The sequence below is a fragment of the Rhipicephalus microplus genome, unplaced genomic scaffold (assembly GCF_043290135.1).
Source record: "Rhipicephalus microplus isolate Deutch F79 unplaced genomic scaffold, USDA_Rmic scaffold_14, whole genome shotgun sequence".
NCBI classification, from domain to species: Eukaryota; Metazoa; Arthropoda; class Arachnida; order Ixodida; family Ixodidae; genus Rhipicephalus; species Rhipicephalus microplus.
The window spans coordinates 12,720,141-12,864,319 of NW_027464587.1; the positions used below are offsets into that span (position 1 = coordinate 12,720,141).

Genomic DNA, 144,179 nt, shown 5'->3' on the forward strand with positions numbered 1-144,179 from the left:
CAATCTGACACTCGCCGCATATGATACTCAAAATGTTGTTGGAAAGGGAGTACGACGTTGAAATGGGAGAAAAACTATTGATATTTGAATTTATGCCTAAATGGCGATTTCGTTCCCAACACCGTTCACCCTAACACGAAAAGATAGTTTGATGGAATCACTCTCAGAATACTTGTCTCATACGACAGCCTTCGGATTCAGCCTTCTGTCTGCCCTCTTAATCCTACTTTTTTATTCAGGAAACCTTGCTGGATCCGTTAGTGTGGGGAACAGGACACCATTTCCTCGTACGATGGATAACTCTTTTGACACAGCGGCACAATATACGTCCTGTCTTTGCATTGCCACTCAGCTTTTAACATCTCAGGGTGTTGCAGTGTACATATGGCACCGTCGAACTTCACAGTAAATCAGATGGCAGCTGTCACACACTGGTTTTAAGCGTGGCGAGGCCCCGGCAGGAACAGGACGAGGGGAATTTCGCGCGTTCGTGCACCCTCTGGACACGCAGCGCCGCTTGTGGCATCTGAGTGCAGTCGCCACATGCGGTGCCACCCTCTCTCGTGCGGAAAGCGCGCGCTAAGCACACTAGCCAGTATATTTCTAGACACTGTAATGCAACAGCACCTCACACTATGTCGTCATCAAACCTGCGATCAAGCACGCCCGTGTGAGCCTGTCAACGCTGTCGTGTCTGCGTGCACACTGTAGTCCCTACCTGGGCGAGCAACAAAAAAAAAAAAAGAGAGAGAAAAAGCAACAATGATCGCCCTAGTAAGAAGCTTACGAGAGATAACATAAAATATTATTGGATCATTTAAAGTTTTATGAAACCTCTAACTATATGGTTAGGTAGTGTAGCGGTTTTTTAACCAATGAGGAAGATTTATTGTTTAATAAATTGTCATTCTTTAAATATTTATTTCAGGTTACGAGGAGTTCTTTAGCAAGGAGGAGTAACCTCCCTTTTTCTTTTTAAATTACTGCTAAGCACTGCTCCCAGTCATGATGAAGTATACCCACATGTATATGCAGATGAGATAGCTTTTTTTTTGCCTCAGACAGTGATATACAATCGATATATAATCGCTTAAAAAGTTTAAGTGAGCAAATAACTGGTTGCAGGCTATTCATTTAAGTCTTAATGCTTCAAAGAGCGCCATTACAATTTCATCTTTATATAACACAGTCACTATTATCTAGGATACCTCGCAACCTGCCATATATGTCACAGTTGAACTCGGTAAAATATTAGAGAATATCTTATGATAACCACCTGTTTTCGTATGCGTTCACGAAAGGAGTACGGGAACTAAGAGTCTTACGAAGGCTGTGCAGTATTCGCTCAGGTGTACGCAGAGAACCATTCATTCTGTTTTACGAAATCTACATACATGCAGCACTTTAAGACATCAGCGGTTTAGCCCCATATTAGCATTCAGATGGGTTTTATATTCTGGTGCATAAATTGTGGAAAGGGAGGCCCAAATTTATTCCTTCGAATACCGCCATTCACATCCAATAAAGTCCTCTACTTAGGAGCGAGGTTGCCCTCTGTTTTGTGCAGATTTAGAATAATAACTGTGCATTCATTTCTTAAAATTTATGAGAATTCTAAAAAGATAAAAATTACTTTGATGTATACATCAGTACGAGTGGTTCTTGATGTATTTTATTCCCTTCGGTTTCATACAGCAAGGTTAAGATTCGCAGAAGCACTTGTTGGACCATTACATGTTGAACTGAGTGAAGTTTCTTACATCGGAAATGAAAGACATATTTAAAAACGTTTTTCACAATATATATCCAAACCATGCAAGAAATTTGCATGATTGTATACTAAACTATCTTCTGCAGAGGCATTTAGAGCGAATAAATGTAAAAAAGTTATAACTACAGATGCCTCACACTCTGAAAAAAAAATCTGGCATCGGTATACTTTCTTAGACGTTCACTTTTTCACTATCAGTAAGACTTCCAGATTCATTATCAGTTTCTTCAGAAAAATGGCATTATGAAAACTCGGCCCATCAATCTCAACTGTTGCCATAGTTACAGGTACTTTCTCTGTGTTCGGCGCTGACTAAAATAGCTTTCCTCAATTATCACGTGGCTTTGGGACGTTATTATATTATTATGCTCAACAATATCATGAACTTTTCATTTTCTGTTTATTGCTTACATAACTCTAATCAGTTTTACCTGAGTACTGGGCCGCAAAGTCACAAAAATCAACCAAAATAACGAAATAGCGGGCGCTCAAGCAAAAGGCACTCTCAGTGATTCGATATTCTCAATTATTCTGACAACAGCTCTCACTATTCATGACAGATTGAGAAGGCGAGTAATAACTTGACCCTGTGAAGTCATTTATCACTCACCTATACGAGTATTGACACCTCTTGTTCTCTTGGCGTAGCCATTTCTGTTCAACGCGAAAAGTGGTATAGTTATACTATAAAATACGCGCTCGCTTTCCGAAATTGAACCATGGCATATATACGCCCTGAGATGGTCTAGCTCCTTCCCCTCTTGGCTAGTGTTGTAACAAAAACAAAACAATCTGAAAATTATTTGTTATCATGCATCCATTTCAACTTACTCAGGTGAAACTTTTTCAAAACAGCTTTTAAGTGAATTGTATTAGATTTCGTTATTTCAAATATTCTATCTGCGGGAGCCCCTCATTGTCCCTGTCACTGAAACCTCCGTTATATGGTGAAAATTAAAAAAAAATAATTCAGGGCAGTGTAAACCTGAACTATCTGAATTAGCATCGTTAAGTTAGTTTACCTGTTTTATAAACCTTTAGTCATGTAAATATTATGCGAACATTATTATAAAACTAATTTGTTTCTTGGACAATTCAGAAGAGTGAGCATAAACCATGCATATATAGGCAATCTTCATCATTATTATTATCAAAAGGTGGAGCGGCTCCAGGTGAAAAAAAATAAACAGAAGAGATGACAAGAAACGAACAATAGCGAAAATAAAAGTGGCTCTGTCCCGTATACTTCAGTGTACCTCCCCCGCAGGTCGTGGATTCGAATCCGGGCTGCAGCGGCTGCATTTCTGATGGAGGCGTAACTATTGTAGGCCCGCGTGCTCAGATTTGGGTGCACGTTAAAGAACCCCAGGTGGTTGAAATATCCGGAGCCCTCCACTACGGCGTCTCTCATAATCATATGGTGGTTTTCGGATGTTAAACTCCACATATCAATCAATCAGTGTACCTCCAGAAGAGAAGACCAGAAAACGAGTAACACCGCTCGGCGCATGCTGCACCAGATAGTTTGGCTACTTTCGCGATTATAATAAACTGTTCTGGATAAGGTTACACCAAAGACACGAGTAGTAAATCTTGTTCTTGATCTTACGTGAGCACCAGAGTTTCACTGGAAAGTTTGATCACTGATGTATAGAAGATTTCGAGAAACCAACATTGCGTTTTGGTACCGGTTCAATTACGACTCGCATGTGCTCTCCATGCTTCATTAGCCGATACATAGACACGTTCCCACCACCGAGCACACGATAGAATTATTTTGGGCCGACGGTATTGCAAGTGGAATTCACTTCACAATACAAGCACGAACTGCATGAGTAACTTGTAATTCACAAGTTGAAAGCGGCTTCTACGAGCCTGAACGAAAACTCGTTTTCGTGGTGAGACAACTCCACTGCTTAATTTTCGGCAGCCTCATTTTAAATTTTGCGAAATTAAAGTATCAGATCACAGCCGCTTACGCGCGGCGTTTTAGTGTCCTCAAAGGTAGGTTCAAGGAATTATTAAATACTGTTCACGAAGGAAGGTCGCTTGAACAGGCTATAGATGACTAAGATGGGAGTTAAGTGATGGCAGAATGGTAACGATATAAAAAAGAAAAAAAAATCGACCAAAAAAGGGGCCGCCACGTGCGATTGTGATAAGAGACCGCTTCCAAAATTCAACGCAGCACCGGCATTTGTTTTTTTTTTCCAGCAGTTAGCGAGCAGCAGAACGTTGGTTGCGAACATGAGGCAAACAAGCAATGCGCGCTTGATCTGTTCTTTAGATGATGAACAATTATTGGGTTTGGCTCACGACCTCTGTGCAAAGGTCAGTCTAGTGAGCATCGAACACTTGCTTCATTGGATCTATAGGTAGAACATTATTGCAAAAAGTGCTTGTTGCATTGAATTTTCTTTTTCGTTGCTCTCATTCACTCTGTTGCATAGTGCTGGCATGCGTACCAGTTCTGAGTAAGTCAGAAGAAAAAACGGGATGCATGTGGTCATGCCTCAACTTAGCCTCTCATATAGGGGTTACTCTTTGAACGGCGTAAAGTGGCGTTGCGGCAACGAAACTAGTGTGTCATCGCTTAATTTTCCCGATAAAAATATTCTGATCAGAAGATCACCACGCCGGAGCAGTGGTTATGGAGCTCGGCTTGTGACCGAGAGGTCCCGGGTTTGATACCAGCCGGGGCAGTCGCATTTCGATGAAGGCGAAATGGTTGTGGGCCTTCAGCTGTGCAATGTCAGTGCACCTTAAAGAACACCAGAGGGTCAAAACTTCGGAACCTTCCACTGAGGCGTCTTCAATAATCATCTCGTGGTTTTGGAACGTGAAGCCCAAGATAATAATATGCTGTTCAGGAAACCAGTGTAGACTAAAGATAGAAAGTGCTCAACGAGTGTTGTTTCGCCTCACAAAAATAGTTCTGAAATCTTACACGCCTCTCGTTTGTATTATCGACGCGCTTCCACCACTTTCACTCAATAATGGCAAGCATGTTATCAGCCCGAGACATTTTTTTTTTGTTTCGTAGAAAAGTGACGAGCGCCGAGAATTCAAGGAACAGAACGCGAACCAGTAGTAAACAAGCCGATTGAAGGTATCGCTGTCGTTACTATGGCAACTACGTGCAGCCACACTTTGTCGCGTTTTCGCGTCTGCTTGCCCGCCGGTTCGCTGTCTGTTCCGCGCTCACAGGCCCGCACCGCCGTCGCAGCTGACCTCCGTCAGTCATCGAGGCAAAGGGGGAAAGTATTTGTACATAGATTATTTATGCACGTGCGTTCATTTGTACATGTGCATGTCTACACATACAAAACTTTGTAATTTTGAAAGGAGTTCAAACATCCCCTCCTCCACCTACGCCTATGTTGGCTATTGAGAAGTACATCACAGGAACGTCCCATCTCTTACGTCTCAAAGCGGCAAATCTTTGTGTATGTACATCGTTACTGGCACTGTTTTCTAACAGCAGATGTCGCCGTAGGTCGTTCGTTTTTGCCATTCATGTTATCATGTGTTTTTTGTTTTACCTTCGCATACGAAACTGCCTTCTCTGGTTCCCTCGCTGAGTATTAGAAAGGCAGAAGCGAAGTGAGCCTAATCGCTAAGGCAGCCGGTATTGAAGTTAACCTAAACACCTCCAATTCACATCCATTTCTCTAATGAAATGTCGGTAACTAGAGTGTATATTGTAGAAATGCTGCTTTTATATCTGCAGGTAATCTTTTCACTTCCGTCACGGGCGTCTATACTGAGGAATTAAAAAAAGGTATTAGTGTAATTTCCTCTAGAGTGATCGCAAGGGCGAGGAATTTTCTGCAATGCATCAGTGCGACCGCTTTCCATCACACCTCTGCTATGTTCTGATTGGATATGTTGACACTGTCGTGATAGCATATCCAATCACACCACAAATAGGCGTGACATAAACACTTATGAATATAAAATGGGACTTTTTTAACGGTACGCATTGTCGCTCGAATATCGAGGATAACAATAGCGTTCGTCTTCGATGCGTGCAATGTTACAATTACGGCTCCGTGTCTTCGAATAAATAAAAAAGTAATAAACTCACGCCTGTAAAATGTTTCACCAATCTGTTTTATCCATCGACTCCCATTCTAATGCAGCAGCGTTAAAGAGCTCGTTTCGCAGAAATTGCGGCATATGTCTCGGCTTCGGCGTCATTGATTGTGAGCGAAAAATCATCATATGCGTCATCGAAGTATCGGTAATGACGCAAATAGAATAAATAATGAAAAATCCTGGATCATAGTGGGGATCAAACTCGGATTTTTCGAGTCATAGCGAAAATTGACCACGTGTCGTTTCAGTGTCAAGCGGATGTTCTACCACGCGGCCAAGCGTATGCTTGTAAATACATTGAAAATTGCTTCCTCTGCTTGGAAATGCCATGAAACTGACACATGCTTTACAAATACATGCGTCCTGTATGCATGATTCCCAATGCAACAAGACATAATGCCGTAAGAAAGCGTGGTCCAAGCGCTCATCAAAATCAGGCGTCGGAACATGTAATTATCAGGATGAGTTTATGGTTCAAAGGCGGTGACCCTCTACAAAAAAACGTACACACGCCACTGAGTCTGTTTCCTTAAGGCTATGTAAAGGGTGCTTAGCTGGTTTGAAAAGGTTTGATGCATTTAGTGTTTGAAGTAGGCACATTAGGATCAGAACATCACTATCGCGTTGAACTCCTTATGACGAAGCTTTAGGATCCCTTATTTTTTAACGACCACTGTAGTCTTGTTCCATTTTTATTAAATGAACACGATCTAAGCCGTCATTGGCACGTCAGCCGCAAGTGCGTACACAGACTTTTTTGTTTTTTTGGGGGGGGGGGGGGTTACGGGCTTGGTGTGGTGCCGCGACATGGCTACGCCATCGGTCGACCCATTCGGCTCATATAAACGTCACATTAGTTTTGCTGTGATTCTTACCAAATTTGGCTGATGGATCTCTTGAACTCTTTTGAATGAAGTGTCCGGTGGCACGCACGATGCCAAGTACTGAATAACTGTATCAGAAATATAAAAAAACAAAGAAAGGGCAAGATAAACGCTGTCCTTGTCAGCCTCTTCTGTCCGTCTGTCTTTACTGCGCTTCAACAAAAATTTTCAATCATGAACGTTATCCAACTAGCACAACTTACCACCTTGCGGCAAGATAGAAGCTTGCGATGAACAATCCGTAAACAGGGCTTGTGCCGAGACTCAAAGCAAGAATAGAACTGATTCTTTAGCGCTAGCGTGTCTACGCTTCGTACCCACTCCTCAATACATACGTAAATATATGAAGATTATGCGAACGATATTGCCTCAACAGACCCTTTCTTGAAAAACTGCCCCATCATCAAAATCAATGAGTCACCGCAGGTTCATGGATAACAGCTAAAGACAGTTTTTGCAACCATATGTGGCGAGGAGCTTCCTACGCGTAGGATCACCATGATATACTAACAAGTGGTTTAGCCCAGCAAAATAGCACTTGGTGTATGTTGATACAACCCCTTCTTTAGAGGCTGGGAATTACCACTCGAAAGGAGTGCGCCTCCATCACTGACAACAACCTCGTAAAATATTCTTGCATTGATTACAAGTATTCATTTGCGTATATTACCATAGGATTTAGGGTTGGTGTATGAACAAAGTTCTGTATTCAAGTATTTCAACTTCATTTTGCTTGTGCTTGTGCGCGCCTCCCTGAAAGTTAAATTGTGCTCCATGAGTTATGATGGTCTTGTCTTTACATGCCACCGAATACGATATTGGAGTAATGTGGGAAAACTGAGAAAGCAGTCGCAAATTTTTCACACAATTGAGGATTAGTAATATATAAACTGCGATAAAGTGATAATAACCTCCGAAAAACACCATGCGAATTTTAAGAAATGAGCAACTTAAAGAACATATATTAGGAAAAGATACACCCCGAACAGCAATATTTTGGTAGTTCTCATAAAAGCTTTTCTAGTTCATGAAAAGCCGTTAGTCCACATAGTCGCTGCCCACTGTTCTGTCAGCAGTATTGAAATATATGGGGACTGAATTCTTTGTTCTCACAGTGGTCATAAAGTGCGGCATCGGCCATTTCAATGCGAAAAGCGCATGACAGCTGGCATTACTTTCGAGCATAGATATATGTACATGCACTTTTTACCAAAAAAGAATAGACGGAATGGAGCAAATGAAACATGCAAAAAAGATGTAGATAGAATGCTGCTTTAGAAGCTTGTAGATATGTGCTGGAAGCACTGTAGCAGTGCGCTGGCGGTCCGTCACAAGGCCTGTTTTTCCAATTTCGTGGCTTTCTTCACAAGATGATAGTTATAGAGCGAGAACAGAACGACGACATAGAGACAAGAAATCTGGCGCTCTAACTATCGCCATGTCAAACTGTCTAGCCCAGACTGCCAAACTTTCTTTACGACGTGAAAAAAATAACAGCACGAGATGTATCGTACAGGAAACAATTTAGTCTGTGGTTTCTGAAAGTGTTCTGCACCTTTGAGCTCATATTTTGGGTTTCCAGCCCATATTTAAAATTAGGTATTACGAATTGATATATAATTATTATGGGGAAAAATTAAAAAGTAGCTTGAGTACCTACACGCTAGTGCGAGAAGTAAGCGTTTGGTACATTTCGCCACTGAAGTGTCTCTCATTTTCAAATTTTTGGATCACGTTATGTGGGGCACCCCGTATATACTACGTATATCGCCTCACAACCTAGCAGACAAATATTAGTATGAAGTACACGGTATATACACACGTCAGTGGCTAAATAGATAGATAGATAGATAGATAGATAGATAGATAGATAGATAGATAGATAGATAGATAGATAGATAGATAGATAGATAGATAGATAGATAGATAGATAGATAGATAGATAGATAGATAGATAGATAGATAGATAGATAGATAGATAGATAGACAGATACTATGCAAATAAGCACTTCGCATTCAAGAAGCAACGGCACAACGTATAATTTCACATATTCTATGCCTTGCTTCTCTGCTCTTAGTTCGTGTTCTTTACAATGGTGAACTGTAGGGACCCGAGAAGATCATAACTAAAACTTTGAAAACGGGAAATAAGTTTACACTACAATACGCGTACGACAAAATGAAGTAGCTTTGTTCACCTAAATTTTACATTACAATACGCGTACGAAAAAAAAGAAGGATCTTTGTTCCCCTAACTTGACCAAGGATCTTTGTTCCCCTAACTTGACCAAGCATTGTTTTCCTTAGGATGTGTAAAAGAATAAAGTAAGCATTACAAATTTGCATCTTAAGACTGTGATATGCGTGAAGTATTCAAAAATGCACTAAAATATTAAAAAAAGAAAAACAAGACTCCTCGAGATCACAGTGGCAAAGCGAAACTGAAACAGAAAAGTGTTTGGCTTCTTTTGGTGGCGACATCTTGTGGGACTCGGAAAAATTAATTACCGGGTTGAAAAAAAAATGCTCAGACGGGTGGCATCGAACCTACCCCGATGCGCTGATGTTGCGCCTCGCAACAATGCAATTAACGCACTCGGCCACATATGCCACTGGGCTGCTCGCAACAAGCAAGAGTTTATCAATATGCCACAAGCATTTGAAGGACTGCGTCGCAAAAAACGCGTTAGGGAACAATGTTATGCCAACTGCAGTACGTTGAGAATGGCTTCAATCGAACGCTGAGTGTCAGGACTACATACGGTACACTGACCATTGATAGAACTTGGTTAGTTTGAAAGCACTGAACGTTTTTGTCTAGAAAAACAGGCCACTTTTTTGCCGTTTCCGTAGACTCCCATTGTACGATCTTTACCTGCCCTGGGAACAAAATTGAAGCTTACCCCAACATGATCGCTGCAGCCTTCTCGTTCCTTTAGGTTCCTAGACACGCTTTGTTGTCTGAGTTTTTAAACATTCACCATCTACAATTAATTATTTGAGAAAAACTCACTGATTCCATTGAAAACGCGCTAGCTTTGAGCCGGGACCACTATTGGCGCTGGATGTTATGTGTCCAGAAAATCTGGATATGATTACCACAGTGTGCCTGGCAGTGTCTTCTGCATACACTAGGGATTTGTTTTCGAGAACTAGCTTTTTTTCAAGAGATATGATTTTTCTTACCTATTTCCCATTCAGTTACGGCAGGCTGTAGTTCCTATTGCCGAAAGTTGGCGCCACCTTTATATGCTCGCAACGCCTGGGAATGATCGTAATTTTAGCGCTCAATAAGATGAACACAAAGACGCACAGGCACTTATATGTCTCTCACATGTATTCGTCTGCTTTCGCGCTAACATGGCCATGTTATAAGAGATTGCCATTAGCTCATAATAACAGAGAGTTGAGCTCGTTGGTACGTATTGATCACAAAAATATAGGGCGTGCAAACGAGAAGGAAGTTAGGTGTTTGTGGTATGCTAAGTTCTTTCTTGTGTCGGTTTTCGTACGCCCTGTCTTCTTATAATCAATTGCCGATAGCCCAGATGCTAGCAAATCCAGTTGCTGAAACACACGGGATGGTCTCAGTGTAACCGCATATCTTGCGTTCAGAATTTAATTAAACTAAATATTTTCCTACAGTACTGTCCTCGACCTCTCAGCGCTGTTACATGGCACAGCTCTGCGTATGTAAATAGCCAGTGTGGGTAGAGACCGCCGCAGGCTACACAAGTCTCAAGAAAGCCCTTTGCCGGGGAAGGTCTGTGGCGCAGTTTTTCCCGCCCCGACCTTCGACAAACAAACGCGGCACGTGCTCTTGACAGTGTCAAGCGGGGTGAACAGCGACCCCGCATGTGTCAACACTAGCGGGCTTCGACCCAGCCGAGCGACAGTGTCAAATGCGGCCCCCATTAAAGCGCCTTTTGAGTGCAATTAGCAGTCGTGTTGATCGTCGCCACATGCCTGTCGTTAGAAGATTGCGTCTGCCTTATTCCGTCTGTTTGAAGCAGACGCCTGTCCTTTTGAGGTGCTGTCGGATGATCATCAAAGAGGGGGGGGGGGATGTCAGTTCGTTTCTTCAATGAACGCGTTGTTTCACGCGCCCCTTGACGCCGTTTTGACAACGCGAAGCCATGTCTGTCTTCCTCCGCAAACATTGCCTGTGACGCCAAGTGATTGCTTTGTTCTTTGGTTGCTCGTGCGACGGCTTCTCAAACAAAGCTTTCTCAGGATACTTATATCAGTGAAGCTCTTTATGGCGGCGGTCATTTGTGCGGCCTATACTGCGTGGCATATATCAGGTGGGCCACAGAAACTGGTTAAATTCGTCTACTAAAATGATGAAGGCAACAGTTATACCAACTACGAGCGGCCCGTAGATCTATGAAGTGTGTGAAGCCTTGGTGGGAGTGCAGGTTTATTTCATATAGGACTTTGGACATCCGTGTCGTGTCGGTCCCTGCGTGTCGTTTAACTTGAATCTCTGTGCGCCCATAATCAACGTAGAAAGAAGGAACTTAGCTTTACCTAGGTAAAGTGTAACAGCCTATAATGAAATTAAAAACAACCCAGGTCACCTAGCTAAAGCCTGTAAACTTTATACAAGCAATCACATCAGTTCTCAGAGTCGTCTGGTTTAGCTGCGCGTTACCATGCGCGAGTTGCGAAAGCCTCGCCAATTTTAAATGTGAAGCCTTTCTTTGCGTACTGCGGTCGGTCGGTCGGTTGGTCAGTAGGGCAGTTAGTCGTCAGTCAGTCAGTCAGTCAGTCAGTCAGTCAGTCAGTCAGTCAGTCAGTCAGTCGGTCAGTCAGTCAGTCAGTCAGTCGGTCAGTCAGTTGGTCAGTCAGTCGGTCAGTCAGTCAGTCAGTCGGTCAGTCAGTCAGTCAGTCAGTCAGTCAGTCAGTCAGTCAGTCAGTCAGTCGGTCAGTCAGTCGGTCAGTCAGTCAGTCAGTCAGTCAGTCAGTCAGTCGGTCAGTCGGTCAGTCAGTCGGTCAGTCAGTCGGTCAGTCAGTAGGTCAGTCGGTCGGTCGGTCGGTCGGTCGGTCGGTCGGTCAGTCAGCCGCCTACGTATATTTCGATCCTTTCGTGATCACCCCCTCAGCTTGCTGTAAACCAGAATTCACATTAAGGGTAAGGTGGTCTTACGAAAATGACTCGCTGGTCATCACAAAATAATTGTGACAATCCCGTCGCGTGCGTAGTCAAGCCCTTTCCGTCAGACACGTGTGGCCCATACCTGTATACATCAGCTGGGTGTGTGCCACAGGTGAATGACAGTTTGTCTATACGGGAATAGCAAGAACAGACATTGGTAATTTTAACGCGAGATTAGAAAAGACAAAGCTGACTTCTGCAGCATTGATCTAACAATAATAAACTCAAATCAAATTGGATTCAGAACAGATTGTTCAATCTGGTGTGCTTACGCAGATCTAGAAAGCCGCATTCAACTTGCTCGCAAAAGAAGACAACATGCAGCACTAATGACATTGAATATAGCTAAGGCATACAATAGTGTAGAACATTACGTTTTATTAGACATATTAGAGAGCCACAATCTCCAAAATCATATAATGGCATGGGTGAGGGAAGTTTTGAGAGGTAGAGAATTTTATCGTTTCAAGGATGGGTGCGCATCGTCAAAGTGCTAACAAACACGCGGTGTTCCCGAAGGCGCTGTATTAACGCCAGTTCTATTTAACATCTTAATGAGCGCTTTACCGCATTGCCAGGACGTGAAGGTGTTTGTATATGCTGATGATATTGCATTTTTCACGGCACATAATGACATATATTCTTCATATCAAAATCTGCAGAGATATGTCAATATGCTAGAGAGATGGCTAGATGCAGCCTTCATGACCTTGAATGTTAATAGGAGTGCAGTATTGATATTCCTGTTGTCAGATCCCGTGTCAATTTCAATATGTTATAAACAAGAGCCCATTCTGCAGGTGGAATCTCTTAAATATTTGGGAGTATTTTCGTAATGCCAACCTGAACTGGACTTCCCACATAGAAAGCATGGCATCTAAAGCACAGCAGGCCTCAGGAATTCTTCGTCGACTGAGCCGCCGTTGATATGGTCTACCCACAATGGTGATGATATATAAAATGTATATGGTACCAATGCTAGAGTTTGGGTGCGTATTGTTCTCAGGTGGCCCTGCTTACAAAATAAAGCCTCTGGTTATGCTTGAACGAGAAGCCTTGAGATTGTGTCTAGGACTTCCTAGGTTTGTAACAAACAATGTTCTAAATGAAAAAGCACGATTACCTACATTGCCTTGCCGTTTTCGTATCCTAGCGTATCAGACGTTTCTGAAATTTGATAGCCATGCGCCAAGACGATCTGAATATGCTTATATAAATGACCCAGACACCTTTTTTTTTGCCCATTGGCCGCGGTTTAAAACACCTCAAATTGATTTTGTCCAGAAGCAACTAGACAGGATAACTGTAAAAATTGGATATGTGATTGCGGCGCATGTTACAAATTAAAATCTTAAAATAGAATTCAATGAGATTTATTTCCTCTAAACCCAAATTACAATCCTATAGGGACTTAAATAGCTAACTGCAGGATTATCATGCACACGCAGAAACGAATAATATTATAGCCACAGATGCTTCAGTAATGAATGAAAAGACAGGTATAGGTATATACTCCCATTCGCTTGACTGGTATTTTTCATAAAGATTACTGGATTTCACCCCAGCTTTTTAAGCTTAACTATAGGCAATAGTTCTAGTGCTGCGAAAGCTACCTTTGAATGCCGATAACGCGATCATAATCACGGATTCCCTGTAAGTATCTACGTCGATTATGGTGTCAACAAAATCGATGGCCTTAAAGACGCTCCTTATGCTTGTCCCTCCTCAGCTGCAGCTACTGAAATTAGTATGGGTACCTGGTCGTTGCGGCTTAGAAGTAAATGAGATCGCCGATTCTCTAGCACGAGCAGCCTTGGAAGGGCCAGTACTATCAGTCCTTCTCGAAGTGGCCACTATAACTGCGACAAGATACAGAAAACTTGCGCTTTGTGCAGACGCTATGGAAGCAATAAAGTCAACACCAGAACTTACTGAATTAAGATTTCCATGGAAAATTTATTGGTGTCCAACAAGACAGTTGCAAACCATAATAACCAGATTTCGATGTCACGTCGCCCCGTTAAATTTCTATTCACATAGGACTGATCTGAAGGTATCACCGCTATGCAACTTTTGTTCAGAATCGGAAACAATATAACACTATTTTTTATTTTGTCGCCGATACAAATTGCTCAGGAAAACACTCTTAGTCCTCCCAATCGATAGCCTGGGGCTGAACTTCACTATAGAAAATATACTTTCCTTCGGTGCTTGCAATCTGGGATTCAGCCACGAGAATGTTTTCTATGCAGTTTGCAAGTGCCTTAATGAAAGTAAAAGAATTATGCTTTTATTTGCGTGATTATTATTCCTGGAAAAAAATTCCAACATACTCAAGAGAGTTGTTTAACCATGCTGATTCATACTCAAGGTAATTAATAATTGTCTTTTCTGAATGAGTGACAAACAACTATTGCACTCCTTTCGTTCTGCCTAGGGTGTCTTTTCTTTTTTTTTCTTTCTTTTTTCCGGTGGGTGGTTTTGATGTCGATTAAAAAAATCTTACGGAATTAAGTCATCGATTTTTGGCCAATCCCCCTGAGTGGGTACGAGCCATGGCTCTGGAATCATCATCATGATCATCATAATGATCTGACGGACACAATGAATAATTATCGGGACCCGAGCAAGAGTTGAACCCAAGCATTCTGCGCGGCAATTGGTTGTTCTACCATAGAACCACACCAGGTCTAGATACAGCTACTAAAAAAAAACCACTACTCAGGCGTAATGTTAGTCAAAGGTCAATTGTGGTTGCAATGCTATCTAATTTTATTAGCATAAGATATGTACTTCCATGATACATCCATCACGTTGGGAGAACGTCAAGTTAGGTAAGGGCCCTGTACTGAAGCTGATTTATGTAGCAGGGTCGAGTGCTTGCATTCTAGCGAGCACAAGTACATATCAGCTTACCACTTCCGGTGATGCTAACACTAATGTTTCTATTGCCATCGTTACGTAAGTATACACAAGTAGTAGCACAAGACATACGAGGCTACTCAACATATGTATTGTGCTCACAACATGCGTAGATATCTTAAGCGTTCTTTCGTAAGGTTCCCTGAATTACAACACAGTCTTTTCCTTACGTGTGCTTCGCATAACGTAGATTGCCCATGGCGTGTTGGATCTACCTAATTTTTTTTTCAACGCACTCTTCAACACAGTCGAGTGCAGAAACATGAATGTCAATGAGAAGCAATTCCGTAAAGGCATTTATTGGACCCAGGTTGGAAAGCGACAAACAGCTTGTACTTCGCTTTATTTTTGTTAGGCCGTTATGTTGCCGTGATATTCCACGCGAAGGTGATTGCTTCAATGTGTGCGCCTTAACACAGGCTGCCGAGGGGCTCGAGTTCAACATATACTACTTAACTAGGCTCTAAATAGACTGGCCAATAAGAAGATTTTGGAGACAGTTGGCCATAGAAATATTTATTGAACTACAGTCTAATTGGAGTTCATAAAGCCGGTTTGAAATTGCTATCAAAGCGACAAAACATTTAGTTTCGCTGCAAGGGCGAAGCACTAAACGCAACAGCAACAAGTTCAACTGTTATTTCAATAACAGCAAGCAGGTCGGAGCTAGGAGCAAAGTACAAAAAAATAGTAAGAACTCATGCGATCGTGTTCTAATAACGATCACAGCTCGACACCTAACGCGCTTGTGCACCAGAAAGGAAGAGAGAAAGAAGTAAACGTTTATTTTGAAACAGTGCCACAAGAAATGCCCGTGGTCACCCTGAGGTGGGAGGGCTTCTTAGTCCACGAACCCTCTGGCTTCTACTGCCCTCTTGGCCCTGGTGACGAGTTGTTGTTGGTCTTCGAAATCCTCGAGGGCGAGCTTCACCTCCCATGTTTCGGTTAGGTCTTCGTTCGTCCATCCTGCCTGTCATTCAGTCGTGTGTTTTTGCAGATTACGTCTGGCAATACACTGGCATGCAAGAAGCAAGTGCGCCAGGGTGTCCGGTACGTTTCAAAGCGGGCGCATAGGTAGAGACGGTGGGTAGAGACGGTGCATTAGGGCCCCATGTGTGTATGTGCTGTTTTGCAGGCGTCTCAGTATTACGCTTTCCTCTTTTGTTAGTTTTGGGTGCGGTAGAGGGTATACTCGTCGCTCCAGCCTGTAATGCTGGAGTAACGACGAGTAGTTGTTTTGAACAACTTCCGTCTTTTCAATGATGGGTCGAATGTCCTGTGGGCAGGGGGCCACCCGGCTGACGTGCTCGCGGTCAGCGGCATAGGCCGCTTCATTTACCTGCAGACCCTCGTGTCCTGGCACCCATAATACACAAGTGTATGGGAGTGGAGTGCTTCGCCGTTTCAAAATATTGATGGCATGGGCTGAGATACGGCCCTTAGCGAAATTCCTGCAGGCGGTTTGTGAGTCGGTCTCACAAGCCGCCTGCAAAATCATCGCGGCGTCTGTACATGTTGTGGTTGCTAGAGCGATTGCCGATTCTTCTGCGGCGTCGGAATTGAGTGTGTTGACCGTGGCCCACGCTAATTCTTCGCCTTGAGAATCAACGACGCTGACAGCGTACGCGTTTTCGTGCGAATACTTGGCCGCGTCAGTGTAGCGGGCATCCGGGTTTTGCTTAAACTTTCGTCGAATAGCGTTAGCTCTAGCTTTGCGTCTACTTTTGTGGAAAGTAGAATGCATGTTTCGTGGAATAGGTGCGATTGAGAGCGACTCTAATGTACAGCGGGATGCGCTTTTTCCGGTCTGCATCGGCGATGAACGTGTCGCTGTAGTTGAGGTACCGAAGCACCGACCTCCCCATGGGCGTCAGCTTGAGCCTTTCCAGCTGACTGCTCCTATGCGCTTCGATGAGCTCTTGCCACGTGTTGTGTACGCCCATCCTTAGGAGGCGTGTGGTAGAGGCCATTGGCTGAAGTCCCAGGACTACTTTAGTGGCCTTTCTTATCATGATATTAAGTTTTTCAATTTCAGCGGTTGTCAAATTCTGGTACGGCGTGGCGTACGTATTGCGGCTAGTGAACAGAGCGTGCAATATACGTAGGAAACTCGAAAAAACTGGGGACACTTAAGCTTTGTCTTTGGGAGTTGAACGCGATAGCGAAAGCTTGAGTTGAAAGCGATAACGAAAGCCCCGCTGTGATGGTCTAGTGGCTAAGGTACTCGGCTTCTGACCCGCAGGTCGTGGCATCGAAGCCCGGCTGCAGCGGCTGCATTTCCGGTGGAGGCGGAAATGTTGTAGGCCCGTGTGCTGAGATTTGGGTGAATGTTAAAGATCCCCAGGTGGTCTAAACTTCGGAAGCCCTCCACTACGGCGTCTCTAATAATCATATGGTGGTTTTGGGACGCTAAACCGCCCATATCATCAGCGATAACAAAATTCTGCCCCTAGTGCACCCTTCAACTGCTAAGTGCATACTTAATAATATGTTTTGATACATCACGCATGCACACAAACACGCTCACAGTACATTGGACCAGCGCGCACTATTATCGCTCAATGGGCTCGTTTTCGTGGTGACACCTCCCAAAGAAAACGCGTTGAAGGGCCCTGAAACACTTTTTAATGTAACCATAAAATTAATTCGCTAGAGGAGCTTATTGACTAACGAATTCAACGCCACAAAAAGTTTAGGAATCCGTCCAGAACGAGTGGTTACAAAGTTTTGTCACATGCTTCAATTGCATTATCTCTTTTCTTGTCCCGACGAAAGCGCTGGAAGCTAAGCAGGGAGGCGTGGCCGGGCAAAAAAAACTACGGTGCCTCGTGACCGTGAGAACTTTTTTCTTCGAACGCGCGGCCTTCTCAGTGCGATCGCGCATGCACGAGTGAACAAGTAGCGGCCTCCCACGGCTATCTCGGTAACTTGAGTTTTTGGTCACAGACACACAGACGATTTTTCGCTCACAACGAACGGGCCTGACGCCGGCGGCGGGTTTTTTGAGACATGAGCTTTCTGACGTTATCGCGTTAAGAATACACCCACAGGTATGCACAGGCCGAGCGAGAACGAAGACGTGACAGAGTTGTTCTTTCACTGTGTTTGAACAGCGCGCCTTTTTTGTTGCTAACGGGGGTTCTGTAGTGAGCGAAGTGAACATTGTGCACTCTGTAACATAAACGCAGTCCTAAAAGATAAAAGGCAAAAAATAAGCGGATCGCGCTCGAAGAGGCAGGGGTGACTACGCCGCGAAAAACGAAGTGCCGCCATGGCCTTCGAGATTGCGGGACCACGCCGCGGGCGCCCGCAATGTGGTTATGGTGCAGCTTAAGAACCAATAAATCGCGACGAGTGTGACGCCATTTGCGCACTTCGTGTCATAAGCGATGGCTCGCTGGCAAGGTGAGAGCACGCGGATATCCTCTTGAGATCGGTGCGCCAGAGGTAAATGATGTATTAAAATAGCTGGCTATGTCTAGCTTCATTAGCTCCGCACGCTGAGAGACAGGTTGGTGACTTTGATTTAAATGCCAGAACAAACTTTCTGACAGATCTTTTTTGGTTGTATATATATATTGCCCATAGTACTTGTATATTGCCCCTAGTATATTGCCCCTAGTAGTAAATATTGTTTCTGTAGTGTTGTAGGCCCGTGTGCTGAGATTTGGGTGCACGTTAAAGAACCTCAGGTGGACTAAATTTCCGGAGCCCTTCACTACGGCGTCTCTCATAATCATATGGTTGTTTAGAAACGTTAAACACCCCAAATAAATTAATTATTGTTTCTGTAGATGCTGGCAAGCTTGCATGTGCCGCTGTTCAAAAGAGGACGAGAATGCCCTTGCGGAGAATATGACAAAGTCGTATTGCGGTTGATCGAATAGTCTGACTTACCGATTCTCTCTCAGTATACACTGCGCTATCTACCGCAAAAAATTTGACATTAATGAGTATAATTAGCAGTTTAATACCAGCAAACCTGAAAAAATTTCACTTGCTATGGATACCTGACCACTGCGGGATTTATCCAAATGAGATGGAAGACTCGTTAGCCAAAGCATCCTTAAGCGGACCACTCTTACCTATTTTCCCTGATTTCGCCTACGTAACAGCGCTCAGATGTAGAAATGCTTGTTTGCACAAAGAAATAGAGAAATTATCATTGGATAAAGTCAGAGACTTCGTACTTCTAAGATATTGCTGGAACAAACAGTGGTGTGTATCTCGGCAGTTAGAAATTACAATCACCAGTATACGATGCAGAATTCCGCATCTGAATTATCACCTACATAAAGCTGGACTAACAGCATCCCCGTTGTGTCTCTTTTGCAAGGAATTGGAATCAATAGATCATTTCTTTTTATCCTGTCGACCTTATGCTTATCAAAGAAAAAGATTCCTGGTCGAACCAATTCAGAAGCTAGGTTTAAAAATAAACGTGGAACTAATTTTATCCTTCGGAGGGATTACATTAGGTTATAGCCACAGGGAAGTTTTCTCTGCTGTGTGCGAGTACATAAGGGCAACAAATAGATTACCCTGTTAGCCTATTGTTATTATTTACGGCTACGAGACTACCTGAATGCCTGACTTAGCACACTTGATGATCCTACCGCCCGGTTCTTAGTCGATTCCCCTTTATGGGCGAGTGCCACCAAAGGTTAAGGTTCATCATCATCATCATCACCATCATCATCATCATCAGTCTGACATCCTTGTGTGCTCTCATCTAGAGGTTTCAGTTATGGTGTAACGTGACACTGGTGGAGGTGCTGGGTAACAGTCTATGCACTGGTACCACGAGGAAGGTCTCGGCCCCAACATCGACGCCTTAAAAAAAAAACAGCTGACCTTTGGCGTAGTCGGTGGCGACTAGGCCTACCACTCCAATTCGGTTACCTTCCGGAACGCTCCAGAACCATGGCAAGTGCGAAACTGCAAGCCAGACTGAACAGACCACGACTCCGCCAGCTCCATGGCCACGAGCCCCTCGAGCCCCAAAGCCCTTCTATAGGGAGCTCTACGACGACGTTGAAGACTGGCTGGACCGAAACTATTGAGTCACCGTCGCCAACGAGTGGGACGAGCACCGGAAACTCTGGTATGTCTATTTCTACCTGGAGGATTGAGCGGGTAATTGGTTTGAGAACCACGAGGCTGCCTTGACAACCTGGCCGGTGTTTTGCACTCACATGTATCGTAGCGCCGACTGCAAGGAACAAGTAGAACGTCTCCTCAATTCTCACAATCAAAGACCAAATGAAAGCGTGGTCATGTACGTTGAGGAGATGTCTCGTCTGTCCCGTCAAGCTGATTCCGCAATGACGGAAGACAAAAAGGTACGCTTTCTGATGAGGCGTGTCAAGGAGCAGCTGTTTTCTGGACTTGTGCGAAACCCACCAGCTACCGTGGCGGGATTCCTCCTTGAAGCGACAACAATGAAGCAAATGCTAAGACAGAGGTCTTCGTAGTAAGAGTGGTCGGTCAACCTTGCATGTCTGCCAGCACCCTTGGGAACACTCGACGTCACGAGCGTAAGCGACCTTGCTCAGCTAGTCCGTGGCATTGTACGCGACGAGCTCCAAAAGCTTCGCGCAGTGCCTTCACAGCCTCAAGTGGCTGCTCTGACAGACGTCGTCCGTGAAGATGTACGGCAGCTGGTACGACCATTAGTGGCGCCTCCAGCCGAAGCTCCTCTGCTAACGTAGGCGGAAGCTGTACACACTTCTGCACCGGCAGCCAGCTATATTCCCCGACCAGCCTGCAGACGCCGCAACACTTCTCGGGCCTGCCACACGATGAAAACCCACGACCGACTTGCCTGCAAATGCCGCAGTACTCCTCGGGCCCGCCACACTATGAGATTCCGTGACCTAATGTGTGGAAATCTAGCTTGTGGCGCGCTTCTGACAATCGGTCACTGTGCCACCTCTGTGGTGAGCCAGGTCGCTTGTACCGGGAGTGCTCGTACAGACAGATGGGCTTGCCTAGATTTCAGCCAGGCGCTCGTCGGCCCCGGGATGGGGAACGACCCCGCGCTATTGCAGAATACTTGGCAAGCCTACCATCTCCAAATCTTCAGCCACGGAAATCATGCTCCCCGTCTCATGGATGCTCTACGTCCTCGAATCAATACTCTACTTTCGCCGATTTTGTTGTGGGACGATTCACTATATCCCCAATTTCACGTAGAGGAAACTAGAATCAGCAGCATCCAGGGGTGCGACGGCTGTTAAGATATCGTCAAAACAGCCCCCTCCGACCCATCCGCCGACCTTCGACGATTCCTTTCAGCCGACACCTCTCATCACCGACGAACCCATTTCTGCTGGTATTGTCGTTCTTGTCGACAACCATCCGGTAACTGCTCTGGTCAACACCGGCGCCTACTACTCAGTTATCAGCGCATATATCAAATTTATGCAAACATGCAAAGTCACTTATCTGTGCCATTGTCACTTATCTTTCCATTCGATCGGGAGCGCTTAAAAACACGTCCATTCACCGTGCCAGTCCGAACGTATAGCTTTTCAGGACAGCCAGCAACCCCAGTGCTTCTGGCTTGACGCTAGTGCGTTTTCAATAGAACTTGTGAGTTTTTCTCAAATAATAATTGTAGAGGGTGAATGTCGAAAACGCAGACAACAGAGCACGTCTGGGAACCTAAACGGACGAAACGGCTGCAGTGATCATGTTGGGGCAAGCTTCAATTTTGTTCCCCGAGCAGTTAAAGATCGTACAATGGGAGTTTATGGAAACGTTGAAAAACGTGGCCTGCTTTTTTTAGACGAAAACGCTCTTGGCAGTGTAACTAAGCAGGTTATAATAAAGGTCAGTGCACCGTGTGTAGTCCTGACATTCAGGTTTCGATGGAAGACATTCTCAACGTGCCTCTATTGGCATAACATTGTTCCCTAACGTGTTTTTTCAACACAGTCTTTCCAATGCTTGTAGTATAGTGATAAACTCTTGCTTATTGCCAGCAGCTCGGCGGCAATCGTGTACGAGTGCAGTAATCGCACAGTTGCGGGGCGGATCATCAGCGCATCATCATAAGTTCAATGCCGCACGTCGGAGCTTTTATTTTTTCAGCCTGTGAATTGGTTCCAAAGCATCATAGAAGATGTCCCCACTGAAACAAAACGAACAAGTTCCTGTTTCAGTTTAGATTTCTCGGTGTGGTCTTGAAGTCTTTTGTCTTCCTTCATTTTTATTACTTCGTAGTGCATTTTTAACTGAGTCACACATATCGCAGTCTTAAGATGTACATTTGTAAATCTTACTTTATTTTTCTAAACACCTTGAGAAAAACAACGCTCGATCAAGTTAGGTGAACAAAGTTCTTAAGTTCGTACGCGTATTAAGGTTTAAACTTTTTTCCTGTTTTTATGATTTCGTTATGCTCTTCTCAGGCCACTAAATTTGCCTGTGTAAAGAACATGAACTAAGAGTAGAGAACTAAGGCACGATATATGGCGAAATTATACGTTTTACCGTCGCTTTTTGAATGCAAAGCGTTTTTTCGGGGAGTATCTATCTATCTATCTATCTATCTATCTATCTATCTATCTATCTATCTATCTATCTATCTATCTATCTATCTATCTATCTATCTATCTTGCAGAAGCAGCTGCTTTCCCAACTACAACGCACCGTACAACCACCGTGCATCCTCGCGCCACCGGGGCACCGCGATATTCATATTTAACAATGTTAGCTACAAACGTGGAACAGACTTGGTTCTTGATGTACCCGATTGTTTGGATAGAATGTGATAGTCCTGATTTCAATAGCAACTCACGCAAAATAGTATTCGGTTGCATATACCATTCACCCAGCTCTTCCATTGCTAACTTTTGCTCTGCTCTTGACGCCTTGCTTCATTCTGTCACGCAAGAAAACAAAAAATATTGTCATCGTGGGTGACATCAACATCAATATCTATCTATCTATCTATCTATCTATCTATCTATCTATCTATCTATCTATCTATCTATCTATCTATCTATCTATCTATCTATCTATCTATCTATCTATCTATCTATCTAACTTCTGCCAGAGGGGACCCCTGTTCCCAGCTTTACCAAAGAAGCAGCGGTTTGTGTCATCACTGGTTCATCTGCTTCATCATTCTCAAAGTGTACGCCAGCGGAAGATTCATCTGCTGCTCTCAAGGCCACTTTGTGTAAACATCTCAACCCAAAGCAAACTGATGCCTTGTTAGCGTTCGTAATGAATCGCAAAACTTGCTTTGACGTTTGTTCCGAAGGTCTGAGTCAAACAACAGTAGCAGCTCATCGTATCAACACTGACGAATCACGTGTCATTCGCCAGCACCCTTACCATGTGTTGGCTTTTGAACGCAAGTCTAAAGAAGAACAAGTGAACAATATTCTCGCACGCAACGTCATGAGGCCTTCGACAAGCGCATGGTCTTTTCCTGTCGTACTAGTAAAAAAAAGGGTGGCTCGGTACGGTTTCGTAATGATTACAGGTCACTCAACAAAATTACTCGTAATGACGTCTACCCAATGCCTCGCATTGACGATGCTCTTGATACTTTACAGGGTGCCGAGGACTTTTAAAGTCTCGACTTGCGCTCTGGTTATTGGCAGATTCCAATGCACAAGTCTTATAAAGAGAAGACTGCGTTTGCTACGCCAGATGGGCTCTTTGAGTTCAATGTGATATTTTTTGGTCTATGCAAAGCCCCAGCCACATTCGAACGAATGGTAAACACGGTACTGCGGGGAATTAAATAGAAGACTTGCCTTTGCTACCTGGACGACATTGTAATCTTTTCGTCCAGCTTCTCACAGCACCTGGAGCGGCTAGACAACATCCTGACGTGTTTAGCTAAGGCCGGTCTTTAGCTAAAGACTAAGAAGTGTCGGTTTGCCAGTCACAGCATCAAGGTATTAGGTCACGTCGTCAGTAAACATGGCGTTGAGCCGGATCCCGACAAGGTTGCCGTGGTACTGCACTTTCCTACACCAACCATACCCGAAAAACTCCGCAGCCTCCTTGGCTTGGTGTCGTGTTTCCGCCGCTTTGTACGTGATTTCGCTACTATTGCGGCACATCTGCACAAACTTCCGACCATGAGCGCACCCTTTGTCTGGTCGGATTACTGCGAAGCCCCTTTTCACACCCTCAAGCGATGCCTCACATCACGGCCAGTGCTTCGCCATTTCGACCCTGCAGCGCCTACTGTGCTCCACACTGACACAAGTGGACTTGGCATCGGTGCTGTCCTTATTCAGCGGAACCACGCTTTCGAAGAACAAGTCGTGGCCTACGCGAGCCGTACACTTTCACCTGCTGAACAAAAGTACACCATCACTGAGCAAGAATATCTTGCCATCGTGTGGTCTGTACAAAAGTTTTGCCCTTATTTATACGACCGGCATTTCACAATAGTGATTGACCATCACACTCTGTGTCGGTTATCGTCTCTCAAAAATTTGTCGGGACGCATTGGGCGTTGGGTACTACATTTGCAAGAGTATGACTACTGCGTCACATATAGGTCGGGTTGACAGCACCAAGACGCCGACGCTTTGTCACGTTGCCTGCTCTCGCAAAAGGCCGAAGTATCACCTTCCATCTGTTCGTCACCACGCACCAAAGTGACCAAGCAGACAGCTGCTGGTTCGAAAGAGTTCGTTCCCTCGGCGGACTTTTCATCCACAGATCTCGCCTCGCTCCAACATGCTGGTACCTACTGCCGCAATATCATCGATTGGCTCACTGGCTTATCGCGCGCTCCAAACAGCCGCCTAAGATGAAAACTTGCCCGTTGCAAGCTTCAAGATGGAACATTATGTCCGCAAATTTATCATCCTCTCGGTTACCAATGGGTTCCCGTCAATCTTCGCTCACTTCATCAGGAAGTTTTACAAGCGTTTCATGAGGACGGGACAGCTGGCCACCTAGGGTTCCACAAGACTTACGACCACCTCAAGACTCGCTGGTTTCGGCCTGGCCTTTCCATTTCTGCCGCCAAGTACGTCACTTCCTGAGCGTCATGCCAGCACCAAAAATGTACCACGTCTCTTCTCGCGCGACCATTGCAGCCGCTACCATGCCCGTCCACTCCCTTTGAATTTGTGGGCATAGACTTATACGGACCTCTCTCGCTTAGGCAGCCGGTCACCGTTAAATTGTTACTACCGTGGACCACCCCACTCGCTACGCAGAGACGGCATCTTTTCCGTCTAGTGCTACCTCTGAAGTCACCGATTTTTTGCGTGGTGCCATTATTTTACGACATAGCGCACCGCGTGTGCTTCTTAGTCAAGACATTTCTTTCACATGTCCTTGCTGAAGTCCTACAGGCCTCTAACACAATCCACAAGACCACATCAGCATATCACCCAGAAACTAATGGTCTGACTCAGCGTTTTCACCGAACTTTGTCCGACATGATCTCTATGTACCTTCAACCGGATCACAAAAACTGGGACACTATACTTCCTTTCGTCACGTTCGCATATCATACTGCCATACAGCATACGACGAATTACAGCCCCCTTTTTTTCGTGTAATGCCATGTACCGACTTTTGTTCAGGACACCACCTTTATGCCACATCTTCCGTTCCATCGTCATCTCTCCCGAAAGAGCTCGCCACTCGCGTCGCCCGCTGCCATGAAATCGCCCGCACCAACACTGCTACCATTCAGGACAAGAGAAAAATTGACATTGATGCAAAGTGTCGAGTTGTTCTGTTCTGCCCAGGCGACAAAGTCCTTTTGTGGACACCTGTTCGTGCACCTGGGCTCTGCGAAAAATTCCTTCACCGATAGCTCGCTCCATACACCGTCCTGGAACGAGCATGCGAAGTCCACTATCACGTTGCTCCTGGCAGCGCGGCTCCTGATTGTCGTTACCTCCACACCGAGATCGCCCACGTCTCTCGACTGAAACTATATATTCGGCGTCCCAACCCTTTCTAATTTGCTGCCCGCTTTCGCGAGGGAGGAGGGATTGTGTGAGCGCTGATTATGTACTTTATCTTCATCTGTATGACCAAACCATTGTAGTGATCATCAAGGTATGTCATGCGGGCAGGGCCTTTTGGCTCGTGCATTTGGATTGAAAGCATGACCTGGTTACTGCCGTATCGGAAGTAGTCTCATAATCTATATGTATATATATATATATATATATATATATATATATATATATATATATATATATATATATATATATATATATATATATATATTGATACGTGTGTGGAACTGTCGCCCCAACAAAGCTGAATTGGCACCCAAATGAAGAAGACGACAACGTGGTTGTTGTGGGTCAGACTCTCGAGCTTCTCCCGTTGGCCTGCATGACTGTGCGTTCTTTAAGCCGTTAGCATGACCAGAACTCGGTGAATAGATCTTCCCCGTAACATCTTTTGGTGGAAGGTGCGGGGTCTTCACACAACCCGGCTCTGGAACTCCGCAGTGGACGCCAGCTTTGTCCAGCCGCGATGCCTGAAACTGGCACTCAGGCCTCGCCATCCGCGCAGGCTCCATCACCTGTGATTCCCCCCATCTTCTCGACCCTGGCACGTTTTCCGGGACGGACAGCACGGACGTCGAAGAATGGCTCGCTTTATTCGAGCGCGTCAGCAAGCACTACAGGTGGGACGAAACGCTTATTCTGGCAAATATTCTAGTCTACCTACGGGGTACGGCAGGCACCTGGTATGAGGCGCATGAAGAACTAACCAGCCGGGACACATTCAACCAAAGGAATCAACCAAAAGAACAATCCTGCTTGTTCCTTTGGTTGATTAAATTCTAATGTTTTCTTTACTCTGTTAGCAATTACCTTTGTAAATAGCTTGTATACTACAGAGAGCAAGCTGATCGGCCCCTAATTCTTGAAGTCCTTGTCATCTCCTTTCTTATGTATTAAGATGATGTTAGCGTTCTTCCAAGACTCTGGTACTCTTTCAGTCATGAGACACCTCGTAAACAGGGTGGCTAGTTTTTCTGACACAATCTGTCCTCCATCTTTCAGCCGATCTGATGTTACCAGACCCTCTCCAGCAGCTTTGCCTATTTGCATGCTCTCCAAAGCTTTTCTGACTTCTATCATTACTGGTGGGGTGTTATCAGGGTTACTGCTAGTTCTTATAGTATTAAAGTCGTGGTTGTCTGGGCTACTCTACATATCTCTGTAAAACTCCTCCACTATTTTAACTATCTTATTCATATTGGTAGTTATTTTACCTTCTTTGTCCCTTAGTGCATACATCCGACTTTTGCCTATCCCAAGTTTTCTCTTCACTGCTATGACGCTTTCTCCGTTTTTCAGAACTCTATTAACTTCCCCTCCCCTGTACAATCCTTGGCACTATTGTCTGTTAGATCTCTCTCTATTTCTCTGTCTCTCTCTCTCTCTCTCTCTCTATATATATATATATATATATATATATATATATATATATGTATATATAGTCAAGTAGATCCTCCGGGAGCGGTCACAACGTGGTTTATTTCGACGTTTTGGCCTAGAGTCTGGCCTTCATCAGGATTGGAGGCACAGTTTGTTAGTGTTCAGCTTTATACAATCTCAAATCAGAGGGGGGAGAGAGAAAAAGAAAAAAAGAGAAAGAAAAAAAAGGAAAAAGAACAAATGGAAAAAATGAAAAAGAAGGAAAAGAAAGATAAAAAGAGTAGAAGGTGAACTCGCGCCCCCCCCCCCCCCCCCCGGAGCACCCCTTCAACTCTTCCTTCCACTTCCCTTCCCCTTCCGTATCTCTCCCCTTCTCCTTTCCACCTTTCTGCTCTCTGCAGTCTGTGTATGCTTCCTTTCACTAACGCATTCTTCCCGACCAGACGGCGCCTCCTGGCTCTGGCGGTTCGGTGTGGGGCAAAAAGAGCTTTTTAAGAAGTTCAAGCTTTTAACCACTCAGCGCCCGTCGACATTTCGTCGTAGAAAGAGGGGTGCCGCGTATTGCCGCAGAGGCTGGCAAGCGGGCGCAATGCGAATTCCTTGCCGGCTTATGGATTACGCGTGCAGTAGGGACCTCCCGACTGTGTACAGGGTTGCTGTTGGGCATGTCATGCTTGGCACAATTGATTGGGTAGTAAAGTAAAAACAGAAAATAGACGACAGCTGTACTTAGGAAGAGTAGTCACACTTGGCATTGTTTTGAGTTGTCCAGTTCCCTTCGCAGTGGCAGGGCCATTAACTCAGTTACTATTTTTATTATTGCCGTTATTGTTTTCTGATGCTTTAATTGCTGCAAATGTACCAGGATTATCATTTATTCCTCTATCGAGGGTGCTAAATTGGTGGATAAGGTATGACTCGTTGTTCACGTTCTCAATTTGATTTAAATGCCGTCTCTAAGAGCGTTACTGATAGTTTGTCGAATGCATGGTCGGGCAGATTGAGATGTTTTGATAGAGGTAGACTTGGGGCTGATTTATCATGGGCTTTGTGATTATTGAAGCGAATCCTAAATGGTGTTTCTGTTTGTCCGATGTACTGCATACTACACACGTTGCATTCAAGTAGGTATACCACATTAGATGAATCGCATGTTAGGTTTCCTCGTATCTTAATCGAAAACTTGGATTGTGTGCTGGTTGCTTTGTGTGTTTCTCTCATCACCTTACATACAAAACATCGTGGCTTTAAACAAGGTCAGCGTGAATTATTGGGGGGGGGGGGGTGATGTATTAATTTGAATGTGGACAAGTGTGTCTTTGAGGTTACGTGGTCGTCGGTAAACGACGCCTGGAGCGGATGGGAATGCACGTTTCAGACGTTCACTTTGTTCCAGAATGTTGTAATGTCGTTTAAGGATTTTGTTTACATTGGGGAAGTTTATGCTGTAATTCAAGCAGACATTTGTTCATTGTGGGTCTTCTTTCAGTGGTCGCTTCATAAGTAGGTCTTCACGCTTTAGTTTTCTCGCTTTTTGAACAGCGTTATCAATTACATGTGGGGGTATTTTTGTTTCTCGAGCATAAATTTTAATCTCTGTGAGCTCGTGTCAAATTCAGCGTATATATAAATATATATTCAAAGATCCCGCAGGGGCGTCTGCCTAAACAGGCGTTTAGTGCGTAGCGTCCCCACGGGCCCGAGCTAATGGGAGGGGGGGGGCGGTCGACCCCCTCCCACGCCTAGCCGTGCGTGGCTGAGTCATGTCTGGGGAAAAGGGGATCCTGGGGGTTTACTTGATGCCGGGTGATTGGACCTTTAAGGCCTTCACGTGCATTGCACCTTCATGTGCATTGTTTCCTGTACCAAGTTTATGACGGCAGGATGATGATTTAATAAATCTGCAATAGCGTAAGATTGTTTTTGCATGCCATAGTTTGTTCGTATGAAACCTTTATCAAATATAGCTTTTCTAGTTTCGTAAGCATGTCTCTTTCCCAGGAATTGTCGATAAAAGCTGTCCTGAAATGACTTTATTTTCTGAAATATTGCAATGCCTAGCTTCTTTTTCAGTATGCGTTCCATTGTTAATGTGGTATTTGTTTAAAAAGTGGAGTGGAGTGAGTTATTTTAGATAACTCGCAAATACGTTTTTGTAGAATACGCAGCTTTCTAAGATTACATTTTGTTGTTGTTCCCCACAAAAGAAGGCATTATTGTAAATGAGAATCAATTAGTGCATAATATAGCTGACTTTTTAAACACCGGGCAAAAGTTGCTTTGCTCTACTTATGATACCTATTGAACGTAAAATGCGTCTCTTGAGGCTTTCGGCATAAGGAGAACAGCTGAAGTTTTCTTCAAAAAGAACACCGAGAAATTCATGTATTCTTACACGCTCAATGTTCTCGCCACAGAATTTCAAGTGTACGTCATTCCCGATAGACTTATTTCTGGATGAAAAATTATATTTAGTTTTTTGGTATTTAGTTCATGTTTATTTACCTTTAGCCACTCAGCCAAATTGTTGAGCCATTTACTAGCCTGGAATAGAAGCATATAGAGATGCTCTTCTGAAACAAAAATACATTTGTGTCGTCGGCGTAAAGAATATCTGGAATCAACGCAATATTCACTATATCATTTATATATAATAAGAAAAGAAGTGGTCTAAGGATAGAACCCTGAAGAACCCAGTATTCAATTTCCCCCGCAACTGATTTTGAATGATTGGTGTCTGTGTACTGTTAGCGGTTTGTCAAATAACTTCGTTTGAGGAAGAGAGCAAGTTCCCTAACGCCATATTACCTTAACTTTTTTATTAAGATATCATCCTTAATAGAGTTAAATGTCTTTTTTCAAATCAAGAAATTTTTTAGAGTACGCTTTTTGTCTTCGAAAATTTGAAGTATTTTTTTTTTCGATGCTTAAAAGAGCCATTTAACTTGACTTCTCTTTCTGAAAGCGGTATTGATTGCCTGTAAGTACATCATTTTCAGTGCAGAAATTTATAATTCCTACATTAGTTATTTGTTCAAAAACTTTTGAAACTAGTTGTAATACCTAGATTGGTCTGTAGTTGTTCATGTCATTCCTGTCACCTACCTTATAGATAACTGTTATTCTAGCGGTTTTTAGTTTACCAGGGAACATGTCTGCAGCCAAAATGAGGCTGCATATGTGTGATAGAGGATTGCTGATACTGTCGACAAGTGCTTTTATCGGCTCGGCTTTTATCTCGTCTTCGCTACATGCAGATGCACTCTTTAACTTTACTATTTGGGATTTAATTTGATATTGTGTGGTTGGCTCCATAAAAAGAGACTTTAAAGAGTTATGCGCAATGTATGACCTGTAGTTATGCCTGTCATAATTATCACGTATCGATGCTTTACATTTTAGTAAGTGTTCATTAAACCTATTAGCCAAAGATATACCGGTATAACTTGTATCGCTGTCTACAATTTCAGAGACACTGATTTGTTCTTTTTGCGGCAGTAGGCTTTTTAATGTTTTCCACACACGTTTGGGGTGAATGAGAATGTTTTCGAACTTTTTTTTTTCAATAACAGTTTCTTGCTTTCTTGATCTCACGGCTTAGATTGTTTCTAATTTTTTATGATCAGTTACGAGATTAGGTTGTCTAGTTTTAATGAATTGACTAAATAGTTTGTCCCGTTCCTTCATTTTTTTAGAATCAACGTAGTAATCCAAGGTTTTCTACATTTCTTGTTTTGTTTCAAGGTTGTTACAGGAAATGCTTCATAATATCGTTTCTTAACGTGATTGATAAAATTATTGTAAGCAATGACAGGATGCGTTGATTGATACAGATGGGACCATGAGGTTTCACTAACATATGTTTGAAAAGCAGCAATATTGCTTTTGTTAATCTTTCTAAGTTTAAAAGCTTTATTGGCATGCATTCTACGTGTTTTATAATGAGGGTTGAAAAAGACAAAAATTGGCATGTGATTGCTTACATCAGATAGCAAAACATTTATGACATTCTTCTATGACATTCGTTCGTGGGATAAAGCATAAGTCAATGAGAGTTTCGGAGACACCTGTTACTCTTGTCGGTGCATCAATTACATTTTCAAGGCCATAGGAGAAAATTAGATCAAGAAGAACTTGTTGTTGCGTTCTAGAGACAGCATATCCATGTTGAAATGACGCGTAATAACAATAGCCAGACCGAGGTCTGAACAAAAACCCAGCATACGTTCTAAAAAGTTAAAAAAGGCATCTATGGTACCAGAGGGCGGCCTGTAAATTAGCACAATTACAGTGTGGTGGCACTCCATCATGAGGGATTCTTAGTGTGGGCTTACGACTGAAAACTGTATCACAGTTTCAGAATGCAGGTCATTTATTATATAAAATGCTACCCCACCTCCTCGTTTCCCGTTTCTGGATACGGTTGTAAATCTGTAACCTGGGAATTGTACTTCATATTAATCGGTAAACCATGTTTCAGAAAAGGATAAAATGTCGAAGTTGTATTCTAAATTATCAAGAAGCATGCAAACGCTGTCTCCCTTACTTTTTAAGCTTTGCGCGTTTAAATGCAGAATAGAGAAATAGTTTCTCGAGCATAACCCGGTGGAAGCCTTAAAAGAGTCCTTATATTATTTATTCAACCTTGCCATTAATATACGTCACGTGCAACGACAAGCAGCATGAAGGAGTGCCCTATTTTATCTTCTCGAGGTCATCCATCGTAATAATCCAGATTACACGATCGAGTGGGCTACGGCGAACAAATAGTTTACCACTCTCATGCCACACAAACTGATATTTTTGTTCGACTGCTCTGGTTTTCATCTTCCAGAAAAGCTGTTTGTTTTGCGCCGTTAGGTTTTCATTGAGAAATATTTATGACTTAGTTTTTCTCAGTTCACTTTTCTTCTCTAGCCAGTTGTCCCTAATCATCTCGCGAAAAGAACCGAACCAAAATGGGTAGAACTGTGTGTGTTTTGCTTGCATTACTAGTTTTGCTCTTGGATGAAAGTCGATGAACGGCTTCTACATCCTGGCCAGAAAAATGTGGAACGCCAAGGTTGTCCGCTAGCCTATTAAGTTTGTGCAGCGAATTCTCTTTTTCATGGCAGGGGATACCGTGTATTTCTAAATTTTGTTGTCGGCTGTACTGATCACGGTCATTAAGCTCCTTTGTTTCAGCTTTCCAATGTGAAAATTGTTGACTTTGACTTCAAATTTTTCCACGCGTTTTTTTAAGTCCTGTAATATCGGCATTCTGCTGTTTCATTTGCGAAATGACTTCATCATATTTATTAGCCATCTCCTACACTGCTTGTTCAACACTGTAAACAATTTCCTTAATTTCATCTAGCGCATCTACTTGCACTTTCATTTCAAGAAGTACAGCAAGCTTGCGGTGCATTTCTTTAATTTCAAAAAAAAAGGTCCACTTCAGTTTCGTTGCTGAATTATTTGGTTGTGTTATTGCTTCCTCGAACCTTTGTGGTTTTGCACGTAGCGCATTTCCAGGTTTTTAGAGTGGCGTCCATCTTTTTTTCGATACGCAGATAGTGATACTCCGGAACAATTTCCAACATGGTATTGAAAGTTGCATTCACAGCACATCAAGTACTAGTCTTCGCTATGAAATGGTTTGTGACAAGAAAAACAAGTATCTGGCATTGTCACAGCCCAGGAGACACTCAAGAGGCGAGTTACGCAGCAGCAGGGACAACCACACGCTTATTGATAAATAAGTGTACAAAATAAAAACTAACCTGTAAAACACGAAAAAGTCTTTCAGCACCGGGCCTTAAGAGCATGTCGCCACTGCTGGTGAGTAAGTGTGGTCTGTTCCCTCGATGCCAGGCTCTTTTTGTAGGCGATTTGCGGAGACGTAGGGGTCACGTTGCTTGGCGTAATCTTCTTGGTAGTTTTAAGCAGTGTGGTTTCGGTCTTGATATGTCACGCTGCGCGTCAGTAGCGATGCAGGTAATCCTGTAAAACGCGAAGAAACCTTTCAGCACCTCGCCCTAAGAGCACGTCGCCACTGCTGCTGAGTAAGCGTCTAACAAACAAACTAACAACAAAACTAATTGCTAACAAACTCATGACCATCTGCTCATTATACATACCACCACACTATCAGCTACACTAATCCGACTTTCAATCCTTAATAGATAAGTTACCTGAACCTCACCTTGTTCTAAGCAATTCAAATGCTCATTATAGCCTGTGAGGCTATTGTGAGACTATAGCCACAGGCACATGTCTGATAAACAAGGAAGAACCCACGTTTTGTAGCCTTACGAACAACACATATTCCTTCATAGATGTCAGCATCGTTTTTATCTGGCTTTCTTTATTTGAACTGGGAAGTGGAAAGAGGTCACTTCCTTATGGAAGTGACCCCTTTCCAGTACTCTTGAAAACGCATTGAACAAGTGAATGTTCACCCTGGCTCCTCGGTGGAAACTTGAAAGAACCAAATTGGCAGGAACTTTACAAACTTGCCAATATCTCCTTGACGGACTTGGCTTCTTTTATTATTGACAGTGCTGTTGAGTATTTTACGGCTTCTTCAATTAGCACTACCTCTCAGTGCATACTAGAAGCAGCCAAGGTGACAAGAAAACACCGTGTCCCCTGGTGAAATGACGAAAGCCGAGAGGCACGAAAGAAATACAACAAGGCATGGAGACTGTTGCGTGACTCCCCTACAGCCGACAATCTTGAAGCGTTTAAGCAAGCGAAATATCAAGGCAGGAGAATGCGCCGGCAGACTAGGAAGGAAAACTGGCAGAAGTTTCTGTCTATGGTAAGCTCCTATATTGACGAAAGGAGAGCCTGGAACTGCATGATTAGAATAAGAAAGCAAGAAATATGTTCACATCCTTTAGTGAACGTACAGAGTAACACCCTGGAAGACCAAGCAAACTCCCTCGGTCAGTATTTCGAGCTTGTTTCTAGCTCATCGCACTATTCTGAAACATTTAGAAGATACAAAGCAAAAGTTGAGAGGCAAAAACTTCAGCGTAAATCCACAACAGATGAACCATACAACACACCATTCTGCCTAGCAGAACTGCAGGCGTCGCTCAATTGCTTCAACGATTCAGCGCCCGGCTATGACCTTGTTATGTACTGAATGTTAAAACACTTATCCTATGAAACACAGAAAACTCTTCTTGACCTTTATAACACTATATGGTTCTCCGGCGAGATGCCCTTAGCTTGGAAAGAAGCTATTGTATTTCCAATTCTGAAACAGAACAAGGACCCATCTGTACTTTCCAGTTATAGGCCTATACCCTTGACAAGTTGTCTGTGTAAGGTATTAGAAAAGTTGGTCAAGAGCCATCGGCTACACTTTCTAGAATCGCACAATCTTCTCGATCTCTACCAGTGTTGATTCCAGGAGGGGCGATCTACAACTGATCCTTTATTGCATATTGAGACTGCATTTCGCGATGAAATATTTCAAAAACAGTTCTTTTTCTCAGTATTTCTGGACAAGGAGAAGGCCTATGATACAACATTGCGGTTTGGAATACTGAGAGACCTTTCACACTTAGGCATACATGGTAGAATGTTCAGCATCATAGCGATCTACCTGTCAAACCGCACGTTTTGTGTTCGAGTGGAAAATGTTTTGTCACATCTGTTTGTCCAAGAAACGGGTGTGCAACAGGATGGTGTGCTTAGCTGCACTCTTTTTATTTTAAAAATTATTTACTTCAGTCTTTCCATCCCGCACAACATTTTCTACTGCACGTATGTAGATGACATAGAGATAGGTTTTTAGTCCAGCAATCTGGCAATATGTGAGTGACAGGTACAGCTTGTCTTGAACAAGGTGTCTCAATAAGCAGATGAAAATGGCTTTAGGTTAAACCCCCCAAAAAGCACATGTGTCTTCTTTTCTAGAAGGAGAGGGCTCCACGCGAATCCCACAATCAACCTGCATGGTCAACGACTACGAGTAGAAGCAGAGTACAAATTTTTAGGCCTGATTCTGGATTCAAATCAAGCTTCATGCCACATATAAACATATTAAATACAAGTGTTTGAAAACTATGCATTCATAAAACTGCGGTCTCGCTGTACGTGAAGTAGTGACAAAAAAGGCCTGTTAAACCTCTACAAGAGCCTTATTCGCACGCTTCTAGACTACGGTGCCATAACGTATGAGTCTGCCTCATCAACTGTCCTAAAGATGCTGGATCTTTTCCACAATTTGGGCATTCGCCTCTCCACAGGTGCCTTCAGGACGAGCCCTGTGCAAAGTTTGTATGTGGAATCTGACGAATTGCCACTTCATTTGCAGAAAGCATACCAATCATTCGTGTGTTTTTTAAAAGTTTATGCAAATAATGAACACCCCACACACCGTACTATAAATGACTTGTCCAGCTCCACTCTCTTTCGTAACCGTCCTCGAGTGATACAGCTGTACTCACTGCTTGTAAGAGGCTTCGCACGGGAAATGGGCATTCAAATTCAGCTCAACCTGATGCCTCCCGCAAAGAAGCTTTCACCGTGGCAGTGGTGAACTATCGAATGTGATCTCTCCTTTGTACAGGTTACTAAACACGCACCACTCGTACACATCCACACGTACTTTCTTGAATTACAGCACAAATATTGCTACTGTTAGTACGCTGTTAGCAGTGAGCCGAAAACTCCTTTCTTGGGGGAAACGCAGAGGTAAAGCCGACCAGATGTCAAGCGGAGCGAGCGCGAGCAGCAACAACACCCTCACTTCTCTTTTTTCACTGGTGCACCTGCCTGTGCCATATATCAATGCTACAAATCACTTCCCCCCCCCCCCAGAAAAGGTGTCATCCTGGTGACTAATGGACCGGGTAGGATAAGTGGGTCGTAGTACGGTTTGAATCGATCGACATGAACAGTCTCGCGACCGCGATGGCGTCGGTCTGTCTATGGTTGAACCGGCTCAATAATGTAGTTAACTGGTGAGGACTGACGTAGTACTCGGTAGGGGCCTTCGTACTTCAGCAGTAGGTGGTAGAAAGACCAGAAACAGATGAGGGAAAGCGAAGCCATACCAACGTGCCAGGCGAATATGACTGGGTGGGCAGGTTTTCGTCGTGATGGTCCTTCTGGTACGCTTGACTTTGTGCGGTTAAGGAACGTGCGAGTCGCCTGCAATCTTTCGCATAGGTGGCGACTTCGGATAGAGTTGTGGATTCGGAAGCGTCCGGACGGTACAAGAGAATCGTGTCCATGAATGAGGAAGGTTCGCGCCCGTAGAGAAAAAAGAACGGAGAGAATCCTGTCGTAGACTGAGTGGCACTATTATAAGCGTAAGTAACAAAGGGAAGTATGTGGTCCCAGTTGGTGTGGTCAGCGGACACGTACATAGACAGCATATCGCCCAGTGTGCGGTTAAACCGTTCAGTAATTACATTTGTTTGCGGATGGTACGCGCTGGTTGTCCTATGCACAACGTTGCATTCATGAAGAACTTGTACGGCTTCGGAAAGAAACGTACGTCCATGGTCGCTGAGTAGCTCACGAGGTGCGCCATGGCGAAGAACAAGATTTTGAAGGATAAACAAGCCAACTTCAGCTGATGTGGCCTGGCAGCGCAGCAGTTTCAGCATAGCGTGTCAAGTGATCGATAGCGAGAACCAGCCAGCGGTTCCCGTCAAGCGTGTAGGGAAGGGGACCATACAAGTAAATTCCGATGCAGTCAAAAGGTCGGGATGGGCAAGGCAACGGCTGCAGTTGTCCATTGGCTATATTAGGTGGACATTTTCGGCGTTGACATTTGGAACACGAATGTGCGTACTGTTGGAGAAATTGGTACATTCCGCGCCAATGGTACCGCCACCGGAGGCGTCCATACGTTTTTATCGCACTGGCGTGGCTGCATCGAGGTTCCGCGTGAAAGGAGTCGCAAATAGCAGCACGTAGGTGGCGAGGAATCACAAGCAACCACTTTCGGCTGTCGGAAAGGTAGTTGCGACGGTAGAGGTGTTCATCGCGAATGGCGAAATGTCGAGCTGGACGTCGTAGCGAACGATTGGTGGTACCTTGGGTAGGCTGAGACAGTATCTCTATCATAGAGACTATCCAAGCGTCTTGGCGCTTCTCGGAGTGCACGTCAGTGAACGAAGGTACCGCAACATCGATACTGGAAACAGACGCACTTCCATGTTCATGGGGAAGTGGAGAGCGGGAACGAGCATTGGCATCTGAATGTCGGCGGGACAACCTGTCGATGACACGGATATCATAGTCTTGGAGACGCGATGCCCAACGAGCCTGATGGCCAGACGGGTCTTTTATTGACGATAACCAGCAGAGGGTGTGGTGATCAGTCACGACGTCAAATGGACGGCCATAGACGTAGGGTCAAAATTTTGTGATTGCCCAAACGATGGCTAGACATTCCTTTTCTGTGACCAAATAATTCTCTTCAGCCCTAGTAAGAGTGCGACTGGCATAAAAAACACGTACTCGTCAAAGCCAGACTTGCGTCGTGCAAGAAAAGCCCCAAGGCCGACTCCACTAGCGTCGGTGTGGATTTAGGTAGGAGGATCTGGGTCAAACTGACGGAGAATCGGTGGAGATGTCAGCAAATGACGTAGTTTCGTAAAGGCATGATTGCAAGCGGAAGACCACGCCAAAATTCCTTCACTGTCAGAAAGTAGCCGTGTTAAAGAGACTATTACAGTTGTGAAATTATGGACGAATCGACGAAAGTATGAACATAAGTCGATAAAGCTCCGGAGTTCTTTTAGTGTCAATGGCTTAGGAAACTGGGCTACGGCCTGGATTTTCGCAGTGTCAGGTAGAACACAATCCTTGCGGACAACATGCCCTAAAATGGTGATCTTCCAGGCGGCCAAAGGGCACTTTTTTGAATTTAGTTCAAGCCCAGCACGTGTGAGGCATTCCAGGACACTTGCGAGGCGCACAATATGGGTATCAAAGTCCTTTGAAAAAACGACGACGTCGTCCAGGTAGCAAAGACATGTATATCATTTGAGGTCTCGAAGTATGTTGTCCATCAGACGCTCGAAGGTGGCAGGGGCGTTGCAAAGACCAAACGGCATCACGTTAAACTTATACAAGCCATCCGGAGTTAGAAATGCAGTCTTGGCGTGGTCAGATTCAGAAATGCAGTCTTGGCGTGCAGTCTTGGCGTGGTCAGTTAGAAATGCAGTCTTGGCGTGGTCCATGGGTACTTGTCAGTATCTTGATCGAAGATCAAGCGAAAAAAATAACTCTGCTCCTTGCAAACAGTCGAGAGAATCGTCAATTCTGGGGAGCGGATAAACATCTTTGCGCGTGATCTTGTTAAGGCGCCTATAATCAACACAGAATCAGACGCTCCCCTTGTTCTTTTTGACCAGTACCAGTGGAGAGGCCCATGGAATGTTGGACGGCTGTATGACGCCCCGATCGAGCATATCAGACACTCGACCGTCAATAACTTGGCGTTCAGATTGAGAGACCCGGTATGGACGCTGACGCAATGGTGCGTGAGCGCCGGTGTCTATACGACGAACAATGGCAGACTTTTGGCCCAAATTTGTTTGCTTGAAGTTGAAAGACGTCCGGAAGTGGTCTAGAAGTGTCAATAGCTGTGTTCGTTGGACAACCGGAAGGTGAGAATCAATAGATGGAAGGAAGGCGTCCAGGGAAGATGCAGTGGACGTGGGAGCCGGAGTAACACTGGCGATCTGAAGGCTTGTTGCGCGATCGAGCAGTTGACAGGTGCAAACACAATCAATGTCCTCAAAACGGGCAATAAATTCGCCACTGATTGATTGATATGTGGGGTTTAACGTCCCAAAACCACCATATTGCCACCTACTTCTAGTAGTGGGTCGTATGCAAAGGTGAAGGCTCACACCACAGAGAAGAAAGAAGTGCGCGCGGACCCCCGCTCTTGCAAACAAGCCCCTGGCGCAGTGAACTTATTTCCCTGGCGCAGTGAACTGACTAATTCAAGGGTGATGGAAGTTGTCATCACGAAATTTCGTTGCCGCGTTACCTCCCTCAATTTTTACTTGCATAGATCAGGCATATTGAATTCCCCTATGTGCATTTACTGTAATCAATAGGAAACGATCAGTCATTTTTTATTACATTGTCGCCGTTTCGATTTATTCAGGCAAAGCATACTAGATCCACCTCTTCAAAGACTGGGCTTGCAACTATCACAACCTGATCTTCTTTCATTTGGAGCCTCTACACTGGGTTTCAGCCACAGGGATGTTTTATTCGCCGTTCAAGAATACATCACGGCGACTAAACGATTTTCTTGCTAAATTGCTGTCTCACTATTTTTCTTCTTTTTTTTCTGCAAACTTGATATCGGTATTTCAAATCAAAATTAAGTTACAAAAAAATTTGTAGGAATGACGCAATGCTGAAAGTTTAGGGCAAATTCACCTTATAATCGGCCAATCCCCTTCTTTGGGTACGAGCCATTTGCACAGGGAAACAACAACAACAACAACAACAACAAGCCCAATCCACGCGCTTGGTTAGAGCCCTGTTGCTCGGACATCAATAGACCTTGTCGACACCCCCTGGAGCGACGTGACAATTGGTGGAGGTGCGGGGTAGCCCCTCACGGATGTTTCAGTCCCCTCCTGGAAGCGGCACCACAAGCCCAGTGCGAGTCCACACTCCCGTTCATCGGACAAGCCGCAGGATCAGGGGATTGCCACCCAAAGCTGACCCTACAGTTCACACCAGTATGATGAGCACGTCCATTCAAACCACGCTAACAGGAACGGGAATCCCTCCGGTGACTCGGTACACCCTCGAAAGTCCACAGGTTCGGAAACCGTTTCATGGCACCGAGCTCGAAGACGTCGAGGACTGGTTGGTCGACTTCGAACGCGTGGCTGCTTTGAACGACTGGAACGACGCGGCCAAACTACGGCGTGTGTACTTCTATTTGGAGGATGGAGCACGTACCTGGTACATGAATCACGAGCAACAGATGACATCGTGGCCCGAATTCCGCCGCCGGCTGTTGGACACTTACAGAAGTGCTGATCGCCACGAACGAGCGGAGCGAGCGATCCAGGCCCGCATCCAGATGCCCAACAAAATTGTCACGACCTATGTGGAAGATTTGACGCGCCTGTTCCGACGGGCCGATCCAAATATGACAGAAGAAAAGAAGTTGCGTCACCTGATGCGGGGAGTTAAGGAGCAGCTTTTCGTTGGCTTTGTACGGAGCCCTCCGAGCACGGTCGCCGAGTTTTTGTCTGAAGCCGTCACGATGGAAAAGATACTTCAGCCAATTGATCCACCCCACAAGCCATTTGACCAAGTCGGCATGGACATTCTCGGCCCATTTCCTTTATCGTCCGACGACAACAAATGGGTCATTGTTGCAACTGACTATTTGACCCGCTATGCTGAGACACAGGCGATACCACGAGCCACGGCTTCTGAGGTAGCACAGTTCTTCATGTGCCACATTGTTCTGTGCCACGGTGCTCCATCTACAGTGATAACCGACAGAGCAACAGCGTTCACTGCACAGCTTATTGATGAAGTTTTTCGGCTAAGTAACACTAGGCATCGAACGACGACTGCTTACCATCCGCAGAGCAGGCTTAACCGAGCGACTAAATAAGACAGTCACAAACATGATCTTCATGTACATCGACGTACTTGAACACAAAACATGGGATCGCATTTTGCCTTATGTGACGTTCGCTTATAACACCGCCGTTCAAGAAACAACCCGATTTACACCGTTTCGCCTTCTCTACGGCCAAAAGTTCAGACGATGCTGGATGCGATGCTTCCTTATGAAGGCGCTGATCGATTAACAACTGACGCAGAAGAAATTGCAGAGCGTGCCGAGGAAACTCGCCAGCTCGCCCGGCTACACATTGGTCAGCAGCAACAGGTCGATGCACGACGTTACAATATGCGTCACAATGACGTATCTTACGGTCCGGGAGACCAAGTTTGGGTTTGGACCCCTGTTCGACGCCGTGGCCTCCGAAAAATTGCTCAGCAGATACTTCGGTCCATATAAAGTAATACGCCGCGTGAGCGACGTAAACTACGAAGTGGTTCCGGACGCTACGTCGTCACGATGGGCACAACGAAAACAACCGACCTCTGACATAGTTCACGTGGTGCGCATGAAGCCCTATTTTGCGCGTTCCTAAAAGACCACTTTTCCTGTGTTTTTATTATTTGTGCTCTGACAATTGCCTCATCATTGGTGAACTTATCGCGTCTAACATTTGAATATAGGTGCCCTTTTTCATTGTTTACCTACTTTGTTTTGGTTTTTTTTCAATAACTTTACAGCATCGGAACGATGCTCTTTCTTTTTTTTTTGTTGAGGAGGAATATTGCCACCTACTTCTAGTAGTGGGTCGCTTGCCAAGGTGAAGGCTCACACCACAGAGAAGAAAGAAGTGCGCGCGGACTCCCGCTCTAGCAAACAAGCCCAATCGACGCGCTTGGTTAGAGCCCTGTTGCTCGGACAATATACGTGACAATATAATTATGAGAGACGCCGTAGTGGAGGGCTTCGGAAATTTTGACCACCTAGGGTTCTTTAACGTGCACCCGAATCTGAGCATATGGGCCTACAACATTTCCGCGTCCATCAGAAATGCAGCCGCCGCAGGCGGGATTTGAACCCGCGACCTGCGGGTCAGCAGCCGAGTACCTTAGCCACTAGAACACCGCGGCGGGGCTGCATTCGCCACTAAATAACATGGCTGACACTGAAAGGAGAGTCGTGGCGTAAAGGTTGAGGAAATGTTTTTGACCATCAGAAGAGGAAAAGGTAGAAGAACGTTTTTTCAAGACGTGAAGTCTTCAGATGGCGTGAACATGACGTTCGAAAAAGCAGCATGGTCGCAGGAAATTGGCATAATGACCGAGGAAATAGGTGGGATAACCATGTCTGCGTTGACGCCAACACGATAAATGAAAGGCTTGTTATAATCGTCGTCTGCGAGTGATGATAATTCCAGTTCGGTTCGCACACAATCAACAACAGCATGATACGTGGGAAAGAAGCCCCTGCCTAATATCACGTCATGCGAACCGTATAGAAAAACGATGAATTCGACCACGTACAGAACGTCCTGGATGAGTAGCCGAGCCGTGCACGTCATAGAAGGGTTTACTTGATGCGCGTTTGCCGTACGCAGGGAGAAGCCAGAAAGCGGAATTGTAACTTTCTTTAAATTGCGACACATTGCTTCACTCAATACAGACACGGCAGCTCCTGTATCGATTAATGCTTGAACGACAACACCTTCAATAAAAACAGCTATTTCGTTAGCTGTAGAGGACGATGCTTTGTAGAGTTCGACGGCCGCGCAGTTCTTGCCTCCGGAACTGCCATAGTCAGTTTTCCGTTTGGGCAGGTGGAGCACGTCGAAGCGTCGGTGACAGCGAACGTCGGCGTGGGGAGGGCGATCAGTGCTGGTTGAAGGTGCGGTGGATCGGTGGAGGGGTATCCGAAGTAGCATCGAGAGGCAGCATCTGTGGTGGTTCTTTGAGGGCGTAGCCGTAGGTTTCTTCGACAGTACCTGGATGAGGGATGCACTGGCGACAGAACCGCTCAACGTGGCCAGGCAGACGACAGTAGTAGCAAATGGGTCTGCTATCCGGTGTGCGCCAAGGATTGTTGGGAAGTGTTGAAGTACGGCGGAAAGGGGGAACTTGCGAACCTGCCGGTACGCGTGTTGCGCAGAAGGCGTTCGTTTGGTGGGCAGAGTCGACGACGTTTTACGGCACATGGGCCAGCCTTCGCGCGACGTCAGCTTAAGTCAGGAGAGCGGACACAGACGGTGGCTGGTACGTGGGCAGGAGTGCCTCGCAGACTTGCTCTTCAATGGTTTGGCGCAGCGACGAGTTCAGCCCGTGAGTATTGCTGGGAAGGAAGGGCGCAATAGACAACTGGCGAGCCACTTCCTCTCGAATGAAATGTTGGATTTGCGGCGTCAATAACGTCTGTTCCAATGAAATTGCACCAACGGTCAATGGTGATGTGGTCGTCATGTAGAAAGTAGGGCGTCGTGTTGAAATGCACTGTGTTCGCAACTCATCGTAATTTGGGAAGTGCTGAATGACTTCCGCAACTCTTCGCCGGTCTTTCGCCACCAACATGTGGAAGGCATCACCTTCGATGCCCTTCATAATGTATTTGACCTTGGCTGTTTCGGGCATGTCGGGATTGTAGCGACGGCAGAGGCCCACAACGTCCTCGATGTAGGACGTGAAACCCTCTCCAGACAGTTGGGCGGGATCTTACAAGTGCTGTTCTGCGCGGAGCTTGCGCACTGTTGGTCGGCCAAACACGTCCGCGAAGGTGATCTTGAAAGTGACCCAGTCGGTAAGCTCAGCTTCATGGTTGTTGAACGGGAGCTCTGCTACCCCTTTAAGGTGAAAGTGGATGCAGCCAAGTTTGTCGTTTTTGTCCCATGTATTATTGACGCTTACTTTCTCGTACGAAGAGAGCTAGTCCTCAACGTCCTGCTCATCCGTGCCGCTGAAGATGACTGGGACTCGCTCTCTCGGGACACCAGGACGGCGGGCAGGTAGGGGTATAGAAATGGTCTGCTCTGCAACGTCGGTGGACATCGTTGAAGGCGAAGGTAGAGTTCGGTTGCGGAGTTCCAGGATGGGAAATGGATCCAGCACTCTCCACCACTTGTTAGTACGCCTTTAGCAGTGAGCCGAAGACTCTTTTATTGGGGGAAACGCAGAGGTAAAACCGACCAGCTGTCAAGCGGAGCGAGCGTGAGCAGCAACAACACTCTTCCTTCTCTTCTTTCACTGGTGCTCCTGCTTGGCCATATATCAATGCTACACTACCATGAATACTTGACTAATGCTTCGAAATAGTACACAAGAGTGCCTTATGCGGTGGTTAGCCAATCCTTTCCAGATGGCGGCATTTCGCACCCCGATATAAATATTTTCACTGCAGAAGCGTATGCCATATATTCTGCCATTAAGCACATCAGGCAATTAAAACTACACAATCCAGTTATAAACACAGATTCAGTGGGTATGGGAGCTGCCTTCGTGGAAGTATGGATCAACGCCTTTTTTTTACGCTCCTCAGGCTCTGGTGATCCTGGCGATGACTTATCTGCTGGCCACTTCACCCACCTACTTGCACCCGGCTTTCTGTGGCCCGCGTGGCTTCGGGCTGCCTGACGCCAATAACCCGGCATGCAGAACACTTCTCGTACCGACTATCTGCAACCCCACAGATTTGCTTATCAAGGCGACAGCAGCGATATCTTCTCAACCGACGCATATAAAACCCCGGCTGTACGTTGGAATCCTCAGTGGGCATGGAAGTTGCCTTCGTGGCAGTATGGATCACGTGCATCTTTTCTACGCTCCTCAGGTGTGTAGAAGCTCCTGTCATTTCTAAAAAAATAACAACGGATTCCTATTTTTTCTCCCAAGCCCACACGTGTTTTCCATGATTGCTTGCGAGTGCTATATTATGGTTCGTTTGCTACTTTGTTCTGAGGATATTGAATCGAATGCAGGCCCGTCAATTCGCTCCCATAATTCGAAAACGGAACCAGGTGATTCTGGCAAAGTCCTCGAACTATTACAAGCCATCGACGCACGCACTACAGATCTTAGCACTGTTATTAAAGCAATAAAATCCAGCCAGATTGCTATGGAAATTAAGCTTGCAGATATATTTGCCCGACTTGAAGCTCTTGAAACTGCAAATAACGACATTGGTGCACTCCAACAAGAACTTGAAATTGTGATAAACACTGCCCAGCGCTTGACAGCCCAGAACGATGCTGTAATGTCGCAACTACAAGACCTTGAAGACAGGTCTAGACGAAACAACGTTCTCCTCTATGGCATTCCAGATGAGCGAGAAACATGGGATAATACCAAAAAAAGGCAGTTTCTGTGTTGTCAGCAGCGCTAGGCAGTGAGCTGCCCCCGAATGAAATAGAGCGTGTGCACCGCATTGGCTCTTTTTCTGCTTCAAAATACCGCCCCGTCATAATTAAGTTCCTGTCATTCAAAGTAAAAATGCAGATGTTAGCTCTGCGTTCAAAATTAAATGAAAGCAACATTAGCATATCAGAAGACTGCTCACCAGCTACTCGCGAAGTAAGGCGAAAGCTTGTAGATTTCACAAAGAATTTGCAAAATTCTCCGGAGTTTTATTTGCGACATGACAAGCTGTTCGTTCGTAAAAAATGCTACGTGTAGAATTCGCGTAATGAAGCCATAACAGAATCTGTGCACGCAGTCCCTGAAGCACGCTCATTCAACATACCTCACGAAAGCCAAAGAGCGGCACGAAGCTCGAAATCTTCGACCACATATAGGGAAACGCGAGGGGACGTGGTACGTTAACATCCGTGGCCGTACTACTTGCAAATGTTAGAAGTATTTTTAATAAACGAGATTCATCTAACTCTTTAGTTGACACGTGTAATGCTGACATTATTGCAATAACAGAAATTTGGTTGAACCCAACCGTGCATGACGCCGAACTATATAACAATCCATCTCAGTTTAACACCTACCGCTGCGACCGTACTTCGCGACAAGGTGGTGGTGTTCTTCTAGCCATAAACAAATCCATCATATCTTATCCGATTAACCCACGCACTCAGCTAGAAACACTATGGGCATACTTAGAACTTGAGCACCAAAACACTGCTGTCGGGGTGTGTTATCGGCCCCCTAACTACCCACGCAATTTCGTTGAAGAACTTCACGACGTGCTCAACATCGTTATCACGTGGCACTCTACGGCTACAATTTTTCTAATCAGTGACTTTAATTTTTCAAATATAAACTGGCTCCCCAATAGACCATCCGTTATACCATTTTTATCCCAGAGCGCGGAATTTGTTAGACTCTGCTCGCTTTTTTCGCTTACACAGCTTGTAATCGAACCAAATCGTATAGCGAATGACTCCGCTAATGTTCTCGACTTGATACTAGCTTCCCAATCAGATACTACACCAGTCATATCTTATTTACCTTCCCTGAGCGACCACTTATCACTTAGTTATGACGTTCTGATGCCTGAACTGAAAACTAATAAGAGAACATAACATATTCGCGCTAACAAAGCAGATTTTGAAACAATCAACCAGGAACTCCCAATTTTCCTCGACCTTTTCCTCCAGGATTTTGAGAGCCGTACAATATAAGCTAACTCGTCTATGTTTAAAGAAAAAGTGAACGACTTAATAAACAATTACGTCCCTTTGCGCATTATCGCATCCCATTCCCGAGCCCCGTGGTATACCAGATACTTAAAGCGCCTCTCGAAGAAGAAGAAACGCCTGTACCGTGCTGCAAAACAATCTTCTTGTGCTGTCAAATGGGATGCTTACAAAACAGCTAACCTTGACTACGTGTCAAAAGTAAAAGAAGCGAAAAAACATTTTTTTTTTCAAAACACTTTACCTAACATGCTTTTAAACGATCCGAAAAAGTTCTGGCGAGTGAAAAACCCCAACACTTGTGATTCAATCAACCTACTTGATGAAATGGCTCGGTCATTCCTGATAGACTATGCCCAGTGATGTTAAACGATGTTTTTTGTAACAATCTTGTTACTCTTATTCCAAACTTTGTTACTCCAAACATACCGACTCATGAATTCCTAGAAATGGATTTAATAATGTTCGAACCCAAAGGAATAGAAAAAATAATTCAGGAGCTAAAAGTCTCCTCAAGCCCCGTTATTGATCTAATTAACCCCAAATTCTTAAAGGTGCTAAATTTTATTGTTCTCTTATTTTGTCAAAGATTTTCCAGCAATCTATGGACACCTGCACACTTCCTGAGGACTGGAAGGTCGGGAAGGTGGTCGCCATTCACAAGTCAGGTAGTAAAAGTTCACCCTTCATCTTTCGTCCAATCTGTTTAACTAGCATTCCTTGCAAAATACTGGAGCACATTTTTTACTCAAGCAATGTAAAATTTCTCGAAACTAACTCTTTTTTTACAAGCGCCCAACATGGCTTCCGCCGAACCTTCTCTTGTGAAACCCAACTTATTTCCTTTACTCATAAACTTAACATCATCCTCGATCGTTGTTCACTGGCAGACTGTTTTTTCTTAGATTTTTCCAAAGCGTTTGAAAAAGAATCACACAAGCTATTACTTCTTAAACTATGCACATTAAACCAAGGTGGCGATCTTTTAACATGGCTGGAGCATTTTCTCTGCAACAGAACGCAGTTTGTTTCCGTGAACAGTTATAACTCCCCTTCTAGCACTGTTCATTCCGGCGTCTCTCAGGGTTCAGTTTTAGGTCCGCTTTTGTTTTTAATATATAGTAACGACCTTCCGTTTTGTGTCTCTTCTAACATTCATTTATTCGCGGATGACTGTGTAATATTTCGGGAGATTAACGGTATAAATGACGTTCACATTCTGCAGACCGACATGAACACAATTTCAAACTGGTGTGACACGTGGCTAATGGACCTTAACACTACCAAATGTAAATCAATGCGAATTTCTCGGTCGTTATCTAAACCTGTTACCTAATACCTTAGCTCTTCCCCTCACGAGTCAGTCACCTCTTACCGCTATCTCTGTGTTCATATTACTTCCTGCCTTACCTGGTCACTTAATATTAACACGATTATCAACAGTGCTAACAGAACGTTAGGGTATCTTAGGCGTAATTTTTCTTCCACCCCTATGTCATTAAAATAACACAATATAAAACATTAGTCCTTAGTAAATTACAATACGCCTCTTCCATATGAGATCGCAGTACTGATAACCTAATTAGTTCCTTAGAGCTAGTACAGAAAAACTCCACCCGTTTTATACTGTGTAACTACAACCGTAGCGCTAGAATAACGTCCATGAAAAACACATTGAACCTTCCTTCCCTTGCATCCCGTCGTCCATTTTCTCGCCTATGCCAGTTTCATAAAATTTTCCACCACAGTTCTCATTTGCGCAACGAACTCACACTTCCACCAGTGTACATTTCCTCACGAGTAGACCACGTTCACAAAGTGCTTCCAATCCTTCATACCCCGCACTTCAAAAGAATGGAACCACCCTCCCGAACTGACTGCCACCATTTTAGACCACCAACTTTTTCGTACCTCACTAGCTAATATTGTTTACCCAGGAACCTAAAAAGCCTGTACACATTCAATCAATTTTGTATTTGACCTGTATCTTTGTAACCACTCCCCTCTTTAATGCCTCTGACCTTGAGGGTAAATGGGAATAAATAAATAAATTAACTATTTAGTGTCGTAAAAGCATTGAAAACCCTTAAGAAATATAAAAACCCTGTTATTGTGTCACTTTTTTCCTGCTCCCTACCACTTACGCACTTAAAACAGCAAATTGTACTCTGCTGGGTGCCAGGACTCCATGAGGTAGACGGAAATGTATTGGTTGGCAGTCAGGCGGCATCTGTCTGTGAGAGTGGTGCCAATGAGTTAGTTTCAGTCCCTGTATTCGACCTCAAGCCTTTTATAAAGAAATTAATAAGGACACACTGGCAGCTCTTGTCGGATAGACAAACGGAAAATAAATTGCATCTCAACAAGCTGCGTCTTGGCACCTGGTTACCAGTTTCAAAGTCTCCCTACACTGAAGTCCCACTTTGTGGAACGAGAATAGGGCACACATACAGTACGAACGCTCACCTACTGTCGGGTGGTGACCCACCCATGTGTAAAAAATGCAGTATACCACTTACTGGGCTTCACGTTCTCCTTCAATGCACTCATCTTGATTCCATTAGAGAAACGCATTTTTCTTCTTATCGTCAACATCTTCCACTCCATCCTGGAGTGTTTATAGGCAGTGAACCTAATTTTAAAGATTATTCACTCCTCCGTTTTCTTAAAAGTGTTCGTAGTTTCAGCATGATATGTACAGGCAACCGCAGGACAGCCTCTTGACTGAGGCCGCTCCTGCGGTATTATTTTCAAAGAAAGCAAGTACCTCCAGACCTTTTAAAACTAAGGACTCCAAAGGCACGCTTGCTATTACCAGTTTTTACCCTTCGTCACGATGACAACTCATCGCCCATCAAAGACCTATCACCTTAAGCGTGATGGGAAAAAAATTATTTTATAATTATACATCTGTGTACACTGATCTCACCTCGCTCTCACGATTTTATTATGTACATTTTGCCGGATCTAGTGCGTGGACTTTTAAGGCCCTAATAAAGCCGCGTACCATATTCATTGTTCATATCTTCTTGCCTCATTACCTGGCACTCTTTCTGCGATCAAGTGGCCCTTGCGCCAAAAATAAACACCATATACCATCAATAATTCCAAGGAAAGTACAGAAAAAGGCATTAGACCGAATTTCATTGTAAACTTGAAGAAAGAAAAGTGGGTGAAAGTGTAACTGGCCGTGGGCAGGGTCCGAACCTGCAACCCTCAAATAACGTGTTCGATGCTCTACCAACTGATACACCACGGTGACAGCGGCTATCCTCCCCGATAATTTTAGGTTATACGTATGAATTAAACGTGGGAATGTATTTAGCGCCCCCAGTAGCCATCGCGGCGAGTGTGGCACGCATTATATCAACCTGTTTGGTGTCACGTAGCACGTGAACTTAATACGAGCTGACAGCTGACCAATAGTCCTTCGTATACAACCTAAAGGCACCAAGTCTGTCAGTACAAGACCCTCGTGAGTGAATTAGGGAAAGAAGTGTATAATTGAGGGCTCGCTTTCCCGTGTTTCACACGATAATATTGAGATCTAACCGACCATAATGCCAAGGAAAGTATAGAGGATGTGAAGAAAGGAAATTGGGTGAAAAGATAATTTGCCGGGGGCTGGAAACGAATCGGCAACCTTCCAATAACGCAGCTTCGGCTGGTTGCAGCTTCGCAGATTCGGTTAAACTCTCTGCGAACCTCTTCACCTACTTTGCAATTAGGTCTAATCTCTTCCCCTATACATTTTTGTGATAATTCTCTTTTAGATCTCATTGCCTTATATATATATATATATATATATATATATATATATATATATATATATATATATATATATATATATATATATATATTATGGCGTTTATTAGCAGGCACACAGCGAGTATACCCAATGGTGACAGCAACAGCCAAGCACGGACTCTCAGCGCGAGCGGCGTCCTTTTTGGTTAGACCCACTAGAGAACACTTGAGAGTTTGACCCACTTCAGTGTTCGGCGGCTTCTCTACAATTACCCCGGGGTCGAAGAGGGAGCCGCCTGGCGACCTAACAGCTTGTCACTACGAGCGAGTCATAGTAAGCCTTCAGGCGCTCCACGTTGACTATGTCGCGCCCCCGATGGCGCATGTCCGAAGATTGTTCAATTGGCTCGACAAGATAGTTGACTGGAGATGTGCGCTCGATCACACAGTAGGGACCTTCATATTTCGGGAGTAGTTTGGAAGAAAGGCCAGTTACAGAGGTAAGGATTGAGAGCCATACAAGGGAACCAGGAAGAAACGGGGGTTCAGAAGTGGCAGGGCCATCACGAATACTCTTCTGCCGCTTTTGGTCATGCGTCGTGAATGTCTTGGCCAGCTCGCGGCACTCTTCAGCAAGCCTGGCTGTCTCGGAAATAGGTGCACACTCGGATGGATCCGGTGTGTACGGGAGTATCATGTCGATGGTGTGTGACGGGTGCCTTCCGTACAGCAAGAAGAAAGGTGAAAAACCGGTCGTGCTCTGAGGGGCGGTGTTGTAGGCGTAGGTGACGAAGGGCCGTATAGTATCCCAATTCGTGTGGTTGGCGGCGACGTACATCGAAAGCATGTCGCCGAGGGTGTGGTTAAAGCGTTCGGTCAGACCATTCGTCTGCGGGTGGTAAGCAGTTGTTTTGCGGTGGACAAAATGGCAATCAGTGAGAATGGCGTTGACGACTTCTGACAAGAAGACACGGCCTCGATCGCTGAGAAGCTCCTGGGGTGGACCGTGGCGCAGTACGAATCGATGCAGTAGGAAGGACGTGGACGCAACATCACACACAGCAGCCGCAGGGAGAGTGGCGGTTTCGGCGTATCGCGTTAATTGATCTACGGCGACGATGATCCAGCGGTTGCCAGCGGACGTCAGAGGGAGTGGTCCATAAAAATCTATACCTATGCGCCAAAACGGACTGTCAGGGCAAGGTAACGGTTCCAGACCGGGTGGTGGCATGTGTGCGGACGGTTTGCGGCGTTGGCAAGCGAGGCAGGAGTGAACGAACTGCTGGACGTAGCGGTACATCCCGTGCCAGAAGTAGCGTTGTCGAATGCGATGGTAGGTTTTGAATACCCCAGAGTGCGCGCATTGCGCATCAGAATGGAAAGATTCACAATATCTGACCGCAGATTGCGTGGTATCACGAGTAGCCACTGCCGGCCATCGGCGTCGTAATTGCGTTGGTGTAGGAGGCCGTCACGAATGGCGAATTGGTGAGCTCGACGACGCAAGGCACGCGTGGATGGCGTTGCGGATGGATCAGAGAGTAGGTCGATCAGTGGGGCGATCCAATTATCCTTTTGCTGTTTGGTAGCGATGATGTCAACATCAATGGCAGTAGCAGCAACCGAGGATACTGAGCAGAGCACGTCAGCATCAGGAAGAGGGGAGCGCGAGAGGGCGTCGGCGTCAGCATGCTGGCGTCCATTGCGGTAGAGCACGTGGATGTCGTAGTCTTGTAAGCGAAGATCCCAACGGGCGAGACGGCCTGAGGGATCCTTCAATGATGACAGCCAGCATAGTGCATGATGGTCGGTGACGACATCGAATGGGTGACCATACAAATAAGGTCGAAACTCTGTAAGGGCCCAGATGATCGCCAGGCACTCTTTATCGGTGACGGTGTAGTTTGTCTCGGCCCTCGTGAGCGTACGGCTTGCGTATGTCACGACATAATCAGGGAATCCAGGTTCGCGCTGCGCCAGGACAGCGCTGAGGCCTACACCGCTGGCGTCCGTGTGCACCTCCGTTGGGGTTGTAGGGTCATAGTGGCGTAGAATGGGAGGAGACGTCAACAAATGGCGGAGCTTTGCGAACGCGTCGTCGCACTTGGATGAACACAAATTTAGGGGCCCCTTACCTCCAAGGAGCTTCGTCAAGGGTGATATGATCGTGGCAAAGTTTCGTATGAAGCGTCGGAAGTACGAGCACAGGCCCACGAAACTACGCAGTTCTTTGACGGACGCAGGTTTGGGGAATTCGTCCACAGCGCGAAGTTTGGCTGGGTCAGGAAGAATGCCATCTTTCGACACGACGTACCTTAGGATGGTGAGTTGGCGTGCTGCAAAGCGGCACTTCTTCAGATTTAGTTGCAAGCTGGCATTGCTCACACGTGCGAAAACGTCTTTTAGAAGTTGGAGATGCGTGGAAAAATCTGGAGCGAAGACAACAACATCATCGAGGTAACACAAGCACGTGTCATTTCAAGTTGCGCAGAACGGTGTCCATCATGCGCTCAAATGTCGCAGGTGCATTACACAGACCAAACGGCATGACGTTGAATTCGTACAAGCCGTCGGGTGTGATGAAGGCAGTCTCCGGTCGAGCGTCATCAGCCATGGGTACTTGCCAGTACCCCGAGCGCAGATCGAGAGAAGAAAAAAACTGGGCTCCGTGAAGGCTGCCAATTGCGTCATCGATGCGCGGCAGGGGGTAGACATCCTTGCGAGTGATCTTATCGAGCCGTCTGTAGTCCACACAGAACCGCACAGAACCATCTTTCTCCGCAACAAGAACAACAGGAGATGCCCATGGACTGTCCGAGGGCCGAATGATGTCACGTCGGAGCGTATCGTCAACCTGCTCGTTAATTTCCCGGCGTTCAGCAGGCGACATGCGGTATGGACGTTGCCGTAATGGTGAATGCATGGGCACCAATGTAGATACAATGCGTAACAGTGGACGCGCGACCGAGAGAACTTCGCCCGACATAGAAAGAAGAACGGTATTCGTGCAGCAGGTCCAGAAGCTGGGAACGCTGTACTGACGTAAGGTTGTCATCAATGTATGGGCCAATTACATCAGGAGATGATGGATCAGAAGTAGAAACAGCAATGGTGGTACGTGAATCGGGACAACGTGAGTCTTTGGGTACGTTCAGGGCTTGTGCGCCGTCGACTGGTTCCACCTTGCTGAGACATTCCCCTCGAACCAAAGTAACCGTGTACGGGGATGGGTTGGTCACAAAAATAGCGGCCTTGCCCTGGGTGATTCACACGGTCGCGAAAGGCACTAGCAACCCTTTCTTTCTGGAAGCACGGTCGGATGGCGAAACGAGTGCAATTGTGTCGGAGAGATCAGTGCAGTAGACTGATACACCCATCGTCGAGCTTGGAGGCACTATAGTATCATCTTTCACGAGAATCTTGGCCCCGCCGCGGTGGTCTAGTGGCTAAGGTACTCGGCTGCTGACCCGCAGGTTGCGGGCTTGAATCCCGGCTGCGGCGGCTGCATTTCCGATGGAGGCGTAAATGTTGTAGGCCCGTGTGCTCAGATTTGGGTGCACGTTAAAGAACCCCAGGTGGTCGAAATTTCTGGAGCGCTCCACTACGGCGTCTCTCACAATCATATGGTGGTTTTGGGACGTTAAACCCCACATATTAATCATCAATCAATCACGAGAATCTTGCTCAGTGTCGAGGGACCGTCTTCTGGCGTCAAATGCGAGAAGGGCGAGAGTTGAATTTCGGCGGCGGCAGAATGAATGACGGCGTCGTTGCGGGAGAGAAAATCCCGTCCCAGGATGACGTCATGAGAGCATGCAGGAATGACAATGAATTGGGTGACTTACAGAACGTCCTGAACGTGAGCTGTGCAGCCTGCTGTAGGGTGAATACGATGCGAACTAGCGGTACTAAGGGACAACCCAGAAATTGGCGTCGTCACTTTTTGAAGCAAGCGGCAGAGGTTTTCGTTCACAACTGATATGGCAGCTCCAGTGTCAATAAGAACAGATGCATGAACACCGTCCACAAGCACGTCGATGACATTAGGTGGGCGGCTCTGAGGGCTTTCACAATGCGATAGCGTCGCAGTCCTTGCCTCTGGGACTGCGACGACTAGTTTCCCCGCTCATGAGCAGCCGAACTTGGCCGCATGGAGGACAGGGACTAACATCGTGGTGACGGTGACCTTCGAGGAGACGGACCTGGGTGAGACACTGGCACAGACGGCAGTTCGTCGTTATACGGACGCTGAAGGTGGGCAGCAACAGGAGACGAAATGGGAGCCGGCTGTACTCGAGAGCAATAACGGGCTACGTGACCAGCGTAACCGCAAGCAAAGCAGATGGGCCGGTTGTCGGGTGTGCGCCATCGGTTCGCCGGGGTGGGTCTAGCCCGGAACGGTGGCTCGAAAGGCTGCATGGTGGGTTGAAAATGAGGCTGACGGGTTGCGCCAACATACGCAGCCGGCATACCCGCTGCAAAAGACAGAAGTCATGCGGCCGCTTCGGCGTAAGTCAGTGGTGCGGGCGCTTGAACGACTGGAGGTGGCCTGGTGACCACTTGGGCGTAACCTGGGGGCGCAGGGGCCGGAAGTTGTTGTGGTTAGTACGCAAGCATGACCTCTACTATTTCCTGTTCAATCGCTCGGCGGATGGGTGGAAGAATAGTAGTTGCCAATTGTTGAACAGCCGGTGGGTGGGAAAAGGGAAGGAGAGAGAACTGGCACGCGATTTCCTCACGTATGAAGGACTTGAGGTCTGCCAGCAGCGCCATCTGATCACATCTCGCCTCCAAGCCAGCAAGGCCTGATTCTCGTGGTGTGGAGCGAGGGGTCATCGAACGCTGCCGGCGGAGCTCCTCGTAGCTCTGGCACAGCGTGATTACCTCAGCTACTGTGCCTGGGTTTTTGGCAAGCAGCATCGTGAAGGCATCATCGTCAATGCCCTTCATGGCGTTCCGGATCTTGTCTGATTCGGACACGCTGTCGTTGGATTTCTTGCACAGGTCCAGGACATCTTCTATGTAACTGGTGAAGGATTCACTGGCCTGCTGAGCGCGTTCGCGTAAGCGCTGCTCGGCTTGCAGCTTACGAACGGCAGGGCGGCCAAAAAACGTTCGTGATAGCGGTCTTTAAATTGGACCAGGTTGCGAAATCGGACGCGTGGTTGTTGTACCACAAGCTTGCAACTCCCGCAAGGTAAAACACCAAGTTTGCAACTTGCCGTCCTCGCCCCATTTGTTGGGGACGCTCACGCGCTCGTAAATGGCGAGCCAGTCCTCCGCGTCAGTACCATCGGCGCCCGTGAAGAAGGGTGGATCTCGGATCCTGGGGACACCGGGACAAGGGGGTGGCATGAGAGGAGGCGTTTGCTGAGAGGCGTCGTGGGACATGGTAGATTGCAGGGTACGTCAGCGCAGTTCCAAGGAAATCGAAGGGGATCATAGCACTCTCCACCAATTTTTATGGCGTCTATTAGCAGGCACACAGCGAGTAAACCCAATGGCGACAGTAACGGCCAAGCACGGACTCTCAGTGTGAGCGGCGTCCTTTTTGGGCAGACCCACTAGAGAACACTCGAGAGTTTGACCCACTTCAGTGTTTGGCGGTTTCTCTACAATATATATATATATATATATATATATATATATATATATATATATATATATATATATATATATATATATATATATATATGAATATCAATAAAGCTGTTACACAGTTTGTTAGCAGTATTCGTATCTCAGAGGCAACTGAAAGTGCAATCAGTAAGAATGTCAGCTGTTTCTTAAAAAAATAGTAACGTTAGATTCATGGATCCAAAAGCTTTATTTCGTCAAACGGCAACTGCGGACGCTTCCGTGTTAGACGCCCATCAGCTGAAGGTTGACGGCGAGCTGTGTGGCCCACTCGACGAACCTTGTATGGAAGACTTGGTCTGAGCTGGTCAACACGGCCTCCCAATGTTCAAGAGAGCAATCACGCATATTATCTGCCGGCAGCGGCACTATGCTACTTTCCTAAAGTATGTCATCACATGTTGCCACAACATGGCACCATTTGCATCGCGGCTCTATCTCCTCTGGGTATATATTGTTGAACACATAATGGTCAGGAAAAGTTCGCGTCTGCAGTTTCCTCCAGACGCATTCCTGCGCCTTAGTCAACCACTTGTGTGGGGGTGGATAAAACCTCCGTTCTAGTTTATAATGGTTCGTAATGTCGTGAAAGGACACCAGCCCCTTTCTCGCGGATCTCCTCGGAATGGGCGGCTCACCTGCCAGGCTGACAAAATCTCGAGCATTCAGGTGAGCCGCCTCGTTTCCCGGGTTACCTGAGTGTGCTAGTACCCAGACTATTTCTATTTCTCGAATATCTAGCACCTTGGTCCCGTGCAGCATTCCTGTGACGGTTACCAATCTTGTGCCCCCCCCCCCCACACCAGATTTCACATGGCAGTTTGGATCACTGACAATCCAGTCTGACTGAGAATTATTTATAGCTAGCGCTATTGCCACTTCCTCTGCAGTTTCTGTGGAGTGAATTTTGACCAATCCAGAGGTAAACAAGCGACCCCACCGGTCCACCACCAGTCACAAAAGCGTCTTTGTTCTTATATTCTGCGACATGTGTACACACCGCCTCTTTGTACTCGCATTACTCAACACGTAAAGCTCTAGCTCTTGCCTGCATACGCTGCTTATGGTGAATTGGGTGCATGATTTCGGGCAAAAATTTTATGTACAGAGCCTTAAGTTATTCTCGCCGCACCTGAGTTTTAGTATCCCCAGCGGGAGCCTCAGCCTCAATGCCAATCTTTTCGAATATAATCCTGCCCGCTTTGGTTGTCAAAACGCTATCGTGCTGCGTCACCAGGTGCGCCTCCCGTAGTTCGTCCAGGGTGTTGTGCACCCAAAGTTTTAACATTCTTTCTGTAGGCGCATTGTTAGGCAACCCAAGGGCTGCCTTGTAAGCTGGCCGGATCATAGCCTCGACCTCGCCTTTTACTGTAGCATCCAAATTCATATAATGTGTTCCAAATTCATATAATCCTTCTCAGCACAAACGCAGTGCTTGCAGAGGTACTTTTTTCAAGCCCACTTTCACGTTTAGCGAATCTCCTTATTAGCTTGACAGTAGCATTGACCTGGGTCTTAAGTCTTTCAAACGACACCCTATTCTTCCTGTTGGTTTGCAGATATAGGCCCAGAATCCAAATTGTTTGAGCTCCAGCTACGGGCCTACCTCCCACTTTTACCTCCAATGGCAGTGGCTGAGCATGGTGGCTCACATGTAGCCCGCTGGGTTTGTCCCGAACCACAAAGAGCTCGGACTTAGGCTGAGCTCTTTGTGGTTCATGCCAACTCTTCGACAATATTCGCTGCCTGTTGCAGTGTTTTTTTCAGATGTGCGTCACTACACTTAATTACCCATAGGGTTATATCATCCGCATAAAAACTGTGTTTCAGTCCCGGTATTTCCTCCAGCCTCAGTGGTCTTTTCATCAAAGCGAGATTAAAGGAGAACGGAGATAATACTGAACCCCGTGGCTTCCCTTTGCCTTCGAACTGGATGGAATCCGATTTGATATTTCGAATTGAAATTTCTGTGGTTCAGCCCATCAATAATGATCTGATGTAGCGAAAGGTCTTGGCCCCTGGGCCTATTTTCGACAAGCTATTTACTGTTGCCTCATGCGAAACATTCTCAAAATCTTTATTCAGGTGAAGCCCAAATATAGCTTTTGTGCCCGTGCCATGCTCGGGATCGACTACGTCTTGTTTAAACTGTATCATAACATTCTGCATGAGCAAATTGGCCCTAAAACGAATGGTACTTGGGGGAAAGACCACCATGTCCTCTGTTTAACCCTGAAGCCTGTTGAGAACCACGTGCTCCATGAATTTGCTTACGCAAAACTTCAGCGCGATGGGTCGCAGGTTCTCCAAGCAGAGTTTTTTGCATCGATTGGAAATTAATTTGATCCTAGCATCCTTCCATTGTGCTGGGACTCCCCGGCCACCCAATGCTCGTTTATTAGGTCAGTGATCGCCCCAACTGATTTGAAATCTACGTCTCTCAGCATTTTATTATTAACCCCGTCCAGGCTTGTGGCAGACGTAGTACGCAGCTGCCCCATGGCAAAGTCCACTTCCGTAGTTGTATATTGTTCATCTAGTTCTGAGTTTTCCGCGCCCGAGTAGTGTGGTAAGCAACCGCCTACTCCATCAGTTATGTACCGATTCCGCAATTCCTGTATAAACTCTTTAATTGTGTCTTCATACTAATGCATTTGTCTTCATACCGTTGCATTGATTTGGTTGCTGCTGGATCGAAAAGATGCCCCAAAAACTGCCATGTCTTTTTTCATCCAAACTGTCCCTCCATAGGATAACAAATCTGGCCCCACGGCTTAGCTTGCGACTCAATTGTATAATTTTCAGTTTCACGTTCTAATTTAGCCATATTTTTGCAAAAGATGCCATTATATTTTTGCTCCTTCCACCTTCTCAAAAGATTTTCATGGGCTTCCCACATGTGTATTAGTCTTAGTCCGCCATATACTGCTCTTGCTCGACTTGCACCTTTACCCTGGTACTCTTCACATCCTCCTTCAGTGCCTCAACCTATGCGTCCAGGTCTTCATTTTCCCCGTTCACAGTGTCTGTCTTGTTATTCCTAAATCTGTCCCAATACGTAAATCTATGCCTATTCACTTTGTGTTTTTGGCTTCACAGCACTAAACGTCGTGCAATAGATATTGACACAATGTGACTTCAAGTTACGCGTGCCAGCCTATACTTGTGTCCTCCGGATGGTTTGCGACGCACGAGACTGCGGGGCCCAGCTGCGCGTGACCCATGTTCGAAAAAAAAACGTGGAGGAAAAGGCAGAAGGGAATCCTCGAAACAACTAGGAGATTTCGGTCTAGCTGTGTTGTTATTCTTGGGCACAAGTTCGCCCTGACTACCTTAGGCTATTAAAAGTGTTCATTGAACCATGCGTTACAAATCTGGTAGGAGTGCTGGCTGCGATGTCAAGCCCCTCTCTAGTGACGGAGCACAGTCCAGAACCACAGCGACTTGAACCCAACGAGCTGGCACCTGTTCATCAGCGCTGCAGTCGACGCCTACATGGTGAGGGTTCTGAATTTTCACCTTGATCGACTTGCCTTAGAACCTCGACGGCTGTGAACGGGTACGCGACCGACAAGACGGCTCAGGTCAATCCCACCAGCATTGTAGTGAGCAGCCAATGCTACCAAAGCCTTTCCATGGCGAAAGCTACGAGGACGCAGAGGACTGGTTTGAGCACTTTGAACGTATCGCAAAGGCTAACGGATATGGGGAAGAGCGCAAACTTATAAGTTTTTACTTCACGCTGGAAGATAGCGCATAAACGTGGTATGAAAACAATGAAGGTACTTTCTGGTTCTGGGATGACTTTCGGCGGGAGCTGCTCGCTGCTTTGCCGAACACAGACCGCAAAGAGAGAGCTGAGCTGCGCTCCAGAAAAGAAATCAGCGGAATAAAGAAAGTGTCGCCATGTATGTGGAAGAAATGTCTCGCCTATTCTGCCGAACGGATACAAAGATGAGCGAAGACAGGAAGCTGCATCATCTGATGTGTGGCGTGAAGCAAGAACTTTTTGCCGGACTCATTCGAAGCCTGCCGCGCACCGTCGCTGAGTTTCGTTCCGAGGGGACTACAATGGAAGGACGCTACAACAGTGCGCAAGTTTATACAACCGGGATGCGATCATCATTTCCTTTTACATGTTGCCACCAGTCTCCGGTTATTGCATGGAAGCACTACGCGAGCTGGTGCGGTCTGTTGTGTGAGAAGAGCTCCAGGAGCAGCGTCTTGATCAGAACGCTCGTCTCTGGCCGATGTGATCTGTCAGGAGGTCAGGCAGGTGGTACGCCAACCTTCGAGCAACGCACAGCCAGAACCACCACTACAACAGCAGACGAGAATGACGCATGCCAATGTGCTACTGCGAGGATCCCCAGGACGTGCAGACGTTGAGGGGGCTACACCTATGCAGTACCCGATGCCGCCGAGCACCCTGCAGCCAACGCCAGAGAGAAGACTCAGGAAGTGTGATGTCTGGCGCACTCCCAACAGGATACCGCTTTGTCACCACTGTGGGGATTGTGGTCGCCTCTACCGAACCTGCCACTACCACCAGGCAGGAATACGTGGTTTTCCTGTCAATGCACCTCGACCACGAAATGGTGAACGTCCCTTCGAAATTGAAGAATACCTGTCAGGTCGTCAAAACTCAAGTGGCTTTCAACGACCCCAACCTCGTGCAACGACAATGGGAAGGTATAGGTCGCCTAGCCCCCGACCTTCAGCAAGCTCCCCAAAGTATCGTTCTCAAGCCCGCGTCGGGAAAACTAGAGTCAGCGACCTGTGGAGGCAAGGCCTCTGCCGACGCTAATGCAGAAAAACCTCCATTGCTGACTCTGAACGACGACCGACTCAGAAACCAGTGCTTCGATAGTGACGTTGCTTCCGATTTACATGTGTTCGTTGGTGCCTACGAAGTAATTGGACTGGTAGATACAGGCGCAGAATATTCAGTGATAAGTAGCGCACTTTATGAAATACGGAAGAAAGTGCTGATTTCTTGGAAGGCACCAAAAGTTCGCACAGCAGGAGGGCAGCTCATCGACCCTACTGAAATATGCACAGCAAGAATTAGAATGCGTGGTTTCACGTACGTCGCCCGTTTTATTGTGCTGCCGGAGGGCTCGAGAGACTTGAATATTGGAATGCATTTCTTACGAGCCAATGACGCTGTAACTATTTGCGAGAATCTTCCGTCTCATTCTCGACTAAGCACGCGATTGCTACCTTTGAAACGGAAGAAAACGTAATGACTTTTGTATCGCAGATGATGGCGTCATGGTGCTGCCAAGATCGATCATATCTGTCGCAGTAACCAACAAAGCATTCAGTGAATTCGAAAGATTTTCTGACAGCACTGCCATAACACTACAAAAAGGGATTTGCATGGCGTGAGGCCTTGTTAAGTTACGTGACTGATGTACAAATGATCTACTTACAAACTTTGGAAATGAGGTGCAGCGCGTTGCGAAGGAAGCCGTCATCACCAGTCTGAATAATTTCGTCCAGGTTACGGAGCTGCGCACTTTCGAAACCAATGAGTGATTTCCAAGACGCGGAGTCTGTCCTTGCAGCCATCGACATCGAGCCAGGGCTACTACCAAGCCGAAAAGAGCAAATAGAGGATCTTGTAAGGGAATTCACTGAATATTTCTCGTTGTCATCTATAGTTTGACGCACTCCTATCGCCAAACATTGCATCATTGTTGACGAGTAGGTGAGGCCAATATACCAGCATCCCTTCCAAGTGTCACCAAGAGCAAAAAAAGCTGTTGGTAATCAGGTTAAGGAAATGCTCAAAGACCACGTAATTCAGCCTTCATCAAGTTCATAGGCGTCAGCTGTTGTTCTTGTGAAGAGAAAAAACCAAACCTTACGTTTCTGCATTGATAACCGGACGCTCAACGCCGTCCCCGAACGGGATGTTTATTCTCTTCCAAGAATTGATGACACTCTGGCTAGGCTGCGAAATGCCAGGTATTTTTCCTCACTGGATCTTAAAAGTGGATATTGGCAGATAGAAGTTGACGAAAGAATTCGCTAAAAGACAGCTTTTATAACAACGTATGGTTTATATGAGTTCAAGGTACTCCGTTTTGGCCTTGGTTCAGCACCCGCCACATTCCAACAGATGACGGACACAGTACTTTGTGGTCTCAAATGGCAATCGTGCCTGGTTTATTTCGACGATGTTTTAATCTTCTCTGCTACCTTAGAGTAACATTTTGAAAGGCTTGGGGCTGTGATAACCGCGATCAAGTCAGTGAACTTAACGATAAAACCACAGAAATGTCATTTCGGCTTCCGTGAACTCCTTTATCTCAGCCGTGTCATCAGTGCAGAAGGCGTTCACCGAGACCCTGCAAAAACTGAAGCCGTAGCGATTTTTCTGAGCCAACAGACAAAAAGGCTGTTAGGCAATTATTAGGTCTCTGTGCCTATTATCGACGGTTCTTTAAAATTTTTTCACGAATCGCTGAACCACTGATGCGGCTGATGAAAGAGGAAATGCCTTTTGTATGGCTTGCCGAACAAGAGGATGCTTTCAATGAACTACGAAAGTGTCTTCAAAGCCATCCTGTTCGGGCGCATTTTGACGAGGAAGCGGTAACCGATATCCACACGGATGCAAACTATTTAGGTCTTGGGGCCGTACTCATCCAACGACAAAGGGACAAGAACGAGTGATTGCGTTTGCAAGTCGCACTCTTTTGGAAGCTGAGGTGAACTACTCAGCGACCGAGAAAGAATGCCTTGCCGTTAATGGGCTATCAGCAAGTTTTGACCGTATAAATATAGTAGGTCTTTTCGAGCTATAAGCGACCATCATTCGCTATGCTGTCTGGCTAATCTCAATGACCCATTTGGACGGCTTGCATGTTGGAGCTTGCGATTACAGCAGCATGGTGTCACGCTTGTGTACAGGTCAGGTCGCTAGCACAGTGATGCAGATTGCTTGTCACGTGCTCTGATTCAACCTGCTGCTTCTGCTTCCACCAAGGACGGTGAAGATTTTGTTTTCTTGGGAGCTGTAACACCGTCCGAGGTGTCACATGATCAGCGATCTAACCCTGAGGCACTCCTCTTGATCAAGTACCTACATGAACAGTCTGTGGACGTTCCACGACCTTTTGTCCGTGGCTTGTCAGCGTTCGTCCTACGAAACAACATCCTGTATAAAAGGAGCTTTGACAACAATACAGCAATATTTCTGCTTGTCGTCCCTTCACTTCAACGACCAGAGATTTTGGAGGCTTGCCACGACGATCCAACAGCTGGACATTTAGGAGTAAGCAGAACGTTAGCACGCATCTGCACTAAATACTACTGCCCGAAGTTGCTTAGCTCTGTACGACACTATGTCAGAACCTGCCGGGACTGCCAAATACGCAAAACCCCACCGCTAAACCCAGCAGCTCTCCTTCAACCAATAAAACCACTAAAAGCCCCATTCACAGAAGTGGGAATGGACTTACTAGGCCCATTTCTTACGTCGTCCTCGTGAAAACGGTGGATAATAGTTGCGACTGACTATTTAACCCGATATGCCGAGACAGCGACTCTTGTTAAAAGATCAGCCATTGATATAGCTCAATTCTTCGTCTCCAACATCGTACTACGGCACGGAGCTTCAAGAGTATTGATCACGGACCTTCAAACTGCATTTAAAGCTGAACTGATGAAATGTATTATGAAATTGACGCACACCAGTCATAGGAAAATGATGACATATTGCCACCTGCTTCTAGTAGTGGGTCGTATGCCAAGGTGAAGGCACACAGCACGAAGAAGAAAGAAGTGCGCGTGAACCCCCGCTCTAGAAGACAAGCCCAACCGACGCGCTTGGTTAGAGCCCTGTTGCTCGGACATCAATAGACCTTGTCGACATCCCCTGGAGCGACGTGACAATTGGTGGAGGTGCGGGGTAGCCCCTCACGGATGTTTCAGACCCCTCCTGGAAGCAGCACCACAAGCCCAGTGCGAGTCCACACTCCCGTTCATCGGACAAGCCGCAGGATCAGGGGATTGCCACCCGAAGCTGACCCCACAGTTCACACCAGTATGATGAGCACGTCCGTTCAAACCACTTTAACAGGAACGGGAAACCCCCCGGTGACTCGGTACACCCTCGAAAGTCCACAGGTTCCGACACCGTTTCATGGCACCGAGCTCGAAGACGTCGAGGACTGGTTGGTCGACTTCGAACGCGTGGCTGCTTTGAACGACTGGAACGACGCGGCGAAACTACGGCGTGTGTACTTCTATTTGGAGGATGGAGCACGTACCTGGTACATGAATCACGAGGAACAGATGACATCGTGGCCCGAATTCCGCCGCCGGCTGTTAGACACTTACAGAAGTGCTGATCGCCACGAACGAGCGGAGCGAGCGATCCAGGCCCGCATCCAGATGCCCAACGAAACTGTCATGACATATGTGGAAGATATGACGCGCCTGTTCTGACGGGCTGATCCAGGTATGACAGAGGAAAAGAAGTTTACCCGATAACAATCAATGATTTACCCGATAACATTTCATCTAACATCCGCCTCTTTGCCGACGACTGTGTAATCTACCGACCTATTACTAACGTTTCAGATACAATTACTCTCCAGCAGGACCTACTAAAGCTGGACGAGTGGTGTCGCAAATGGCTCATGGTATTAAATACTAATAAAACTGCACTTATTTCATTTCACAGACGCCAAAACTTACCCACCACTAACTATAATATTAATGGCTCCATAGTTTCTTCCCTAAGTTCCATTAAATATCTCGGTGTTAACATTTCACAGAATCTAAACTGGTCTTTTCACGTAAGTAAAATAGTTAACAATGCTAACAGAGCTCTCGGTTACCTTCGTCGTAACTTGCATCTTGCCCCTCCATCAGTCAAATTACTAGCCTACAAAACACTAATTCGCCCAAAACTAGAGTGCGCATCCGCCATTTGGGACCCATTCCAAATTAACCTAAGTAAGTCCATCGAACTAATTCAAAACCGAGCAGTTAGATTCATCTACTCAGATTACTCGTATCATACCAGTGTTGCCACCCTTAAAAGAATAGCAGATCTACCTAACCTTGACCTACGCCGTAAGGTTTCCAGACTATCCTTGTATCACAAAATGTATCATACGTTTCATTACAACTGTCCCATTCAATCAGCTCATCGTACTTCAGCCCGCACAAGCCACCACAAGGCCGTGTACCCACCTCCTGCATGTACCACAGCCCACCATCACTCCTTCTTCGCTCAAGCAGCCAGGGACTGGAACGATCTTCCCCCAAGTGTCATCCATCATAGCAACACGGATAGATTTAAAAATGCCACAGAATCATTGTTTTATTAACTCTATATTGTTTGCCCACACCCTCATGTAAAGCCTCCTGTTGGGTGGCCTTTGAGGTATATTAAATAAATAAATAAATAAAAGTTGCGTCACCTGATGCGGGGAGTTAAGGAGCAGCTTTTCGCTGGCCTTGTACGGAGCCCTCCGAGCACGGTCGCCGAGTTTTTGTCTGAAGCCGTCACGATGGAAAAGATGCTTCAGCATCGATCCACCCTGTATGACCGGCAAGTGAGCACGTCCACTGCTCAAGTTCCCACGACTTTTGGGAACAACACCGAGTGTCTGCGCGACCTCATCCGCTCTATAGTACGCGAGGAGCTGCAAAAGGCTGCCACACCACCACTACCTACGGTGAGTTCTATTGCAAGTATCGTCAAGGACGAGCTGCATCATGCCCTGCGTGACCCTGTGAGTCTGGATAACGCCGCACCGGCCCCGGCTGACTACCACCGTGCGACTTATGCGGAAGCCTTGAAGCGCCCAGCTTCCTCTTCCCCGCTGTTTGTTCAGGCACCTCCTACAGTTTCATTTCAGTCGGCGCAGCCTCTACGGTACTACGAGAACACACGCGCGCCCCCACCCCTCGTTTACGCCAACCCTGTGCATCTTGCGGAACAACCAGCGCACTACCTTGACGACAGACGTGCTTCGCCTCGGAAATCTGATGTTTGGCGCACTCCTGATCGCCGGCCTTTGTGCTTCCACTGCGGTGAAGCGGACCATTTGTACCGCCAGTGTCCATACCGGCGCCTCGGGCTGCGCGGCTTTTCAGTATATTCAGCGCCTCCTCGGTATGGCCAGCGACCCCGGGACATTGAGGACTACCTGGCTCAACAGCGCATGCCACCGCCTTCTGGACGGCAGCCGCGCTCACCGTCGCCGAGGCGCTTTTCATCTTCGCCACAGCGCCATGCTGGCGCACGGTCCCCCAGTCCCCGCCGGGAAAACTAACGCAAGCGACCCTTGGAAGCGAGGTCGCTGGCAGTCGACGTGCTGAAGACCTCCGATCGACGCTAACAGTAAAGGGTGTGGATTCGACTGAGCGATATGTGCGGCTTTCTCTGAATATACCGGTGCTGATAGACGGCTATGCAGTAGGTGCTTTAGTTGATACCGGGGCTGACTATTCTATACTAAGCGGGAAAATGACCAGACTACTAAAGAAGGTAATCACGCCCTGGCATGGCTCTGTGATTCGAACGGCTGGTGGCCACACCGTCTCTCCGCTTGGAACCTGCACGAGCAGAGTTCGGGTCTGCGGTTATACTTTTGTAGCAAGTTTTCTTGTGCTCCGTGAATGTTCACGCGACGTTATTCTTGGTGTTGACTTCCTGCAGGAGTATGGAGCTGTCATTGACCTTCAAGAGAATCGCATCACCTTCTCAGCCGACCGAGCAATCGACAAGCAGGACGACCAACAACGTGCCGACATTCTTCGTGTTTCTGCTGAAAGTATAACGCTTCCTCCAAGAGCCAGTGTTATTGTCGACGTCACATGCTGTGGATTGTGAAATGGTGAAGCGATTGCAGAAAGTAATTTTGAACACTTGCCGTCTCAAGGTGTTTGTGTGGCTAGGAGTATCATACAGCTACGTGATGGCCGATCTCAACTGCTCGTTACAAATTTCAGCAACGAACACCGACACCTTTTTCGTGGCACTTCGTTAGCGTTTGCAGATGAATTAAGTACCGTTCCCATCTGCTTCTCGTCGGACGCAGCGGAGGCCGCCGATACGTCTCTAAACAATATCGACATTAATTCTAACCTCACACCAGAGAACCAGACAGCACTGCGAAAACTCTTGCTTGAATTCAAGTCATGCTTCGCTGCTTCCTCTAAGGTGCGCCAGACTTCGATCACTAGGCACAGAATCATCACTTACGACGACGCTCGCCCAGTACACCAACAGCCTTACCGTGTGTCAGCGAAGGAACGAGAAGCCATTCGTACGCAAGTTCGAGAAATGCTTGACGACGGCATCATCGAGCCTTCCAACAGTGCGTGGTCCTCTCCGGTCATCCTAGTCAAGAAGAAAGACGGAACGCTACGTTTTTTGCGTCGATTACCGGAAGCTGAACAGCGTGACTAAAAAGGACGTGTACGCGCTGCCACGCATCGACGACTCGTTAGACAGATTACGCCGCGCCCACTATTTTTCCTCTTTGGATTTAAAAAGCGGGTACTGGCAGATCGAGGTTGACGAGCGAGATCGCGAGAAAACGGCCTTTGTTACCCCTGATGGCCTGTATGAATTTCGAGTCCTTCCTTTTGGTTTGTGCTCAGCGCCCGCAACCTTCCAGCGAATGATGGATACTGTGCTTACTGGTCTGAAGTGGCAAACGTGTCTCGTATACCTTGATGATGTTGTCGTTTTTTCTGAAACCTTCCAGCAACATCTTCATCGCCTCAGGAGTGTGCTACAGGCTATTCAATCAGCAGATCTTACACTCAAACCGCAGAAGTGTCACTTTGGTTATGAAGAGCTCAAATTCCTTGGCCATGTAGTCAACGCGAAAGGAGTTCGACCCGACCCCGACAAACTTGCCGCGGTAGCCGCGTTTCCGCATCCTACAGACAAAAAGGCTGTTCGACGCTTTCTGGGCTTGTGCGCCTACAATCGACGATTTATTAGAGGGTTTTCGAAGATAGCGGAACCCTTGACTCGCCTTACACGCGACGACACACCGTTTGTATGGGCTACCGAACAACAGGCTGCTTTTGCCGAGCTACGACAGCGGATGCAGTCAGCCCCTGTTCTTGCGCATTTTGACGATGATGCTGACACAGAGGTGCACACTGACGCCAGTAACATCGGCCTCGGCGCAGTGCTAGTCCAGCATCAACACGGCAAAGAACGAGTCATTGCCTATGCCAGCCGCTCACTGTCCCGTACCGAGGTGAATTACACGACCACAGAAAAAGAGTGTCTCGCAGTAGTGTGGGCGATCACCAAGTTTCGCCCGTACCTCTATGGTCGTCCATTTAAAGTGGTGACGGACCACCATGCCCTCTGCTGGTTGGTAAACATTCGTGATCCCTCTGGACGACTGGCCCGATGGAGCTTGCGTCTACAGGAATTTGATGTTACCATCGTATATAAGTCTGGACGAAGCATGAAGACGCTGATACGCTGTCGCGTGCACCCATACCTTTAGTCAATCAAGAAGAAGACGACGATGACGGTTTCCTGGGCGCATTTAGCTCATCTGACTTGAGCAGACGCCAGCGAGAGGATGAAGAGATTCGACCGCTCATCGACTATCTGGAGGGTCATAGCGCCGTTATACCTCGCCATCTATTTCGTGTCATGACGTCTTTCTGCCTCCGAGGTAATGTCCTGTATAAAAAAAACGCCCGTTCTACGAGCCGCGCTTACCTCCTCGTCGTTCCGAAGGACATGCGGGACGAACTCCTCTCCGCGTGCCATGATGAACCCACATCTGGTCATCTAGGTTACTCGCGAACGCTCGCCAGAGTAAGTGAGGCTTACTACTGGCCCGGACTTTCAGGAAGCGTGAAGCAGTACGTTAAAATCTGTCGTTAATGCCAGCGTCGAAAGTCGCCACCAAGCAAGCCGGCTGGATTACTTCAGCCAATTGATCCACCCCACAAGCCATTTGACCAAGTCGGCATGGACATTCTCGGCCCATTTCCTTTATCGTCCGACGGCAACAAATGGGTCATTGTTGCAACTGACTATTTGACCCGCTATGCTGAGACACAGGCGATACCACGAGCCACGGCTTCTGAGGTAGCACAGTTATTCATGTGCCACATTGTTCTGCGCCACGGTGCTCCATCTACAGTGATAACCGACAGAGGAACAGCGTTCACTGCACAACTTATTGATGAAGTTTTTCGGCTAAGTAACACTAGGCATCGAACGACGACTGCTTACCATCCGCAGAGCAACGGCTTAACCGAGCGACTAAATAAGACAGTCACAAACATGGTCTCCATGTACATCGACGTCCAACACAAAACATGGGATCGCATTTTGCCTTATGTGACGTTCGCTTATAACACCGCCGTTCAAGAAACAACCCGATTTACACCGTTTCACCTTCTCTACGGCCGCGAAATTCAGACGATGCTGGATGCGATGCTTCCTTATGAAGGCGCTGATCGATTGACAACTGACGCGGAAGAATTTGCAGAGCGTGCCGAGGAAACTCGCCAGCTCACCCGGCTACACATTGGTCAGCAGCAACAGGTCGATGCACGACGTTACAATAAGCGTCACAATGACGTATCTTACAGTCCGGGAGACCAAGTTTGGGTTTGGACCCCTGTTCGACGCCGTGGCCTCTCCGAAAAGTTGCTCAGCAGATACTTCGGTCCGTATAAAGTAATACGCCGCGTGAGCGACGTAAACTACGAAGTGGTTCCGGACGCTACGTCGTCACGATGGGCACAACGAAAACAACCGACCTCTGACATAGTTCACGTGGTGCGCATGAAGCCCTATTTTGCGCGTTCCTAAAAGACCACTTTTCCTGTGTTTTTTTTTTTATTTGTGCTCCGACAATTGCCTCATCATTGGTGAACTTATCGCGTCTAACATTTGATTATTGGTGCCCTTTTTCATTGTTTAACCTACTTTCTTTTGGTTTTTTTTAATAACTTTACAGCATCGGGACGATGCTCTTTCTTTTTTTTTGTTGAGGAGAAATATTGCCACCTGCTTCTAGTAGTGGGTCGTATGCCAAGGTGAAGGCACACACCACGAAGAAGAAGGAAGTGCGCGTGAACCCCCGCTCTAGAAGACAAGCCCAACCGACGCGCTTGGTTAGAGCCCTGTTGCTCGGACATCAATAGACCTTGTCGACATCCCCTGGAGCGACGTGACAATATCATCCTGAAGCGAATGGTCTTACCGAACGACTGACTTCCTTGAATTGTATTATCGCCTTGTTGTTTAACTGTTACTTTTTTTTAAAGTCGTAACCCCTCTGTCTTATAGCAAAAAAATTGTGTCGAAACGCTTTGCAACCTTGTTTCATTCTGTTATTTAGTGTGTTTCATGTATGCTCACCCTGCTTGGACTTTTTGTCCGCAGTATTCTATAAATAAATAAATAAATAAATAAGTAAATAAATAAATAAATAAATAAACAAAACGCTGGCTGATATGTTGTCAATGTACGGAAAATAGAACACCGTACTTGAAATAAATATTACCCTATTCAACATTTGCCTATAACACTGCGATGTAAGAGACAACACGAATGACGTCATTCCAACTTGTTTTTGGCCGGATGGTAATGACACCTTTCGATGCAATGTTACCTATTGACAAGACGTCCGTGAATGACTATGAGGTTCAGGACTACATACAAAGAGCAGAAGAAGCCAGACAGCTGGCTCGATATCGCATTCTCCAACAGAAGAAAACTGACACGCACCGATACAATCTGCGAAGAAGGGACGTCCAGTACGCACCAGGAGACAGAGTATGGGTGTGGATTCCTGTGCGTATACGTGCTCTGTCAGAAAAACGGCTTCACCGGTATTTCAGTCCGTACAGAATTCTCCGCCACGTCTGCTCTTTCAACTACGAAGCTATGCCAGAGGGACAGGATGTTTCATCACGACGGCATAATCGCACAGAAACTGTGCATGTCGTCCGGATGAAAGTGTATCACGACAGGCATCGAGACGTCGAGGACACAACGTTGTTTGACGTTAACTGCATCCATAACGAGGTGTTGTGAATGACCGCCATGACACCAGGTCGACACCAGCATCGGGATGAAGCACTCTGTAGAGGGGTGCAATGACACAATGTGACTGCAAGTTACGCGCGCCAGCCGATACTTGTGCCTTTCACATGGTTTGCGACGCACGAGCCAGCAGGGCCCAGCTGCGCGTGACCCGTGTTGGAAAAAAGAACTTGGAGGAAAAGGAAGAAGTTAATCTTCGAGGCAACTAGGAGATCTCTTTCTAGCTGTGTTGTTATTCTCAGGCACAAGTTCGCCCTGCCTACGATAGCCTATTAAAATTGTTCATTGAACCGTGCGTTATAATATAGCGATCACTTCCTAGTGTTTGTCTCGCGTTAGTGCACTATGCATTACTGTTACCTTTAAAAAACGTAATCTCTGGAGAAGTATCCATGCTTATGCTGTTAGCTATACTTGTATGATTTTTCAAATTGTTTGAAAGCCTCCATCGCAGATTCCGGTCAACTTGCCCAAGCGGATTGCCCTTTGGGCTGGCTCGGATATAACCGCACTCCGGGTGAGGTGCATATAAATATCGCAACACTATTAGCTAATCGCTAGCTGCTAATCGTTGAGTTTGAGTCAGTTGTGGCAAGCCCAATCCTTTATCAATTGGTGAACTACACACATTAAGTAAAAACAAACTCTTCTCATCCTTTCGTGATTGGAAAATCTATAGCAGAACATAGTCTTTCCTGCTGCTATCTACGGTATGCTGAATGGCAGTGATGTCGCGATGTGCTACCACAGCTGTAAAAACGCGCGATACGTCCCTTGGATCAATCCTTGGTGTTGTAAATGCTTGAAATGCAGGTGATTTCACGGAACCACTAGCCTCCTGTAAGGCTATTATGTTCGGCTTACTATCCAGATTTCGTACGTGCCACTGCAGGTTACCCCGCTTATGACAGAAGCCTCAGAAGTTCCACTGCCTAACCTCAATTTGCTGGCAAGGAGCCGTGATGAGGCACCAGGTTGACTAATGGATCTTCGCCGATCACGGGAGGCAGTCTTGCCGCCAATAGAGTATGAAGCTGCTGGAACATGCTCATGACCTGTGTTTGGGATGCCCTGAATTCACTGGAAAGCGTCTCTTGACACTCCTTTACTGTGTCTAGTCTGGCTTCAACTTTTTTTTTCTCAATCCTCCAACCTACCCTGTCTTTCCCCCTGTTTGCCTACGTTGTCCGCAAGGGTAGTCACATCCCCGTAAGACAAGTGACCCTACAAACTGGCTGTGGAATGCCTACCGGTGATGTTTCGGCTAGCCATGTTGCATTAGCTCCCTCATTCACCGCTAGTGGTTTCTTCACTGTCCCCCGATTCTCCACTTCCAATGGCCGCGAGAAGACGCTGCTGGCGTCACTTTCTGTAGGCCTTGCACTGCTGGTGCCTGTATTCATTGCAGTTTTTTGGAGTTACCATTCCAGAATCGGAATGAATCCGGAATAACTCCACAATTTTGCGACCACGGAACGAAATAAATATGGAATGGCCACAAAACTTGCAGGAATTGAATGGTACTGAAATAAGGTGCATTTACCAGGAATGAAATGAGAATGAAATTACGTTTTTTTAGAAAATAGTGGTCATTCTCAACGACCTGCTGTTTTTCAAACTTCAAGCATTAGTAGGCCAAACCCAGAAGTTTAATAACAAAGCAGCAATTAACAAAAAACTTGGCTGACTTGGCATGTAGTCATGTAAAACATGACTACATGCTACACTCATAGCATGCTCACGGCCGAGTCGCTATAGCTCCACATATACCACATTTGTTCTTAAGTGAATAAACTACGAAAGTAAATGACACTTTCAAACATGATAGTCATGACATAGGAGTCATGTAAGGCATAATTTACGTTCACCTCGTGTGATGAAGTTTATTCGAGCCGAGAAGTCGCAACGAGGTCGCAACGGAAAGTGGGCGTACGGCCAGTCTGGCAAAGACGGCACAAACTCTCGCACAAGCAGAGCACGGGCTTTTCGTTGTCTTCCGAAGGCGCATACGCGTTGGTGCGTATGCTCCACTACAATACCCCCGGGGTGAAGGGTAGCCATCCTGGCGACTCAGGGAGTAGGCACAATGAGGGGGTCGTAGTAGGGCTTGAGGCGGTCGACGTGTACGGTCTCGCGTCCTCGACGGCGCAAATCTGGTGATTGTGTTAACGGCTCAATGATGTAATTCACCGGGGAGGTCGCGTCAATGACACGGTACGGACCATGGTACCGGGCCAGAAGTTTAGAAGACAGGCCAGGAACGTGCGGGGGCACCCAAAGCCACACAAGGGAGCCAGCACGAAATGTAGGAGCTATGCGGTGAGCGTCGTCGTGTCGAGTCTTTTGTAGACCTTGAGCCTCACTTGTCAGAGACCAAGCCAACTGACGGCAGTCTTCAGCGTATCTGGCGACTTCCGAAAGCGGGGAGCACTCAGGTGCATCAGGGCGGTATGGTAGTATAGTGTCGAGTGGGTGGGAAGGTTCGCGGCCGTACAATAGAAAGAACGGGGAAAAACCGGTAGTCGCTTGCGTCGCGGTGTTATAAGCGAAGGTAACAAAGGGCAATACAGCGTCCCAGTTAGTGTGGTCGGAGGAGGTGTACATCCTCAGCATGTCGCCAAGTGTGCGGTTGAACCACTCAGTAAGACCATTTGTCTGTGGATGGTATGCGGTAGATTTACGGTGGATAATGTTGCATTCAGCGAGGATAGCTTGGATGACCTCCGACAGGAACACTCGACCCCTATCACTGAGGAATTCCCGCGGAGCACCATGGCGTAGAATGAAGCTGCGGAGAATGAAGAGTGCAACTTCGTGGGCGGTCGCTGCCGGTAGAGCTGCAGTCTCAGCGTAGCGTGTCAGATGATCGACTCCGACAATAATCCACCGGTTTCCAGAGCCACTATATGGGAGGGGGCCATAGAGGTCTATACCCACGCGGTCGAATGGGCGAGCCGGGCACGGGAGCGGCTGTAACATGCCAGTAAGGTGCCGCGGAGGTGTTTTGTTCTTTTCGCAAGTGGTGCAAGACTGAACGTATTTCTGCACAAAACGATACATTCCTCGCCAGTAATAGCGTTGGCGCAGCCTTTCGTAGGTTTTCAGGACACCTGCGTGAGCACTTTGGGGATCTGCATGGAAATTCATGCCGATGTCAGAGCGCATATGAGTTGGGACAGCAAGGAGCCACTTCCGACCACCAGGCGTGTAGTTGCGGCGGTACAGAATGTTGTCACGTAAGGCAAAGTGGGCTGCTTGCCGGCGCAGCGCTCTCGTGGAAGGGACAGAAGACGGATCGGTAAGGTAGTCGACTAACAAGGCAAGGTATGGGTCTTTACGCTGCTCCGAAAGCATGTCAGTGCTGTCGAGTGGTGACAAGGTGGTAAAAGGGGGTGACAGAGAAGCCACATCTGGTGTTAATGGCGATCGGGAAAGTGCATCGGCGTCCGCATGCTTGCGACCGGAACGATATACGACACGGATGTCGTATTCCTGCAATCGAAGTGCCCAACGGCCCAGGCGTCCGGACGGGTCTTTCAAGGAGGACAGCCAACATAGAGCGTGGTGGTCTGTGACCACGTCGAAAGGACGGCCGTAAAGGTACGGGCGAAACTTCGTAAGCGCCCAGATTATGGCCAAACACTCCTTCTCTGTCACGGAGTAATTCAATTCAGCCTTCTTAAGAGCGCGACTTGCATAAGCGACTACGTATTCGGTTTGGGTGCCTTGCCGTTGTGCCAAAACTGCACCAAGACCAACGCCGCTTGCATCAGTGTGAACCTCTGTGGCAGCAGTGGTGTCGTAGTGGCGAAGAATAGGTGGCGAGGTCAGCAGGCGGCGCAGCTGGTGAAATTCGTCGTCACATGCAGGTGACCATGCAGATATACCTTTGCTGTTGGAAAGCAGACTAGTCAGAGGTGCAATGATGGACGCGAAGTTGCGCACGAAGCGACGAAAGTAAGAGCAAAGACCAACGAAACTTCTTAGGGCTTTCAGTGATGTGGGCATTGGGAAGTCAGCGACAGCTCGAAGCTTATCGGGGTCCGGAAGAACACTGTCTCTTGTGATGACGTGTCCCAAGATGGTTAGTTTTCGGGCTGCGAAGTGGCACTTCTTGGTGTTAAGTTGTAGGCCTGCAGAAGCTAGACACGTCAGAATCCTGTGGAGACGACGAAGATGTGTCGGGAAATCAGCTGAAAAGACTACGATCTCATCTAGGTAACACAAGCAAGTTTTCCACTTGTGGGCCCGCAATATGGTATCTATCATGCGTTCAAACGTCGCAGGCGCGTTGCAGAGCCCAAATGGCATGACTTTGAACTCATACAGGCCATCCGGCGTTACAAAGGCTGTTTTAGGGCGATCACATTCAGCCATTGGCACCTGCCAATACCCAGAACGCAGATCCAAGGATGTGAAGTACTCGGCGCCTTGTAAACAGTCAAGAGCATCGTCTATTCGTGGTAGCGGGTAGACGTCTTTCTTTGTAATCTTGTTTAAGCGGCGATAGTCCACGCAAAATCGAACGGTGCCATCTTTTTTCTTTACCAGAACCACGGGTGACGACCAAGCGCTTTGAAAAGGCTGTGTGACTCCACGTTTAAGCATGTCATCTACTTGCTCCGTAATGACGCGGCGCTCTTCGGCAGAAACGCGGTAAGGACGCTGTCGCAGAGGCGAATGTGAGCCGGTGTCAATAGTATGAGTGACAGTCGTGGTGCAGCCCAAACCAGGTTTCTGAAAGTCGAAAGAAGAGCGAAACTTGTTAAGGATAGCAACAAGTTGGCTGCGATGCGAGGGGGGAAGGTCTGCGTCAATAGCATTGTCGAAGGCTGGTGAGCTTGATGGCTCAGACGCCTGAGTGATTGCGGCAATCTGACATGGCGTTTCGTCGGCAAGAATAATATCATTGATATGGTCGACAGGTTGCACATATCCTAACGTTTCACCACGAAGCAAGCCAATGGGGTAGTTGCAGTGGTTGGTAACCAGCATTACGGTTAAACCAGACGCAATCGTAAGAACGGCAAATGGGAGCACGATGCCCTTGCGTTCAGTAAAAACAGGGGATGGCGTAAACACCACCGTGGCGTTAGGTTGCGCCACACATGAAAGGCTAATAGGGACTGAAGCTTCCGGAGGCAAGGTGATGTCGTCGTCAGCGATGAGTTTGCAGAGCAGTGGTGAATGGTCGGGTGGTGGAAATTCACAACTTGGCACAAGGGACACTTCCGCACGGCAACAATCGATGATAGCTTCATGACCTGATGAGAAATCCCAACCCAGGATGAGGTCAAGAGAGCAAGATGGTAGTACAAAAAATTGGACGATGTACAAAACGTCTTGGATGACGACGCGCACCGTACACACAGACGAGGGCTGAATGCGTTGCGCGCTAGCCGTGGACAGCACGATGCCACAGAGAGATGTGGTCACTTTCTTCAGTTTGCGACAAAATTTTGCGTTCATCACAGAAACGGCGGCCCCAGTATCAATTAACGCTTGTGTGGCGACTCCCTCAACATTGACAGCAACAACATTTCGCGGCGAAAATGGAGGCCTTGATAATTGCGCAGAAGTTGCAGTTCTTGCCTCTGGAACTGCACTGATTAGTTTCCCTCCTCAGGAGGTGGTCTACGACGCATAGGAGATGGCGATCGGCGACGAGGAGATGGGAAACGAGAAGTCGATGGGCGACGATCCGAGTCAGAGTGCCTCTGTTCGTATGCAGACGTGGTGGCCTGCTGCGACGCATAGGTAGGAGTTCCAAAGGAGGCGTACGCAGGTGTGGGACGGCGGCGGCAGTAGCGTGCAATGTGGCCAGCGATGCCACACGCGAAGCAGATAGGACGGTTGTCATGGGTGCGCCACTCGTTAAATGGACGGAAAAAGCGAGGTGAGGGCCTGTAAACCGGAGGCGCTGCCGGAGGAGGTGGAGCCGATAAGGATACTGGATGCGGTGGGGGTCGCGCAACCACAGCAGCGAGGCTGAGAGGTGAAGATGGTGCAGGTGGTGCGTAGCTGACAGCTGAGAGATTAGATGCTGCTGAAGTGCATGCGTAAGGGGCCTGCACTGTAGGTAGGACATCACAAATTTCAGTGCGTATGGCCTGCTGCAGTGTCGAAGGCAGACTTGCGGTGGGCGCGTCGCTATGCGGCAGCAGGGAGAGCTGTCGGGCGACTTCCTCCCTGATGAAGTCTTTGATCTGGTTGGACAGACTTTCTTGGCGAACGTTGACATTTGCGAGTGCGACAGCCGAGATCGAATCTGGTGGTGAGACACTCTGTCGGGCGATGGAACGCTGACGGCGTAATTCATCGAAGCTCTGGCACAGGCTTACGAGGATTGCCACCGAGGATTGCCACCGAGGATTGCGAGAGGTACGGGGATCGACACCCCGCACCTCCACCAAATGTGATGACGTTTATTCGAGCCGAGAAGTCGCAACGAGGTCGCAACGGAAAGTGGGCGTACGGCCAGTCTGGCAAAGGCGGCACAAACTCTCGCGCAAGCAGAGCACGGGCTTTTCGTTGTGATCCGAAGGCGCATACGCGTGGGTGCGTATGCTCCACTACACCCGTAACGTTGCGCTGATTTTAAGATGGCATATAAACCTCTTCTCTGCATGCTTCACACATAATCGATTCCCACTGTACGTGGGATCTGTAACTTTTTTTTCTTTCACCGTCCAGCACATAGTGCCGTTCGCCACACGTGGCGTTTTAAATGCGAAGCATTTCTTAGCGAACTTCAGCGACTTTGAGCGTATCTATCTATCTATCTATCTATCTATCTATCTATCTATCTATCTATCTATCTATCTATCTATCTATCTGTCTATCTATCTATCTATCTATCTATCTATCTATCTATCTATCTATATAACTAGTCACCTACGACTTTTAGCTCTCCTGACCTTTTAGATAATGGTATCAACACGAAACCTGGTATGGCATGACATGACTGTAAGAAGAACATATTTGACTAGTCGTAACATGAAAATCTTGACATGTATGTCATGAATGTCATGATTTCCATGTCAATGTCCTGCAGCACTTGTGGTGGTTTTGTTCACATGGCATGTTGCAAAACTGGTATGGTATGACATGATTGCATGCCGAACACAAACGACTGACCCTAACATGACAATCATGACTTTCGTGTCATGTAAGAACATGACTACGTGCAATGATCGTAATGCGTTTGCGGCCATTTCGCCCCGGTAACATATACCGACTTTGGTATTGCGGTACGTGAATGGATGACAAAGGTATGATTCTGGTGGAAACATGATAAACATGAGATGCTTGTCATATAACAACACGACTAAAAGCTACGCTGAAGATGCGCTCGCGGCTGTTTCACTAGCTTAACATATGCCAAATGTTGTATTACGTGACGTGAATGGATGACGAAGGTATGTGACTGGTGCAAACATAATAATCATGAAATGCGTGTCATGTGAGAACATGACTACATACCACAGTCAAGGCGCCAATACGTACTGACGTGACGTGGTGCGCGTGCTCGCCGGCGTCGATTTTGTCGTGTCAAGCCTGCCTTGCCAAGCCAGGTGCCGATCTCACCATGTACTGCAGTCGCGCACCATGCTGCGTTGCTTCGACGGATGTGCGTTTCACCGCGTTCGGCGTCTCTCCGTCATGAAAAGAGGGATACGCAGTACTGTCTGGGTAACGCACCGGCGCGAAATGTAGCACCTCGCATTTAGCGACGGTTGCCGTCAGGCCACGCTGACGAACACTTGTGTGGCGTCGGTGGCGCCTGAACTGACTGACTGAAGTGAATTTTATTTTGTCCTGAGAAGCCAGGTCCACCTAAGGGGGCTCTTCCGTGGGCCACGTCCCCGACGGGACCGGGAGGTGGAATTCGACGGCCAGGGCGTGGGCTCCTTGGACAGCCCGAAGTTGATCTTCCTCTTTCGGACTTGTGAGGAGAGCGGTCCACTGTTCCTCCGTGGCTGGAGACCCTGCAGACGCGCGCAGCATGGGGCATTGCCACAGAATATGTTACAAATTGCATCTCGGGAGCCCCCATCGAAGGCAGCCCGGCTTTAATTCACTAATAAAACGTGAATAAGAAATAGGTGAAGGATAAGCATCTGTTTGTAACAGACGTAAAGTGATAGTTTGTGGTCTCGTTAGATGAGGATGAGGTAGAGGAAACTTTCTGTGCTCAAGGTGGTATCATTGACAAATTTCGTTCTACGTTAGGAGCGGGTCCCACTGCCATGGCTCGCCCTAGGGCCTTAGGCCGCCCTCTTTCTTGGCGCGGCGAGTAAGGTCTCGCGCCTGGGAGTGAGCTAGCTCATTGGCGTTAGGCTTGAGGGGGTGAGCGTCTTGGCCTACGTGTCCGGAGAACCAGATCAAGTGCTTAGTGTCGGCCCACGTTGCACGCGAGAGCACGCGGGCTGCCTCTTTACTAACCAAGCCAGCGCGAAAGACCCTAGCTGTGGCTTGGAGTCTGTGTAGTCTATTGTGCGATCCGTGGTCACCAAAGCTAATGCTATTGCTACCTGTTCTGCACGATCTGCATCCGTGTTGGGGAGTGTTAGAGAAGTGAGGTGTTCACCTTGTAGCGACGTAACGGGTGCTACTAAATGCTTGAAATTAACGTATTGAGCGGCGTCCATGAAAGCTACTGAACCGGGCATTGCTGCAGCTGTTTTGAGGAGGGCGGCTGCTCTAGCCTTACGTCGGCCGGGTTTCTATTGCGGGTGCATGTTACGTGGGAGCGGGGAAATGATGAGGCGTTCGCGAAGCTCTGACGGCAGCGTGCGCTCTCTTTGGTTGATGATTGGGGAGCTTATTCGGAGATACGCCAGGAGTTGACGTCCCGCCTCAGTCGAGGAGAGTCGAGTAATCTAGGCTAGCTTCTGGGCCTCAACAATCTCACTTAAAGTGTTATGAAGGCCTAGCGCCATAAGTTTCTGTATGCTGCTTTGTATGGGGAGCCCAAGTACCTGTTTGATACTCTTCTTAAAGATCTGATTAAGCTTGTTCTCATCTCCTTTTTTCCAGGGGTGAGCTACGGCTCCGTAATTGATGTGGCTCTTGAGAAAAGCGTGGAAGAGACGCAGTAGATTTTCTTCCGATAGTCCACCTCGTTTGTTGGCAAGGTGTTTGAATAGTTTAGACGTGGTGTCTGCTTTAGTGGCTATGCGCTCTATGCTGAGTCCGTTCCTGCCATCCTCCTGCAGGATCACTCCTAGTATACGAACCGAAGTGACTTGAGCTATTTGCTTACCATCTTCTGTGTATGCAGAGATGGTTGAGCTGGGGATCCATTTAGGACCTAGTTTCAGCCTGTAGAGTAATAGTTCAGATTTTTTGGCCGATAGCCGTAAGCCCGTCCGTCGGAGGACGGCCTGCACTTTGTCCACCGCCATCTGTAGACTGCGCTCGATGGCCCCGTCGCTACTGCCCCCACACCAGATGGTAATAATGTTACGAGTAACTTGTTTATTGATCTATCTACAGCGCAAAGAAACCGACGAGCAAGATGGCGCCAGTCCAGCATCAAACAAAAACTCAGTTCATCCTCCTCTTTCATGCAGCCGTGTTCAGCGCCTGTTAGGTATCATAACCCCCGGTGGTAGAAGCACCGTCCCGGTGCTAAATCTACGCAGATGATGTCAAAGGGGGGTAATAGGGCTTTAGCTGAGCCATGTGAACGGTGTCGCTCGGAGCTGATGATGACTTTGTTGGATCGGTTGGAACAATCTCGTACGTGACGTCCGTCACTTGGCGAACGATACGGAATAGTCCAGTGTAGGGCGACGACAGTTTTTCAGACAGTCCTACACGCCGAGTAGGTGACCAGAGGAGCATAAGAGAAACCTAGGAACCGTGCACGTCCATATGGTGAGAATTGTAGAGCTGTTGTTGGTGCGCCTGTGAAGCCTGTAGACGGTTACGGGCGACTTCGCGCGCGTGGTCGGCGCGGGCAATGGCTTCCCCGGCATACTCAGTGGCCGCAGGTAGTAAAGTGTCTAAGGGTAGAGTTGGGTCCCGGCCATAGAGGAGATAGAAAGGCGAATAGCCAGCAGTGTTTTGACGACATGAATTGTAGGCGAACGTCATATACGGCGAATGAATGTCCCAATCCTGGTGGTCTGGCGCAACGTATTTGGCAAGCATATCGGTTGGGATCCTGTTAAGGCGCTCCGTGAGGCCATTTGACTGGGAATGGTACGAAGTAGTAAATTTGTGCTTGGTATGGCAAGACCTCAGGATTTCATGAACGACAGCTGATAAGAACGTGCGGCCACGGTCAGTGTGAAGTTGGCGGGGAGCACCGTACACTACTAATATTATGTCGTACAGCATAAAGTCCGCAGCGTCGGTAGCGCAGCTGGTCGGGAGTGCTCGTGTGATTGCGTACCGCGTCGCGTAGTCTGTGGCAACAGCAATTCATTTATTTCCGGCTGTGGAGAGTGGAAAAGGGTCCAACAGGTCGAGACCAACTCGAAAGAAAGGTTCATTGGGAACGTAGATCGGCTGAAGGTAGCCGGCTGGGAGGGCAGACGGCGTTTCGCGACGCTGACAGGGCTCGCAAGCGGTGACATAGCGTCGAACAGAGCGGGCAAGTCCAGGCCGAGAAAACCGACGTCGTACCCCATCGTATGTGCGAGAAACGCCCAAATGGCCCATTATGGGAGCGTCATGAAGTTGATGCAGGACAGTGGAGCGCAGGTGCGTTGGGATGACAGGAAGTAAGTCTGATTCGAAAGAATTAAGGTTACGGCGATGTAGGATCCCGTCTTTCACCAAAAACATTCGTAGGGACGGGTCGCGAGGGGTTAACTCCAGTTTGTCAATGATGGCTCGTAATGAAGCATCCCGACGTTGCTCTTCGCCAATGTTCAGCAGCTGCGACAAGGAAAAAACGTCCGTGATAGCGTCAGTATCGATTGCTTCGTCAACAAGGTAGCGGGATAAACAATCCGCATCCTGGTGTAATCGCCCTGTTTTGTACATTACAGAGAACGTGTACTCTTGAAGGCGTAGAGCCTAACGAGCGAGACGTCCCATGGGGTTCTTCAGGGAGGCTAGCCAGCAGAGTGCGTGATGATCCGTGACAACACGGAATGAGCGCCCGTACAGGTATGGACGAAACTTGGCGACTGCCCATACAAGTGCGAGGCAATTGCACTCCGTGATGGAATAGTTGCGCTCGGCTGGAGAGAGCAGTCGACTTGCATAGGCTATGACACGGTTGTGTCCCTGTTGATGCTGCGATAGCACAGCTCCTCTGCCGTGTCCATTGGCATCCGTGTGAACCTCGGTTGGGGCTAATGAATCAAAGTGAGCCTAGATTAGTGGCGTTGCAAGCAGTGTCGTAAGTTGCGAAAACAATGACACTTGGTCATGGCCCCAGATAAACGAGGCGTCTTTCTTCAAGAGGTCTGTCAGGGGGCGTGCAATGGTCACGAAGTCTTTAACACAGCGTCTGAGATATGAGCACAACCCCACAAAACTGCAGACATCCTTCGTGGTCCTCGGAACGGGAAAGTTCCTGACTGCGCGAATTTTCTCTGGGTCTGGACACACGCCTTGGGCATCGACAAGGTGACCGAGCACGGAAATTTGACGACGAGTGAAGTGGCACTTGAAAGCGTTAAGCTGGAAACCGGCTCGACAAAAAACGTCCAGAATAGCTGACAAATGATCGAGATGCGAGTCAAATGTGGGCGAAAAGACAATATCATCGCCAAGGTAACACAAACAGGGGGACCATTTCAATCCTAGGAGCAACGAGTTCATCATTCGTTCAAATGTGGCTCGTGCATTGCAAGACCAAACGGCAGCACTTTAAACTGATAAAGGCCATCAGGATTGATGAATGCGGTCGTTTCGCGGTCCATCTCGTCGACGGCTATCGGCCAGTACCCTGACTAAAGGTCAGTAGTTGAAAAATAGGTTGCACCGTACAGGCAGTCGAGGGCGTCGTTGATACGAGGTAACGGATAAACGTCTTTTTTTGTAATTTTGTTGAGGCGACGGTAATCGACACAAAAGCGCCGTGTTCCATCCTTCTTTTTAACAAGGACGACAGGAGAAACCCTGAGGCTGCATGAAGGCTCGATAATGTTTTTCGCAAGCATTTGCTGACTTCATGTTGTAATATTGCATGCTCCGACGCAGAGACATGGTAGGGGCGTCGATGAATGGGAGTTGCATGGCCAGTATTTATGCGATGAGTGACAATGGTCGTTTGACTTAAAGTGTTGCTGGCAAAGTTGAAAATTCTACGATAGCCTTCAAGAACGTGGCAAAGCGCTGCAGCTTGCTCAGACGTGAGGACCAATGACACCATTCGCTCAATATCGGCGCCCCAAGAACGTGATGAAGTGGAACCACTGACTGAGCTGCAGCCATCGTCAACTCTGAAGGGTTCAACATGGCCATCTTGGAGAGTGGTAATTTTGGCTAGGGAGATACCCTGTGGTAGAACTTGGGTGGTGAGTGAAACGTTAACCTGTAGAAGGAAGGTGCGGTTTCTCGTAATCGTCAGAATCATATGCGGTCCAGCAACCCCACGCGTAAGCATCACGGCAGGAATCGGGACCATCTTGTAATCACCATCAGGTACTGGCGGCGTGGAGGATGAGACGACATGTGGGACAGAGTTAGGCGGGAGGCGCGTGAAACCAATGCAGCAGAGGCTGGTTCGCGGTGGGCTGGTCGGGTCACAAAAGAGGGCTAAATGGAGGTGGAGAGAGCCAGCTGAACAGTCTATGAGGGCAGAATGCGTGGCTAGAAAACCCATACCGAGAATTAGTTCATGAGGGCAATGTTCGATAACGGCGAAAAAAACGACAGTGCTTCTCTCCCCGATAGACACTCGCGCAGAGCACATGCGAAGAATTGCGGCAGTTCCTCCATCGGCGACTCGTACAGCTCGGTTGAGGGCGGGCATGAGAACTTTTTCAAGTTGACGAAGACGGTTAGCACTCATAATGGACACATGCGAGCCAGTATCTATCAATGCGCTGACACGAACATTGTCGACAGTAACGTCCAAAAGGTTCCAGTTCGTCAATAACGCTAAGCGAAGATTTCTTACGAAAGTCGTCAACGCAGCTCCATCTCCAGAAGCTGCATGGTCTAGTTTTCTTGTCGGAGGTGCTGCGAATATGTCGGGGAGGCAGGACGGCGTTGTGGGGGCGACCGGGACTGACGACGAGCAGGGGACGGGGACCAGTCGTAGCGAAGTCTGCTCAGAGGTGCGGCAGGAGCAGATAATGTGGCCGGCGTTGATGGAGAAAGTGATGGGGACGGCTAGCGAAAAGAAGTGGCGTGATACTGAGATGCATAATGGGACGGTGAAGCCCAGCAGCTGCGGCAGTGATGAGCGATCTGACCTACGCGTCGACAGTTAAAACATGTGTGCTTGTCATCAGGAGTACGTCATTCAGACGGATTGCGTTGTATGCGAGGAGCAGAAGGGGGACGATAAGAAGACTCAGCAGAGTATACGGCAGGAACAGGATTTAGGCCGACATTCGATAGCTCTTGACGAATGACCGCTTGTATCAAAGAGATCGTGGTAGGGGAAGGCGCAGGCGTCGGTAATGGCGTGGCTACCGGTTGTGCTGTCTCGACCTCTCAACGATTGATGCGTGTAAGGTTGTAGAAGGGCCTGGTGGAAGGCGTCGTCACACGAAGAAGTGGCCGCTGTGTTCGGAAGGCGCACAATGCATTGGGCTACACGGCAGGCTTTAGCTGTTGGAGACGTCGGCATTCTTTAAGGATGTTGTCGATGCTCGACACGTTGTTAAAAACCAGCAGGTTGAAAGCATCGTCAGCAATGCCTTTCAAGACGTGGTTAACCTTTTAGTCTTCCGACATGCACTGGTTGGCCTTGGAACAAAGGGCCAAGACGTCAAGAATGTAGGAGACGAAGGATTCGGTAGAAGACTGGGCCCGTGTGGCAAGAGTCTTCTTCGCAGTGAGCTGACAACAGGATAAATCGCCAAACAGGTCGTGTATCTTTTCTTTGAAGAGATCCCAGCTCGTTATGTCGGCTTCGTGGCTTTCAAACCATGTTCGGGGAGTGCCGTGTAGGTAGAAAAGCACGTTGGTGAGCATGAGCGTGAGATTCCAGCGGTGAGTAGCACTGACGCGCTCGTATCGGTTCAGCCAAATGTCAAGCTTGAACGTGGCATCACCGGAGAAAGTGCCGGAATCCCGGAGGTGTGGGAGTGTCACGTAGGTGGTGGCTTGGACGGATGAGGGCGGTGTAGCGGAAGTACCAGCCATCGAAGCAGTCGAAAGGTCACCGATGGTGCGACCTCTGCGCGTCTCCATTAAGGTACGGGATCGTCCACCTCCACCAATAATGTCACGAGTAACTTGTTTAATTATCCATTTAGAGCACACAGAACTCGACGAGCAAATGGCGCCAGTCCAGCATCGAACAAAAACTCACTTTGTCCTCCTCTTTCATGAAGCCTTGTTTAGCGGCTGTTACGCATCAATGTCATCGGCGTACAATGCGTGGCCCAGGCCATCGATTCAGCTCAATTCTCTCGAGAGAGCACCAAAAGCTAAGTTAAAGAGAAATGGAGAGAGAACTGCTCCCTGCAGCGTGCCTCTGAGACCCAAGTTGTACGTTTTGGAACCCAAGTAGCCTAGTCTATTGGTGGCTTTGTGGTCTTTGAGAAACGACCGCACGTATGCATAGAAGCAGTTACCGAGTCCAGCATCAGCAATCGCTTGTAGTATGAGCGAGTGCTTAACGTTGTCCAATGCCCTTTCTAGGTCTAGGGCAAGCACAGCCCTGGTGTCCCTGGACTTGCCCGTTAAGATCTTGTGCTTCAGAATAAGCATGACGTCCTGTGTCGACATGGACGGGGGGAAGCCTATTTGATTAAAAGGGAGGTGGTGTTTCTCTTCCGCATATTTCGTGGCCCGTTTTAGAATGACGTGCTCAGCCGCCTTGCCCACACACGAGGCGAGAGATATGGTCCTGAGTGAGCCAAGCTCAAAGGGTTTGCCCGACTTAGGTATGAGCACGACGGCGGCTTCACGCCACTCGAGCGGGATTTCGCTGGATTCCTATACCTCGTTGATATGTTTAGTGAGGAGGTCTATTCCTCGTCCGCTAGATTTTTGAGTAGTTTGTGATCCCGTCTGGGCCAGGGGCTGATCTACAATTCAGCTCAGTGAGTACTGCCCGCACCTCCGCGCTTGTGAATGGAGAAACCAATGGGTCTTCTTCCGCCTGCATTGGAGGGGGGAGGGGTAATCCGTGTGTGAGCTCGATTCGGTACAGAGGTAGCGCAACGCGAGCTCATGTGTAATCTGTTGGTCCGTAAAATTTTCCTCGCGAAGCTTATAAATTAAGCAATCTATGGTGAGTTGTGGGTTGCTCAATGAATTTCGTAGGTTTGTCCCCCAACAGATGTTTAAGCAGGTTCCATTTCGATCCTTCACTCATTTGGGCGTCTAACAAGTTGCATACCTCGTCCCATTGCTGTCTAGCTAAAGTGCGACTGTGTTCTTCGATTTGCTTGTTGAGCTCCGCGATCTTTTTGCGAAGATGGCAGTTAACCTTTTGAGTTTTCTATTTTGTCTGTAGGGCTTGCTGCGGCTCGATGAGGTGAGCAAGTTGGCTATCCATGCTCTCAACATTTATTTATACATTTATTTATTTATACATATACCTACAGCGCCCTCTGGCGGTATTGTTGTAGGGGGTTTACAAATTCAAAGTACATATAATTCAGTGGGGACAAAGTGAATTGCACGGCACTCAAAAAATAAAAACAAATGAAAAACACCTAAATCACAGCATACAATATCGTTATGTGACCACATACCCCTTTTAAAGGGAAGGAAACGCTGTGGAAGGGGCGGTAACAATGTTTATGGAAGACCGTTCCATTCGTGAATACTTTTAGGAAGAAAGTACTTGCATACGTTGATGTTCGGCACATATATTCACACACTTTCAAAGGATGATCGTGAGTGGTTTCTATTTCTTTTGTGGCTCTCGTTACATCCTCTTGTAACCGAGCGAAGAGGTTTCGAACAGAGGTGCAGGTGTTCTCATTTTGCTTTCTAAGTGTTCGAAAATGATCCCAGTCGACTACCTTGAATTTACGCGGTGGTGGACTGGATGCGGCTATGGTGATGCTAATGATGTAGTGATTACTACCTAGATTGACCTGTGTGTTAATCCTTGTAGAGTTGCGGATGTTTCGCACTAGTGCTAAGTCTGGAGTAGTATCTCTTGTTACCGAGTTACCCGTGTGTGTAGGGAACGCGGGATCTGTGAGTAGGGTGAGACAGTGGTGTGTTATCTGCGTGGCAAGCGCCTTGCCTCTCGAGTGGAGGTATCCGTAACCCTAATCTGGGTGCGCTGCGTTAAAACCGCGTGCAATCAATAGCGGGTTGTCGCCTGCTATATTGCATGCCTTCTGAAAGAGAGCTATGAAGAGTTGTCTACTGTCGATAGGTGAGCTGTATACGTAAAGAAGAAAGACCGAGTGTTTGAGGTGCGCTTTCGGAATAAGTTCTATCAAGATGTGTTCGACCTTGAGGTCAGGACGAACGTCATGCTTAGTGTACGAAAAAGTCTTTCCAATACAGGTGGCAATCTCTCGTTTACCCTTCTGAAAGATTGACTCTACGCGGTATCCTCGCAATGCGGGACGCTCGGTGAGCGTCTCCTGAAGAAGGAGGACAGAAGGGTTCTCAGCGTTTGAGCGCAGTAATTGTTGTAGGGCGTCTTTCCGTTTTGAGAAGCTAAGGCAATTCCATTGCCAAATGATGAGATTGTTTGAAGTAGCCATGAATAATGATAAAGTATTGGTCGGCCTTGCATCTGTTGATGCCAGTCGGCTTCGAGGATTTGTACTCGGGCTGTTATTTCATCATTTGAAGCTTCAGCGGGTTGATTTCGGACAGTATGTCAGCAGGAAACTGTTCTAGCAGCGCCATTAGGTGTGCAATAATGCTCGACATCGTTAAAGGTTCTTCGGCCTCTAGCGCGGGGCCTGCGCGCTTTTTCGCACCGCGGGCTGGGTTAGAGGCAGTGTGAGTTTCACTCGCATTGCTCTCACGTTGCTCTTGAGGCTGTGGTGTCTTAAGAAGAGCCTTGATATGATAAAGCTCTTTGCGAAGAAAAGTATTCTCGCGTTCTAAAGCTTGAATTTAGTCTGCTACGGGCGGCGGCAATGATCTGGAGCACGCGGTGGTGCGGGTCTCACCTGTACCGGTGACCTTGTCGACCCAAGTGGACTTGGTGGTGTCTGGGGCCCATGAGCTGCCCGGTGTGACCTGGTCTTGTGGTTGAACTGCCCTTGTATATGTACACTGGGTGTATGCTGAAGGCAGGGAGCTTGCAGCAGGCACCAATGACGAACAGCTCTTGTTGCGATGTCAACGACGTTGCCGACGGTACCACACGAGGTAGGGTACTTGATAGCGGCTCCAGCAGGTCCGGTCGCCCGTTACGTGCACGCCTCCACACAGCGCACACTTTGGTGCCGAACATGCGTGGTCAGGTCCAGGAGGGCCGTGACCGCACTGATCACACACCTTGTCGGTGGGGCGCGGGCAGACATCCTGGCGGTGACCCACTCGGCCGCAGTTGCGGCAAGTGTCTATCTGGCGCTTGTAGAGAGTGCAGCGATATATGATCGGTCCGCAGTTAACATAGTTCAGTACCTTGAGGCCGTTGAACAGGATCATGACCGTGGTAGTGTTCTCGATTCGACGTGCGCCGAGCACGGTTAGGTTGCGTGGCGTTCATAGCATGCGTTGCAAGTCGGTGTTCATAAAGTCGATGTCGACGCCACGTATCACCTCGTGGCAGGAGTAATCAGGTGGGGTAAGTTAGGTAGCAACTGGGTGTCGCTGTTCGGTGAGAATAATTTCTTGAACGGTGCAATAAGCAAGAGCATTCGTCTCTTGCGGTGTTCTCACCACGAAAATGTTCTGCACCAAGTTCGAGCAGACGGTATCTTCTTCGGTAGCCGACGGCGGAAGGCGTGCGGCGATCGCGAGTGCGTTGAAAATCTTGTGTTGACTGCAGAGACGTCGTACGTCCAGGCTACCACCCGGGCGAACGACAACTCGGAAATGGTCCTTGGGTCGATCAGGCAGCTTGCTGGCAGTAGCGAGCCTTTTAGGTGGGCTGCGCGGTTTGCCGCCGACTGCTGGCCCATGTTGCCCGACGAGTTGCAGCGTCTTAGCGGTAGCCTGTCCTTTGCTTGCGTTACGACGACGATACGCTGGGAGCCAGCCACGTCCAGCGGCGGCTTTGGGAGAGATTTCTTCACCATCGACTATTGCTTTTAGCGGCATGTTGCAGCTGCGGGGGCGAGCGCTGGGCGGCGCGGCACCGAGAGAGCGTAGTTGTTTCAATAATACTATCTTCAGGGTGCTCAAGTACACGTCCTCATCGGTCAAATTGCCACAGCTATATGCCGTGCAAGGTGTTACTCCTATTACCTACGAAATGGTCTGGTGCCACCAGAAATCGTGGCCTTTTTCGGAATGGCTACACCGTCTAGTGGACACGTTAAGCGTATCTGCCGGATCATGAAGTCTGAATTATGGAGGCAGGTTAGACTACTCTACGATTGGATTCGGGTGCTGTGCTGTGCTAGCGACGCGGCATGGATTGTTGAAGACTGGCCTCTTTCCTGTCTCCTTCTTCGTTTCCTGTGTGCGTTATTTTTTGGCCGGAAGTTTTTCATCTGAAGCGTAGTTGTGCGAGGCCTATGGAACGCTATGGTTGTGATTTCAGAACTGAACTTCAAAATAAGGTAAGGATGGGGCCTACCGGGTGAATTTGGTTTCCAAATACTCCCACTGACTTGCCGGTGATGATCCGGTAGTGCAGAGAGGCCGCAACGGGCATCGACCGATGAAATTCGCATCGGTGTCAGGAGCCGTGGGGTACGCATCCGCACTGCTCGCCACCTCCTAGCAGTCTCAGTGGCGCCTGGCGTCCGACTATAGAGTGCTTGCGTTTTGCTAACGCAGTGTTGCTGTGCTCAGCAGCGTCAACGATACATTGGAGTAAATTGGGCCCTTCATAATGTGCTCGCAGCCATTTTGCTAACTCCGCATATACCAGTTTTGGTGTTACGTGACGTCAATGGATGACGAAATATATGACTGGTGCAAACATGATATGAATGACAAGCGTTACATTTAAAAAAAATAACATACACTGCTCATGGTGTGCTCGCGGCCGTTTCATTAGCTCCACATATACTAAATTTGGTATCAGGGAAGTGAATAGATTATGAAGATAAATGATACATGCAAACATGACAATCATGACACGTGAGTCATGTGCAGTGTAATTTATCTCTACCTCATAACATTGTGCTGATTTTAGAGTTACATATCAACTTTCCTCATTCGTGCTTCGCATATTATCGATTCTTACTGTACGGGAGATTAGCCAATTTTTTTCTGTCGCGAGAAACGTGGTATGCGTTCCAACTTTAGTAGCTAGCGTGCACGGTCAAAAATACTACGAAGTGATTAAAACTAAACAGCGTTCTCGGCTCGGCGGGGGCGTTTCGCAGAGGCATCTCGAGCACACATTTCTGGATGTTATTGAGAAGTGCCCAGCCAGCGAATGGTCGAGAGTGAGGCGCGAGCGGATGAGAAAGTAGGGTGCAGGGACTAGAGAGAGTAAATGGTGAGAGACGGAGCAGCGAAGTACTTTAGCTCTCATTCTACTTGAGGGCCCAAATGTCGGCGTGTTGTCAACACAAACGCTACACAATGCTGGTAGTACAAATGCCACAAACGCGTTTCAAGTGCACTGCATTGAGGCGGGGGCTCCTGTTGCTAGGGGCGAGGAGAAGTGCGCGTGCCCGCAGCTGTTGCTATGAGAGAGTGTTGGTGAACCGATCTCGACGGATGCCTAACATAGGAAGCCAAAGCAACGCATGGTGGCACTGCGCTCCCGATCAATTGCGCAGATAAGTGGTTTTGCATGTTTTGAGCTTGCCTTTATAATTGAAAAGGCAGCAGTTAAAATGTTTGTAGCCACAATTACAATGTATGGCTTTTTCGAGAGTTAGTCACCAGGTATTTACTAGTTTGTTCGTGTGTGTGCTTGATTCTTTGTGTTTTTTCTTTTGAGACCTCGTGGGGGAGGTGCACGTACATTGAACACGCAAATTTTTGCAGTAGGGCTTAGACTTTCTCTTTTTTTGTAGCGCCGGCAGCGTGTTTCGTAATTATCGAGTGAGACAATTCATAAGGTAAATTGCTGTCAGAAAGACATGAATAAAAATTGTAAAGTCTGTCACATTGAAAAGCTGCCTTCAAGTGTATCCAGCATAACTCGAATCTTGTCTAGAGTGCGTTTCCTGCTTCCTAAAGAAGATAATCTTCTCATCTACAAATCGTTGTTCTTATCACCCATAAATTATTCTAATGTAATTTCGGGCACAACAAAATTGACGAACATTCACAAATTTCATGTCATACAGAAAAGGGCAGTTCGCACCATTGCAGATGTTCCGCGTGGAAGTCGCACGCCATCGCTTTTTGAAGAAATGAACCAGATTTGAAAACTCTCGTTCATGTTTTTCTGAAGAAATGAACCAGACTTGGAAACCCTACCACAATACTATCAAAGAAGTCTTATGAAACGATGTTACACAGGACCGAAAAGTGATAACCTTTTAGGCCCACTTGCTCGTATAAACCGGCGGACCCTTTTTATAACACTTGTCACATTCACACGTGGTTTCTTCCACGCACGCACGCGAACTACGGCAAGGAGATGTGGCGCTTTCTATTGCCGTTCCATCTAAATCAAATAACACTGTGAAAATATTGCTGGAGATGTGTTTTTGTCCTACCTGTGTAATGCCATTGTGTTTCTTTTTTCATTTGTACACTCTTATTGATCTGTTATGTGATTACCAAAATTGAAGCTGGTAATTGTTTTAAAGGTTTATTTTTCGACCTGTTTTACCTGCATTATCTGTCTATATATATTCTTATGTAAATGTTTATGCATTCCTTTACAGTTCTATATGAGCGATATAGTGATGCCTGATTCATTTTATACTGTAATGTACACTCACTTATCCCTGCCACTTTGTACGGAACTGTGGTCCTAGTCAAGCCCATAAAGAGGCTTGTTGACCCCGGCCCTCAGCATCCCAAATGATGGTATGTTGGAATAAATAAATTTCGAAGTTCAAAGTTCGAAGTGTTCAGGGTGAGGGGTGGGTATGAAAACGGACCCATGTGCGGAACCAAATGGAGAGGAGGCTGACGCAAAGTATAGGCAATGTGAGGTTGAGAAAAAAAATGAAGAATGTAATGGTTGCCCAGAGTAAACTGCTGATCAGAATCACCAAGCTGGAGAATGCGTTGGCGACATGGCAAGAAAAAATAAGGGCTATGGGAGAAAGGCTGAAGTCCACCGAGGAAGCACTAGCGAAGGAGAACAAAGGAGCGGCCGACGAAGAGAACAGTAAGGCATCAGCAACCAGAACGGCGGATAAAAAAGAGCTAGCAAGTTCAGAAAAAAGAGGTTCCGCCGGTTCAATGGTCGCAAGACACAGCTTCATCAAAGTAGTGGTAGGGTCGGGAGGGGACAAAGCAGCCGGCGTCACAGATTCAAGTAACTCCCAGGTGCAGGATGCTCCAGTTTAAAAGTCACAGCACCTAATGATTGCCGGGGAGTCGAATTTAAGTGGATGCGCAGAAGCACTCAAAAAGTGGGTAGGAGCCGACAAGAAAGTTGCAGTAGGGACGTTCCCGGGACGCAAGCTGGAAGCAGTCATGAGGCAAGGGAGCACAAAACTCAATACTACAGCTTATGGACGAAACCTTGGGATAATTGCAGGTGGTTTAAACGATGTCTTAAATAAAGATATGGCAGGACTAGCGACCCCACTGGCGAAAGGGGTCGATGACATGCGCGCCACTTCTCCTCAGGTACAGGTGGTGATATGCACGACACCGGAAGTACCGGTGCGTGGCGGCTACCTGCAAAGAGCGGTTGTCAACGCAAAAAAAGAGATAAACGGATGAGCCGAGAAAAGGGCTTTGAGGTGGTGGAAATAAACAGAGAGGTGCATGTGTGGGGTGGTTTCCAATGAGACAGAATCCACTTCAATGGGCGGCTAGGTCATGAGGTGGGTTGGCGACTTGCAGGACGCGCAGTAGCTTTTTTGGCGGGCGCGAGGGCCCATCGGTGTGCAGAAGAGCTAGTAACGAGGAAAACAACCACGGAGAGTCTTAGACAGGTGGTATGGAACGATACGATTCCAAAGTGGCACCAGTATCTAAAATAGGTAGAGACCGGGGCAGAAATAGACGTAGCCGCGAGGGCCAAGCCAATTTAGACATAGGGTATATTAACATGCAGGGTAGCAGGAACAAACTGAAGTGGTAAGTGATAAAAGAACAGCTAAGGTAGAAGAGGCCGATGGTTTACGAAATCGTAGAAACACATCTTAGGGACAAGAAACAACCTCCTAACAATCTGGACTACACGTGAGAATTTCGTAATAGAACAGAAGGCAGCAGAAAGAGGATTGTATTGGCGCATTCCTTCATAAAAGTACAGACTGGCGAAGGGTCAATCAAGGAACATTTTTGGCTAAAAGGAAAAGCGACAGGGCAAATGACTCTCTTTGCTTTGGTGTACTCGTGGACGGGAGCAAAGGCCAGAGGGGAAAACCAGGCAATGGTAGAGTGCATATCAAAGGAAATTGAGCAATTAGAATAAGAGTGCGAGATAATTATACTAGGAGATACGACTGCGCACATAGAAGATATAGATGGGTACACCCACCCAACAGGCAAATTGATCATGGATATGTGTGAAAGAGATGATTTGATCATTTGCAACAGTACTGAGTAGTGTAAAAGACAAATAACATGGGAGGTAGGAAGGCTGCTGTTGACGATAAATTACGCAGTGATGTCGCTTAGGATGTATGATAGGCTCAAGGGAATGCACATAGATGTATGTGGCTCCAGAAGTCTGGGTAATGATCACAAACGTATCAAGCTAAGTTTTGCAAGAGCAGTGAAAGTGGGAAGGAGACAAGATGAGCAACTACAGAAAAAGTTTTATTCCGAATGGCAAATAGAAATAGCTTCTAAACAAATTTAGAAATTATTCACTGAGGATAATAAAACAGAGTGGAAATGCACGAATCTAATTAGACTGTTTGAGCTAAAGCTTGCTAAGACATGTGACAAGTAACCTCGGAAAAGAAGACACACACACTGGAGTTGGTGGGATGAGGAAGGTAAAAAAGCCATAGCAAAACACCAGGAAGCCTCTAGGGAACACAGATATGCTAAGCAGCGGGGTGAACCGACAGATGATGTGAAAGAAAATGGGAAATTTTGTAAGCTGTAGACGAAAATCATCCCTTCTGATCAATGAAAATATCAGAAGAAAGGGGGCTCAGTTGTTGGCAGAAGTACATAAAGATAGAAAGACAGCTGAAAAATTTTGGAACCATCTAAACTTCCTAAGAAATGAGACGAGCCTAGAGCAGAGATTTATAACTAAAGCTCAAGGTGCTAAGCCAGAAGGGGACAAAGCTTTGAATATATAAGAACAAGGATGACAGAAAATTTTCAGCAAAGGACTGCCTTACGCATCACAATATTCAAGGATAAATCAAGTGGCATAATGGCTTCATTTTCACAACGAGAGTGGGAAAGGGCTTAAAAGAGGGTTCCTAGTAGTATATCAACAGGCCCAGGTGGCATTCGAACTATGCTGATAAAGACATTGGCTATGAAGTCGAAGCAGACTTTAAGAGAGGTTGTGATCGACACAATTATCAATGGTTTTCATCCCCGATGGATGAAAACTTAGTGGGATGAGCTAGATTTATGAAGGAAAGGGGGACAAAGCTAACATAAACAACTACCGTCCTATAACAGTGAAATGAGTGGTCTACAGGCTGGCGATGCAGGTTTTAAAGAAAAGAATGCTGGCATGGATAGAAAATGAGGGGGTGCAGTGGGAACTACAGAATGGGTTTCGAAAACACTGAGGGTTGAAAGGGAAGCTGTTTTCACGGACGCAGTGAATCGAAATAGCAGAAAAGGGACATAGGCCTCTGTGGCTAGCTTTTTAGATATCAAGGGAGCGTACGATACCGTGGTTCAAGAGGACTTGTGGGGAATACTGGACACACTCGTTGTGGAAGATGGAGTCACTAATCTATTGAAGGATATCTATAAATGTAACAAGGTATTTAGAAAGTGCGAAAAACAGGTGTCCAAGCCTGCAGAGGTAAAATGGGGGCTTAGACAGGGGTGTTCTTTGTCACCCTTGTTATTCATGGTGATTCACAAGGATTATAGGCCAAATTATAGGGTAGTGGACTTAGCTTCAACCTCTCTTCCGTCAAACAAAGAAAACTCATTGAACAGGCGCTACCAGCATTGATGTACGCAGGTGATATAGTGCTGATGACCGACAACAAGGAAGATTTGCAGAGATAGACGGACATCTAAAGTAATGAGGGAGATAGGTTAGATAGTAGGTTCAGTAGGGAGAAATCAGCAGTCAAGATCTTTATGATATTAAAGGTAGTAAGCTTAGAATACAGGAGGTCACGCTAGAGATAACAGATAAATACAAATATGTGGACGTATAGATAAACAATGGGACTAACTACCTAAGGGAACACGAAATATACGTGACGACTAAAGGTAACAGGAATGGAGCAGTGATGAGCAACAGGGCACTGTGAAATTATAATAGGCATGATGTTGCGAGAGGGATATGAAAAGGGGTCATGGTTCCTGGTCTGACGTTCGGCAATACGGTCTTGTGCATGAGTTCAGAAGTTCAAGCAAGAAAAGAAATTAAGCAACGTGGAGTAGGTAGGCCTTCTTTATGAGTTCACGGGGATACACCAAATCAGGGAGTACAAGGAGATATGGCATGGGCATCATTTGAGGGCTGGGAAGCTAGCAGCAAGATATTATTTGAGAAGCGATTGAGAGAAATGGGGTAGAAGCGTTGGGCTAGGAAGGTATTCAGGTACTTGTACATAAAGAATGTCTATACAAAATGAAGGAAACGCACCAGAAAATTGACTGGTAAATACTTAGAAAATAGCAGAGGGCAAACCCAAAAAGAATTATTGGTTAAGAAGGTGAAGGAAGCTGAGACCGATATGTGGAGAATTGACATGATTAGGAAGTGCACACTAGAGGTTTATCGTACTTTTAAGCAGGAAATTGCCAAGGAAAGGATCTATGATGTTCTTTGGGATAGTTCTCTATTACCTGAGGCTAGGGCGGTAGTTGAACTGGTATAGCGCATTACGGGGAAGAAGAAACGGCCGAGCAGACCGACACAAGAGGACAGAGCGCTTCAGTTGGAAGTTAGCGCTCTGTCCCCTTGTGTCGGTCTGCTCGGCTGTTTCTTCTTCCCCGTAAGGCGCTATACCAGTTCAAGTACGACGAACCAACTCGCCCAATCTTCAACACTCGTGGCAGGGCGGTAGTATTGCGAACCAAGACATATCGGGCCAAATACAAAGGGGTAGACACGGTATGCAGTGCGTGTGAAGAGGAGTATGAAACCGCCGAACACTTGATAATGTTTTGTAAAGGGCTTCACACTAGTTCAGGATGATGGCGCAGAGTTTTTCAATGCACTGGGTTATAGGGAGGGCAAATTAGACTAAGCGGGTAGAATTAACTAGAAGGAAGTTATCTACTTTGTGGCTAAAGTCAAGGCACGAGTGAAAATTAAACCCTTCACTGCTAGGTACGAGTCCTCAACCTCACTATTTAAAGGAAAAACAAACAAACAAACATAGTTTTTGGTTCTCGAAGTATTTCGGCTTGGTGGCGATAGCCACCGCCCAATCTAAAGAGTACAGCCATATGAATCTATCCATGCATCCGGCAGTGCCATCTTTGGTAGAAAAGCAGAAATCGAGGATCTAGATGGCGCGTTTTCCCTTCGCCCCAATGCGCTGCCTCTCGCTTACGTGCTCATGTAGAAAGCACGCGCTGCGTTTGAGTCACCTCACAATTTACCGTCTGCAGTGCGGCTTCACAAAGACCTCTGAGCTGGACAAGCCCTCACGATAAACGTTTTTCACCACCACCACGGAGGAGCGAATCGAACGAAAGTAGGAAAGTTCGTTTATTAGGTTAATGATGTGGAGCAGACGATGGAAGGGGAGGACGCCCGAGTCACTGCGAAATGCATTTCTCGGGTCCTCCGTGCTAATACCGTGTACGACGTATGCCTCCAGGTAAGTCTCTTTCTGCCGATATAAAGCCGTGTACTCTATCGATGTGCTGTATCGACGTTTATAGAAACTATATATTTGTTGTTTTGATGAGGTATCTAGGAGTAGCAGCAGTGTACTGTGATGTGCAAACGTTTGCGGCATGCCGAAGAAATAAATAAAAACTAAAGTGTTAAGGTCACGCCAGTAAATGACCGAGAAGTTTTAGAGTCATGTCCTCCGTGCCGCGCATGACCCGCTGGCGTCGCCGCGAAGCAGCAAGCTAAGTTTAACCACAGCTAGTCAAGTTGAATTGCTCACCTTTTTTTTCGGCTTTTGTGTGATGCTTGCTCTGTCTTTCGCGAACGCAGCTGTGTTCACCGGCTGTGACTAGATAGGGAACTGATACAGTTTTACACGTGGATAGCGTCCCTTGGTGTTTTCTGCATTGTTGTGGCAGCCCACAAGAATGGACCATGGCGGCGCTTCCTTGAAGCCATTTATTTCATCGTTGAAAGGCAACTTCGCACAGCGAGCATCTCGTTTTAGCCGCCAAGCTGACGGCACCGTGCCTAGTTCCCCGGAGAAACTGCAAAACGCGTTGTGCGCGTGTCGCACGCGCTCCCGTTTCGGCGAAACACACTCACTCACCTGCGACCTCTCCTGCGTCTCTCCTCAAGTGTTCCGAAGCTCGCCGCCAGAGCCAGGCGCAGCGTCGTCACCGCTCCGCAAACTTCAGCTTCGGTTCCCAACAGCCGAACTAAGAAATGCAGCCGCATTTAAAACACAGTGGCTCGAACACGATGGCAACAATACGCAGTTCTGCTCTGTTCACAGCACTCGCAGCTTGCCGACGAACTCGCAGCATCACTGCTCGATAAGCACAAAAAACAAGCCCACCGCTGCTTACATACCCAACCGGGTGGCTTCGTAATTGTTTTCTGCTTGTTTTTCTCCCAGTACTCACCGCAACGTGGTAAGGAGTGCGCAGCATATATCATACAAATCATTAGCTACCTAAAACAATTGTGCTCATCGAATCTAATAGTTAAATCATCGCAAATGAAACCCTGTGGCCTGCTGATAAACATGAATGCATTACGCTACAACTGTCTCACGCGAGAGTTCAATTAAGCAAAAATGTACGTAAGATGCGGTAAGTAAATACAGTAATGGGCACTTCCGTGTTATGTATCGTGCACTGTAACGACTTTCGCCCTTGCACGATCGTTACTTAAATGAAAAAGTATTTCTTACCTGTTAAAACATGCCAAAAGTGCAGGCTGGTCTTCTCTACACTTGGTTGTTTGTTACCTGTAACAACAATAGCGAATAAATATATCGCGATTGCGGTCTGCTTGACTTTGTTTACTCACCCTATACGGCATAAATTTTATGATTTGTCCTTGTTCTTCACAGCTTGCTATATCCTGCAGTGACAAAAATTATCCCCCGTTGTCACGATTTTATTCTCCTCACAAATTTATATGCCACCGATCGCAAAACGCGACTCGAAGAGACGATCAGCTGTTTTTTTACACAGTGGTCATTATGTTACTTGGATTTCAGTCAAAAGCGACTAAGATTTGGCTTCGACTCTCAAAACACAAAAGCTTATCATATATTTCAAAGTATGCTTCATTTACGTAAGCGCTAAAATCCTAATAATCAATTATTTTATTTCGCGTAACATAGTTGTTTTGTTACATGCTCACAGATAAAATAAACGTGATTTGCGGCCCCTTTTCAGCCCTTAGCCAAAAAGTAGCTAAGGTCCTTGAATTTTTCTCCTTGAAATACCCAGAAAATACTTAAGATTCAGAAAGTCGCTAAGATCCTAAACTGTCCTCCACAAAATACGCAGAAAATACTGGGGATTTCTCCAGGATCCTTACGTAAACTATTGGGCAACTGGCGCACTTGTCTTATTCAAGAAGCTATACCCGGGAACGAGCGCTCTTCATTGTCCGAATTCGGAAAACGTAGAGGCTTCCGGCATGGGCGGCACCTCAAGAGTGACGTAACAGATACAATGAAATACGGAATAGGAATATGTTATATGGCCGCTCATTTTTTGTTGACGTGGCCACAAGTACAGCCAAGTGAAGAATTTCATCTGGCCACCCAGTCTGTTCGCTTAAATCAAGACACAACCCCGTGAAAATATCATAATAACGTGGTCAACGCACTAGAATTTATTCAAAGTATGGCAGCGCAGTTCAGCACACAAAACTGCTTAACTTTCCATTGTCACATAGAATAAAACCTATGTTTGCCTACACTAATTAGCTACGTGCCATGACATGGCCCTGCTAACATTATTACATTTGCATGTCCACTCTGACGGGTCGTGTTGATATCATTTTCCAAACAGCCAAACTATAACATATTAATTTGGGTTTTACACCCTTGTAAGGTCGCACGTTACCATTTAGCTCATGAGCACTTGCATGCGCCATTACATTGTAGAATAACCTGTCCGAAAGCATTGCTTCGTTGTCCAACCCTGATGACTTCTATCACCTAATAATTGCTCATTCTCACTGACGTGGTCCACATTCTGTTAGAAAAGCTAAATATGTAAGCATTGTTTTATAGCGTTGAAGTCCAGAGTTGGACGAAAGCCCTTCAGGTCGGAAAAATAATGGCCGGAAATGCCACCGACAAATCGTTGAAATTTGTTAGTTCATTTACTCAGTCGAACTGTTAGCACTTATCCAAAGGACATTATAAGGAGGGTGAAGTATTGAGTTGCACACGATCACATAATTTAAGAGGATTTTTAGGAATATTTCTGTAATATAGCGCACTCTTTTATGAGACACAAGGTTACGTGCTTTTCAAACATTACATTTGCAACATAATATTTATATGACTTATGGAACATTTGTAACGAAACAAATATATGAATACTAATAATTTACACATTATGAAGAAAATGAATCTCAAGAGCAGCCTCAAATTCAATCAACGTACCTTTTTGCACCACATCATTCGGTAATTTATTCTAGAGTTTAATAGGTTGAGGAAATGATTGAGTGATATGTGGAGTTTAACGTCCCAAAACCATCGTATGATTATGGCAGACGCCGTAGTGGAGGGCTCCGGAAGTTTTTACCACCTGGGGTTCTTTAACGTTCACCCAAATCTAAGCACACGGGTCTACAACATTTTTAGTGTGAGGAAAGAAGGAAAATTGAAATAAACCTGTTAAAATATGCATTGGTTCTACGAACGTACTGCGTGTTGTTCTTAAAAACATTGTGTAAGGGCACGTCAAATTATCACATTTATTTATTTTGAATAAATAGAAATGACGTTTCGGTCACGTTACGACGGAGTTTTTACAAATTCTTTGCGAACAAGGCATCCGTACCCGAGCCGGAATGTCATTTATGCTTTTATTTTAGCGATTGATTGGTGCCTACTGTTTCCCGCCAGATTTTACTACTACGTATACGTATGATTAATTTATTCAGCATATATTATTCATTATGTACAGCCTGTCACACTAAGCGGAAATATCGAAGCAAGCACGTGGCGTTGTTATGCGGCCAGCGCTGCAACCACGTGTCGACAGCCACTCGCGTGTACAGGGAATTGGCTCGCATGAGGGCAAATGATTCAAGAGATGCTTTGAACCGTGTCGCCTGCTACAGCGACTCTCGCTTGCGATATTGCTGGCCAGTGGGCGTATATTATCACAAGTGCAAGAACTGGGCCGATACTCTGCACTAAACGTGGGGCGACGCCAACATTTGAGCCTTTATTCGGGATGATGGGGTGCTATACAAGCCGAATTAGCATATCTTCTTTGCTCTCGAAACGCCGTGTTACTGTGTTCTTTCAAGAATATTTTTTTCACTATCATGGGGCAAAGAATCACCACATGGCAGTTAGCACGCAATGTGCGTTGTCTTGATTTGACTTTGAATAAAAAATTACACTCAAATGTAAGAGCCGTACTGCTGCGCTGGCTTAACAAGATACACAAATAATAAGATATTCGGGAATGACTACGTGAGAACCGAGCATGAACGTGTCTCTTTACGACATTTCATTACCATAAAACTCGCTAGCAGGCTCCAAAATATAGTGTAGGTTTTACAGTACAGTGCAATTTTCTTAAGTCGCTTTTTTCCAGTATACGAGACATGGTAAACGAGGCAAAATTAAACACAGTGTACTGCTCTATTAAGACAGCAAAAAAATCAAAAAGGTACGACAATTGAGCCTCAGTTTTTATTGAGCTCCATCTGGATCTTGGGATGCCACAATCACATCCTTATCGAATGGGACATTTTGCGGAGGAACACATCGCTGACAGCATGCATTCAGTTGCCATCTAGAATGAGCACCACCATCGCTACCACTGGGAACATAAATTCGGAAGCGTCACGAGTGCATTTCGGCGCCGGGAGCAAGTCCTTTCTGTTGTTTTTGTTGTGTTGAGGATAATCTGGTTCAGGTGGTTGTTCTATCCTAAATCATTCCTGAGTTCATTGCCATTTGTTTTGTTGTGTTGAACCTGTTCAGCTGCTCAGCAATCACTGGCACAGGGAGCTTTGTTTTATTTAAAGTCAAATAGAGACCACGAATGATGCATGCTGATCATCGTGTCTTCCTAATCCAAGCCTACTGCAACGCGCACACAATGAAGAAACATTCGTGAACGCATGTTTCAATAGAGCAAACAATGTGTGCTGTCAAATACTGTTTCGAGTGCCCCATTATTATGAGTAAAGGATGATAGGTTGGCATGGCCCAACGTTTAGCGCAGACAGGCATTGAAATTTGGGCAAGTTCATACGGGAACGTCTAAAAAAAGCTAGCAGCAAGACGGGACACGAAGAAAGAAAGCACGCACGAGAAGAAAGAAAGCATGGCTACCTTTTGTCTTGCCACTGCCTGGATGCCACTGCAGCTGGTCATGGCGACTGTCAGCGCGTTTGTTCTGCTGGCGCTTGTGAGGCACATGCGTGTGAGAGCAGACGAAACTCAGCACGCTGTGCGTCACAGCTTTATGTGGTCACGTGGCCAAGCCACCTATGCATCAGCGTCAACGCCCAACTCAGTGCCCCAAAACTGAAGCCAAAAATGGTCCACATAAGTAAAGTACTGTTAAACTATTTAACAAGAAACACTAATCTTCGTTCGTGTATTATGCTTTCAGGATCTGAAGGAAACCCTTACAGCAAAGAACCCGCATTCCGCAAATTTGGTGTCACCACCCCTTTAAGGTTTAAAAAATTAAGCTGACTATGCTAAACGGCTCAACACTAACGCCTAAACACGGCTGCAAACAGGCTAGACGTTGTTCATTTCAATCATTTTTAAGATTATCTAACTACCCTGCTGTAAGATTTCCCCTCTGTTATCACTTGCGGACAGTCTACTTAGAATGTACAGCTACTATATATATTCTGTTGTGATCTAACTTCTCTGCATGCATGTAGTATATTTATGTTGTTACTTACGCAACCTACGACCCTTCTTTATGTAGCGTAGTAGTAGAGTACTCGGTAAAAATAAGCGAATACTTCCTCCTATTTCGTCTTATTGGCACTTACCAATTCCTAAATAAACATGATTTTCTCGATTATGAAGAATCTCAATCAGATTTACGATTTGCTGGTTAGCATTGAAACATCCAGAACTGCAGTTCTAGCGAACGAGTTTACACAGTATTTTACTTCTTTTCTCGACAGAAGACTGACATGACTAGCTCAGTTATTGCGTCCCCCGTAACAGATTCGCTGTTTGCGCATCGTTCGCAAGAGGTCAATAATGTATTCGCCAGTTTGAAAAGACGTGAAATCGAAGGTTTTGACGGACTAAAATATTAACCTATAGAGTTTGTTTCAGATGTCACCAGGAGCATTTTATCACACGTATGACCTTGCACTCAATTATGGGGCATCTTCCGTGAAAATTGAATATCCTGAAGTGATTGTCTTATTATAACGCGATAACAAATATCACATAAAATGCTATGTGTCAGTTTGAATTTTGAGGACATTTTCTGAAGAACCTGAAAAAACTTAATGCTGCTGAAAAATCTTTAAAGAAACGTAGTGTGATAATGCCGATAGTTACAGCGCGAGAAGAGAACGACCACAAAAAGACAAGGACACGAAAAACATAAGCGAAGGACACGAGTCTCTTTGTCGTCGTTCTCTTCTCATGCTATAACTATCGTCATGTCACACCAATTAGCCCAAGCTGCCACACCTCTAAGTGATAATGCCCTCGGAGTACTGCTTCATGTCTGGCATTTCTTCAAAAAGCGCTTTGTTATGTCAAAAGTAAGTAATAATGAATAACATAATATGAAGTATTTCAATCATACTCACCTAAGGGGATGGCAGTATCTAAAAACTAAATTTAAAAAGCAACAACATTGCAATTTCTTTTAAAAATTGAGTATTTAGAAAGTGTTTCTGCTACACAACAATAATCGCCATTTGAATTGCTCACGCTTCTTTTCTTGAAAACCCGGCGCTGGCCACTTTCCTGTTGAGTACGCTGTCTCACTGACAACACGCGCCCCAATTGTGGACGCGAACTACCAGGAACGCAGTGACAACGCGAGAACAGTACTCGAAGTAGATGAGGGTTATTGCTGTGTAGCAGAAACACTACTCAAATACTCGATTTTTTTATAGTGTAAGACAAATAATTTGCACTCGAGATGTAATCAGATCTTATGCAGGTATACCAATGAATGAATCATATTGCTGCTTTAGAAGACTATATTGTGCCGGTGTGCGTGGCGTTTTTAAACTCTTATTTTTTTAATAAGTTGTGTGACAGTATGCCGCCAGTTGCCACATAAAACTGTCAGGGTTAATCGTAATGCCTGAAATTCGCTAAGACATTGAAAACAGTGGAAGAAAGCGGCCGCACATGCGCAGACCTACAAATAAAATTTATTGAGTAAAAATGATATATAGACAGCAAACATAAGAAAGAACAGCATAAGCCCATTGGCTGAATATGGTCTCATGAATGTTTTAATCATTTCAATCGCCACCTGCCGTCTTCGATTTACACCTCGCAATCAACAAGCAGCACCAACAGATAAGATACGCTAAGATACGCTAAGGTACGTGTTCAAGCCAATACATGGTTAGAAGAGTCAGCACTATGGTTACATGTTAACTAAACTTGAATGTTAGTAAAACGAAATTCATTGTATTTAAACCAAGTAAAACCAGATGATTCGTAACTTCAGCTTGCATTTCAAAACAATGCTTGTGTTTGTGTTTCTTTTTAAAAGCTTCTAGATGTCATTTTTTTGAAGAACACTTGTATTGGTCCCAGCCCATTAATAAAGTTCACAACATATCAAGGTCGCTCACTGTATTCCACATACTCAGAGACCTTGTCCCTAAATCCTTAAAGTGGCAGCTATATTACATCCTATTTCATTGACAGCTTCACAACTGTATAATGATTTGGGGGTCTACAGCCAAAACTAATATTGTTAGGCTGATATGACTGCAGAAGAAAGCAATAAGATACGTTTAAAATCTGCTCATACAACGACCACACAGGCTCGTACTTTTTAGAACACTCTGTTCTAAAGGTGAATAAATTATATTAGTTGCATTTGCTCTCTCATGGTTTTAATGAAGTAATGCTCAATCTTTCTAGATATATATTGACCAGCAATATAGTCGTGATGTGCTGTATGAATTAGGACACGACCATTACATAAGTCATCTTGTTCGAACAGCCTATAGAGCTCTAATGCTAACATGTCCAATTCTCAATCTTCTCAAATGATATACGCAGGCTATAGAAATCCTGCACAAACTTTTGTCACTCAAATCTATTAAAAATATGTCGAAGCTTACCTTCCACCACATCCTCAAGATTGATAAGTCATGTATGTTGTCATATAGTCCTATGCTCCTGTGGTTGTGCTAATTGTATTTTGTTATGACTCTATTCATCACAGTATAGGTACGCATTTTTTACGTTCACTCTGTATAGGAACTGTGTTTTGCACGTATATAAAATGTATGGTATTGTATCTCTTTGTCCTTGCTATGAGTGGGTGCATTCGGGTTCTGAAGTGCCGCCTGGCAGAGCACACCTGCCTTTTGCCCTTGTATCTGACACATACGCTTGTATGAAACGAGGAGCTGATTGATTGATCCCTGACGTATCCACGCGTTTTCTTCATCGCCTCGAAGAGCTCTCAGGTGTTGTGGTCCTAAGGCCAAAACAATATCCTAGTTTTTGTTTTTTTGCCAGAAGCGTGTGGCGCACTACCTTTGCTTCCTTTTCGCAGTCTCTGAAGTGCTTTGCCATGCGTGAAAGCCATCAGACGACTAGTTCTTGCATTATTCTTTCAAATTAATATTAATTAAATTGTCCTTATGGCCGATACACACATGACTGCAGATGAATGGAACTCATGTAGTAATGCAAAAGCCGTGTGATTTTCCGCAAGCTAAACATGGCAATCAAAACGACTATTTACAAATGACTTGTGCATTTTGTTCGTTACAAGAGCACATAAGTGAGTCAATTCTCGGGGGACAGAAAAACGAACAGAGCATCTACACTAACGTTCCGAAATGTTCAGCACAATGTGCGATACTTTATGCTCAAAAAAATAAAAAGCTGAGCTAGTTTGTGAGGGTTCATTCCGAATGCACTGATTGTGCAAGCATGGCGTTCATGGTGTCCTGACTACATTTTCGCGTCTCTTAAAAACAAGCCGGTGCTCAGGAGATATCGGAGGACACGTGTTTTCCTTCTGGTGGTTAACCTGCGCCACAACAGGAACGCTACTCCTAGTCGTCTTGACTTTTTTTTTTCTCAAGCAACTGCTATCCCATCGCTTGAGTATTCTGCAGCAGTCAATATTATGAACTCGTGCTCTACAATACCTGCCAACTCGTGGCCGCAGGATTTTCAAAGAGCAGTACCAATGCTGCACAGAACGATGCCATCATTCGCTGTCTTCAAGAGTGCTGAAGTAAAAAAATAGGAATTTTACATTAGCGGGGTGAAACTGATGTGTTCATAATAAAGTGAAAACTTACTCAGACACTGCACTTCATTTCCACCAGGAAGTTCAATGATGATGATGATGATGAAAAACATTTATTATTAAAGAGAGAGGTACGGGGCCAAAGCATCACCCCGCTACATGGTCTGCGTCCTTAGTCCGGGACACCGCATGACGAGGCCCCTACTCGCGCCCGTCTCACCAGAGCCCGTTGAGACTCTAGTGATGAGCAGTTGAGGAGGGCAGTCTCCCATGCCTCTCGGGAAGGGGTAGGGGAAGGGGGTAGGTGGGGATTTTTCGGACATGCCTATACCACGTGGAAGATATCACACGTCTCCCCACAGTGTGGGCACCGCCCATCTGTGTTCGCATCGAAATGTTTTAGGATTGCAGGACAGAGTAGAGTACCTGTCTGCAGGCGCCTTAGAGTTCGCTCTTCCGCCTTACTCAGCCCCTTTGCAGGAGCCGGGTAAAGGCAGTGAGTGTCGCGATAATAGGTCAGAATTACTTTGAACCGCAGCAGCGGTGTATTGGCCTCCGAGTCATAAGAGCCAAGGTGAGGAGCCCGGTGGGAAAGCACTCGGGCGGCCGCGTCAGCGGCCTCATTACCTCGTAAGCCCTGATGGCCAGGAGCCCATACGATGCGTTTCGGGGCTGGATCAGCGAGAGCCCGTTTTAGAATTTGGCTGGCTAGGAGGGATATCTCTCCTATCAAGTAATGAGCACATGCTTTCCGGGAGTCCGTGATGATAACTTTCGAGTTGGAGAAGTCCAATGGTGAAGTCAAGGCCCAGCCCCGAATCTGTGAAAATCTTTCTAACTTCAATAACGTGGTCTTCCGGAGTTTGATGAATGATGAATGAATGAACAGATTTTATTTCTGGAGAGATACAGAAAAACGAAGCGAAGCTAAAGGCCATTTGGCCTGACGTGGCTTCGCTACGCGAAATCTTTTGCTTTGGGCATGATTACTTGGTTTCTGTTCATTAACAGAAACCAAGTAATCATGCACATAGCAAAAGGCACAAACATATATTATTCCCAGGTCATCATTGATGGCCCCATCAAGTTAAGTCCAGAAGGTGTCACTTAGTACCTGCGCAATCCCGGAGATCTGCAACCTTGCAACCGAATAATTCCTTTAGTCGTCAAACAGGACGTGCGGAAAATAGATATTGAATGAGATCTCGTAAAAATTATAGAGCTCGAATTCGTATTCCTTTCAGACACTTATTCATTAGGTGTAAGTAGAAAAAGATCGAGAATGTCGGCACATTGTCAAATGCTGTGCTACTCAGCATGATGTTCTTAGATACGTATGACCCAGTTCTTGTATTATGTTATCTCCTGTTCATTCGTTGTAGGAACTTTACTCAAGCGCACTTGTTTTTAATTTTTCTATTCCACCAGCACTGATCTATTTTTTGAAGAGGTGAGTCACCTTTCCAAAGTCCTTTTATGTTGTTTGTTTTTGTCTTGACACATAACAAATAACCGTTCTTTTTGTCATCTGTGGTTCAAACTATATTCTTCTTCATGTGCAAAGGTTTTTTTAGCTGACGTGATGCTGCACAAATTTTTTCATGAGTAAATGTTGGCGCCACTAATACTGTTCAATCAAGAGAAAATAATTTTATTTAAAAAGTAAAAGTCGCGAGAGTTCTATGTTCGCTCCCATTGTCGATAACGCTGCGGAATGGCGTATATTAGACTATGAATATGAACTACAACAGAGTTATTACACCCACTCGAGAATGACAAAGGTGCACAGGCTTATGCTGCTTATTCCTTTTGTTGTACCGAATAACACCGGGAGGCCTAAACGCACCATGTTGTAGCTATTGTCATGACCGTACTCAGCCACGCTCGTTTTTCGCTTCGCTGCTGCGTGGCTGTAGCGGAAAAGCGTCGTCCCATGGAAACCGAATCAAACATTGGCGCTGCCACAGCACACACAAAAGGAGCTAAGCCACACGGAATGACAAACAGGCAGGCCTGTTGAGAAAGCCGTAAAATTTCCGGGCCTGGGAACAAGAAGCATGCGCAAGCTGTAAACCACTCTGATGAAACGGGGCGCCCAACGTAGTCACCGAGAGCGTGTCCGAGTGTTTCCCCCAGCCCGCTGCGACGGCAGCATTGCCAACGCGTGACAGCAGAGATTTCGACGGCAGCGCCGCCCCGAAACGCACGCTTGCTGCACATAAACAAATGAAAACGTCAGCGGCGTGGGAGTGCGGATGTCTGCGATCCAGGGGAGCCCGGAAAAGCACGGGAGAGATACCGGGAAAGGCAATTTGTAGTTTGCGGGGGAGTCTCAAATGCTGTGCCTCGTATGCTGTATATCTGGGGGCACTTGGGTGTTATGCTCTTTGTGGCTTTGTTTTTTTTTTCTTCACGAAACAGTTCCATTGTGCTGCGCTGCTCTTCTTCGCGCCATGTCAATACTAGAACGTCGTAGCAAAAGAGGCCTCACACGCCGAGGGAGAATGAGGAACACAAAAAGTGAAGTTTCTGCGATGCTCCGCCGCTAGGGGGCGGTCGCTGAGAAAATGCTGCGCACCGATCCACTCTCGGACAGCCCAGACCAGCCCGCCTGTGTTGTCTGCGAGCGCGCGATCTGATTGGCTGCCGCCGGCAACGTTGTCTCTCTCTCGCCTCCTCAGTGCACTTTCTTGTTTCTTGGTGGCGTCGCCTCGCAATAACAGCGTGTCGGCTGCTTCTCACTCGCCTCAGCTTCTATAGCAAGCACTCGTCTATCTGTCCACACATTTACGCGAGTACTTGTAAGGATTGGGCGGTGCCGCCACCATCTTTGTGATTTCATTTGGTGCAAACGGATTTGGCGGCGACCATTTATTGTCACTGCGCTGTGCTCTTCAATTCTCGCACGCTGATGCAGCTGCAGGCGACATTGTACGTACGTCCTCTTCGTAAAGGAGAGACTTGACGAAGCCGCAAGGCGCAAAGACCAACTCAACTTAATCGCTACATCTACTTATGTCGCTTATCAAAGGATGAGGCTGCCAGTAGCAATAATTTCGCTCACATTTTTTTCCCTTTTGTTTCGTCTCGACAACCACTAGTGTACAAAAAAAAAAACTTCCCCTGGGCAAGCTGGTGCTTAGCCTTGCGACATATATGTTTCTTTTTCTTTTTTTTTATGGCGTGAGAGTTAGATCCCTCAAAGGCACATCGATGAGACAGTGGAGTGCCAGCAACCAACCGCGTTATCATGATGCACCAACATACAACTGATGGAGACATCCACGCCTGCGCAAAACGAGGTTTAGCGCACAATGACATGATCGTTATAACAGGGTTTATGAAAAGCATCATCCGGTTAAGCAGAACGCAAAGTTTGCTTTGCTTGCTTCAGCAGATGATGTCATTGCTGTTGTGTTTTAAGGTGACTGTGGGCCCTTGTCAAGCTGCCTCTATCAGAAGCAGCTTTTTTCTACAGCTGTCCTTCATAAAATGCATCAATTATATATATATATATATATATATATATATATATATATATATATATATATATATATATATATATATATATATATATATATATATATATAATCGCGCGTGTGTGTGTGTGTGTGGTGCGGTGGCGTAATCAAGAAGGGTTAAAAGGATTCTACCTCCCTCCCACCCCCCCTGCCCCTTTACTATCCACCTCTTTATTTTTTCTCATCCCTTCACGTTGACATGATTTTGAAACTAAGCTGTGCTATATCACAATAAATATCATTTTAGGCGCATTTGCAGTGAACAATGTCTGCAAGTGAAAAAACATGTTGCATTGTTTGTGAAGACTTTGGCACTCTGTGAGATTATGGGCAGGTATCTTGGCCGCGAGCGTTGCAAGCTGGCTGGGCGACGGATTTAATGCTGTAGCAGTGGTCATACTTGTACCAGCCGGAACAGATCTCGCCGGAGTCGACCATTATTATAATTTTCCGGTTTTGGCGCGTATTCAAGTTTTTTAGCGCAAATACTCAGCTAACAAGCTATTTATATGTGAGTAGATATAGTCTGGTCCCAGTTTGAGGAGCGAAGCTTTTGAAGGCGTGGGCTAAGCATCCGTCGTCATTGTATGTAGCCCCCTCTAGTTAGTTGTTCTTGAACTAGCCTTTGAAGGCAGTTCTTGTACGTATAACGAAAAGCATATACACTGAAAAATGCAAATGGCACCATACTAGAGGAAGGTACTTGTAGTATGATAAATAACAAAAATCACAGCATATCGATAGGGTGAATGATGATGAGTGAGGCCAAGCGTCCATCAGTCCATCCGCACTTCCGTCCGTCTGTTCGTTCTTCCGTCCATTTGTGCGTCTATCTGTGCATCAATCCGTGCATCCGTTCATTCATGCATCCTTCCATGCGTCCATCCGTCCTTCTTCTCGTGCGTCCATCCATGTGTCTGTCTGTCTGTGCGTCAGTCTCTGCGTTCGTTCATACGTCCGTCCGTCCGTCCTGCGTCGGTCCCTGCGTTTCTCCATCCGTCCGCCCGCGCGTTCATTCGTGCGTACGCCCGTCCATCCACACGCCCGTCCATTTGTGCGCCCGTTCCTCCGTGCTTCCGTTCTTCTATCCGTGCGTCCGTTCCTCCGTCCATTTTCAGTGCGTCCGTCCGTTCTCTCGTGCGTCCATCCATGCGTGTGTACCTGCATTCATCTATGCGTTCATCCGTCCGTCCATGCAGCAAACAAACAGAGAGACAGACAGACAGACACACAGACAGACAGACGATAGACGGACGCGGCCAGCGGATGATTGACGGTTTGCCGATAAAAACTATGATATGCACAATGGGCGGCGGCTCGCGCTCGAGGACGGAACCCCGATGTGCAAGCGCGCGAGAGAATGGGAATGACATCACGTGAAGACGTTGGCGATCGCGAGTTCCGCAGCGCCGTACGCTGGGGGTGCGGTGTAGTAAAACAGAAGCCGTTTTAGCGCACGCGCGTGTTCAAAATGTCGGTGGATAGACAAGGCTGCAGAGCAGCGTATGCGCCAGGCGGTGGCAGCTCGCGCTTGAAGACGGGACCCTGATGGGCGCACGCGTGAGGCAGAAGCGTGCCGTGAAGCTGCGCGGTGGCGCCGACAATATGCCGGCGTACGAGAACGGGAGGCTGAAGCGGCGCAGTAGTGGTGTGTAGACCCTGCTTCACTCCACTCTCCGACATTCACCCTGTGGATGTGCTCTCATTTTTTATTCAGACGAAGTGAACATTTCTCAACAATGAAAAACTTACGTTCTCAGATTGCGCGAAGAATTCGTTATTATTGCCACTGCTATTTACCTTATTGCTATCAAAAGTCACAGTGCCTCTGTAATGTCAACCAATTGAGGTTGGGAAAAAGTCGGCATGTCTAGGATACAGCATTTTATTATGCACACCAGTGGTTAGCGATCAAGCATCAACCTATACCTGAAACACCTTAAAACAGCTTAGATCAGATACAAGTTAGGTATGACAATAGTATTATTAGGACCACGAGTAATTTTATCTTTAGTCAAACACAACACTTCAATACTGTATTGCAGGCCAATAGTGTATATCTGCCGCTTGGGACTACGAAACGGTTCAATAGAAGCTGTCCTTTGATGGCCGAAGGGGGAAGATACCGTTCGGTAAAGAAAGCACTATTGCTCATTTTCACGCTATATACTGCAGTATTACTAACACAAGTGACAAGGATTGATGTGCCACGCAGTGTTCCCTGCCGAAAAGCCCCACTGGAATCTTGTTTGGACGCGTTCAGCGGTGAAGGCGAAGCAAAGATGGACTTCGTACTACCTTGTGGTTGTTCAGGTGGAAACCTTTTTCTCCCTTGAAACAAAATCTACTCTTTTGAAACTTCCTGCTCATCTTACTGACATACTATACTAAGCAACATTAAAAAAACATATTTTTACTTTCAGCGCTACAATGCGAAAATGTTACCACAATATGGGTCCAAATGCTGTTTTTTCAACTTTCCCACAATGTTCTGGCATTATTTTTACTTCATTTGATCCTAAAATAATTTATTTATTTATTATAGGCGCATATAAAGCATGAATTGAGAAAACATAATACTAGCAAGGAATATGTTAATTTTATAAAGAAGTGCTAGACTTGCATCATATTGCAATTTTTCGCCTAAGCCCGAAATAATATAAATCACAAATGAACAAAAGATCGAAGTCATGAAATAGTAGTGGCCTCGAGAGTAATGAATTCATTGTTTCGTAATATTTACTCAAACCAGTGATAATATATAAAGTATTTAATATGACACTGTTTTAATTGGGTGCCCAAATTTTTAAGCACCCTCTAAATATACTACGCCTCAATAACTACACTGTAAACAGAAATAAGCCGAGATGGGAGTAAATGACCTTGTCATCTAGCGCAAGCCTCGATGGGAGTTTTATAAACACCATCCGACGGGAGTAAAAATTTACTCACCATCAGTAGGGGGTTTTTGCATGGTGCCATGGGGGTTTTTATTTACATCCATTGGGGAACTTTTTCTGGTCAGTATGGGAGTAAATTTTTTGCATCGACAAAGGAAAAAATTACGTCAGCAGTCGTACCATGCGCAACCGTAACTTTAATTACATTACATTCAATGCGCACAACAATGATTACAGTACACAAACATTCTCACAACGTTCACGTAATATCACAACACTCGCACTCGCCACAGCTTGCCACACGCAGTACACACCTACCACATAGTCACCGGGTATATATAGGCACCGAATTCTGACCTCCCTTGTAGACCTGGTGAAAGCCTTCTTTTGCTAATAATTAGACAATAAATACGCACGGCGTAAGTATGAACTTGCGGTGGTCTGATGTAAGCACTTCAACACACATGTCTTTTATGCTAAACCTGCCTAATATTTCATATTTTTCTACTATAGCGAAAACGCTTCATCAGCTGACGCTCTGTCGTACGGGATGAATTTGCATTAGCAGTACTGTTTGTGTACCCGTAAAATGCACTGAATCATACACAAACTCCGCGCGGCCTTGAATGAACACATTAACGAGGCACATTTAGCAGTTCCAGCGATGAAACGAGGTGGACCGCCGCTACCGCGTTCGACGACTATAGGCCTCACTCACGAGTACGGCACGGTAATTCGATGGATGACAGCTGGCGATCCCAAAATGCTTGCTGATGTGCAGTTTACGTCTCGTTGTTTTTCCCATGCACAGAAATAGGTGTCCGCTATCCACGCAGTTTAAGCTACGGAGCGATAGACTTTTTAAACGAATGAGACGGTTCGCAGTCGCTGTTCCCGTTGCTCGCATGCATTGCATGAGCATGTATGCATGCCGTACGCTGTTTCTGTGTGTCTCCGCCTCGTTCGGCGCTCGCCTACGAGTTAGTCATTTGACAGCTGTGGTCGCAAGGCGCAGAAGTCGGTTATTCATCCCAGCAGCTTTTATTTTTTTGTAAACCACACTCATTGCCTCGCCAGTAGTCAGTGCTAGCTAGCTCGCAAAGCTCGCCACGGCGGCCGGTGCGCATTGCGAGCTCGATACGATGACGGCTTGATACCGACGCCACAGCGAGGCCTTCCTACCGCTTCGATGTTGCAGCCGGTGAAATACCGGCGACACTCCGAGAACTCACGAACGGCGGAGACGGGGCGAGCGCGTCGCCGGTGCAACTCTCGCACCGGTCGCTGAACAGCCTGCCGTGGTCGAGCGAAGCCTACTTCGAACCGCTTCGAAGTTTTACGGTGCAATCGCCGACGATTGTACTCCGCCTGGTTCGGCGCTCGCCTTGTATGCTAGTCATTGACAGCTGCGATCGCAAGGCGCAGAAGACTGTTTTACATCCCAGCAGCGCTCATTTTTTGCGAAACACATTCTTTGCGTCACCGGTGGTCGGTGCTAGATCGTAGCGCTGGCCGCAGTGGCCGGCGCGCAGTGCGAGCTCGATACGATGCCGGCTTGATACCGACAACATGGCGAGGCCTTCTTACCACTTAGATGTTACAGCCGGTGAAATACTGGTGACACTCCGAGAAGCCACTACGGCGGAGACGGGGCGAGCGCGTCGCCGGCGCAACTCTCAGACCGGTTGCCGGCCAGCCTGCCGTAGTCGAGCGAAGGCTACTTCAGACCGCTTCGAAGTTTTTGACGATGAATTTCCAGGAGCAGCCGCTGACGATCGTAACAGCTTACTTTTGCTACGATTAATTTTCCTCGAAGTTTTTTGTTATTCGGCCCTTTGAAGCGCGGCATTCACGGTGTTTCGTTGGGGAATCGGACCGATGTGCAGCGTGGTTTAACGGTGCGAAATATATTGAAATGTTCACAGTAAATACCAACCGGTCGTTGCTACTCTTCGCTGCACTTATAATTTCGTTGCCTGTTGACAGATGCTCACGCGGTTAGCCACACAAAGCATATGTGTTTCACGCCGACGTGCAAACATATGCCTGTACACACACACACACACACACACACACACACACACACACACACACACACACACACACACACACACACACACACACACACGTCACGCCCAAAGAGGTTTTTTAAAGCTCCTACAGGGAGTTTGTAACCACGTGACCTGAAACTCCCTGGGGAGTTTACAAGGCCATGTCGTTCATAAACTCTGTGATTAAGCAGGGGGCGTTTTACGACGACATGTGCAGAGTTCACTCCCTACCAGGGAGTAAATAATTGGGGCAGGGGAGTTTTGTGGGCTCATGTGCTGGAGAAACTCCCATCTCGGCTAACTTTTACTTACAGTGTACTTCTCACATTCACATGCTTAAAACTCATGCATACTCATGCATACGGAGAGGCAGTTAGCAAGATGAAGGCTTTCACATATACCTGCATGTTCAGCATGTTCATCAGAGATGGTTGGAAATTGACCGGGTACATATAATTTGATAAAACCCATATATATATATATATATATATATATTGTAACGACGAGAAATAAGAGACAACGCCTTTGCTGCAGGCCGGCTGTTCTTATTCTGCTTCGTCTTCCTCGGCTTCCGTAACCTAGCCTGCGCCCTTGCCTGAGCCCCACTATTTATTATCATTACACTCGGCCCCGACTGCGAGCCTCGTGGGCTACCGACAATGTCTCCGGTGGGCGGCATTGACTATTCCGGGGTGGCCGGGCTCGGCCAAGCTGATATTTCACATGGAAGTTTGTTGAAGGAGATTCCGGAGGACGACACTGGCTGTGACGTGATGGTCGGTGCAGGCGTCGTCCACGATGGGGCCAACGCTGTTGACTTGGACAAGATGCCGCTAGCAGGAGATACAGACTCCTGCAAAGTGGCCGCGTTGGTTTAATCTCGTCGGTTTGAGCATCCTGTCGCAGTCGTGTTACAAATGCTGGAAATAGTCCACGCTGCACCGTCACCTGCTGCACTGAGCGTCGACGCCTGCGTTGCTTGCGGTGTGGCAAGGGGCGTCGGGGTGTCTTTGTAGTCATCTGAGAGCCGAGTTCAGGTTGCAGCTTGAGAGGCAACGCGTGCTCTTGCAGCACTGCCTTTGTCGGACTCATGCTCAAGCTGTTTATTCCTATAGTTTCACGTGCAGTAGAGCCTTCATTGTCAGATGACCTGTCACTAACCGGAAGTATTACCTTCTCTGGTAGGTCTTTGTTGACAGTGACTTTGAAGGAAGTTAAGGCAATGGCGCAGTCGACGAAGAAAACGGCTTACGTCTCGGTTTCGTCATCCAGAACGCCCGCCGACGTGCAGCCGCGGTAAGCGTCGCTTGAGGACGGCGTCAAGCCCTCCTCGGCAGCTGTTTACTGACACCACCGTTCGGGGACGGCGTCAAGGCCTCCTCGGCGGCTCCAGCACCCGTTACCGGTACCAGTTCACGATAAGGAACGCCGTCACGCTTCTTCGCTGATGGAACCCGCAAGGCGTCCGTCGCGGCCAGCATCGATCCCAGCACCGACGGATGGCGTCCAGGCCTCCGTTGTGGTTCCGGGAAACTTGTCCTGGGACGCGACACGTCGCGGCAACCATGCGCACGGGCCTCTCTCACCTAGGGATGGCGTACATGCCTCCTCCATACCTGGCATCCTGTCGACTGCGCCATTGTAACGACGAGAAATAAGAGACAACGCCTTTGCTGCAGGCCGGCTGTTCTTATTCTGCTTCGTCTTCCTCGGCTTCCGTAACCTAGCCTGCGCCCTTGCCTGAGCCCCACTATTTATTATCATTACAATATATATATATATATATATATATATATATATATATATGAACCATAGGTGGATGTAGACGGACAGTTGGCTTCGTTCCCAGTGTCGACAGTGGTTCTTCCTGTTTTTTTACTTTCTTTCTTTTCTTTCTTTTTTCGTCTTTTCTCTCTCTCTTTTTTTTCCTTCTTCCAGTTCCCTCTCACTCTCGCAAACGTCTTTCAAGGCGAGAGGGACGCGGCAGCAAGGAAGTTCATGTCAGTATAACTCATCCCCTGATGAAGGGAGGTCCCCTCCCGAAACTGTTGGGAAATAAATATATTTATCCTTGTTGACAACGCTCCCGTTGTGATATATCCCATACCTATATATATATATATATATATATATAAGTAAAGAAGTGTATACCTGAGGGCTCGTTTTTCAGTGTTTTTACACAATATTTATGAGCTCTAACAGACAATAATGCTAAGGAAATAATAGGGGAAGATATTAGGCCAAGTTTTAATGTAAATATGAAGAAACGTGGGTGAAAAAATACCTTCCCGTGGGCAGGACCCGAACCTGTGACCTTCGAATGACGCGTTCGATGCTCTACCACTGAGCTACCACGACAGCTATCCCCCCAGCCGTTTTGTAGTGTTTATATGTGAATTAAACGTGCGAGTGTCAGTCAGCACCACCGGTAGCCATCGCGGTGAGTGTGGCACACTCTTTTGAGCCTGTTTGGCGTCACGTATAGCTTGTGAAGTTGTTACGAGTGGGCAGCTGACCAATAGTCTCTCGTATACAACCTAAAGGCACTAAGTCTGCCAGTACGAGACCCTCGTTAATGAATAAGGGAAGAAGTGTATACCTAAGGGCTCGTTTTTCTGTGTTTTGCGCAATATTTATGAGCTCTAACAGACAATAATGCTAAGGAAAGACCGACACTCCCACGTTTTCTGATGAAGGCCGGACCCGCGGCCGAAACGTCAATAATATCACTTCGTACGTGCGTATTCTTCCCCACGGATGTATATATATATATATATATATATATATATATATATATATATATATATATATATATATATATTGTAACGCGGAGAAATAAGACAAAGAGACAACGCCTTTGCTGCAGGCCGGCTGTTCTTTATCTGCTTCCCCTTCGTCGTCTTCCGTCTCTCCCAGGTATGCGCCGAGCACGATCGCCGCTTTTTCATCATTACACTCGGCCACGCTGCAGCTGGTCTACTCCTGTAAGAAAAACACAAACCAATGTCACGTTTGCCGCCGTATGCAGTTCTTCATCCGCGACACATGCACCGCAAAGTTATTCCGTTTTCTCTTGTCTCTGCGCGTATCAGAAGCTGTGGATCGTACTCGCCAAGTGTTATCTCCCAAGCGCTCAGAAATAATGTAAGGGCCGTCGTACTTTGGGTGCAGTTTGTTTGAAGACGATGGCGCACCTCGCTGTAGCCACACCTCATCACCTACACTGTATTTCGGCGCGGGACGGTGGCGTCGGTCGTAGTATCGCTTTTGTGCCTGTTGAGCATGCACAATCCTCCTACGCGCCTCCACACGGATATCGCGACAAAGTCTCTGGCGTGCAGCGGAACGCCCTACTTTAACGGGAGTGTCCAAACCGAACGTAGCATTCAGTTGCGGGAGCTGACCATAGACAATCTCGTAGGGGCAAATTCCTGTGGAGCTGTGTGCCGCCGTGTTCACTGCGTACGCAGCTGCTTGGAGATGATCATCCCAGTCGGCCTCACCTCGTTTGTGATTCTTACAGTACGGTGCGAGTCTAGCCTGGATAGTCTGGTTCGACCTTTCGGTCAGTCCGTTCGCCTGCGGATGGTATGCCGACGCGAAGTGATGGTCCACTCCAGCTTGTTGTAGGTAAGTGCGGAGCTCGCGACTGCGAAAGGTGGTCGACCGGTCGGAGATCAACTTGTTAGGAAGACCGTGTCGCCATTCGAAGCGATCTTTCAGGAATCGGATGACATGGCTAGCAGCAAGCGAAGGCACGGCCGCGACCTCTACGAACTTGGACAAGTAGTCCACAGCGAGTATAATGTAACGATTGCCCGCTGTCGTCATTGGAAGAGGCCCGATGTGATCTATGCCCAACGTGTGGAAAATTGTCTCTGGAGGCTTGATCGGCGTAAGAAGTCCATGTCGAGCTCCAGGACGTCGTTTGTGTTGCTGACAAATCTCGCAACTGGCAACGTATGAACGCACGCTTTTATCCATTTTCGGCCACCAAAAACGTTCTTGTGCCTTGCGTAAGGTGGCTCTGTAGCCAACATGGCCTCCCTCGGGAGTGTCATGGATGGCGTGTAGTACGCTCGATCTTAAGGTGTCAGGAATGACCAGGAGATGACACTCGGTGCTTTTATCGGCCCAGTGACGCCGATACAGCGTTCCATTACGTAAGACAAACTTGGCATTGCGTCCCGCATCGCCAATGGAGTCTATAACGGATGCGAGTCTTCCATCGGCTTGCTGAGCCTTGGTCACGTCCTGTTGAGAAAACAGGATCCAGGTTTCTCGATTTCGTGTGGAGAACTCCTCGATCGGATTTCGCGATAAAGCGTCCGCAAGCTGATTTTGTGCTCCAGCTTGTCGTAGATGTAAGTCGCGACGTCCTCGGTTGCACCTTGCCGGCGTGACCGCATGGTCATGAAACGGTCGTCGTAAGCGCTCGGAAGCGGCGCAAACGCGGACATCAGGGCCGCGCTCCATGTTTGCCATGTAGCGTATGTACTGCCTTGGAAACGATGCCACGCTTGGGCAGATCCTCGCAAACGTCCTTCAGCGACCGACTTCTTAATCGTGTCGCTCCACGAGTATTTAAGGGCAACCGAGTTTATCACGCTTACCCAGTTGGTAGGGTCATCCTTGAATCCATGAAAATATGGAATTTCGTTCTCGTTGAACGATCCAAAAGAGGCGCAGCCAAACCCGGATGTCTTGAGCTCTTGGGCGAACAGAGAGAAGCCTCGAGAAATGGCCTCGCTGCAGTCATGATGCGGTGCCGCCGTGGAGGCTTGGACGCCGTCCGTGATCGGTGGGGAGTTCGAGAGCACTCGTCCACTTCGAAGTGTAGTGGACGCAGGGATATCGGGGTCAGTAGTTCGCGACTGCGCCATTGTAACGCGGAGAAATAAGACAAAGAGACAACGCCTTTGCTGCAGGCCGGCTGTTCTTTATCTGCTTCCCCTTCGTCGTCTTCCGTCTCTCCCAGGTATGCGCCGAGCACGATCGCCGCTTTTTCATCATTACAATATATATATATATATATATATACATATATATATATATATCAGGTCTATTAGACAGTAATGCCAAGGAATGTACAGGGGAAGTTATTAGAACCAATGGAATGTAAATAAGAAGAAAGAAAAGTGGATCAAAAAATCACCAGCCGTGAGCAGGAATCGAACCTACGACCTTCGAATAATGCGTTCGATGCTGAGTAATGGAGAGTACCTCAGTGACCTGCATACCTGAATTTCGCAAATGACATTGCTGAGTAACTCAGAATATAGATATATATATACATATATATATATATATATATATATATATATATATATATATATATATATATATATATATATATAATCAGCCTGACTACATCCACTGCAGGACCAAGCCCATGTTCCGCCAACCAACTCTGTCCTGTGCTTACTGCGTTCATTTTATATGCAAACACTTCTTGATCTCACCTGCCCACATAACTTTCTTTCTGTCTCCTGGAAACACGCTTGCATTCTCTGGGAATCCAGTTAGTTACCCTTAATGACTAGCGGTTATCCTGTCTACGCTCTACATTCCCGGCCCATGTCAATTTCCTCTTCTTCATTTCAACTATAATATCCTTAACCCCGGTTTATTCCCTCATCCACTCTGCTCTCTTGTCTCTAAAGGTTACACCTACCATTTTTTTTCCATCGCTCTCTGAGGCGTCCTCAATTTAAGCTGAACGCTCTTTGTAAATCTCCAGGTCTCTGATGCGTAGCTAAGTACCGGCAAGATGCAGCTGTTATACGCTTTCCTCTTGAAATATAGTGAAAATCTACTTGTGATGATTGGGGAGTGGTCGCCAAATGTGCTCCAACCCATTATTGTTCTTCTAGTTACTTTAATGAAGTGGTTTGGCTCCGCAGTTATTACCTGTCCTAACTAGACATTGTCTTTCAGTACTTTAAGTGCACTGCTACCTATCTCGAAGAGCTGTTCTCTTCGAGGTTGTTGCGCATTACTTCCGTTTTCTGCAAATTAATTTTAAGACCCGCCTTTCTGCTGTCCTTGTCTAACTCGATAATTATGAGTTACAATCGTCCTCTGAGTTGCTTAGCAATGTCATCTGCGAAATGCAGGTTACTGTGGTACTCTCCATTACCTGTTATCCTTATTCTTTCTAGTCTATAGGATGAATAATACCTCCAACGTTATTAGAATAAACTCAGCTTCAAAGATCCGCATCTCCGCCAGCGGAGGCGTATGGGCTAAATGGCGGTAGCGAGAAGTAGCGGCGCTGTAGTCTGCTCTTGCGCTACTCTCGGCGCATCGTCTGCTACGGCGGCGTGCCACTACCTACGTAACGCAAAATGTTACCCCAACGTTTATTAAAAGCGCTCAGATGTCAGTCAGCAACGTTGCCTAAACGCGCTTAACGTCCTCTTTTTTGATCGCATGATAACGTTTCTTGTAACATTCAAGACAATATGGCAACGTCCAGGATCAAATTTTCAACATCACGGCAGCGTTTTCGCAACATAGCAGCAACATAATGTCAACATGCCAGCAACGTGATGTCAGCATACCAACAACGTGATGTCAACATTGCTGTGTGACGTGTTGACTATCATTTGACGAGCGCAGAAAATATATACTACTGTGGGTGCGTAATTAAAAAAAAGCACGTTGACTTGTTACGGGAATCGCCCCGAAGCTTCTGGCTAGGAAAAAAGCTCTGGTATAGTGTGAGAAACTACAATATTATTGTCCACGCGCAAAAACTGTTTAACAGCACTTTATCAATACATTCATACATGCATAAAAAAGTGGTGTTTGAACAGCCAAGCTCTAAAAATGTCAAAACACACTTGTGCATGTCCGCAAGACGAAAAAAACTTTTCAATTTTCAAAGGTTCCAACACTTATACTGTATTCTTTAGAGCATTGAAAAATGTGGTTTTGCTCTGTGTGCGCAATGACAACAATAAGTGAGCATGTGTTAAGGGTGCAGTATATTTATGTGCAGAATTTCAGCAACCATGAGCACATGCAGTCATACAGCTTAGGCAGGAAAGAATATGCCGAAGTGGGTGACTGCTATATGAAAGAAAACAGAAGACATTTATTTACAAAGATCACTTTAGTTGTCGTTTTCACAGAGCAAGACATGAATGGGAGTGTTACAAAACACATTTTAATGATTCAGTAATCAATATGAACAAGGCACGTTGCAAGTTTCTTTCATACTATGTCAACTGCTGGGTAGTAAAAAGCAAATACAGGTGCAAAATGAAAACACTACTTGTTTATACAATTTCAGCAAAAGTTTGACGAAAAAAGCTTTTATCAATAGAATTTTCAATATTAGTGGGAAAGTGAATAGGCAACGAAGAAGACACTGGCGAAACTGTTATGTGTTAAATACATAGGAGGACACGATTACCATTGACAGCCATTGCCTTGTCAGTAATTTTCAAACAGTGATGCATGCATTGTATACAATGATGATTGCCACTGCTGTTGACCTTCTATGTCATGATTTTATGAACAGAGACAATATAGCAGCATTAAAAAACTGGCACTTCCCAATCAGGTACAACTTGTTTTGACGGAGCTTAAAATGTTCAAAACAAGAACTTGTTTTTTCCAAAACGAACCCTGCCGATATCTGTGTAGCAAAACATGTGCACATAAAAAAAAGAAGCTGATCAGTTTGAAAGCAACTAAATTTCATGATTACTGCCTGGCACGCAATTAGTGAAAAGTGGCTCAATAAATCTGGCCGATTGATTTTATTCAAAAACACGCCTTTGAGAGTTGTGGTAGCCGACACCCGGTCAGAAAAAGCGAAACGCGATCAGTAGAGCAACTGCTCAGTGTAAATCACGCGAGCAGTGACCTCCCAGCCACAACCAAGCGAGAAATATTGATCACGAAACGAACTATTTTCTGTTCACGTCATTACCAAGTTGTTGTTCTTTTGTCCAATGGATGTTGAAACTCCCTGAACACAATTATTTTTGTTCATTCTGTCCAGATTTTAATAATTTGTATCTAAACATGAGCTCAAGCTCTCTTCAAATTGTTCTACACTGCTCTGCATAACTGTCTACTATTTTTCATTTATGCATTTCTAGTGTTGTGTGCACCACTATTTTATCATTTCAACTTTTTTAGATTTGCAGTGAATGCAGCTTCCAAGTTGATACTTTGTAGAGAGTGGTTATGCGCATCTTTGGAAAAGTGGCAAAGCACTCTCACTTGTTTGCGGAAGTCGTTAGGAAGGAAGTTGATTTTTCGAAGGTATTCAGAACGAGTATTATGACCGAGTACTTTATTTCTTACAAAAATATAACACCAGTGAGGAAATATAGTGAGGATACACATACAATCATACTTGTGGGCACAGGAACAGCAGCAGGCACAGAAAATGCAATCCTTTACAGTAGAATAATAAATGGACACCAACTTGCATCACCATCAGAGAAGCAACTAACAGCCATATCGCCACAACAGTTCACATGCCAAGTGGAGTTCACATATGCAAACTGAGCAGCATGTTGAAGTTGCCAGTCTTTGCTCGACACATTGCAAAAGTGGTGCGACTTGAGTTAACAAGCTCGCCAGGTCAGGGTACGTCCAAGAGGGGTACAATGTCGACGATGTCGGCAAACAGCGATTGCAGGTTGATGGCTGTGACGACCATGAAACAAGCCATGATGCGAGGCAATCGGTTGGCATAGAGGGCCTGCATTATGAAGAGGAAGTGATTAGACCCATACTAGTAGCTTATAAAGCAAACAAAGTAAATAAATGGGGAAACTTCTCTAAAAAATGCAGAGAATCGGCTGACAAAATCTGCCTCCAACATCCTATGAAAGCTGTGCCAGGACTAACAGAAGGCAATGTAACAATTCATCAGTGAAAAAACACAGCAGTGAGGAAACCTAAATAGCGCAGAGATGTAGTTTGTGAAGCTTTATTGAGCTGAATGATTGGCTCCTTACTCACTATTGACGGAAAAAATTAGCATTTCGAGCTTATTTACGGTCCTATTTCAGTTGTTCAGCTCAAACATATTCAGTCTATATACTTAGCAATTTTCAGGGTGGCAACGTTCGTGTAGTAAATTAATATAAATGATGCACAAATACAATTGTTAGTAGTTTAAAATTGCTATATATTATGGTGCTTACTAAACAGATGGCACACACAGCGCAGTATTCCATTCTGTCTCTCCTCATCAGTTGCATTGGTGGCAAAGTAAGATGAATAGCTGCTCCTCATTTTCTTCTTCCGGCACGTGCATATGTACGTAAAACAAAATAAAAATTCATCCTAAACATCAGAATAACATTATCAGCATGTTTTTTGGTACACCACAGTGTGCAGCAGAGATATAATTAAGGAGCAGATGTAAAAATGTTCAAAAAGACAGGCCACTTCATGAATAAAAATATAGGCCTATACTTAGCACAGCATATTATAGCAAATACTACATAGACGCTTTGCCAAATATGCAGCTGGGATCCTCAGTATACCCTGGCACCAAATGAGCGGAGATTACACGCTTTGCTGCTTGTCTCGTATGTCGCTTAGTATGCGGCCGTGGTTGTTGTCGCGCGCCACTGATGTCGAGTCGTGACACTAATGAATCACAACTTGAGAAGATTTCTTTTGCCCAATTTTTGTTCCCGAGCTAGTGTTGTCTCATTACTGAAATCGAAGGCATGTCCCATCATCGAGCAGTGTTCGACGAGTTTTGTCTGATAATGCGGGACATGGGTGGCTTTTTCAATGTCTCCTTTGTGCTCTTTGAGCCCTGTCGGTCGCTTCCTGCCTATTTCAATCATGCATGTGGTGTCGCATACATCACTGATCAGCACGTGCAGTCATATAGATGGAAAAGGTGGTTGGCGAATTGTAATGGAGCCGTTATCTGAACAGGTTTATCAATGACACCCAGAGACACATACGAAAGAGAACAAAGAGTGTGCTGCGAAAAAACACAATACTCATTGTTTCTGCACCTTGCTTTGGAAGTTTTTAGGACTCTGTTCAAATAGCACTTCGTCACTGGAAATTAAAACATTTTTCAAGCCTCATTGTACCTTGGTAAACGTGCCCTCTAAGCCCAAAGACAGCACCCCTGCGAATGATCAAAACAAGGTTGCTTAAATGTTCCTGGCAAGTGGCTGCGACACCACTTATATTGGCAAAACTGGCAGGAAGTGGTAAACGAGTTTTAGTGAACACAAAGGAGACATCACAAGAACCACGCATTCTGAGGCAAAACTCATCAAACACTGCTTGAAAACGGGGCATGCCTTCGACTTTCGTAATTCAATGACGCTGGCTCAGGATCAAAAGAGAGGGAAGAGAAAGCTTTTCGAGTCGTGGTTAGGCCATCGTGACCAGCCAGAGTGCAACAGCAATCACGGCCTCCATCCGGATGAGTAGACACATACGAGACAATCTGTGAAATCGGTCACCTCCACACATTTAGTGTCAGTGCACACTGATGATGCCACTCACATAGGAGGCGAAATGTCTATGTAGGTTCGTTCTATTTTGTTGTGTGAAGTCGGAGTAAATATCATAATCACCAAGGAGCAGAGATTCATTTCCAAGTTAATTTGACATACGTTGAAATTTTCCAGAAATTTTTTTTTCAAACAAAAAACAAATATTTATAGACTCGCTTTCTATCTTTGCGTAAATAATTCGCTCCTAAGGCAAAATAAACATTGCTTCTCAGCATTCATGCCATGCGTTGACTACCGAACAGGTTTATCAATGACACCCAGAGACACATGCAGAAGGGAACAAGGAGTGTGCCAAGAGAAAACACAAAACCCATTGTTTCTGCACCTCCCATAAATATGCTATTGCTAGAGAACTGTTTTCTTGGAAATTGTTGTCTATGCGTCTCTTCTATTTTGCTACACCACCTGCGCTATTTCAAGAAGTGCAACAGTTGACTACCAAATTTTTGGTTAGTAGTTAGCTCAGTGAGTGTTGCTCACTCTGTCAGATTGCTCTTTCTAAATTTAAAGCATCAAAACAAACGCGATTCAATTTCATGCATTTGCTTTAGGTGAAATTTCCTAAATTTTTAGAATAGGACAACCTTAGCTTTTAGCTCTACAATTTGTCAAATAATATTAAAAATTTTTGTACTTCCTCGTCCTGAAGACACTAAACAGTGGCGTCACGGAACCATTCCCTTCAATATTATGTTATGCTGCAAATTCACAACAAGTGATGGCTAACTTACGTACAATGGTTAGCCTTCATATACTGGTATAACTTATGTTAGCAACATTTTGCTTCGTGCAAAGCAACTGAATAACTGCAATTTACGACATTTCGTTTACAACATACCGTCTTTCTGACACTCAAATTACTCTAATATGCATCACTCTATAATCCCTCTGTCGCAGCTCAAAGCACACTGAACAAAAAAAGGAAGAAAAAAAGAAGAAAGAATCAAAATTCCACTTCAGAGCAGCTTCTGTTCCGATAAACCATTTACTTTCAGTGTTTCTCATGATCTTCCTGTATTTTGAAACATTGCTAGCAGGCCGCCGCTGCACACCACTCTTTCTGAGGCAGCACCTTGATGGGCATGATGTCAGACGTCCTGTCCCGCTACTTCCCTTTCTCCACTTCTGCTTTACAAGGTGCACTCTTCCTTCAACAGAAGTGCTAAGACGGCCCCCTTTCGGGGCTTTACTCTTCAGCTGGTAGCATTATTCACTGCCGGTGCTATTCATATTCGTTCTAGAAACCCTACAGGAGGAATGTAGTGAGTTGAGAGACACGGGCGATAGCTGGCGAGGTTTGCAAAGCCGTTTTAGGGGATGTTAAATGCCACCTCCTCTACTTGATCACGTCGCCAATAGATGTGACAGCTTGTAAAAAACACCAGAGCAGATGACACGTACTCCGGCGTTCCCTCTAACAGTGGACCCCTCTGAACGTATACTGCGAGTGTTGCGCATGGTCCGCTTGGTACTTATGTCGCTACATACCGAAGCTACCCGGAAAATTACCTTTTACTACTTCCTGGCTAACATTACACAAAGCCCCTTTTTTATGCCTTGCAGTGAGCGAAAAAATGGTGAATTCATGGGCATGAACAGCGAAGGAATTTGCCAGTCGAAACATTACTCGCCTCATGCATCGCTAAACAGATGTATCGTTTGCCACCTTCTTTTTATTTCTCACATAGCTACTTGAAACCAAGAATATGAATGGGGATCAAAGTGCCATCGATCGTGATGTGGTGCAAGCGTGGTGAGCCGACAGAGGAAAAGATGAGGTCAAGCAGCCAAACATTCGTACTTAGAGGGCGGTCTCACACTTAGATACACAAATGCAGTGCTCAAATATAGTGAGACTTATGAGAGTCAATTCTTTCAGCTATAAAACGAGTTCCCCTTGCACCGCAAATAATTTGTAAAACAGATGCGAGTTGCACCCGCTGAACTTTGAACAACGAATCTAATGATATAATTTTCACGCAGATTTCTAATACAAAAAGTGGGTATTTATTTGATATGCCAAAAACAGTATTCATTTCAGTGAGAAAAGTTAATAACATTCGTGCGCTCCTACGAAATAAACAGCTCAGTACACACGGTCGTGAAAGTTTAGACGTCTTATCAAGCGCAAAAAGGGCCTGTCGCTGTCTAAACAAGCGCTAAATAAAATCATTGGTTGAAATCATAGACCACCAAAATATTTGAAACCATGTTTTCATCAAGTGACATCGCCGCTTGGTCTGAATTGGGCAGATCCTTGAGAAACTGACAAAGCGCACGAGGTGCAGAAAGCTTTTGGCGAGGGAATCCAGTCGACCGAGAAGCAGAAAAGAATGGCTGCTTTGGCGTTAGAATCCTCTAAGCAAACGCATGTGAGATTTTCAGAGTATTTTGGGACAGAAATTTCACACCCCACCTGCGCAATTACTGGCCTTTCACGAATACAACGGCAGACCTGTCAGAACCTCATTAGATTGTGCACATGGTGCTGCAGATATTCTCATTCAAGTTTTAGAACAGCAGCACAGTGGTGTAGTATACGAAGTGATCACACGAAATGATTGCTTCATTAGTGCTCACCTATGTGAGTACACATGGCACTAGCATGTGATATGGTTATCGCGACAAGTCACGCACACTCTCTTTTTCCCAAGGTTATGATTCTTCTGTTTTTAACTTAAAATTGCCTCCCCCTCCCACCCCCTTTGTGCTTTTACCATCTTGAGTGTCTGGACAGCACGCTAGCTGATTCGGACCCTTGGCTTAGCGAGTGGGAGCTGCAAAACTAGTCCGGGTATTGCCTTTTTTGTCATCATTCTCTTGTTGTCAATCTTATGGCAAGTTTTTGACTAGCATGTGAGGCAATGTGCACGTGCATAGTTGCTACACTTATATATTTTGCTGATTTTCCAAGAATAAAGTTAGTTGACGCCTTTTCTGTTCTGTCCTCACTTTTGTTCCCCGATGGTATGCATCTTTGCGTATTTCAGTAAGTGCTGTGTTACTTTCCAATAACGAAACCTTTGCAACACCAAAATTTTTCTGTTCACCTTTCCATCTAGTTACAACAAAGGTAAGCTGTATCTAAAAAAAATACAAGAAATAAAAACAATAAACCAGGCACCAGAATAAAAATATCAGGATAAGCAAAACTAAAAAAAAAAAGATGCAACCTGACTGCTCGTATCTCTATATCCAACCAAAAGAGAATGCTCTTTCTGTTAAAGGTTCAACGATAGCATGCTTACAAATGCGTCAGCTGACCTTGCAATCTATTCCACCTCTACTATCTCCCTGACCCTTTGAATTGGACTAAGTGCAACAAACAAACTGTCTTCAAAAATGGGCCTAACCTATCAACCCACGCAAGCATTCCGAGAAACCTTTAAACTGCTGTTTATAGACTGCAATGATGCTCGCAGAGTGTATCATTAGGTAGAGTTCCTGTCTGAGCCACTGACCCTCCTGCATGTCACAGAACAAAATGAGCATTCAAGGGCTCAATTACCTTTCAGAGACACAGCATGAGCACTCAAACAAAATATTTGCATAGCGTTTTTTTTTCTGTTGCAACAAGTAGGTAATGACACACTCATCGTGGATGAAATGGTTAGTTACCTAGAAAAAGGTTTTACAGTGCTCAGTCACAATTTCGGTTTCAGAGGGCGCTAAACAATTGAGGTGGGGCGTAACGTGGTTTTCATGCGAACATAGCTGGCTACATGAACACAAAACCGCATGAACGTGGTCACCGCACAGACAAATTTCTTCTATGAAGGCTTTCTGGGTGCAGCGATAATTGCCTCTGAGATGTAAATATGCATGACCCATAAAATGCGCAGCCAAAGCAAGCACATCAGCCTTTGTGCTCCCATGGAAGTCTGCCCCCTCTTCATTTGAAGAAGTCTGATAGGAGAGCACTTGCAAGGGTTGTGAAAGCCAACACAAACTTATGACGTAGAAGGCATTGGGTTGTTTAGACAGAAACCAAAGGGGTGTTTTGCCGGTAATGGTATGACAAGTACTGTAAAGTTGATTTTAAGTGTGTTCAAGCATATGTCACTTGTTAACATTTTGTAGACAAAAACCATGCCCCTGCATATCTGTCCCACAAGTTAACTCGCCTGCAAAGGCTCTTCCGAGCAAATGCAATTGGAAGGACAAAAGATACAAAGATGCAGCACCACCTTCCAACTGAAATTTATTGCAAAGCAGCGCAGATGTATATACAGTCCTTCAATGAAAACAGACAGTCAGCCCATAAAAAATATAGGAGACGTTATTAGTAGCTTTTTGACTATAGCACAGCAATTACGATAAAAATTTTGAGAAATTAAGGTAGACAAACACACAACATTCCACCGGCAAAGACTGAACCTACAACCTTCGGATAATGCATTCAATGCTCTTATCAATTAGCCTAAGCAGCAGCTGTCCCCTTGTCGACATTATCGAGTGTTTACGAGCACGTAAACCCGGGAGTGTTAGTAGGCGCGATTCGTAGCACGTGATGTTTCTGCGTGTTAGTAGCTGGCAATAAGCCCTCCTACACTACCTAAAAGCATTATGTCTACAGGAATGAGACCCTTGCTATGAGTGAAAAAAAGAAAATTTTAGGGGCTCATTTTTTTTGTTAAAGGGATTGTGTTCCCCATATGTTTAAAACTTGTGACACATTTCTGCCTGTGATCAGAGCTCCAGTCTCTTTAGTTTATTCAAGAGGTGGATCTGCACAGGCTATAAAGTACATTGCCTGTGCTTCAACACTCTTTCCCTACCTCATTGAGTCTGTGAGAGACACTGTACATGCAATGTAAACAGTTGCCTTATTCCTTCCTTGGGCATTCATTGTGGGCAGCCACTCCTCTTCACGCCTAGGATTCATCACATACGTAAGCAAACTTACAGCTACCAGCAACACATCTTGAGTGAAACCCGCAATCTTATCATGGGATGTTTACTCGGAAAGTGCATCATCCACCTTTTTTGAGGTGAGTCAATTTCCACGGAGCATTCTGCAAAGGCAAGTGAATGTTCCGCCTATTAGCCAATTTTGAATACCGCGATAAAAAATCAGCAATGGCTGCCAAGCACAAGGTTCACATCCTCAATATGAGTGTTATTCTCTGAAAAACCACCTTAAGTTTAAGAATTTAATAGTGCCTCATTCAAGAAGCAGCTACACTATTTCAAGAAGTTGGAGCACATCCTAAGAAAGCTTCGAAATGGGCACGACATACTACATCTAGCCTGTTCACTCTGCCTAGTGAACCACCAAAACATCATCTACAAAGCAGGACGATCTTACACCACTAGAAGTCATCAACCTTTAATCATTATTTTTCCTTTCAGCACAAGCCAAGTACAAGTCTTTAAAAATCAATGCAATGATTAACCAAATATAAACAGCCTGCCAGCGCAAAGGATCTACTGCTCTGCGTCAAGGATGCTATCGAATTTCTTTGAGCAGTATCCTTCCCTGGAAAGTGTTGAATGCCACTGGCAGGTGTTTGGAAATGTTTCTCACACTGTTACTTGCGCCTACCTTTCCTGGCTAGGTCGTAGAGGTGTATTTATAACGGCACGGTATTAGTATTGAATGGAGCACTGCATCAATTCTTAGAGACCTGCACTTTACCAGTAATTAAATGAACAATAATAACAGATTGCTAGTTTTCAGTGCTGTACAATCTCTTGCTATGTGGATAATTTTTACTGTTTGTTTTGGTAGAATATGTGGACTGCAAGTAGGTTGTCAAGCCCAGATTGAGGGTTTTGCAGCACAAGCATCTTAAGACAACACATGAGATTCCCGACTGTTTCACAATAGAATACCTGTGCTTAACACAGCTTTTTAGAAAATGGTGCACAAGTTAGTGGTATAGGTCTCGTCCATGGAAGCCACTGCTGCCTTTCTCATTAGGGCTCACAAAAAGAGCCAAGAAGGCGGCCATGCACACGACCTTGCAGAGTGCTCTGTGTGAATCACTTTAACACAAGGTGGTAGAAGCAGTTTCCAAGTAAGTGTCTAGACTTAAAATTGCAAGTGTAACTCAAGACGAGTTGCCTCTAGCCGAGGATTTGCTTAAGCTAGCGAGGTATCCCAGGCGTAAAAAAAGAGTTACAGACCATCTGAAGGGCTGCAAGAAAACAAGTAGGCTGTCGCACTTACCATGCACAGTGTTTCTCACAAACTCTACTAGAAAATAGGGAGAAAGAGCTGGAGTTGAAGTTGTGTTTATTGCCCCCGAAACTTTCTGACCTAAGCAGACTCATCGATCAGATGAAAAAAAGGAAACACTGCCTGCACTCATCACAGGCAGAGTATGTAACCTGATTTAGAAGCATGATGTACACAATCACTGACACGCGACAGGAGCTACATGAGTAAGAGGAGATGCTATCTTAAGGATAGACTCCATGATACCTTTATAGCATTCAAACAACAGTGATAAGGCATTTCCGAATATATAAGTGGGATTGCAGTGTCTTTGAAGCCAGCGTAGTACTTTCAAGTAGTCTTTATCAGGAGGTTATTTCACTCTGTTAATTTTTAAACATTATTATTCAGGTTTTGGTCAACATTTGAGCGGTTAGCATTCGAGTGTCGATTATGGTTTGCATTCATTTATTTTATGAATGCAATTTATAGGAATGCATATGAATCAATGAACGCAATTTTATAACAAATTTGCATTCATTTATTCACTTTTCAATTATTTAGAAGTGGTTAAAGCAAATGTATAGTTGTGCCGCACGTCACCACGTCGATACGGATACGCTTTACTGGCTGTGGTTGTTTCAACTGCCATAATAGAATCATACTTGTTCTCCTCACAGCCTAATTAGAAAGAAATTTTATTAATGCTATAAATCAAAGAAACATGTACAAATATAATAACGTTGACTTGAGCCAAACGCAGAAGGCCATGATAAAAGACGTGATGGAAAAGGTTACGGCAAAACTGGTGGCCCGGAGAACAAGGTGAAACCATTGTTTAAACGAACAAGGGGCTGCCAATAATTCAAGGGGTGAATTTTTTGTACACATCTTCACACAAAGCAACCCAACAATGATTCTGATAATAGAAAAATTGATATTATGTTTACTTTATTTAGTGCATAAATCGTATACACTACATATATCGAGATATCGAAAGTGAATGTACGCAAAAATGACACATTTATGATTTTCTGTTGCATTCAGTAGGTTGCATCAGTGTCACACGATCAATTTTGCGCGTCAGAAGGGTTGACTTGGAAGTGTGGTAGTTTGGGCTAGTTGGTATGACATGACGATAGTTATAGCGCGAGAACAGAACGATGACGGGTCTAATCTCTTGATCGCGATCAAGAATGATCGTTGCTAAGCGGTGCAAATTATTCTGGATCGAATTTGCCTGAAACGAGAGTCAAACCGCGATTCGGGAGCCAAATCACGATCAAAAGTGCCCGTGTGACAACGGCAGTGAACGTGGCTTACGTCACAATTAGTGCGAGGAAACATGTAAAGGCAAACAGGGCTACAAATGAGAAGACTGCTAACCCTGCTATTTACTTACCCGCTCACGCAGCGTGAGGAGTGGTCGGGTGGAAGCCGGTGCCACCGCCGAACGCCTTGCTTAGTTGTGCACGGACAGGATGGGGCACCGCAGAACACAAAGCCGATAAATGCAGCCCCAGAGACTCTTTATAAACTAATTTTTACTATATAAACTGCTGATGAAGGGACCACGGCGGAGCCCTCCATTCTTTTGAGCGCGAATTGCTATCACGTGGCTATATATAACAGCCCATGATGCAAGGCGAGACCCGATGTGGACAATGTAAAGCCTGTGAGACAAAGAAAGCCAGTTCCAGTTTAAGGCTATTGCTTGTTTTATGACTAGGTAATTTTAGATATTCTTCGTGCAAATTGTACTATTATTTTTAATCATGACAGAATTTTAGTTTTGGTGACATCTGGTGAGCGCAACATAGAAACCATCGTAAAAACGCATCATGAGGGTGCAAAAAAAAAAAAAGCAAGTGACGAGTGTGTAACTGAAACTTAAGTTTCGCTGTACAAGTCATAGCGTTTTTCTATGGATATTTTAGTGCGTACAGCAATTCGGTCCTTTGCAAACAACTTTTGTGTCACTTTTTTTATGCTGCCTTACCTGTCTTTTTTTTACTGTTACAAAATCACTTTTATATGAAGTTGAAATCAAAACTTGTGCAATTTTGATTTCGACTCACTATTATCGTCATCATCATCGTAACACAGTAGCATAGAGCGTCTTAGTTTTGTGTGTTGTCGCTCTGCATTCTCTGTCAAAGGCGTCAAGTTAGGGTGGCTTAGTTACACCGTTGAAAATCAAGGAACTGCATCTATTGAACAGACAGTGATATTCCGACTTTTTTGTATCCGGCGTACCTGTTGCCCTTATCTACAACAGTTTAGATTTCGGTTCTCCAACTGAGGTGACTCCACAACCAGAAATGAACACCTCATGCACACTCTACGCTGGCACGCAACAAAAGCTAAACCCGCTGCACCCTTCGCTGCTTAAAGCGGCAAGCTAAAAAACGTCTCGGCTCTTCCCCTACTGCCTCAACCCTAGACGTGCATGAATGTAACAATGAGCAGCAGTACGACAACATGATCAGACAACAGACCTGCCCAGGTATGAATCACGATTTGTACGAACTAGCGACAATAGTCCACAATTGTCATGTACAGAGCTCGCCAAGTTCACCAAGCAGTGGCTGCTCGCACACGACTTCCAGCTCAAATATGCCTCAGTCTAATTTAATACTTGACAGTTTCATGAATGCAGCTAAGCCTTCATTGTGTTGTGGCCAACTAGAAAAACACTGCAGTTGACCAAATGTATCAGTCGTCTAGACAGCTGCATAAACGTGGTGCTACTTATGCATGTACATCACGCTCGAACAAAAAGGGATGCTCGCCTAACTGCTGACAGGTTACCATACCTACTCTGTTGACAACAAGCATGCTGCTTAAAAAACCTGCCTTGCACTAGCAGACTTAGTAGAAAAAATGGAGTTAGTAAGAATATACTACAGAGAAAAAGCATCAAATCTTCCTTTTCTGAAGAAAGAAGACTCCATTAAGACTGCAACCGTTCACGCCTCGAATTTTATTGGAAAAAGGTGGTGTTGTGGGACCAGTAAGAGCCAGAACTTACAGCAATGAAGTGCATTGTAGCATTTTTAGGAGACTGGAGCACACTTGTGACATATGCCTAAGCCATTTGTGTTGTGACCAACTAGAAAAACACTGCAGTGGACCAAATGTATCAGTCGCCCAGACAGCTGCATAAACCTGGTGCTACTTCTATATGTACTACATAAAAAGCTGCGTGAAGACATAAGAAGAAAGAATGATATCTCGTTAGCAGCTTTGCCTCGGTTGTATGTTTTCTCGCTCGACCTTCTAGAGCAAGGGAATCGCAATCGGTAGGTGCATTTGTTCAAGCCGACATAAGCCTTACAGTTAAAGCGAAGCTGAAGCCAGGCCTTGGACATAAGCCAGGCCTTTGACTTTCAAGAGGACTGCAGTGGTCTGGTGTTATTTGTGTGTTGCATAGTGGGTTGTGCAGGCTTGGCTTCTCCTTGTTGCCGTCTCCCTGATTTGCTGTGGGTGATATTGTTTCCAGATTACTGTGCCCTTTCACGACACTGCAATTTGTGGTTTATTTTTTCTTACCAATAACACGGTGTTTTCAGCAGGCGTGCTTTCTCTATGTTGATGTATACTGTGTTTGTTGTGAGTGATTCTCCTTCTGTATTAGTGTGGCATTTCATCGCGGTGCAATTCGATGTTTATATTTGCTTGCAGACAGTGTCTTCTGCAGGCCTGGTGTTTGCTGTGTGTGCTGTGAATGATAGCTTTGGCATTGACAGAATAACACACTTTTTACGGTTCCTTACTTTTTGGCCGATGTTTACTTGGACGCAGTTATTAGGAAGACATGAAATGCTTTCATGACGATGCGAGTTTCCAAACAAGCTGTAAGAGCAGAGGACATGAAATAGCTGCTCTATTGCATTTTCATCAGCCACAGACACTACCAGATACTTGAGTACTGCAAACAGTTGTCAAGGCAGTTTTGAACCAGAATGGGCCCCCTTTCTTGTACGAAAGCTGTCTATACATTTCAGCATGTCTATACGTTTATTGCGACTTCAACCGTCCTCCTAAAATTTTTTCGATCGACCCACCTTGTCAAACGTTTGTGACATTCTAGTGTGTGTGTGTTTTCGCTTCTTCCCACTCTCTTTTTCTCTCTCATTCTGTTTTCCTTACCTTTCTGTCTCCCTTCCCAAGTACAGGGTAGCAAACCAGATACTTGATTTCCGGTGAACCTCCCTGCCTTTTTTCATACCATATCTCTCTCTCTCTGTTTCGACCGAATTTTACTTTATTACTATATCCAGTAACTGATTTTCCTGTTTGCATCTTTTTCTCAAATCATTGTATTGCTTCTTATGTTCCCCAAGAGTAAGGGCTCTGTGAAACAGCTGTTTTTCTAGCTCCATGGTTCCTATTGGTTACACTTTTATAATTATTGCCAATCGTAGGGTTTGTTGTGGCTGTTGCCTTGCATCATGCAGCATGTAGGTCCCGTTTTAGTAGATCTGTTTCTTGGTTTCTTGTGTGTTCAATCTGAAAGCACTCTTTAAACCATGATTGTAGTGATGCACCATAATGGGGGCACAGTTTGATTTAACTACTGCTCGCTCACTTCAAAGTGTGATGGTTCCCATGCTATATTTACAACCATACAGTAATAAAACAGACAGGCATTTTTTTCAAGTCTGCATGCATGTAAACATGAAGCTTCCCTACAGCAGGCATTTTGTAGCTTGGAAATTTGGGTTCCTAAAAAGGTTGCACTTGCACATATTTTTCTCGCATATAAATTCACTGTGTCTTGTGCATCTAGCTACAGACGTAAGAAGGAGACGCAATGGTTTCCACCATGTGATTGTGTTCTTGTTCCTTTTTTTTGCCAAGGTAGTCACTCTGTGTTAAGAACGTATGGTCCAGAGCTATAGATGCCTAGTCAGGTGATTCATGGTGGTGTATTCAATCTTGTATTGTCAAACAAATAAATAAATACAACATAAAGTGCAGCTGTATAAAGAAATCAGATTCACACAAGGAGTAGTGTGTGAAAAACATCGGCTGAACTGTTGTCTCTATTGTCGCTGCAGGCTTCTATTTTTTACTCAACCACACTAACTAGCCACTGTTAGCCATTAATCAAATGAATACACGAAGTTGAATAAGTTCCATGTGTGTTACTGGATGTTTCAGCGTTTATGTTCTCCATGTTGTCTCTACGTTCGCTGTTAAACATGCGTTTGATGTCTATATACAACGTTGATGCAATGTGATTATTTGATTGTTGTTACCACATTATTACCATCATGTTAGAGCAACGTGGTAATTTGAATGTTGTTGCCTCGTTAAAAACAACCAGTTAGGACAACGTCATTATTTGACTGTTGCTGCAACATTAAAAACACTGTGTTATGGCAACGTAATTATATAAACGTCGGTGCAATGTTATGTTTTACCGTCTAACGTTGCCTCACATTCGTTACATTCAAACCACGTTCACTCAGCGTTCTGAGTTACTTGGGTACAACGGCTAGAAGAGGGAAGTGGGATGAGCGGCAGGTGGCGCCTACGGAGCGCACTGAAGCCTCCGAGGAGAAGCCGTTTGGTGGCGCGGGTAGTCGTTTACACATTCAGTTCGGACTAGCACTGTGGATGGACGTGTTTTTTGAGCGCTCCCGATGGACTGCGCAGACAAGTAGTTTTACATGTTTTGAGATTGCCTTTATGATTAATAATAGAGCAGTTAAAATTTTTATAGCCCTTATTACTGTGTATAGCTCTTGCAGGGGTCTGTCACCAGGTATTTTTTAGTTTGTGCGTGTGTGTGTGTGTGTTTGTTTCTTTGTTATTTTTCTCCTGCCAACCCGTTTGGGAGGTGCACGTACATTGAACACGCGAATTTTCGTAGTGGAGCTTAGACTTTCCCATAGGCAGGGGTCGTGTTTTTTTATATATCGAGTGAGACAAGTCTTAAGGACAATTGGTGTCATAAAGGCCTGACTAAAAAGGCTGTAAAGTGTTCAAAATGCGAGGTGAGTATTAAAATCGTCCCAAGTGAAGCAGCAAATGAAGAGGAAGCTGATGAAAAGTGTAGGCAATGTGAGGTTGAGGAAAAAACTGGAGAAAACGATGGCTGCCCAGAGTGAACTGCTGTTGAGAATCACCGAGCTGGAGACTGCGTTGGCGGCAGAGCAAGAAAAAACGAGGGAAATGGGAGAAAAGGTGAAGTCCGCCGAGGAAGCACTAGCGAAGGTAAACAAAGGAACGTTGGACAGAGAGAACAGTAGGGCACCAGACCTAAATGGCGGAAAAGAAAGAGGAAGAAAGTTTGAAAAAAAAAAAACAGGTTCAGATGGTTCAATTGTCGCAAGGCCCAGCTTCAGCGAAGTTGTGGTGGGGCTGGGAGGGGTCAAAGCAGCTGGCGTCACAGGTGCAAGTAACCCCCAGGTGCAGGACGCTCCAGCTGAAAAGTCACAGCATGCGATAATCGCCGGGACTCGAATTTAAATCGATGCGCAGAGGCAATCAAGAGAGGGTAAGAGGTGACAAGAGGGTTGCTTTAGGGACATTCCCAGGACGCAAGCTAGAAGCAGTCATGAGGCAACCGAACGCAAAACTCAAAACTACCGATGATAGACGAAACCTCGTGATACTTTCAGGTGGTTTAAACGATGTCCTAAATGAAGACACGGCAGGACTAGCGACCACACAGGCGAAAGGGGTCGATGACATGCGTGCCACTTCTCCTTAGGTACAGGTAGTGATATGCACGATACCGGAGGTACCGGTGCGTGACGACAACTTACAAAAAGCGGTTGTCAACACAAACCGAGAGATATGGCGGATGAGTCGAGAGAAAGGCTTTGAGGTGGTGAAAATAAACAGAAAGGTGCATAGGTGGGGTGGTTTTCAGCGAGACAGAATCCAATTCGATGGGCGGCTAGGTCATGAGGTGGGTTGGTGACTTGCAGGACGCGCAGTAGCTTTATTAGGGTGCATGCGGGCTCTTCGGTGTGCAGCATAGCTAGTAACGAGGAAAACAACCAGGAAGACTTTTTGACAGGTGGTATGGACAGATACGACTTCAAAGTGGCACCAGTATCTAAGATATATAGAGTCCGGGGCAGAAATAGACGTAGCCACAAGCACCGATCCCATTCATACATAGGGTATATCAACATGAAGGGTGGCAGGAACAGGCTGAAGTGGGAAGAGATAGAAGAACAGCTAAGGGAGGAGAGGCCGATGGTACACAGTTTGGTAGAAACACATATGAGGGACATGGAACAATCTCCTAACAATCTGGACTACGCGTGGGAATATTGTTATTGAACAGAAGGCAGCAAAAGGGGGGTTGGTATTGGGGCATTCATTCATAAAAGTACAGACTGGCAAAGAGTCAAGCATGAGTGCAAGAAACAATTATGGCTAAAAGGGAAAGTGGCAGGGCAAAGGACACTCCTTCGTTTGGTGTACTTGTGGACGGAAGCAAAGACCAGACGGAAAAACCAGGCAATGGTGGAGTGTATAACAAATGATATTGAGGAGCTAGGAGGAGAGTGTGAGATAAATATACTAGTAGATATGAATGCGCACATAGATGATATATATGAATATACCCACCCCACAGGCAAAATGATCATGGTTATGTGTGAAAAGCATTATTTCATCATTTGCAACAGTACCATGAAGTGTGAAGGGCAAGTCAATCGGTAGGTACGAAGGCTGCAGTCGACGATAGCTTACGCACTGATGTGATATAGGATGTATGATAAGCTCAAGGGAATGCACATGGATAAGGGTGGCTCCAGAAGTCTGGGTAGTGATCACAAACGTATCAAGCTAAGTTTTGGAAAAGCAGCGAAAGTGTGAAAGAGACAAGATAAGCAACTACAGGAAAGTTTTCATTCAGAAAGACAAATCAATCAATCAATCAATCAATCAAAGAACTTTATTTTCACCAAAACCAAAACATTTACAGTGAAAAAAGGTGGCCGGGAAAAAAGCTGTCCAATGACTGCTTGACAAAGCCCCAGCAACCCATCGGTGGCGAAACGACAGGGTACAGCACCTGATAAAAGTGGGAAAAAAATGCATAGTAATAGTTGCTAAACAGTTTCAAATTGATATCATACTGCATTCACTACGGGCGCAGGTGCACTACAAGGTCAAATGTACCTAATTTTACGCTTGCTAAAGATAAATAACGAGGAAAAAAAATGCCGCCATATCCACGAAGTGAATGATGATGAGTGGGCGAAGCTCTGGAGGAAAACCTGGTAAACCATGAATCTTCCGTACATTTTGCCTACTCGATTTTATTACAATGCTCCCCCAAGCGTACGTCGCCGCACTAAATCGAACGATTGCCTTCCACCAATGACACGTGCCATATGTGACATCTTTCCTATTTTATAACATCTCGCATCTTTCATCATCAACTACCAGTACCGCCGTCTAGTTTATAACATCTTGCATCTTTTCATCATCAGCTACAAGTCCCGCCATCTAGTGAGCACTGAAAGAACTAAACGAGAGGTGGCTACATGCAGGAGACGGTGCCGCCATCTAGTGAACACTGCAAGAACTAAACGAGAGGAGGCGACATACAGGAGGCGGTACCGCCATCTAGTGAACACTGCAAGAACTAAACGAGAGGAGGTGACATACAGGAGACGGTACCGCCATCTAGTGGACACTGCAAGAACTAAACGAGAGGAGGTGACATACAGGAGACGGTACCGCCATCTAGTGGACACTGCAAGAACTAAACTAGAGGTACGCACAGCCCACGCCCTAAGAAGCTTCGCCCCTAAAAGAAAAAAGAAAGAAAAGGAAAACAAGGACAAAAGCAAAACAAAAAGTAAAACAAAGCCAGAGAAGAAGAAAAAACAAAAAAATGGATAGAAATATATTAGACACTTCAAGTACACTAAAATGTACAAATAGAAATTGCTACTAAACAAATTGAGAAAGTAATCACTGAGGATATTAAAACAGTATTGACATACACGAATCTAATTAGACTGTTTGAGCTAGAGCTTCCGAAGACACGTGACAAGTCACCCCAAAAAGAAGGCACAAATCCAATAATTGGTGGGATGTGGAAGTGAAGAGAACCATAGCAAAACTTCAGGAAGCCTCTAGAGAACACAGACATGCTAAGCACTGGGGTGAACCAACAGATGATGTTGAAAGAAAATGGGACATCTTCATAAGCTGTAGAAAGAAAACATTCCTTCTGATCAATGAAAATATTAGAAAAAAAGGGGGCTCAGTGGCTAGCAGAAGTACATAAGAAGGATAAAAAGGAAGCTGCGAAATTTTGGAACCATCTAAACTCCCTAAGAAATGAGACAAGCCTAGAACAGAGTTTTATAACTACAGCTCAAGGTACTAGGCTAGAAGGGGGCGAAGCTATTGAATATATTTATTTATTTATTTATTTCAGGTACCCTCATGGACCAGAGGGCATTGTTGAGGGGAGTGGTACAGGATCAGTATGTTGAAAGGTGTTCGAATTGTACAAACATTGCACACATATGAGCAAATATACAAAAGCACTGAACAAACAAGTATCCAGCGGTGCGTAGAAGTATACAAAAGTTTAACACAAATCTACACAGGTATTGCCTCTAGCATAAAAATATAACAAAACTAACATTGACAACTGCACGCATATGATACATTATAAGGTAAATAAACACTGTGGAAAAAAAAAAGTTCAAGCTACACAGAAGTGAAGTAATCAGACACTTTTTTCATAAACTGGTCAATATTGTTAGTAAGCACTAGGGATGGTGGCAGGCGATTCCACTCTGATGTAGTTCTAGGAATAAACGAATTTGAATATGCTACAGTGCGACATTTCGAGATACCAACTTTGCAAGAATGATCTATGCGCAATGAAACATGAGCAGGGGGTAAGATAAGAGCAGTTTTAAGGGTGGCGTTCAATTTATAGATTTTAAAGAAAAGGCACATGCGCGATATCTTCCTGCGCAGTGTGAGTGGTTCAAGAGATAGAGTATCATTTGCGTTACGCTTGATAAACGGCCGTAATCGTGAAGGATGAAACGCGATGCTCTGTTTTGGGTTGCTTCAAGTGCATTTATTAGTGAATTATTGCATGGGTCCCATACTGCAGACGCGTATTCGAGTTTAGATCGAACAAGTGACTTGTACAATAACAGTTTAACAGAAGCGGGGGCTAGAGAAAAATGTCGCCGAATAAAACCAAGCGTCCGGTTAGCATATAAGATAATAGAGGAGACATGCATATTCCAACTCAGGTCTGCTGTTAAAATAACCCCGAGGTATTTATAGGACGACACTGGTAGCAATGGGGAGCTGCTTATACTGTAAGAGGAAGGGTTTAATTTACGTTGGCGTGAGAACCGCATTACTTTACATTTATTAATATTAAGTGTCATATGCCAAGTCGAGCACCAATTATCGATAGCGTCAAGGTCCTGTTGAAACAAAGAAACGTCAGTAGCATTTTTTTATTTCGCGGTAAATAACACAGTCATCGGCAAAAAGTTTCACAGAAGTCAGATTGCTAGGCAGATCATTATTATATACAAGAAAAAGCAGTGGACCTAAAACTGAGCCTTGTGGGACACCTGAAGTGACAGGTAGAGTTGAAGAGTTAAAACCATTAACATGAACAAATTGAGAGCGATCTGTTAGAAAACATTTAATCCACTTAAGAACGTTAGGGTCGATATTCAGTTGGCTTAGTTTGTGAAGAAGCAGGCTGTGGGGAGCTTTATCGAATGCCTTACAAAAGTCTATGAATATGCAATCAGCCGCGGAACCATTATCAAGTACAGAATGAAGGTCGTTTGTGAAGGCTACCAACTGCGTTTCACACGAAAATAATTTTCTAAAGCCATGTTGCTCAGGTGAAAAAAAATGAGAATGATTCAAGAAATTTTGCCAAGTGGGAAGCGATGACGTGTTCAAATATTTTACAAGAAATACTCGTTAACGAAATGGGGCGATAGTTCGAAGCAGAATGTTTGTCACCAAATTTATGGAGTGGAATCACTTTACCTATTTTCCAGTCATCTGGAATCTCCCCTGACTGAAGAGACTGATTAAATACTTTGGACAATATTATAGCAGAATAAACCGAGGTGTTTTTGAGCACTTTTGTATTAATGTCATCGGGACCACAACTAGAAGATAATTTTAGGCTCTCAATATAGCGTACAATGCCACCAAAATCAAAATGAATAGGGTCCATGGGGAAATCATAATGAGTGTGACAGGCAGGGAGTGACGAGTTAGTACAACTGGAAAATGCTTTTGCAAACGTGTCATTCAGAGTGGCGGCGCAATCAGCGTTGCTAATTCGGTTTGACTGCAAATCAACAAGAGAAATTGTCGAATCATCTGTATCCTTAATCAGACTCCAGAATTTTTTAGGGTTTGCGGAAAGAAGTTCAGGTAATGTAACATTCATAAACTTATGTTTTGCTTGCTTTAAAGCTTTCTTATATGTACATACGAGATTCTTAAGTGCTGACCAGTGCTCCGATTTTCGAGACCGCTTTGCTCTGATGAAGAAACGCCTTTTTTTGTTAGCAAGGCGTTTTAATGCACGGCTGAACCATGAAAACTGACGGTTAGTGGTAATGACCTTTTGGGGAATATGATGTTTAATTAAATTGTGAATTGTACTTTTAAACAGGTGCCAGTTTTCAGTGACCGATCTCTCGTCGAAACCAACAAGAAACTCATCCAGAAAAATCTTCAGCCCATCATTAATGGCCGAAAAGTTAGCCTTTCCGTAATCGTAAATAACCTTAGGGTTATTATGGGACAAACGAGTTGGGAAATTCAACATTACGTGTATGACGGAGTGATCGCTAATTTTCGGTAAATAGCTGATGTCGGTGACAAGATCGGGAGCTGTTGTTAACAATAGGTCAAGTGTGTTAGACGTGGAATCAGTTATTCTTGTTGGCTCAGTGATAACCTGAGTCAAAGAAAACGTTGAACAGAGTGCCACAAAATTTGATGATTCGCATGTTTCTTCATTTGAGATAGCGGGTGACTGCCAGTTAACATCGGGAAAATTGAAGTCACCGAAAAGAAATATCTGTTGATTAGAAAACTTTATGTGAATGGTGTTAAGAGTGTCGTGAAGATCATTACAAAAGCCTAGTGGCGTAGACGGCGGACGATAACATACACAGAGTAGAAACTTCGTGAAGTTAACAGATATTTGGACGCAAGTGAACTCAAGATTTGTAGCGACATTGACTTGTGAGCATTCAAAATTGTGGTTAACAGCAACTAAGACACCACCGCCACGCTTTGAGGAGCGATCGCATCGGAAAATATTGTAGCACTTTTGAGCAGAAAAAATTTCACTGTCCCGTATAGATTCGTTCAACCAAGTCTCAGTTAATACAATAATGTCAGCGGCAGTAGTGTCAGCAGCATAAGAAATAGAATCGTGGTTACGGACTACACTTGGTATGTTAGTGAAAAGAACTGAAATGTTACTTGGCGCCCGCGGCACGTTATGTGGACGGACGGTGAGCTATTCTGTGGATGCATGTGGAAAGAGAGTTGAATGCGGAGCTTTAGAGGCGCTGGGGTTTCTGCATTTTTCCTTTACTTCACCGCTTACCTCGCAATACTCGTAACACTTATTGTTTAAAGTGAGTTTGTTAAAACGGAGTTTAAATTTTTCATCTGGCGCTGAGCGTTTCGCAAAGTCTACTAGAATTTTACGGGCATGTCGGGTAGCTGGCGAGAAGTCTTCACTAATTGTGATGTCTGATCCTTTAAGTTGGGTTTTTGCGCTGGGTACTTTTTCTTTTGTTTTGTAATTTGCAAACTTTACTATTCTTGGTCGAGCTTTGTCGCGATGCAATGTGCCAACTCTATGC

At 45.8% G+C, this 144,179-nt stretch overlaps 1 long non-coding RNA gene across 1 annotated transcript; it reads right to left on the minus strand.

The window, feature by feature from the left end:
• Positions 1 to 6,743: 6,743 nt before the first annotated feature.
• On the minus strand, positions 6,744 to 98,456 carry LOC142784414 (uncharacterized). The gene is made up of 4 exons (XR_012888615.1): positions 98,394 to 98,456; positions 97,788 to 97,896; positions 32,997 to 33,216; positions 6,744 to 6,821 (listed from the first exon to the last, which is right to left on the minus strand). It is a non-coding gene; the product is annotated as an uncharacterized LOC142784414 (long non-coding RNA).
• Positions 98,457 to 144,179: the final 45,723 nt, after the last annotated feature.